At 37.7% G+C, this 144,179-nt stretch overlaps 2 long non-coding RNA genes across 2 annotated transcripts; one reads left to right on the plus strand and one right to left on the minus strand.

Moving 5' to 3' along the window:
• The first annotated feature begins 23,615 nt into the window (after positions 1–23,615).
• LOC128112182 (uncharacterized) lies at positions 23,616–36,109 on the plus strand. The gene is made up of 4 exons (XR_008218897.1): positions 23,616–25,238; positions 29,168–29,242; positions 32,205–32,296; positions 36,000–36,109. It is a non-coding gene; the product is annotated as an uncharacterized LOC128112182 (long non-coding RNA).
• LOC128112183 (uncharacterized) lies at positions 35,351–117,958 on the minus strand. The gene is made up of 3 exons (XR_008218898.1): positions 117,878–117,958; positions 114,848–114,900; positions 35,351–37,603 (listed from the first exon to the last, which is right to left on the minus strand). It is a non-coding gene; the product is annotated as an uncharacterized LOC128112183 (long non-coding RNA).
• Between the last annotated feature and the right edge of the window lie 26,221 nt (positions 117,959–144,179).

Here is a 144,179-nt window from a genome sequence, read left to right on the forward strand (position 1 = left end):
GAAGGAATTGCACGAAATGCCTTCTTTCTCAACCCATGATCATCGCACCTTCACATGTACACGGTCAAAGAATTCGTGGTTATATTTTTACTTAGGAAAAACTGTAAAATCCTATATAGTCCCAAATTCCACCTGTGGAAACACAGGGACATCCCAAAACTGGAGCAGTCATTTTAGCTCATCAGTATAACAAAACTCTCACAGTTCTAAAGTACCCAAGGATTAATCATTTCCCTACTAAAAAAGAATAATGAACCAATAAGTACAATAAAATCATGAAATTAGTGCCCAGAAATATAGAGCAATTTGTCTGGAAAGGGTAAAAAGCACATGGCCTCTGCAAGTCCAACCTGTCCAAATACACATGGAATGGAGTTGACACAAAGTTCAACCTCTAGCTGAGGAACTATTGGCTAATGTTAGCTGCTGGGAGAGGAAGGGTCATTCTATCTAAGAGTGTAGCATTTGATGAGTCAACCATGCTCCATTGGAAGGCCACACATTGGAGAAGATTTGAGCATTACAAGTTGACCTTGATGAGGAGAAAAAAAAAAGAATAAAATTGGATTTGAAGAAGGGAGGATAGAAGTGGGAAGAGTTAGGAAACAGGAGGTGAGTATGATCAAAACACAAAATTTTCAAATAATTAATAAAAAAAAGGAATGCTGCAAATTTAATGTCCTCACACTTAAGCAGTTTGCACATACCCGCCTTGCTACTGTAGGTCATCATGCACAGCTCCTTAGTTCTTCCATTTTGTCTCTTACTTGACCCATGGCATACACCTTGGCTGCCTGATGTTTACCAGTTTATAACTATTAAGTTTACACTTTCCATTTTCTGGGACTTCACCTATTCGTGACAAGGAAATTCAGGGGATGATCTCAAGATATACTCTTGTGTTACAAATTGTGTGTGTGAGTGTGTGTGTGTGTGTGTGTGTGTGTGTGTGTGTGTGTGTGTGTGTGTGTGTATGTGTGTGTTTGTGTTGAAAACAAGACAGGATGTAAAAATTTTTAAGAATTGACTGTTGGGAGCTTTTTATCTTTTCATTTTGAGATTTGATTCCTATATTTGAAATCCTATACACTGTCTTCCTTTTCCATAGTAAACATCAACTTCATCAGGAGTATAAATTCTATTAAGATGGTATCCTCTGGGAGGAAGTTGTGAAACTTACTCAATAATTTGATTTTGTTTTACAATGAAAAAACAAGGAGAGGTAGATATAGTCATCTTTGAAACTTTAAAAAAAAAAGTATCCCAAGATTATCAGTCATTTTTCTGTAACATCCCTGAGAGGGAGATTACATGGTGTTCTTCTAGCACCTAACTTCTTTTTTTTTTCTTTTTATTAAGAGATTTTCTATTCGTTTTACATATCAACCACGAATTCCCCTGTCCTCCCTCCTCCCACCCCTCAGTCTTCTCCCCCACCCCACCCCCCATTCCCACACCCTCCAAGGCAAGATCTCCCCTGGGGAGTCAGCAGAGCCTGGCACACTCAGCTGAGGCAGGTCCAGTCCCCTCCTCCCTGCACCAATGCTGAGTAAAGTGTCCCAGCATAAGCCCTAGGCTCCAAAAAGCCAGCCCATGCATCAAGGACAGATCCTGGTCCCACTGCCTGGGGGCCTCCCAAACAGTTCAAGCTAATCCACTGTCTCACTTATCCAGAGGGCCTGGTCCAGTTCCATGGGGATTCCTCAGCTATTGGTTCACAGTTCATGTGTTTCCACTAGTTTGGCTATTTGTCCCTGTGCTTTTTCCAATCATGGTCTCGATATCTCTTGCTCTTTTGATCCCTCCTCTTTCTCATTGATTGGGCTCCTGGAGCTCTGCCTGGGGCCTGGCCGTGGATCTCTGCATCTGCTTCCATCAGTCACTGGATGAGGGGTCTAGCCCCTAACTTCTAACACTGCTGTATGCAACTACAACGGACTAGAATGAGCTCTAAGAGAATATGACTCATTTTCTTTTTAGGTTTCTAAAATAAAATATTCCTGGTTTTTATTTCCTCTGAGATAAATCATACCATTCTTTTTTGATACAACTCTCTTATTTCTACCACCATGCCTCTCTCTTGACCAGTTCATTTCTATCATGCAAACAAATAGAAGACAAGTAGTAGATCACAAAACTCAAGGAAATTTTACATAAAATAAATCACTGAAAGCTTATCCAATGAAACAGAGAAAATACTTTTAAAAATGGTTATGTCCTAGATTCGTGTTGCCCTATGAATAAAATATTCATAAAAAAATGTGAATCATCTAAACTCTGTGTAAGTGTGTACACTTGGTCTCAATTTCATTTGGAAACATAATTTATGTGTGATTCATGTGTATAAGTATATCTCTTCTTTCTTTTAAAACATGAATTTACATAATGAGTGTTGCTATTGACTTTCAGTATATTAAAAACACTAAATGGTTTATGATAAGAAACTGAATTCATTTCATAGACAACAAGAAGGAACTGTCCAGTACTTGGATGTGTATGGTCTATTTTCTGTATAGGATTCTTTCGGTATTTTGAGTGCACTCTTACGCAGTTAATTTTTTTCAGAGGAAAAGTTTCATTACAACTGTGTACTTTACAATAGCATGAAGTGTTAAACTCATAATATGGGTTGCAAAAATGTTCCTGTGTAAATATCATACCTTATGTTATAGTGCTATAAACATATTGTATACTTATTTAATATTGGAATATAATATACATCCGAATCCAAAAGCAAGTATCATTTTCTTAGCCTCCAATCTTCAAATGAAGAAAGAGGAAAAAAATAAGTATTTCTTCCCAGGAAAACACATCCCAGAAACAAATAAGCTACATCTGTTTTAGCAGTCATGGATGGGGCCCTACAGGGTAATGAATTACTATGGATTTCAAAACTGTCAATCTTCACTAGTAGTTCTCAACGTTGCAAGAGAGCAGAATTCTTACATACAGATTTTATTTGCGAGATTTTACTGTGTCAATTAAGCTTACGAGTTTATGAGTGCTATTGAAGCAATTATCTCCCCCAACTCAGAGGCAGACATTGGAATCTCTCTTGAGAAAACCACATGGCCAGCAAGCTCCCTCATCTCAGATCACCACAGAGGACAATTTGATGGCTTGTTTGGAAGGTTTTTTTTCCACACTAAATCCTATTTTTCATTACATTGCAACTTCAAAAGCTTTCGTTAGCCTTAATGTGGAGTTAAGAGCAAATTTTCCTTTTGCTTGAGAGAGAACAATGATGGATGAAAGAAAAGTATCACTGGGATATTTGGTGATTACTGTCAAATGAGTCTATGATAAAACACAATCAAAAACAACACTTTAAATTGAAGAACCGTATGAAAGCACCCGGATGTTTAGATGTTAAGGAACACACAGAGACCATTTCACACCCACAAGGGATTTCCTTCCTAACCTTTTCTCTAACTCTCCCATTCCCCCTTCACAAACATGTGCACATTCTTTTAGAATACAGGAAAGTGAAACCACAGTAGCAGGCATCCCTTCAGTCTATGCCTCTGGGCATGATTTTAAAAAGAAATGTGAAGGTTATTACTGCTAAAACACATACATGAGATCATGATTTTTAATTTGCAGTAGAAGAACCCAGAAAAATGAGGCCAAAACATATTTATATGTGCATACAAGCATATATGGAGACACTTGTAAATTATAATATATTCGTGCTACTAACCAAGCTGGGCAATTAAACAATGTGCAATTGGGCATGTTCGATGGAGGTCCAGTCAGCAGATGGGAGTGTATTTGAGGATAAGGCTGCCAATTTGTGCTACAATGCAATATGCTTATACTAAAAAAAGAAGAAGAAAAGAAAAACATTACATTGTACATGAAAGGGAAAAAAAGAGAAGCTTGCTTGCTTTGTTCAATTTCAAACGAAGACTTTTTAAAAATTGTTTTTATTTCAAAGAGAAAAGGAAATAATGACCTAATTCCCAGAAAACATGCATACAACATGAGACTGGAGTGTCTGCCTTCTTGGACGCCATCAGCACGGGCTTTTCTCTAAAAACCTTTCTTTTCAGAGAGCCTTTCCCCAAAGGGGAGCTGTCTCCCCAGCCTTCATCTCACTAATCCTCACGTGATCAGGTGGCGTTAAGGAGTCCAGCAGGCAGGCCTCTGTAGATTCCACCAGTCAAGCAGACAGACAATGGAGGCTTGAGTGACTTCACTGGAATTTTAGAAAAAGCCCGGGGCACAGCTGGTGCAAGGATCTGGGTCCGCCGTTTGCCAGCGCTTTCTTCTACCCGAAAGAACATATTGCCTAAAGCTGAGAATCCCACAGTGTCCTTGATTACGTACTTTCAAATTATAGTTCGCTTTGGAGGTTCCTATTAAAAATCGGATATGGCAGCAGGCCTGGAAATCATTTAGGGAACCCCAGGGTTCAAGCGGGTGGGAGAGTTAAGAAGCAAAGCTGGAGGGATGAAATATCTGAACAGTCGGTGGGGCTGGAACATCTGAAAGCGGGTGTGCTGGATCTTTCTGTGTGGAGGAATCAAGCAAGGTGCAGCGGTAGTTAATCAGAAAGACGCAGAGTTTGTCTGATAAGTGACTTCTTGTGAACGCCTCATTCCTACATTTAAATTGCTGGAGAAGATATTGAAAGACGATTGGAAGATACGGCGCTTCAAGGGCAGCATGGATTCCCTAAGACAAGGCTGCTCCCCTGGGGAGGATTCAGTGGGCTCCCTCCTGTCTCACTTGGATTTTTAAGATGTAATCTAGTAGGAATAGACTTTTCCCTCATAAATTATTGATACTCTAAAGCCATTTTAATTGTTTTTCCTCTCAGAGCTATATAGAGAAACCCAATAATGTTTCTCACTGCAATATTAGCATATATTTTAAATATGTCAAAATATCAACGCAAAGCAGGTAATTTTCCTGAAACAATATGCTTCCTTAACTTTGAGAAATACAGTTTACATTAGTAATTAAGATGGTAAATGATCATAGATTATAAACTTGTCTTATATGCTCAAATACTGTGCAAGAAAATACAAAGGGAGATGTTTATGTACAACATACAACCATGGTTAAACAAAGAAATGCAGGATTTGGGAATAAATTATAGCAAGATTTCTAGGTCACAAATATAAAAAAATGAGGAAAATATCTCAGAATACACAAAGTTTGAGATGCTAAAGTATAATAATTTTTAAATTAATATTGTACTTCTACTACGTACCGTTGAAAAATATTTTAAGTAAAACTTTCCCCCCCAGGAGTTATCATGCTATTTTACCTTACCACTCTTTTATGTGTTAAAAAAAAAAAATTATGTGGATTGGACCTGCCAAAACTCAACACATTAGAAGTAAAAGTAAATAAAACTTTATCAAAATAAATAATAAACATATTGTATGTTAACATACACAATAGATTTTTGTGAAAATGTATATTACTTTACAAAGGAAAAAAAAGACTGTTAGTGAGAAGATTTCCGTTTCCGTTTTTGTACACCTCGGGGCTGTTCAGTTTTATTGTCTGATGACACTCTGGTTTCACCCTTAGCCTATTGCCAAGTCATACACAATTCAGGTTTCTGGAAAACCCCACTGTAAATTCAAAAGACAATGAGAGTAAGAAAGGAAAATGGTATGGGTATTTTTATGGACCCTCTAAGATCCCGAGAAAAGTGTCAGAACCACACCAACATAGCTGAGAAAGAGTACCAGACACATAGGCTCAGGACTTGATTTCTGTTTGGGTTCCATCACCACCCAGACTGAATATGAGCTGAACATCCTCATCAATTTAATGAAATGTTAGATTGCATCATCTCTGAAGTCACTTCTACAGATTCGTTATCCTCAAAACTCATTTCATCTCTCAATCAATATCCACTAATACATTTTGACATCTGAGAAATTAAAACAAAAGGAAAAAGATTGCAATTAAATAGTTATATGATATTGAATATGAGTTTATCATTTCCAGGTGGAAATATATTTGGGCCCAAGTATATTATTTTGCTGGAGAAACAAAGACAAACAGCCAATTTCTACCTCCTTCAGCTGCTGATGTAGCTTCAGGAGGTGAGTGACATGTACTCCATATGAATTTGAGGTCTAGAACCACTTCCAATCAAACTCATCTCTCAAATTCAGTCATTGTGGGATATTACTCAAATTACTTGACATCTTTCCTCTCTATCTTAATTATTTTTTTTAACTTTTATAATAGTGGAGCCAGGGCTGGAGAAATGTCTTAATGGTTAAGAGTATTTGCTGCTCTTACAGAGGAGCCAGGTATGACTCCCACTACCGACATGCTAACAAACAACCATCTGTAACTTCAGCTCCGGGGGATATAATGACCTTTTCTGGCCTCCAGAGTCACCAGGAATACATGTAGTGCACATACATACATGCTAGCAAAACTTCCATAAACATGAAAATCAGTAAATCTTATAATAATGGTGTCATGTGATAATAAATGCTTTAAATGAGAAAAAATCGCATTAAAATAAGCATTGCTATACTCACTTTCAGCAAATGATAACTTTTGTTCTTCTTTGTGGCTGAATAAAGTTCCACTGTGAATAAAAACCACATTTTCTTTCACCCATTGCTATATTGATGAGCACCTAGGTTGATTCCATAACTTAGCTATTATTAAAAGGATTGTGGTACCAAGCATGGTTTCCCTCTTATAAAGTGGGTCTTAGGTCAAATTAGAGAGCTGTTGGTTACTGGCAAGGTATGAATAGAAATATATGTGTATACATATACATATATGTATGTAACAACAATTAATGAAAAAAGGACCATGAAAGAGAGTAAGGTGGGGTATATGAGAGATTTGGGAAAGAGAAGTGGAAAATGATGTAATTGTATGATATTCTCAAAAATAAAAAAAGAAAGAAATTTAAAGTATTGCATTCTTCAAGTGAATACTCAGCAGTGGTATAGCTCGCTCATATAGTAGATGTATTTTTAACTTTCTGAGGAAACACCATATTTTGTAGATGATGGAAATCACATTTTCAGACAACCAAGGGATATTTGTCTTTTTAAATATTTGCATTTCATTTATTTATTGTGTGGGGATAGACATGCTACTGTGTTCATGTGGTCAGAAGACAACGCTTGAGAATCAGTTCTCTCCTTCCACTATATGGGTCCTGAGAACCAAACTCAGGTCATCAGGCTTGGCAGCAAGTGCCTGAACCTGCTGAGCCACTGGCCAGCCTGAGTGAGATCTACTTAAAACAGGCATCTCTTGCCAAAAGACGGGATAATTGGCAGAGAACTGAAGAAATAAACAACTAGGTTTGGCCCTGCTTAAAGAGGAAGGGCCATGAAAGTTGGCAACCACACAGGGGTCCTGAACAAGAAACAACCTGCCATACTACCTAATACAGATGGCTGAAGTAGGATGGAGGTAAGTGCTTCTCATCTGAACAGAAAGGAGTGGGCAATGTATAAAGTCATTATTGACCAAGTCACACATGAACAGAATCCTCCACTCTGACCTCTGAATATCTCTTCATTTCTGCCCTTATAAGAGACAGGCTTGTGCAATTTTCTGAGTTTGAAGTCCCACCTCTAAGATTTTATGCTGAGAGGACCAAGCAGATGCCGTAACACGCTACTCAGTCTTCTGTCAGTGAGCAGGCCTCAATTTCAGTCTTCTGAGACTGACCAGGCAGTTTCTGAGGAAGCCCCAAACAAAGGACAATCAATCTTCAATGCACCTAACAGCAGAGAAAAGGGAGATAGTGTACCAGGCCTGAGCCAGCCCGCACAGCAGTCAGTGTACTAGGCCAGGCAGCCTCCACAACAGCTCAAGGTAATAACTAAATAAGGACAGAGCCTGGAACTCATCCAGGCTTGCCCCAAAATGGAAAAGCCGTAGCCTTAACCAGCCCCTGACTAGCCCTAGCCAATTAGAAAGTACTAATATAAATGCCACTCACTTAAGCCAATCATAACTAAGATGACTTAGCTGCCCTAGGAACTCCCCTTAGCTATGCTTAAAAAGAGCTTGCAAGCTTCTCTCATGGTTGTCACAATTTTGCCTTTGTGTAGGATGGACGGCACCAGCATGCTGGTATAATAAACGCTCTTACTGATTGCATATGTGGATGGTGGTCTTTTGTGGGACCTCTCCAGGACCCTAACATATGCTGTCTGCACCTGAGAAACTTTCCTTTTCTAACAATGGCAGTAATTTTTAGAACAAACTTTTTTTGTTTTTATTAGTTTAATATTCTTAAAATCTTAATGGATTACCTATGAATGTAATTGACAGCTTATGATGGTTTGAAAGAAAATGGCCCCCATAGGCCCATAGCTATTAGGAGATGAGGCTTTGTTGGAATAGGTGTGGTCTTAGTAGGGTAGGTGTGGCCTTGTTGGAGGAAGTGTGTTGCTGTGAGGGCTGGCTTTGAGGTCTCATATGCTCAAACTATGCCCAGTGTTGCACACAGTCTCCTCCTGTTGCCTGCAGATCAAGATGTAGAACTCTCAGCTCCTTCTCTAGCACCATGTCTGCCTGCATGCTGCCATGCTTCTTGTCAAGATGATAATGGACTAAACCTTTGAAACCTCCAATTAAATGTTTTCCTTTATAAGAGTTGCTGTGGTCATGGTGTCTCCTCACAGCAATAGAAACCCTAACTAAGACACAATTATTCTTAGTAATTCCTAAAATTCTCTACTAAAACTCAAATCCACTTTTTCCCAAATCTTAACACATCCATATGTTGGACACAGCAGACTACCTTAAGATTACCTGAACATATGTGTGCTACTGAGAGTACTTTAGTCTTCCTTGGAATCATCAATTTTTTTTTCAACTCATGCTTTTGATTGTAAATTTACTTTAAGCCTATTTATTTCTTTGTGAATTTTTTTCCAGTTCAAAAGAGTGGAAATAAAGATAACCTTTCAACCCAGGAATTAATGGCTTATTTCTATTCTGAAATCTACTGTAAAATGAAATAATTCTTTTTTTTTCCTTTTTTTAGTTTATACCTCTTTTCCATACCTTACCATATGTGATGTAAAAACATAATTGGGCTAATTGACACTTTCAGGATTAAATGATAAAATCTTATGGGTTTCACAACTTTATTAGACACTTTTTTTAATCTTTCAAATTTCTGGAAATTGAAGTTTTGTCACAAATTCCACTATGACCTAACTTTGCCATTTTTCCAAGCTTCCCAAGTAAATTTGTTTTTTATTTATTTTTGTATTAAGAGATTTTCTATTTGTTTTACATATCAACCACGGATTCCCCTGTTCTCCCTCCTCCCACACACACCCAGCCTCCCCTCCCCCACCAAGTAAATTCTTTACTGTTGTTTTCAAGTTCTATATACTTGCTGAAATCAAGCTAGTATTAGATATCTTAGTGTCTTACATCTCTCATATTGCTGTGACAATATTCCAGTCCCAGTACTAGTTTTATATTTTATATTTTTGTGTTAAATCACTTGATGTATGCAATGAACATGTAATATTTTTATATTCCTGATTGATTCTTGTCTTTGCAGAATGATGGCTAATCAATGCTTTTTAACAGCTTCTTTCATACACTGGGCAGCAAGCTTGCTGTTACCGGTGCAAATGGTATTTCTGTATGTCTCTTCACCCTACAGATTAACTTGACTTCATTTAATGATTTTAAGTATCTCAAGATCAGAAAGAAAATCAAGTTCCAATACTTCTCTCTTGATTATTATTATCACTATTTGGGGGGGGGGGCCTCTGTGTATCTTACTTTTAATCTACCCCTTGGCCCAAAGCAAGTCATATGCTCGATTCCAGATTCAAGAGATATAGAAAATAATTCTAGCTCATCATGAGTGGAGCTCAAAAGCCACATAGAAAGGGAAAAATGAATGAAGAAGCAGAAAAGTTTTGAGAAAAATTTGCAGTCTAATCTAACAAGGCATGCATATTTTAGTTAAGAGTGATTACAATTTTACTGTTGCTAATCTACTTAGAATTTATTAAATTGTTATATTATGTTCATGATAAAGATCATTTTTAATTATTTCAAGGAAGTTTTATGGTTATAATAATCTAAACAGGTCTCTAACTATATTAAATTATAAATATTGATGCTTTAAAATAATGTCTGAATTCAAGTGCAACGAATCATGTAAACTCATGCATTTGATTGACCTTATCTTAATAAAATTATAAAAGTTTATAACTATAAGAACACTTGATATTAATTCTTTTTCTGTTGTGCTGTATGACCAGTTTAAATGCTATCTCAAGAATCATTAACTTTAAAACCTTGGGCTTGTATTAAATTAAGTTAATGAATAAGTAATCTCTCTAATTAAAGTGGAAAATTCAACAAGTCATATACATCATCTTATGCTGATAAGTTAATATTCTAAAGCTGAACTCAAAAGCTCTCATTTCTCATCTAATTAGATGTTTATATAAGTTTGCATAAGCTTAGATCTAGATCATTAAATGAATAAAGCTTTGGTATCAGAAAGAGTGGATGACTGGTAATTCAAAATTAATTTTAGAGTACTTAAGACTTTCTATTAAAGATGATAATTTAGTCTCCATAATTAAATAACGGTTTTCCTGACTCAGCATAATTCTCTCACCTGTGATTCTGTTAAGTTTCATTGTGTTTGTGAATCATTTACTAATAACATTAAATAGCCAATAAATAAAAATATAAAAGGGGCTTTTTAAACTTCTTGAAACAAATAAAACTATACAAAATACACCCAAAAAAACGTAGAGTATATAGTAAAAGCAGTAAGAAGGAAGTCTATAAATAAATGTTTATGTCAAAAAACTGAATATAGAAAATACACTCTGACAACAAAAATACAAAAGGTATTTTATATCTCAGGTGCAGGAAACTCAGTATCCCTGCACAATAATAAATGCTGAACAAATGAGGTATAGAAAGAATATACTTCGCATAATAGGTGCCATATAGATTGATTTGAATACTAACATTGTAACAAGTGAGGAAAAGCTGAAATCTCCGTAAGATCTACGACTAAATTAGGACTCACCCTTTCAGTGTTTTGTTCAGTGTAATACTGACAGTCATAGCCAGGAAAATCAGGAAAGAGAAAAGAACAATTAGCATCAAAGTTGGGAAAGCAGTCAATTAGTCAGTATTTACAGCAACACACTACCTACCAAATCCCAACACTCCACCATAAATGTGTCACAACTAGTAAATAAGGTCAGCAAGGTAGCAAGATTAAGAAAAAAAAAGAAAGAAATCATGTACTCATGGTTGCCTCCAAGCCTCTGAGCAGGCTATTTCTCTTTTGTTTCAATGTTGTCTTCAACACATAATTTAAATATGACAATGTGTGGCAGGGCTCTTGTCCTTTGTGGTCTTCCCCATTTCAGTTACCTCTTGCTGTGTAACAGAATACTTCCACACTGACTGGCTTCAAACAACCAAGGTGTATGATTTCTCAGGTGTCTTGGCTTTGTTGGACTTAGCTGGGTGCCTCTGCACTCTCCATGTGGTCATTCACTTAGCAGCATTGAGCTTGAAAGCTAGGCTGCCTGGCCTGGGGCAAAAAAGACAAACAAGGTTTTCCTCAAATGTTTGGATCCTTGGCACTCTTTCATGTGGTCATGCAATGTGGCAGATGTGGCTTCCTCACAGTACCATGGTTTCGGGCGAGTTACACTCTTATGCGGTAATATCTGTTTCTTTTTAGAACAAAAGGAAGATAACTGGTTCTAGCTAGCATCCCATAGGACATTTCACAAGACACGTTTTAAATAATACGGTTGGTTTTTTTATGGTTAGAGATTCTAGAAATCAGATTCTTTCAACAGACACAACGCAAAAATCTGCTCATAAATAATTGTCATATTGTTTCAAGCCAATTTTGTGTTGAATTGACCCTTTTTTAAGTCTGAAATTTTAGGCAATCCAGAGGCAATGCTTTCTTGTAATACAGAAATCTTGAGCACACACCTCCTGGGACAGCCATGACTGGGTGAGGAAAATTCCTGTTTCCCTTTCTGCCCTACATCAATTGTGACCTCTGTGTTGAAAACAAAGAAAAGACAATTTCAGTGCTCAAAAAGCACAAAATTTGCTGTATGAAGGACAATACTGGCATCTTTCCAGAAACCTGGAGGCCATGGCTCATCTGCAAATCATGTACATATATTTGCATGAATTTTATTTTGATTAGTAGCCTCAGCCCATGATGGTGCTTAGGATGAATGAAACATTTTACATATATGAATAAATAGACAATTTAGTAGTCTTAGTGCTTGTGGCTATGTGTTCTCTGTTCTCTCTTATTTTCTTTATCCATCAACTTCCTGCCATACCTATTTTTAACTCAACCACAGATGTGTTTGTTCTCTTTAATATATTGATTCTGAATAGGTTGTAGAAACTGGTGTGTGTGTGTGTGTGTGTGTGTGTGTGTGTGTGTGTGTGTGTGTGTGTGTGTGTATGTGTGTGTGTGTGTTTTATTGGTTCACTCAGCCTAACTCTATTATGACCAAATGCTTTGTGATTTAGACTTTTATCTTGACTGACACAAATTGACGTCTTTTGTGGAACCAACAGATAAACTATACAATTGAAAGAACTTCACAAACTAAAGTATAACTCTAGGGACAAACAAATAGGTTAACCATTATCAATTTATTTATTTATTTTAGGGTTTTTTTTTTTTTTGAGACAGGGTTTCTCTGTGTAGTTTTGGTGCCTGTCCTGGATCTCGCTCTGTAGACCAGGTTGGCCTCAAACTCACAGAGATCTGCCTGATTCTGCCTCCTGAGTGCTGGAATTAAAGGCTTGCACCACCACCACCCAGCCCATCATCAATTTTTAATAAAGCAGAAAAAGGGTATTGCTACCTTAGCAATATTATTCTTCTAAATTCTAATCCCTCTGAATGAGACCTACTTTCCCATTCTCCCTCCCCGCTTCTCTCTCTCTCTCTCTCTCTCTCTCTCTCTCTCTCTCTCTCTCTCTCTCTCTCTCTCTCTCTCTCTCTCCTCCATCTCTCTCTCTCTCTTTGTGTGTGTGTGTGTGTGTGTGTGTGTGTGTGTGTAAGATGTCTTTGACTTGAAGTAGGAGAATTTGTAGAGCACAAATATGCCATTGGTTGCTCCGAATGAAGTATATTGATATTGACATGAACAGATGACTAGCAAAAGAGCATGTCATAGAAAAACCTGGAAAGCATAGGCGTTGATAAAGTGGTGACTATTTTGAAGAACCCAAGATTCCCAATTACTACCAAGGGATCCATGGACACATATGAAAAGACAAATAAAGAACATTGTTTCTTGCCAAAGGCAATGAAATTTTTCTCAGAGAGTAAAAGAAAGTAGATTTAGAAATCATGATTTCTTTTCCATTTTCTTGCTGCTCCATTCTGTGTTATTGTTTCTTTCTGGGTCTATTCCTGCTTATTTTATTATTATGAACTCTACACACTCATGTTGTTTGTAGTGTTCCAATGCATGTAAAGCTTCTAAAAGAAATTTGTAAGTTCATATTGGTACTGGTTGTTACTGAATAGATAGCCTCATTGATGAAAGACAAACAATGTTTGTTGGCCAGGGAAATGGCTCTGCAGGTAAAGGCAAACGCTGCTGAGCTGGAGGACCTATGTTTGATCCCCATCATTCCCATGGAAGAGAAAGAGGACTAGCACCTGCAATCTAATCTGTCCTCTGACCTCTATATGCACACCACAGTATGTATGCACACAAATGTGAACGCATACACACAATCAATATTTTTAACCAACAAAAAATATTTGTCCTTCTGATATTCAGAGCAAAGGGAAGCATATAAAATTATTTCAGAATATGCTTAACGTCTTTAGTTCATAAATTAGAAACACGATGACTTAGTTACAAAAGGTTACAAATGTTACAAAGAACTAAAGTAATGGCACTAACTAAAATAAATATTATCTTAAAGATTATTTTAGGAATTTTGGTTAAAATGAATGTGGAAATTGCATTAACTCATGAGTGGGCAAAGAAGAAAACCACTATAAGAGATATGGGATAAGGAACTGATCACCATACTGGAGACTTACAGTTACGGGAATTGATAAAAAGAAATATGCTTCCTTTTCTATGAATGGTATTCATTCTTCTCCTTTCTGTGGGTTCTTATTTTTCAACATCCAGCAGTGTCCATATTGAATTAGAAGTGATACTTCTTTAGGAGTCTCTTATTTCTGCTGCCTCCAAATATCTTAACAGCTGATTCATCTTGTACTGTGTTCTCAAGAATATCTGGATGATGGAGTTGACTACATTCTACAGCAATGAAGACAAAGGTGTCCCTCTTCAGGAGCAGATATTCATTATAAATATTAGTGTTTCTATCCTGAATGGTAACCAGGCTTTATAGGAATCCTTTCTATAAGATCCAGGATTCTTAATGTCAGGATTCCTTCCCTGAAATTGTTGAGATGCAACGAGAGGGTAATCCTTTGCCCTCATCACCTCAGGTTCTAGCAAAAAGGACTTGGAGAACATTGGGGTGCATCTGCCACTCATGCTCATACCATTTCCATAACAACTGTCTTCTTTATCTGACGCAAGCAGCCCATAATTTCTACTAAAACAGAGGTAAATTGCTGTTAACTTGTAAGTAGAGTGAAATCTCAGACCCAAGATACTTTTACTTGGCCCTGAAATACCAATTTCAAGTTAAGAGATTTATATACATTTAACTTAAGTTATATAATATAAAATGGGAAGAAAATCAAGTTAACAGCTGTATAAAATTTTGCATGGAAATAAGGACGTCTATCTGAGACTATTATAATCAACTTTTCACCAGTTACTTGTATGGTCATGGCTGCTATTGATTACTTTTCTTCTGTTATTGTAGACGACATATCCACTTTACACTCCCAAAGCACTTTGGTCCACTGTGTTATGCTTGTCAGGGCAATCCACACTTGTACTTCTTCAAGTGTTGGACCATCAGCCAGTTTGTCTGACATGACATTAAAACATACACTCCATTCATGCTTCAGTTTTTCCCACGGTAATAACCCTATTGTGTAACACGAATTGCTAAACGGTCTTATTAATAAAAAACTCAGAGCCAGATATTGGGGTAAAAGCTGAAAGATCAGGGAGGCAGAGCAGCAAGCCACTAGTTCTTACCCCTACGAAATCCTCCACCGAAAGAGATCCAGCTCCTCTTTCCACCCTGCCTTATCACTTTGTCTCTCCGCCAGCTCTATCACTTCCTGTCTGTCTGTACAGACCTCAGGACCTCTCTGATTAGCTAGCGGCTAGCTTCTCCTTCTGATTTTCAGGCAAGTTTTATTTGTTCGAGCACAGATAAAATATCACCACACTATTGTCCATGGTATGTTGCATTAAGGTAAGATCCAAGTAACTAAACATTGAATAAGTGATGTGTGATACTTTTAAAAGTGTGAGACATGAATTTGAATATCTCACCAGGAATAGTTGAATATTTTATTTTTGGCTATAAGCTTTCATCTACAGCAAATCGAAGGATAAGGAAAATATGATAATTATACTACAGAATACTATACAGTTTTAAAGAAAAGACAAAATTGTGAACTTTGCAGGTAAATGGATAGAACAAGAAAGTTTTATTTTGATTGAGATCATTCAGACCCAGGCAGACAAATGTTGCATTTTCTCTCTCATCAGAGGTTACAAATCTTCAGATGTTAGTATATAACCTGGAGTAACCACAGAAAGCAGTAAATTAAATGGGGACAATGAAGGAGAAGAGAAGAGCTACCTGGGGGAACAGTAGGATACGAGTGATATAAAGGAGGAGTAGGAAAAACAGGGGGTCAGGGATTTAACTTAGAGGAGGGGAGATGTGGGAGCCTGCAGAGGTTTCCTAGTGAGATCTGAGCTTGCTTTACCCAGCAAGGCTGCACAAGGGGATGACTTAACCACATGTGTGGTTACCTGGTGTTTGGAAGGGTCTGTACTTGGCTGTTCAGTATGCTTTGATCTAGCAAGGGGGGAGGTCTTTTGCCCTGCCCCTTGGTATTGTTATAAAAAGCTCTTTTGAAGAGACAGAAGGGGCCATTGGGTATTGATCCAGGTCCTCCCGAAGCTATCTTGTGTTTCTGTCTGTCTCATCTCCACTATCTTTCTATTGACAAATTCCTTATTCTTCTCTCCTCCTCATAGGGACCCTGTAAGAGGTGGGAGCTGGCCTCCCACAGGGAGAGGTGTAAGTACAGAAGTAGGAGTGTGGGGAAGAAAAACTAACACTAAGAGTATTTGAAATCACTTTTTTTTTAAATTTACCGAAAATTACAAGTATAATACATATAAGTATATGTATATATTTAATATATATTAAATGACATTCTTTCACTTGAGCTGATAATGCTATCCCCGTGAGCCATTGACTATCTAATAAAAACTCAGCAACATGTATGAAAAAAAAAATCCCCTTTTGAGTTGTTGGTCACAGGCATCATAGAGACTCTCAAAATAATACAAGGGATTGCTGTTGCCCGTTGTTGCTCCCAGAGATCCTTATTGCTGAAGACACCATGCACTAAGACACAGGACACAGAAGATCCAGGATGATCTGAAATGAAATGAAGATACTACGCAAGCTGCCAAGAGAGGGAATCAACCAGTGGTCCTCCCTATTTCTGATGCTTATGATCCACAACAGCAACCAGCATGGCAAGATATAGTTAAACTAAAAATAGTGGTACTTACATCTTGGCCATAACTTAGCCATGGACTTAAGACCCACTCAACACGAAGAACTTAGGTGTGGTCCTAGAAACCTAGTGAACTTCCCTGGGCTAATATGGTCATGCATCTTACAGGGCCTTCTTTAATAAACCAGCATGATTCCTTATACAGGTATCTGTAGCTCTCATCCCTCCTCAAAGCAACATAGAAAACCAGAAAAATGCAACTGGTCAAAATACAAAGAGCAGCTGACTGTGGGGAACACAGGTCCAATGTCTACAACATAGCTCAGGGAACATCAAGGAAGAAGGAGTGGAAAGATTCTTGACTGGGCCGGGGAGGGGAACAGCTTGACCACACAGCTGCCAATTGCCAATGACAGGCTTAAAGGCCCAGACACAGCTGCCATGACAGGCTTCTTGGTAGGCAACACCCAGATCTAGGAAAAGCCATAAATTGACACCACCCAGGGATGGGCCAGGGATGGGGAAGTACCTGACATCCCAAACATTCCGTTAGATAAGATGGCCAGATGTCCCTGAGCCTGGTACACACTTATTTCTTCTTTTTACTGAGATACCCCCAGACAAATGTCAGTCAATCAGGGTCTTGAACCCTGGAAATTCCCTCACCCCAACCTCTGCTATGATTAAAAAACTCTACCCTGCCTGGGCTCGGTGCTCTCTGCTCTCACCACTACATCGGACAAACAGAGAGACCAAGCTGGAGCTTGAACAGAGGCTCTTTGTTTTAACATATGAGATTCGGTCTCTGTAGTGGTCTTTTGGGGGTCCCTACAATCTGGGCATAACAATTCTAAGAGCCACAAGACCAAGATGTCTACCATAGGATTGGGCCTCTTAGAATCAACGTGGAAACATACCTGTGAAACCTTGGCAATATGGCTGCCTAAACAGGACCCAGAGAATGACAACGCCAACTGACATGCTAATGTGGAATGGGGAAGTCACCTGGGACCCTACCCTCTAGACAAAAGCTATAGACCACTAAGGATTGCTGAAAGGGGGAGAGCTAATTATCCCCAAGGATGAGCCCCCTGATTGGTTATCCACTTCCTAGTGGTCATCTTTAAAATGATAGTCATACAAGCAGTTTTAAAGAGATTCAGAAGGTGGTATTTATATGTCTATACATTTATATTAACATGTATATTTATATGTATCCCTGCTGCCAGTATGAAACAGGAATGTCTCAAGCTTGAAAGAAAGTAAAGAACTTGCTTACCAATCCATAAGTTGTTCATGGAATAAGACATCCTTACTATAACAACTTATTTTTACTTATTCTTTGATCTGAACTCATTTAAAAGCAATTGGGGAAAAATTACAAAAGATCCTTTATCCTCGCCCAACTTCTTTAGGGATATGCGCTGCCAATTCGATTCTCATTTTGAGCCGTTCTGTGATTATCACGAGCAGTGAGGAGAATTTCACTCGAATATAGTGTTCTGTACACCGTGTCCTACCTATCACACAGACTAATTCATAATAATGATCTTTTATGACATAAATAATTGCCTGGAATTTCAGAACACAAAGCCTGAGCTTGCAAAAGTACAATTAGATTGCCCAGGGACGTGGCAAAATTCAATGAGAGTCGGTCTGAACTTCGTCATCTATTTCAACTTTGTCTAGCCATCAGCTCCACGGCAATGAAACTGAGGGATACACGTCAAATAGAGTCGATTGCAGCTGTCAAAACCTCAGCTACCTGTGGCCTCGAAACAGGGGAGTATCTGCTTCCTACTATTCTCAAGCTCCAGCTTTCCCTCAAAAACTGCTTTGCAGATCAAACTCTAACATATGAGTAATTTTACCACTTCACTCCGTTACTAGTTGATTTATTAAATAAAGACCAACATTTAACTAAGGACTTGAAAGTGAAAATACATGTAACCATGTTTTTTGTTTCTTCCCATTACAGAGTCCATGAGCCATCAAGCACATCATCTCAAACTTAAAATAATATAGGCATTTTGAAGCACATAGCATTAAATTTCCTTAGAGTTTATTTCCCATTGCAGCCAAATTTGGTTGCTGTGGTAGACAAATTACAGATTCTGCTTTTAAGACGCTGTCTATTGCCAGTACTCCCTCCGGTCTTTTTTTTTTTTTTTTTTTTTTTTTTTTTCAGTTTTTTCAAGACAGGCTTTCCCTGTGTAGCTTTGCGCCTTTCCTGGAACTCACTTTGTAGACCAGGCTGGCCTCAAACTCACAGAGATCTGCCTGGCTCTGCCTCCCGAGTGCTGGGATTAAAGGTGTGCGCCACCACCGCCCGGCTGCCCCCTCGGGTCTTATATTCTTTGTAAAGAAGGGAAAAACAAGGAATATTCAATCTCTAGAACTAAATGAAGAAGTCCTATCAGTATCATGTTAGAAATAAGCAAGCTGTGATCTCTGGAATTTAGAGACTTATCCTGTGTCATGCATGTCCTTTTGGACAAGCAGGAACTCCATCTCTCTAAACCACATTTTACATTTTTGAACATTATAGATTCCTATTTATTGATAGAAAATTTTAATAAGCTATTTCAATTAATAATTATTACATCTTATAATGTGGCTGAAATTATAAACTATGTACTGTTGTTTCACTCTAATAGCTGATAGATGAAATACAAACTTGACTGTTTCTCAACTTCTATTACTAACCCTCAGGAATTTAAAAGGGGCTGAAGAATATTTACATTACTTTTCTTGGCCTGGAGACCTGAAAAATACATATAATATATGAGCAATCATTAAATGTCAAACCAATTTTTATTCAGTAGAGTTTTGAAAGCATGTATAAACCTTTAAGTGTGAAACAAGAATGCTATTTAAATCAGGAGGGAATGTCATCTTTCCCAGTGCCCTTGTTAAACACTGCTCTAATGTCATACAACATGTAATTTTGAAAATTAACATAGATTAATGAAAAATGTCCAAATCCTGCAATAAATTTCATTTTTACCTCTAGTCATAACTTCCTTTTTGATGACCTTTAATTCAGTTTCTAAGCCCATATATATATGTGCTTTGTCAAACTTTCTTGTGTAATAGAAATGTAAAAGAGAAAAGGAAACTGCAAAATACAATAAGACAATGAGGAAGAATTTATTACCACATAGTTCATTCATCAGATCACCCTGGTGAATTGTCACTCTTACTAGACTTTAGAAAATATGGAGATCTACAAATTGAAAGTAGAACTCTAGCCAGAAATTTATTTAAAATTTATTTATAAAAATGTGGTAATTAGCCGGGTGGTGGTGGCGCACGCCTTTAATCCCAGCACTCGGGAGGCAGAGCCAGGCAGATCTCTGTGAGTTCAAGGCCAGCCTGGACTACCAAGTGGGTTCCAGGAAAGGCGCAAAGCTACACAGAGAAACCCTGTCTCGAAAAACCAAAAAAAACAAAAAAAACAAAAAAAAAAAAAATGTGGTAATTAAGTATTCTGAATTGGATATTTGCACGTTTCTCTTTCATTTTTTTTTTGTTGTTGTTGTTTATTGGTTGTTTTGTTTTGTTTTGTTTTTTGGGACAGGGTTTCTCCGTGTAGCTTTGGTGCCTGTCCTGGATCTCCCTCTTTACACCATGCTGGTCTCAAACTCATAGAGATGTGCCTGGCTCTGCCTCCCAATTGCTGGAATTAAAGGCATGTGCCACCACTGTCTGGCTCAACTCTTTTTGTATTAATACAGAATTGAATTATTTGGGCCAACATTGTGAACTTTTACTTGGAAGAAGTTTAAAAAGCAACCAAAAATAATATTAAAATTGTTTTACAACTTGCACTAGAAAAATTGTCTTCAAAATTCCTGGCACGAATGACTGATTTACCCATGGAAACATTATAACATTGTATCATGTGTTTACATTAAGTACATCCTCTTTCAGTGAACAGCCAATATCAAGTAGATGGTCACTAAGCACTCACAATTTACAAGTTGAGAGGAAAAAAAGCAGTGAAGTAAATAACACAAGTATGAGATAGATTGCAAATCACTGTATATTGACTATATTTTGGTAGAAAAAAACAATAAAGAAGAATGGAAAACCATGATGTAAAGAGATTTTCAGGAGTACAGAGATAATACTTTCTTTTTTCCACATAGAGAGGCTGTTGCAAACACTTGGTTTGGAAATTAAGTGAAAGGTATAACGCTTGGACAGGAAATCACCTCATCAAACATGCTCTAACACAAAGCTGGGGCTGGAGCAGATACCTCTGAGTGCAAGTGCATTTGCTTTGCAAGGCTGAGGACGTGGCTTTGAACCTTAGGCATCCACACAACAGAGACGGTCATCTAGGTCTGTAATCCCAGCTCAGAGTGAGGCAGAAATAGAAGCATTACTGGGACTTGTTGGTCAGCCAGCTAGCTGAGAAAATGGGAAGGTAGGATTCAGTGAGAGATCCTGTCTCAGGGAGATAAGACAGAAAAAAACAGAGCAGGGCACCCAACATCTTTTTCTGGATTTTGCAGAATCATATACAGGTATGCATATCCACATATTCATGTACATGCATATATATGCACATGCGTATAAATAAGTATATATGTAAATGCATAAATATATTAGTTATGTAAATAAAACTGTTATATGGGCTGGAGAGATGGCTCTGTGGTTAAGAGCACTTGCTGCTCTTACAAAGGACCTGAATTCAGTTCTCAGCACCCAGATCTGAAGGTTCATAGCCACCAATAACTCCAACTTATGTTGTGCCCAGATTGTGACCCCCAGAGAGACCACCAAAGACAAGCATGCCGGAATGCAAAAGCAAGGTTTAATTCTCGATATCCAAAAGCAATACAAGCCTAGGCAGGGATTTCGTCCAATACATCCAACACAGTGGAGGCTGGAGGAAGCACCCGCCTGTCCGCAAGCTCAGTTTTTAAAGGGAAAAATCACAAGGTTACATCATTTAGGGGTGCTAGTACAGGTACAATTCTGATTGGCTCGCTTCTAGGGGCTTCTAGAAATTACTTCTAAGGGAGTGGTTGCCTGCCACCATTTCTCATTGGCTGCCCTCAGGTGGGGCCATTTTTATGGTCAGTTACCCTGGAAACCAGGGAAAGGACATTCCATAGTCTGGCAGGCATTACCTCGTGACTACCTTGTGACTCTGTACTTTTACACTTCCTGGTTTCTGGAATCTGAACTGACTTGTTTCAGTAACTATTGGCCTATTCCTAGAAGGAAAAATCTTAGGCCTTAGTTTTTGGGTGAAGGCATTTTGGTCTTATTTCTAAGATGGCTCATTTTGGTCTCACACTTACAGAGATCTGATAGCCTCATCTGGCCTCCTTGGACACCCCGACATATGTATTTGTACACATGTAAACACACATACAAATAAATATTAAAAAATAAATCTTTAAGAGTGCAGAAAACGTTCATGCCTCTTTTAATCAAAGTTGAAGTCTCAGCTACAGGATGAAATGACCAGTAACCCATAGTTTGGCTTTTAATAAACACAGGAAATCAATCATTAATGTTATAATATTGTATGCTTGCTATTGTCCCCCAAAATCACATTTGAAATTTAACTCCCAAGCAACAGTGTTTGAAGATGGGCATCACTGAAGCTGCTCATGTTGTCAAGGCTCTGCCCTAGGGAACAACACATTAATGGGTCCTTACCAACATGTGTGTATTGTTCAAATCTTGGGTGGTCTTTTAATAAAAAACCCAGAGCCAGACATTGGGGTGAAAGCTGAGAGATCAGAGAAGGAGAGCAAGCCACAGCCAACCTCACCTCCCCAACTCCTCAGCCATTCCTGTTTCCAGGAAGCCTCAGACTGAAAGCCTCTGAGTCATCACCAGAATTCATCTCAGTTGAACTGCCTTAGTTCCTGTTTCTTCACGCCTTATACACCTTTCTCCACCCTGCCATCACTTCCTGGGATTAAAGGTGTGTGTGCTTCCCGTTACTGGGATTAAGAGTGTGTTTGTGCTTCCCAGTACTAGGATTAAGGGTGTGTGCCACCACTCTCTAGTGGCTGGCTCTGTCCTCTGATCCTCAGGCAAGCTTTATTACAGTATACAATATATCACTACACGTGTGGGAGCCCATTTTCTCCCACCCTTCTTGTATCATGTAAGTATACAAAATTCATCCTCTCTTGTTCTTCCACCTTCTACCACTGAAGATGAAGCCAGAGGCTGTCTGCAGACGCCAGCACCTCATTTGGGACATCTCTGCCTCCAGAACTATTAGAAACCAACTCCTACTTTAATGAATTCTCTAGTCTCAGTGTTTCATTAGGACCATTTGTTATAAAGAGAAATTTCTTTGATGAGAGGTGCTGGCTAAGCTATTCTATATAATGTGTTTCCCAAGGAATTAAATGTTCCTAGACTAATCTTAAGTTATTTTTAACTATAACTTTCTCTTTATATTTTAATTTGCTTTAATTTATAAGAAAATTCATTTTGAAATATTTGAAAAATACTTTTCTTCTTAAATGTACTTATAGTCTCTTAAAAATTTATTAAAATACTGTTTAATGTAATTTAGAATCCTCAACATGGAAAATTATTATAAGTTGATAGCCTGTTAAAATATAAAAATGCACATATCAAAACATCATAGTATACTTCATTAATAGGCACAATAATTATGTTTTTGTGTATGATAAAAATTAATTTTAAAAAACTTCTTATGAAACAAGGAGAGATTCTAAAATGTTTAAAAACCTGAAAATTTAAAATAAATAGAAAATCTCCCAAAAGAAGTATTGTCTAAATGTTTAAGAACAGGAAATAGTGAAAGAGAGGGGTTTTAAAACACAATCACAGACCACTGATAAACAGAGATGGCCATGGTGTTTATTTTTTGGAAGTTCTAATTCCTGATCAAGACAATATGATGAGCAGTGAGATTATTCAGGCTGGATCCACACCGAAGTCTGGGAAATGAATCCCTCCACTGTCTAATTTCCTAATAAAAATTCAATGACTGCTCAAAACCGTGAGATGCAAAGGAATATTTTATACCGACTTTGAGCAAAAGCAACTGCAGAAAATGAAATGGAATTTATGAAAATAATAAACCAAGAAAAGGAAAATAAGAACTCTGATTTCCTATGCTTATTGGATTATGACCTTATGGCTAAGGTGTCCTCTCACAGGGCAAGAATGATACCAGATAAACACAATGGGACTCAAACTTTGATATTTCCCACTGGAAAAAAATGCTAGAAACGTTTGTGTTTAATTATACATGAGAGTCATTTCAAAGAAAACAAATACAGATGTTAGATATTATCTTTCACGTTTTTGCATGCTTTATAGCCAATCTTTAAAATCAGTTAGGAGCAAACTTATTGGAAAACACTAGTTTTTTATTAACAAAAATAAGAAGCTTTAATTACATTGAAAAAATAAATATGTTTTGTTACTAAGAGTGGAGCAAAGGAATGGAAGAAACAGCAAATGACCACTGGTGGTCGACAAAAGTAAGTACTGATATACAGTGAGATGTCCTGAATCTATCATAGTGCAAATAATTAGGCAACCACAACAACACTTCTCAAGGACCAAATAGCAGACTGATTACAGAGAATAACAGAAATTTTCTATTTTATGACAAATAATTTCAAAATTGATGCTAGAATGCCCAAACATGCAAAATTTGTTAAAAATAATAAAATAGTATTAGTAGTTGAGCTGCATATGTTATATAACTGATGTGCCTCTCTGCTTTGTTTCAGGTTTAATAACAAATGCTGGCCAGAGAACATGGCATAGCAAAACTGCCTATATCACAGGCCAAGAAGCAAAGAGACGACAGAACAGAGTGGATTCCTGTGTTCCCCTCAAAGTACGCCTCTCAATGGACTTAGGAATTCTCACTTCATAAAAAAGTATAGAGGAAAGTGGTAATTAAGGAACACGAAATATCTACAAAAGTCTGCTCCTATACTGGTTAAAAAACTTAAACAGTTGTTTACCTCACAACTGTTGTAGAACATTCTGAGAATCCATCACTTACTGTCACAGGCCCTCCATCCTTAAAAATAGACTCGGAGATTTAGGAACAGAAAGTATGTGCAGGCATGCTCAAGATAAATGCCTAGGAGGTGAAGAAACAGAAATGGAATATGGGGACATTAAAAGTTAAGATCCCTCTGGCTAACCCTGGAACGTGAAGCTTCTTCACAGTTGTTCTATACTGTGGCCTTGGGACAGGCCTTTGTATGTCTCTGTTCACCAATTGCTGACTTGAGCAACCCGGAAAAAAAGAGCATGATTTTATGAGTGACCTCTCCAACTAAGAGCAAGGCCTGGGAAGGAGCTCAGTCGAAACCTTTGCTGCCAAGATACTTAAGAGCCTGGGAAGACAAAACCCCAGTCCCTGGAAGTCAAACAATCTGGAAAGTAAACAACAGTCCCTACTGTTCTCACTGTCTTTAGAGACACCCTTAAGAGTTGCTGTTCGTGCCTAACTATAGTTGGTGGAAGAATCAGATCAGCCAGCAAATCAGATTCACTCTTGTCCTTTCTCCAAGATTGCAAAGCAATGAAGGAGGTACCCTGTTAATGTACCCCCTCCCCAATTCTTTCTATTTTTTTGTTCCTCCCAGAGCAGATAAATTTAGCAGACTAACACATGCCTTCTCCATGTTTTGAAATAATGCTGATATAAAATAGCCTATTTTTTTTTTGCTGAGTCAGTCCAATAACAAACAGTGCAGCTTGAACAATATGACTCATGATTTCACAAAGTCTTACGTACATTACTGTTTTTAAATTTATTTTATTATTATTATTATTATTATTATTATTATTATTATTATTAATTTACATTCTGACCACAGTTTCCCCTCCTTCCTCTCCTCCCAGTCCTTCCCCTCCACCTCTCCTCACCATCCACTCCTCCTCTGTTTCTATTCAGAAAAGGGCAGGCTTCCCATGGATATCAACCAAACATGGCATATTAAGTCACAGTAAGACTAGGCACCTTCCCTCATTTTAAGGCAAGTAAACCCAGTTTGAGAAGTAGGGTCCCCAAAGCAGGCAAGAGTCAAAGACAGCCTCTGCTCCCACTATTAGGAGTCCCACCAGAAGATCAAGCTACACAACTGTAACATATATGTAGAGGGCTTAGGTCAGGCCCATACAGGCTCCCTGGTTGTTGGTTCTGTCTCTGTGATCCACTTGAGTCCAAGAAAACTCTGTGGTTTTCTTGACCCCTCTTGTTCCTGCAATCCTTCCACCCCTCTTCTGAAGGATTCCCTGATCTCCATGTAGTGTTTGGCTGTGGGTCTCTACATCTGTTTCCATAAGTTGCTGAATGAGGCCTCTCTGATGATAGTTGGGCTAGGCACCAATCTATGAGTATAGCAGAATATCATTAGGCATCATTTCATTAATGGTTTGTGTGTATGTGTGTCGATCATGTTTGACTCTATCCAAGGTCTCTGGACCATCCAGCTTCTGGGTTCTACCACCTCAGGCAGTGTCAGGGATAGGCTCCCTCTCATGGCATGGGTCTCAGGCTGGACCAGTCATTGGTTGGCCCCTCCCACAATTTCTGTGCCACCTTTACCCCAGCACATCTTGTAGGCAGGACAAATTGTAGGTAGAAGGTTATGTGGCTGGGTTGGTGTCCCAGTCTTTCCACTGGAAGCCTTGCCTGGTCACAGAAGATGGCCAGTTCAGGCTATGTATTCCCTATTGCTAGGAGCCTTAGCTGGAATTATCCTTGTAGATTCCTTGGAGTTCCCACTGCACTAGGTTTCTACCTCATCCCAAAATGTCCCTCCTTCCCAGTCATCTCTTCCAGTGTTCTCCCCCTCCTGATCCCACCAACCTGATCCCTCCTTTTCCCATCCCCATGTGGTCCCAGTCAACCTATGAAATCTATTCAATTTCCCCTTTCCAAGAAGAACCTATTCTATTTCCCTCCTTGAGCCCTGCTTGTTACTTAGCTTCTTTGGGACTGTGGATTGTAGTATGGTTATCCTTTACTTTACAGCTAATATCCACTTATGATAAGTACATACCACGTTTGTCTTTCTGGGTCTGAATTACATTACTCAAGATGATTTTTTTTAGTTCCATTCATTTGCCAGCAAATTTCTGGATGTCATTGTTTCTACAGTTGAATAGTACTCCATTGTGTAAAGATACCACATTTTCTTTATCCATTCTTCATTTGAGGGTCATCTAGGTTGTTTCCAGTTTCTGGATATTATGAATGAAGATGCTATAAACATAGTTGAGTGAGTGACCTTGTGGTGTGATGAAACACCCTTCATCAGTGTAGCTGGGTTTTGTTTGTTTGTTTGTTTTTTTTTTTTTTTTTGGTTTTTCGAGACAGGGTTTCTCTGTGTAGCTTTGCGCCTTTCCTGGATCTCGCTCTGTAGACCAGGCTGGCCTCGAACTCACAGAGATCCGCCTGGCTCTGCCTCCCGAGTGCTGGGATTAAAGGCGTGCGCCACCACCGCCCGGCTGTTTGTTTGTTTTTTACATAATTTCTTTATTGATTCTCCGGGAGTTTCACCTTATGCACCCTAATTCTGCTTACCTCCCAGTCCCCCCCTATCCTCCCGTCACCCCTGCAAAGCCCTCCAAAAGAAACTGCTAAAAAGATCAAACCAAAAGAAAACAAAGCAAGCAGACAAACAAGCAGAAACAAGAAGAAAACAAAACAAAACAAAAATCTCTTCACTTCTCCATCTTTCCCAAGTCTCCAATACCTCTTCATTCATTAATCCTGGTGGCATTGGGAGTGGTGTGTCACACCGCTCTACTAGCAAGTGTTCATTGCAATGAATCATTGGTATGGTCCAAGGTCTCTGGTTTGTGATATACCTTATCACGGGATCCTCACTGAAACTCCTCTGGGATATCCAGTGGCCACCCTGAGTCAATAAATGGACTGTGAGTATCGTTCCACAGGACCTGGCCCTTCATGAACTCCAGCAGGTCCTAGATGGGGTAGATGTTAGGGTGGGCCAACCCAAGGCCCAGCTGTAGACCTGGGTGGCAGCTGAGCTAATCAGTCCAGGCCACTGGGGCCTCCTGCCTTAGGTGAGGGGGTAGAGCCAGCTCTCCTATGCCATCAGGGTCAGTTCTCCCTTGCCAGTGGTGAGGAGTAAGGCTGTCTCTCCGGAGTTCAGGGACTGAGCAGCTCACCTATGAGAGTTAGGGACAGTTTTCCTGCTGTAGTGTTCAGTGAGAGGCAGGGCCAGGTTCCCCAGGGCCAGCAAAGGGCGGGACTGGCTCAGCATGGCCCTCCGATTTCATCACACATGGTTCCTATGGCCCCCTGAGGTGACACAGGTCACAGACATCAACCCAGACCACAGCTGCAGCTGAACCACAGACCCAGACATGGCCAGCAGCAACAGCTTGCCCAGATGACATTCTGGCTCCTAGTAGAGGCACTGGTCACTCAGATCAGGATGGCTCTGGTAGCAGCATGGTCCATTTATTGAAGTTGCTTTTTTTTTCCCATTGTATAATTTCGGCTTCTTTGTCAAAAATCAGATATCCGAAGGCATGTGGATTTACATATGGGTGTTCAATTCAATTCCATTGATCCATCTGTCTGTTTTTTATACCAATATAATGCAGTTTTTTATTACTATAGCTCTGTAGTGGTCTGTTTTTATACCAATACAATGGAGTTTTTTTTATTACTATAGCTCTGTAGAGGAAAGGTAGCCATGTTTACTATGTTAATCCGACTGATCCATGAGCATTTTCATCATCTGATATTGTCTTCAATTTCTTTTTTCAAAGACTTGAAGCTCTTGCCATACAGGTCTTTCACTTGCTTGGTTAGACTTACACCAAGCTATTTTATGTTATTTGTGGCTATTGTGAAGGGAGTTGTTTCCCAGATTTCTTACTCCACCCATTTAGCATTTATATACAGAAAGGCCACTGGTTTTTTTTTTTTTTTTTTTTAGTTAATCTTGTATCCAGCCACTTTGCTGAAGGTGTTTATCAGCTGTAGGAGTTCCCTGGTAAAAGTTTTCGGGTCACTTATGTATATTATCTTATCATCTACAAATAATGATACTTTGCTTCTTCCTTTCCAATTTGTATCCCCTTGTTCTCCATTAGTTGTCTTGTTGCTCTGGCTAGACCCTTTTGAAGTACTATATTGAGTAGATATAGGGAGAGTGGACTAGCCTTGTCTTGTTCCTGGTTTTCATGGATTGCTTTGAGTTTCTCGCCATTTAATTTGATGTTGGCGATCAGTCTGCAGTAAATCACCTTTACTATGTTTAGGCATGTTCCCTGTATCCCTGATCTCTCCAAGACTTTTATCAGGAAGATGTGTTGGATTTTGTCACGGTTTTTTTCAGTATCTAATGAGATGATCATATGTTGATGTTGTTGTTTTTCTCTTTCAATTTGTTTATGTGGTAGTGTAAATGAAAACTGGACTTTATGTAGTGTTTTTTTATTCAAAAATCTAAATAATTACTTGCATCCTTGCAGGTCCAGATGAGTAAATGGGTTTGGAAAAGATGACCAGAAATAATATATATTGCCTCTAAAATCTGAAACAGCAAGGTATGTATCTTTCACTGATTAGGGTGGAATGTCTTGTCCTTTATCTCAGCATGGTTACCTTACCATCACCACCAAAGGTTTCATCGTTATGGCATACCATTGAACTTTATTAACATCTGTCTTCTGTTATTTGGCATGAATATTTCTTCACATGATATTGTCCAGTGCTCAACAATTCTATCTGCCATTTTTAATTAGTGTAAAGACCTCAATGTAAGTACTTGAGAAGATAACCCAGACTACATTTCCTTGACTCCCCATATCCACTGAATCAAAGTCTTCATTTTAAAAGGTACCCCAGATGATTCAAATGTGCATCAAACTTGAGAAACACTGCCAAAGATCCTATTAGACAGGTGAGCAGGCATGACACAGTCTTAAGACAAATGTAGACAGACACATGTCTGTTCCAAGTAGATAAATTTCTTCAACCTCCACATAAGGACATTAGACTAGCCAGGCAGTGGTGGTGCACACCTTTAATCTCGTCCCAGGGGAGGCAGAGGCAGGCGAATATCTGTGAGTTTGAGGACAGCCTGGGCTACAGAATGAGTTCTAGGACAGGTGCAAAGCTACACAAACAAAACAACAACAAAAAGAACACTAGACTATTCCCATCATGGTTATTTTCTTATCATGAGATAGTTAGAAAAGCCAAGTAATAAACTGATACTTACAATAAACTTTGCTGGTCTTTAGACTTATATCACCCCATGAATTCATGAGATAGAAGATAACATCAATTCTGCAACAAGCCTTCTAATTCTCCACAGGTACTCATAATTATCTGTTAGTAGCTTGTGCTTTTATGTTTCTATGATCATACTTCTAGAATTATAAACAAATTGAGAGAACCCAAGAATCTTATAACTGTTGTAACCATCCCTACCAAATACTCCAAATACTCAGTCTCTCTCCATCTGTATTTCATCTAATGGTATAACATAACATGCAGTGCTGTATCTTACCATGAATTGTCCATATTCCATCTCCTAGAACAAAGAATTTTTCTCTCTGTACTATTTGCTTATATTAGCAATTCCTTTTTAAATTTTTGTTTTGAATGTCTCCACCCTAAAGCAAGTTCCTCAGTCAAATACCTTATTAGTTAAAAATCAAATAAAATAACTGAATCCTTAAGTTTTCCAAGAAAGGCAGAGTCAAACTAGGATTTGAAAGCAGATAAAACAAGAGGTTACTGCATTGCATCAAGCCTAGTGGAAACAGGCAGTTAACACCTGGCTCGGATTTGGGGAGGCAATGCAAGAAGTTCTCCACAGAAGGGGAAAGTGTTATAGAAAACATACCTTGAATGGAATTAAAGTTAGGGGTGAAAGCAAGCCATCCATCATCACAAAGGAAGAAAGTAGACAATACATATTCTGACCCTTTAATTATCCTTCCTTCTTAAGTACATCAGGAGTTTCCATTGGCCAAACATCAGAAGAATGTAGTGGACCAGAAAGCCCATTGCTGTATTCCATTTCATTCTTCTTAAGGCAAAGAATAAAGTACAAAAATGTGGAGAATAGATCTATAGGTGCAAGCATTACTACTGAGTACACTGCAATTCAATATCGAGATTACAATGAGAGGCTTAATTATCAAGAAGACATTTTATGCCAGAGTAAAGTAAATAATAAATTAAGTTTGCTTACTAAAAAAGAGAACAAAGTCCAGAATGTCAATGAGATAAAAGGTCAACAATATCAAGTTAATTTTTTAAGATTTGTTTAGTTTTATTTTATGTGTATGGATGCTTTGCTTGCATTTTTGTCTGTGCACCATGTGTGAACATTGATTACAGAAGCTAGAAGAAGGCATAAGATCTCTTGGAACTGGAGTACCATGTGGTTGTGAGCCACCAAGTGGGTGCTGTGGTTCAAACTTGGGTCCTCTGGAAGTTATGAGAGCCTGACGTTAGCACCAAAAGAGTGACATTTCTTTTATTTCTTAAAACCAGTTTTGAGTTCCCCTTCACCAAGGCACCTGCTTGGTCTAGGAACACATAAAAAGCAAAATGTTACCTGGATTTGCAAGGAGATTACAATCTAGTGAAGACATAAAAACAGAAAATGTTACTCCCCGTAACAAGTGTTATGTCAGAAGTAAGCACGAGACCTTAATGAAAGAACTTAGGCAGACTGTTAGATGCAGGAAGTACCCAACTGGGTTGTCTGTCTAGACTGTTAAGGGTTCGAAAGCATTAACTAAGAATTGTGAAAAAAATCAAATCATTCAGAAGAAACATTAGTGTGCAAAACACAGAAAATTGTGAAAGTTTCAGTCCATCATGTCTGAGACGTATGCACATTATATAATACAACTGGACATGAATATCCATGTGGTTAGTAACAAAGTCACAGCAAGACCTTTACATGGTAAAAAAGAAATACATGTATACCTCCCCTTAAACTCTATAGAGAGTGAAGAGGGAAGATTTAGGAAAATGTGAGACTTTTGGAATAGGCTGGATCTGAAAGGAAATTCACTTGCTCATTGAATTTTTCTTCCTAGACAATACTAAAGATACCATGAAAAATCTTCTGGATTTAGACTCTACGTGTGTTGCTAGAGGTAGTTAGCACATGATGCTCTTGCAGAAGATCTGGGTTTACTTCCCAACACCCACACTGGGCAGCTCACAGCTGCCTACATCTCCAGTCCCAGGAAACTCAACACCTTCTTCTCCTTCTCACTGGTTGAATACGGTGAAAAGAAAAGACACACAGCCAGGCACACACACATACACATAAATAAAGATAAATATTAAAAATCTTTTTATCTTTTTTTTAGATTTTAAGATGAACTTTATTTTAGCATCACAGAAAAAAATAAGAAATATAAGAAGTTCTTAAGCCCAGTTCCCTCCATTCTCATTGTCTTATATTGTTGTAACACACTTGTTATAATTAAGAAAACAAATTTGATATATTTATTTCTTTTTGGTTTTTAACAACAGGGTTTCTCTGTGCCACAACAGTCCTGGTTGTCCTCCTTGTTTAGAGTTCACACTAATGATGGCTGCCCACCTGGTCTTCTTTCTGAGAGCAGGTAACTAGTTTATGCTTAAGTTTTCAAATATTACAATCATATTCCAAATTTTCCCCAATCACCTCAAGTAAAGTATCCAGAAGCTGCTCTTTAGTGTGCTGATATTTTATTTGTGCTGAAATGTGATATTTTATTTGTATGTTAATAAAGTTGCCTGGCTAGCTCAGTCCAGTAGGTAGAGCATGAGACTCAATCTCAGGGTCATGGGTTCAAGCCCCACGTTGGGCACCATTTGTAGCTGAAGTTTTCATGTGTTCTGGTCTGCCGGCAGTCAGGACAAATCTCTCCCACTAGCATCCCCCAAATAAACACACAGAGGCTTATATTAATTAAACTGCTCGGCCATTAGCTCAGGCCTACCATTGACTAGCTCTTACATTTAAACTAACTCATATTTCTTATTTACTTTTAGCCACGTGGCTTGGTACCTTTTCCCAGTTCTGCCTTTACATCTTGCTTCCTCTGTGTCTGACTGGCAACTCCTGACTCAGCCTTCCTGTTCCCAGAATTCTCCTCTCTCTTTGTCCCACTTACACTTCCTGCCTGGCTACTGGCCAGTTCCCAGAATTCTCCTCTCTCTTTGTCCCACCTATACTTCCTGCCTGGCTACTGGCCAATCAGCACTTTATTTATTAACCAATCAGAGCAACACATTCATAGCATACAGAGCAATATCCACAGCACTTCAGTCCTAAATTTATATATTATTTTTCCAGAGTTAGTTAACTACATAGTCATTTACTAAAAGTGTTGTTACTATTAATTTCCTTAGAAATGGTAGACTCTTTTGAGTTTGAGAGGCTATCAATACAATTCTTAGGCTTTGATAACAATTAAGTAGGGAATACTAAAAAGTCCCACACCAGCTACAGAGGAAACTTATCTATTGGTGCATAGGAAGATTGATAGGCTGTTATTAAGTCAGAATAATAAAATAAAGATCATGAATATGCACATCATACATGGGCATTTGATAGACAGACAGATGTACCCATTCAGAGACTGAACCTTATTCCTTCTATTTCTGTTTGGAAATGGAAACAATCCTTAAAATAAGGAGAGTGAGTATATAATAAAGGAGCAATCAACCAGAATGACCAAAATAACAATGAACAGCCATAGCAAACACAGATGAAAGAAAATTGGAGCAAGAAAAATTGAAAGTCTTCCTCAAAAAATTTCATGTAGAAGTAGATGAAGACAGATGATTGAGGTGTGATATAAACAAAAGCAATCTGACTCATATTGAAGGGTGAAGAATATGAGGCCATCCTGGGTTACATAATGAGAGCTTCTCATAAGTAAAGAACCTTCTTTATTCACTCAAAAAATGGTAAGGTCATTTTAGGCATAAAGACAAAGTGCCACAGAAATTGAAGCTCAGTACTTGCAGAGGCTGTTATGACAAGAATATAGCAAGAATTTTACATCCACATTGACAAGCAATATTGAGAAAGAGCTAACCATAGCAATTGCCCTACTAGGTTACCAGGGAGCCTGTTCCACATCTAATCCTAGGGGAAATGATTTCAGGGTCATCTATCATTCCTTGAGACTGTGAAACTGAAATGGTCCAGATTGCGGGTGCACCTTCAGGAGAGGAAGCAATCATTTGCAACTGTGGAATTTTCAGAAGGAGTCCAGCGAATGTTTAAAATTGCAAATGTTGACATAAAAGCAGGCTAGCCAGCTGTGTAGCTAATAGTTCTCTTACTCAAGACATCAAGGAAAACTAGGGAGTTAAATTACCACAAAATCTCTATGCATAAGAAAGTATTAGAAAGAATATTTACTATAAGAACCTGAAGGCATGGCAACAGCATTAATAGTTTAATAGATATTAATAGTGATTAATCCTTGTCCAGCGCCCCAGGGAGAGGTGGATCTCCATTTGCTACAGTTGCCCTTTTGCCATTTACCATTTGGGATCTTCAAGTGACACCCTTTTATAATTGTAGAAGATTATGAATAAATATATTTTCTCCATTTAATTTTCTTCTTAAGCATTGCCTTGATACTTTCCTTGCCAGACAGTAATAGTTTTCCTCTTAATTACAGAGCAAATAAGCATTATAACAATATCAGTCAATTAGATTTTCATACTATTGACTAGAGAACAAGTATCTTTTTTTATTTATTTATTTTATTTTTATTTTGCAATACAATTCAGTTCTACATATCAGGCATGGATTCCCTTGTTCTCCCCCTCCCGCCCCCCTCACCTTCCCCCCAGCCCACCGGCCTTGCAGAACAAGTATCTTATGTTATGTTAGAACCTTGACACACATCCTACTCCAGCTTTCACTCATTTGTCTCCAACTAGGTATTAACCAAAGCAAGTTAATCAGAGTTCTTCCCTAGGATTTTTTTAACTCAACAGAGGCAAATTAAGTACTTTCTTTCTTTGAAGGAAGTATAAGTTATGACTCTCAAGAAGCATGAGTAGCCATGTGCCACCAGTTTCGTCAAGAGCTTCTGCAATGAAAGGGAAGGATGATGAGATGGGAAATTACAGCATCTAGCTCACTGGATCAGGAGGCTTCAAAGAAACGATACATGGAAACCTAGTCTCCCCCAGAGTTATTTGCTGCATATATTCTATGTTAAGACAGTCTGTACAAAATTGTGAATGCCCACAATGCAAAAACAGGAGATCCATAGAAATCTCCCATCCAACAATAATTAATAGACATTTAAAATTGAGAAAAAAATCAGATTCCAATTGATGATCAAGAAACACAAGGATTCAGATGTTACAGTCCTGGGGAAATGATCCAACCTTTGAAATACATAAGACTGTTGTTTGGCACAAGAAAATTACTTCTACTTTAGACATGGTGGATTCGAAGTAAGAGACAGTGGAATTATCCAGTGGCAAAATGGAAATAAATTCAGTTGATGGAGAAATATTAAATGCTGATTCTAGTAATATTGTGACACTTATGCAAAGACCAGGTAAAATTTTCTTTACTTCATTAAGAAATTTGTTGAAACCTAGATATTACACACACACACACACACACACACACACACACACACACACACACACACCTATATATTGTCATTGGCTGCTTCTTTTATTAAAACGATAAAGTTTAGTGGTTATAACAGTGACTATGACCCACAAAGGCAAGCATGCTTGCAATGTAGCTTTTACAGAATGGTTTGCCTGGCCCCATTTCTACACTCTTAATTTTGTGCAATATTTGTGTCCTTTTGAATTCTTCTTGTACAGTTCCTCTTCATCAAAGTCATTTGTTAAGTACACAAAAGTCAGTTCTCTTATACAAACATTTAATGTCATTAAACTACATTAATGTTTTCTCCAGGGTTTTGGCATCCACCTATTCAAAGTGTGTGTCGATGAGTAATTATAATCCAGTGAGTTCTGTGCTGTATCAATGACACAACTTTCAATACCAGAACGAGGGAACAAAAAAAAATAAATGGAAAAGAATTTATATGTCCATGCAGAAAATATAGTATAAGAAGAGCCTCAAAGGACAGCTGAGGCATGGACAAGAAAAATATCATCGTTGGTGAGGATGTGGGAAGAAAGAAAAGGGGTAGAAAACAAGGTGGGCACTTAGAATAACAGGGAAGAGGTTAGGTTCCAGCTGCAGGGAAAGACAAGCCTTTCACACTGTTATGTGATCCAAACTCTGCTGAGAAGGCTGAACTGTGTTGTATGTGTATTATACAGAGCAAGAAGGGAAAGTGAGAGTCAGCAAAAGGAATGCTGAGATAACCTGCTGTGACAAGCAAAGCAAATGGGAAGCGTGTTGGACAAAAATAGACTCTACAACCTTGTGGCTGTTCCTGATGTTGACAGAGGCAGAAGACATGCTTAACATGGAACGTTTATTACGGTGATGTCAGAAGATGGTATTTCTTGCTCAGGGATTCAGTCCAAGGTTATGATTTACAAAAGACAAAGAAAGATATGTGACTGCAAAGGGTGTTGAAAAATAGACAATAAAACTTTATATAATGCAATTACATAAATTTGAGATAAACGTGAAATGCTCTCCTCAGAATAATATATATTAATTTGATATTGATTTTTTTAAAAATGAATGTGAGGTAAAAGATATCCTGTAGTCGCCTCAGGCTGTGACACATAAGTAATGATCTCATACTTGTTTACTTTCAATAAAAGTCTTGACTATGTGGTTTTCAAAGACTTCACAATGTTTTAATATTGTATATCCTTTAAATGTTTCAAATATATTTTAGTTATCAACTGCAGAAAGTAAAAATAATTGCTTTACAGAAGTGCTCTGAGAATTCAATCATATGTTAAACATTATCATTTTATACAAATAGACATCTATGATTTTTACAACTATTTTAGAAATTTTGACTTTACATTGTATCATGCCACATTTGTATAATTTTTAAGTAAGTTTGTGAAATTACAAGATGAGGCACAGTACCATTGTCATTTACACAGTTAACTAGAACTCATTTTTTATATATATTGGTGATAAATATTTGTGTTTATAGAACAGGAATAAATGTTTCTTAAATGATAGACAGAAATAAACAACATACTGCTTCAACAGAGGGAAAACATTTATAGATAAAATAAATACATAAATTTGTCAATGCAAAAAATATTTTCCATTAAATCTTACTCCCCCCCCAAAAAAATTTAATCCCCATGTTTTATATTAGTGTGGTTATTTACACCATTTCTGTCATGTGGCAGCTACAATTTTTAATACACAAACTTGAGTGCTCAAGAAATCGCATATTATCTGCCATTATCTCAATTTTATTTCTTTCCAGTTTACTCTCTCTCCTTCAGACTTAGGATTACTTCCATCCTCAAGACAACCTCTTAGTTCCATCATCTTGACTCAACACCAAGACACAATGGGAGAGTGTTCACTTAAGGTGCCAGTCACTTCTGCCCACAGACATCCTCATCCACATGGCTTGTTCAGGTCTTCCGTCCTTCTTCAACTTCCAGAACTTGACGAAGGCCCAGCAGTCTTTGAGAGGCCTTGCCTCTTCTCAATAGAATTGCTAACTGTCAGCGCTCCTTCAGCCTATTTATTTTACTTACTCTGCAGAGGGTACTTCTTGGGAAAGAGAAGATAATCTCTCCCGAGGAGTCACAGTCCACTTACTCATTTCATTCATACCACAGCAATTTCTTTTATGAGTCTTTAAGATAAATGCTTCTTTAAACTGCTCTGGCTACCTCCTTTCCTGTGGGAATCCAGCTGCTCAGGAGCATGAGTCAGTGGCTTTGGAGCTAAAAATGTACTTTGTCAGCATATCCAGTGTATTTTGCAAGTCCTGTGCCAAGAAGAGAGGACCGAGAAAACAATGTGATTAAAGACAAAAGGATTGAACAAATAAGGCAGTTAATCCACAATAATGGAAATTGAGTTTCTAATGTTGGAAAAGTAAGTACAATATGAAAAGGAGGAAAATCTTGTGTCTGTTGGAGACTTATCCATGAATGTACAGTTTTTTAGAAAAATCAGTAAGAATGAAATGGATGATTTGTCTATAAATGGATACATTTTCCAGTTAAGAAGTCTTAAACCAGGAATATTCTGTGTCTAATGAATACACACTGTGTCAAGATTTTGGTTTGTAAATTCATTCTCCGATTAAAGAATCAAGTTTGTTGCCACTGTCATTACTGTTTAAATGGCTGGTTCTAGGTCACAGGTGAGGAAAACATGAAGCTAATTGAAATGGTTGGGTGTAACTCAGTGGTGGAGCACCTAACTAGTATGTGAAAGGAACCCCAAACCCATAGATAAAAGGCAAGATTAATTCGTAGAATTTTATGCAGAAAAATATGAATAAAGTCATTTGAAGACTAGATGGAGATATCAAAAGAAGAGAGATGTTGACTTGAAAGGCCCCATTGATTTTAGCTGGAAAATGGTTAGCATTAAAATAATAGTAATAGCAATAATAATAGTGCACTATAACTACTTGAATAAATTTGGATGAGAGGAAATCGCTGTCTTATTGTATAAGGTGAATGAATACAGACAGACTAGAAGAATAAAAAATTACTATTTTGAAATTCTTTCCTAAATGTTGAAAAGAGAGCCAATGAGATGACTCAGGGACTCCTGGCACTCACCACCAAGCTTGATGGCCTGAGTTCCATCCCTAGGACACACTACAGAAGAAGAGAACTGACCCTTGTAAGCTATTTCTGACCTTCATACATGCACTGTGGCATGCATGTGCTCCCCACAACAATAAATAATAAAGAAAGAAAGAAAGAAAGAAAGAAAGAAAGAAAGAAAGAAAGAAAGAAAGAAAGAAAGAAAGAAATAGGAGATAGATGATAGATAGATAGATAGATAGATAGATAGATAGATAGATAGATAGATGTAATTTTAAAAAAATCATAATGGACAAAAGATATAGATAAATAATTTTCCAAAGAATAAATGTCAATTGTGGTGGAACATGCATATGAACCTAGCACTCTGGAAGCTGAGACAAGAAGCAAGTTTGAGGCCGGCCTGGGCTGTGTAGTATAACACTAACTCAAAGATAGAGCATAAGAAGAGCCAATAAGCACATCATTAAATACTCAATGCCATTATTCTCAATTGAAATACAAATAAACACAATGATATGCCACTAGCATTCCTGTCCAAATAGATGAAGTTAAAAGAGACAGATATCCCTAGTAATAATGGATACTTATCCTGAACTGGCCCATCTTCTGTGACCAGGCAAGACTTCCAGGGGAAGGATTGGGACACTAACCTAGCCACACAAACTTTGACACTTTGACCTACAGTCTGCCCTGCCTATGGGATGGGGGGGGGTGCAGAGACTGTGGGAGTGGCCAACCAATGACTGGTCCAGCCTCAGACCCATATCATGAAAGTGAGCCCACCCCTGACAGTGTCTAGAGTGCCAGTACCCAAAGGTTGGATGGCCTAGAGACCGAGGATAGAACCAAACATAACTGGAGAAAAAAAAAAGGCAACATAATGATGCCTAATGATATTCTGCTATACTCATAGATTGATGTTGGCACCAATAAAGCAGTTGTCATCAGAGAGCCTTCATCCAGTAACTGAGGGAAACAGATAAACAGATACAAAAACATACAGCCGAACATGAAGCCAAGTTCCGGGAATCCTGCTGAAGAGAGGGAGAAAGGACTGGACAAGCCAGAGGGGTCAGGACATCACAAAATAAACACACACACACACACACACACACACACACACACACACACACACACACACAAACTAACCTGGGATCATAGGAGCTCACCAAGTCTGAACCAACAACCAGAGAGCCTGCATGGGACTGACCTAGGCCCTCTCTATAGATATGTATGTGACAGTTGTGTAGCTTGGTCTTCTTATGGGACTCCTAGCAGTGGGAGCAGAGGCTGTCCTAATGCTTTGGCTGGCTTTTGGAAGCCTATTCCTCATACTGGGTTCCCTTGCCCCACCTTAATACAAAGGAGGAGCTTAGTTCTGCTGCAACTTGACATGTGATACTCATGGGAAGCCTGCCCCTTTCTGTACAGAAACAGAGATGTGGACGGGTGGTAGAGGGATGGAGGGGAGTGGGGAAGGAAGTGGGAGGAGACAGGGGATGGGAAACTGCTGTTGGGATGTAAAATAAGTAAATAAATTTAATAAAAAGAGATAGACATCAATGAGTGTCAGTGGAAAAAAATGATACTTTTAGATACTGTTGTTTGGAGGACTTCAAAATTGTGTAGCCACATTAGAAAATACTTTCATAGCTTCTCAAAAGATTAAACATGGAATTACTATAGGACCAATCATTCCACTTATGGATATACAGTAAAAAAAAAAAAGACATTTGTCTATGCAAAACCTGGAAACAAGCATTTTGTAGCAGTATTATGCAAAACAGCCACACTCAACAGGACGTGGTGTGTTGTGCACTGGAACACTGTTGATTAATAAAGGGAAATGATGTGAGGATTTGTGCTCCACAACATAGAGATCTGGGGAACACACTCAGTAAAAGGAGCTAGTTGCAAAAGGCCATTTCTGGTATGAGTCTATTACCAGAAATGTCAAAATATGCAAATCTATGCAGACAGATTACTCATTACCTATGGAAGAAACAGGAAGGATAGGGGATTGTGGATAGAATTTAAGAACTATGATTTTCTTTCTGTTGTTGAGATAAGAAAGTTCTCTATAATTGATTGCAATGATTCCTGTAAACCTATAACTATACTAGGAACTCTTGAAATGTCCAATTTAGGAGACTCAATGGCCTGATATAAGAATTACATTTCAGAAGAGTTATGGAACATTTTTGAAACTGAAAGTATAGCCCACATTAAAATTTTTCTTCCTATTTTTTATTGTTTTCATGAACATAAAGCCCCATGCAGTCCTCTAACAAAAATCCCATCCTTCAGTCTAGATCTAGAATTATGGCAAGGAAAACACTATAATTGGATTTCAAGATAACAATATTATCTTGAAGTTTCTCTCTGCAGCCTGAATTTCTTTGCTTACACATCAGTTTTAGCATGAGCTCCAAAGAAGCCCCAAGTGCAGATTCACACTGCAGGTGATAGGTAAGAATTACAGTAACTTCCCAAGTTTGAGACATCAGATTCTATGGGCAGTTCATGGCTATCTTTTGCTAGACTCATATTGTTCCTTGGAGGGCAATGTACAACTCTAAACTTTCTTTGTTCACAGGGCCTTCTTTTCTTTGAAACACCCAAAGCACATGTAAAGAGGTCCCTGATAAAAAACATTTGCATAGCTATTATGTCATATGGCTTGTCTTTGATATAAAGCCAGTTATCTGGTGGCACTATGGCATGTTGTAATTATTCTTTGAAGAAACACCTGATTCATACAAACAGAATGGCTGCACACTTGCTATGTTCTCAGTGACTGATTCCTGACAGTTTCCATAATCTTTTCACTCCAGGGTCAACTCCTTAGAACTCAGGATTCAATGAGCAATGTGGGGGAAAAAATGTGGTATTCTTCATGATGTTATCCTGCTATTGAGTTAATATAAAAAAGGGCAGACACCTCTCTGTGTTTTACATATAAGGTGTAAAATAACAATTTTAATAGTATGACTACTGATTTTATGCAAACAAGATAGTTCTAGAAACCTCGCTCCGGTGTGTGTTCTTACTGAACTCTGTTACTAAGACCTACAGCTTGGCAAGCTCAGAGTCCCATTTTCACTACTGAAAACGTTGAGTGACTCTAAAAACGATTTCCAAGACCTCTTGGTTAAATGTTTAATATCAAGAAGTTCAGAACTATAATCAATTAATTGTATAGGGCCTATTGTTTTAAGGTTTAATTAAGTATATTTTGGCTGGAAATTCTACTTTTATTCCATTTTCACAAGACAGAAAAAAATTAAGACTTTAAAGATGTACTAAAATTGCTGTCCTAATGGCAATTAAATAACTAAAATTATAAGTATTTTGGAAATAATTTAATGCTACAAATGATATTTTGTGGCATTGCTTGAAGTTAGTAATCTCTCCATGAATACACAATCTTATAGTCATCATTAATTATTGCAGTACCTTAATTTTGAAACAATAACTACAGATTTCAATTATAGATGTACTTTCAGCAAAGAAAACATTTGAGAAGATTTTTCCATAGCAGCTTTGATATAGAAGGATTTGCTCACCTCTAGTGCATATTCAGACATCAAGAAAAATTCAAATTATACACAAGTTTGTGTTTGTGAAATTAGATGTAATGATAATTTGTTAGTAAATGACTATTAATAATACATTCATTGGGAATAAAAAGTGCCTGTGTATGAAGCATTTTGATTTAGAACTAGTATCACAAATACTGACAATCAAAGTTAAAGCTGATGAGGTTATTTGTGGTTAATCACCAAAACCAAAGATGAACACTGGTGTGCACCAAAGAAAGAAAGTAGAAAACCAAAGTACTGCATGGTCCTTTGCTTAGAATTTGCCAGGCAGTGTTTCAAGTCGCCACCCAGACATTTCCATGAAGGGAAGTGTGTACCTTGCCATTTGTCTCCAGGAAATACATATAGAGAGAAAGAGAGCTTCTTAATGTTGGATTTTATAGGTAGGCAACATGGTTAATAGTTATTTCCTGGTATAGCCACAGAAATTTACTAACATCTGCCTTCTTTCACAACTGTAGTTCCACCAGACAACATGATTTTCTGACCACAACAAAGAGTTTTCAATATAGTTTCTGACGCTTTCTTTATTAAGTTTGTTTTTTATTGTATTCACTCTGTTTCTAAAATTGACAGGCTCCAATTAACTGAGCTGTTGACAAGAAGCTTGAAGTGTGTAACTCAGACCTTGACTCTGCTCCTGAGCATACTCTGCACACAGGAAACATGCAGCTGTTACTTTCTGGACTGTGGAGAGAAGGCAGAAATCAGGACTCTCAGAGACTAAATAATCTTGACTGTGTCTTGAAGACCTTAATGCTTTTAAGTTAGGGATTCACTCTTTGCACCCACAGATTTCTTTCCTCACCTTGTGCAGTTTAAGCTAGGGCATACCTACAATGATCAGCATTTGCATGGACACCAAATCAAATGGTAAATTCCACTTTGCTCCCAAGTCAGGGTTTGGGAAAGCAGATGCGGTAACAGTCCTCTGCCTGTAGATTTCATTATAAACATATTTTATTTTGAACTCTGTCAATACTTAAAGCGAAGAGAGAGAGAAATTCCCAGGGTCCCCTACATCTTAGACTATTTGGAGCACAAAAGTGAACACACAGGAAATAGATCTATTTAAGTGCTTTGTCAATACCAGCTTAAACATTGCCACTGGGCTTTATAAAATTTTTAAGACTTAGATTTCTTCTTTTTTATGGATGCTTTGGAGCTAAATTTAAGTTATTGTTAGCAATTTGATGGCTGGGGCAGTTTTTGTTTTGTGTTTTTTTTTTTTTTAATGTGAGTTATCACCTGACAAGAGTTTAAGAGTTACACCATCCTTTCTCAAGAATATCCAGAGATTTCTCCATCCTTCTCAGTCCTGTGTGAAACACAACCATTGTATCTTACTGCTGCCCAGAACTCTTCCTCAGCTGCCTTAATCGTGTTTCCTTTGGCAAAGAACAAACCTGAAAAGGATATGGGATGAATAAAAACACTTGTGAGTTTTTACAAAATAAACCCGTGGGTTTGTTTGAAAAACAAACATGAAATGTTGTTTCAGGGGAGTCTTGCCATTGCAAAAGAGGTTGTAAAGCCAAACCATCTTGACACATCACTCCTGTGTGTTCAGTTTACAGCAGCACTTACAAGGAAAACCTTTCTTGTTCTTGTTTTTCTCTTTTTAAGAATAGTTGGTATTCTGATCTACACCTGGAATATAAAAACATAGTATGATTGTAACAAAAGGTTACATGAGACACAAAGTATATAACTAATTATTATGTACAATTAATAAAAGTCTAGAAAAAGAGCTTCAAGGAATTTCAAGGCCCTAAAAGTTTGTCATGTTACCTCTGTGAAAAACAAGACAAGCTCCACATAGACCTCTTAAGTTTTCCAACAAAACAGATTAAACTAGTAGCAAAGAAATATGCTCTTTAAATAGGTATATTCTGGTTGCCCTGTTGGCATTTTTACAACATTACTTTGTATTCAGGAATCCACACCTATTTATCAGAAATTGAAGTATTACAATAAAGTAAGTACTCTTTTGTCATTTTGGTTCATTGGAATAGTCATGACCAGAAATTTAGCCATGTTTCCTACTGAGTTCACAAGTATTTTCTCCTCTAAGGAGTACTGACTGTTTCTGAGTTTCCTATCATCCTTGCTTGCCTCCATCTATATCATAAGTTTTAGTTTATCTTTTTTTTGTCTCTAGTGGACTCTAATTGCTTTTAAGGCATACATTATATTATTTCCATTTTTGCGAAACCAATGTGTAATTTATAATGATGTCTCATTGAATATCTGCTGAGTGAATTAATAAAGGACAAGGTTGGAGAAAGACACATACAGCACTTTCATTGATAATGAGCACTCCATGAGCAAAGTCCTACACTAGGCATGTGAGTATGCCATCCAATTACTTCCCACCTTGACACAGCAAAGTGGACACTTTACAGTTAGAGACATTCATGTTCAAAAAGATGGAGTTACGCCCTGTCTCTCGCAAATGACAAGTGATGGAGTTTGAACTTTAAACACAGCAATGCTTGCTTGTAAAGTTCACCACTCTCTTTCCTGAGGCCTACTGTGTCTAAAGGGCAGCAGTCAACCTCAGGATAGAGGCTACAGAACTCAAAAGTGTAAGGTTCTCTAAAGACCACTTAGAAACTGCTTCATATTTTTAAGCCTTCATGCATCATTTTCCCTTCAACCCTGTTTCTCTAAGCAACTGCTTTCTGAGTACTGCTCATATTTTAGTGTTTTGAAATTTCTTCTTAGACTTGTGTTCTCTCCTCCTTGAGAACTGTAGCAAGCCCATGCTACTGATTTCCAACAGACATCAGGTATACAGGGTTGACTAATCATATCTTACTTGAAGTACACTTCAGCCCCTGATTCAAGCAAATGAAAGTGGCTTTATATCCCCTTATAGTCCCAAATACCTTGACTGCTATCCTCCTCATCACAGATAAACATTCTCATGCATTCGAAGTGAGTTTTGTTAGGGCTGTGTATATACTTCAATTTAAACCACTTCTGTGACATCATGCAAGGCCAAGTTTAATCCTTAGCATCTCACATCAAAGGAGGAAAAACAGCAAATTGGGCCCATGTGCGTGTGCTCTTTTCAACTTTATTTTGGGTACTCATTATGATGCCATGCACCACGATTTATATGTTATGTTTTCTTATATAATTTTTATGAGCAATAAATCTTAAAAATATGTCCATATTGATCAGAACACATTTAAAACATTGCTCCAAGGTGCACATCTGCTTTCTATCAGAGTTACCTAAAAATATTCTCACCTATTTTTCAAGTCACATGGAAACCAAAAAAAGGAAAGATAAATCTCTTATGTCACCCACTCTTTCACTATAGACAGTAATACTTAAAATAGAATGCAATAATTTGAGTATGTCTATATCTACCCAGGCTCAGTCTATTCACATGTCCATAGTTATGTTTAAATCTAAAGATTTTGTCAGACATACAGCATATAACCTGAGGCAGACGAGCTAAAAAGAATTCAGAAGAAGAAGCTATTAATTTAGTTAAGAGAGGCATGAAGATTCAAAATAGAAGTTTTTTGACTACTAGTAAAGAGTGTCTCTTGTGTCAGAGACAAGTAAGTATCATTATTTAAATATATTATTTTAATTCCTTGTTATAACCCCCTTAAACTCCTCTTTCTTTAAAAAGTAAGTTTATGGGGCTCCATGATTCAGTCCTTTTGATCAGAACCTATAAGTTTGACATCATCATCCTCATTTTATTCACAAGACACTAAGCCAAGTAATACAAACAGCATCAAAGATCTGGGGAAGGAGGGAAAGATTCAGACATAGGGTTGCATGAACCCAGGCTTTCGCTGGAAACATTTGGCTCAACTTTGAATCCTGCTACTTGTAAATTCTCTGGCTTTTGGCACGTTATGGTAGTTTGTTGCCTTGATTTCCACCCTGTATAATGAACTTGCTGATGCCTACCTAAAAAATTGCTGTGAGTGTTAGAGATGGAACACTTGAAGTCACATGTACAGTGAATGTTGGGCATACGATTTGCATGTATTTACTCATTCAGTAATTCTTAGTAAGCCTTTACATTTCATCACACAAATGGAATTTGAGCCTAAGCTTGGGGGTGTAAATTCAGAAGTTGTTCTAGGTGTCTACTGAATCTTTAATTGATCAACATGCAATGTGCTTCTATCCAAAGCATTTGATATTCAAAATAAGTCTTATTGGAGTTGAGCCACACTCACGGATACAAAACCAAGTGAACAGCAGTTGTTGACCTCTGTTCTGTCCTGGAGCGAATGGATCCAGCCAACTGGTCTTCGATCACCCTAAGAGAGAGCAACCACTCGATTTTAAGCAGTCACATAACCCACCAAGAGGCCACGCCCTAAGGCTGGTACTCCAAAGCTATTGGCGGAATGAATACACACAACATCTTATGCTTTTGCTTCATTTGTTTTCTTCCTCAGCCTATTGATCTCAGAGATGGCTCTCTATTTTCATAGCAATCTTCCCTCTGGTCTTGTGCCTTAGTTACATTGCTAACTTTCTCAAGAAGGACTACTGTTAAAGCTCATCACCACCAGGACTCTAGCTACCATCAACATTCACCTGATTCTACCATCTATTATCCCAGCCTGGGACAGGCAGGTTTCCATTCACCTTCATTACTTGCCTCTGCCAAGTGATATCACTTCAAGTCACTTCGCTGCATTACTTTTCAATGGGATGTGGGCTTTCTATGTAGTCTGGACTGTCTTCTAACTCTGAGTTTCATGATCCTCTGCTCAACCTCTTCAGTAGCTGAGAATATAAGCAAGCACCATTAAAGCCAGCTAATTTCAAATTTGCAGCCATTCCTCAAAGTCCATGGAGGTTTTTGTTGCCTTTCACTTAACATGTATCTAGTACAGTATCTTTTTGAATCTTAGAAAAAAAATCTGAGCCATTATTTTCTTCTACTATAAAACTTCTATGTAATTTCAAATTGGGCATACTTGTTTCCTTAACCCAGTCTACCTAGTCAACCAGAACCTCTTGAAAACAAATTTCTTGCTCATGTCTTCTCAGCAGCCCCAATTAATGTGTAGTTATCCTTATACAGATGTTGCGTGATAGGTGTTATTTGAAGATGATTCAACTAAAGTATACAGATTTTCTTTCTTGCATTCCTACACCTGTCTCTTAAACTATTTCAATTTTCAAGCGCTTATATGTAAACAACACTCACTTTCAGAAAGTTAATGAGAACAAGGACTGAATGTCAAAGAGTTATATGTTCAGAAAGCAGTGACAGTATTTGTTTTTCGTCCTCAATCAAGACAGAATCAGCAATACAATTAAAAGATATTGAGATGGTTGAAATTCTTGGCCAAGAGTCACTGAATAATATTTTACCCACTGTGTCTCTAAGTCAACACAGTACAGTGGGTTAAAACATTTTCTACTTGGAATCCAGCACAAATTAAGAGGATTATTGATTTTTCCTTCTACCTACAAATGAGGCTCCCATATAAGGAATGAGAGGAGCAGACCCAACAGAATGGTGTTTTCACTTTACTTTTTTTCCCTCCCCAACATAAACAGAATTGCTTTGTTGGTTAAGTGTCTACCAAGGAGTCATGTGTGTCTGTGACTGACAGTGCTGTAAAAGCAAACATTTTTAACTTAAAACAATTGTTCATTTACATTAGGAATCCTAGTGCAGAACTGTCTGTTTTCTCTCCTTGCTCTAGTCTTGACAAATTCCTATATTGATTTCACCCCACAGCAAGTTCAGCATCAAAGAGTCACTGCGTTGGAGACATGAAAGACCTTGCTTGACCTTGTCTTTTAGTCATTAAGAGTTAAAGTAAGCTTATTATCTCATGCCACTTTATCAAAGAAAAAGCTTTCCAAAATTGCAAACATTGGGGGTTGGGGGAATCCAGCATTAAAACTGCCCCTGAAGAAAAGTTGCATATAATGCTGATAAAAATCATGAAAGTGAAATTGTATTTTATACCTGCCAGATTTCAACTTCATGACTTAACTGAGCCCTTTCTGAAAACAAGTTGAGGCCTGATGGATCTTCTGTTCTTTGATGCTATTTTCTTTCTCAAGGATTTTTATGTAATTGTATTTTCTCCAACTTTCAATTCTATCAGAGTGAACTCTTTGAATCATTTCTGCATGTGTTTTAGCAACAACCTCCCCTCCCCCCTTTCTTGAGTATTCCTCTTTAACACTTGAAAAGGTAACACGCTTCTGTGTGGTCATTCCCCCACTACTTCACTGAGAGTCAACAGAGGCATTTTTGTGATTTGGAAAGTTCCAGGTATGATCTGATTCTTTCTGAATACAGTACCTCCCAGCATATGCCACATATGCATGCCCTTCAGGCAACTAGTAGTTAGGTCTGAAATTCTCCCACTGAACTTCTATTAGTCCAGCCTAACAAATATACATTTTCATATATTTCAAGCAACAATTATGTATGGTACAAACCAATTGTTTTATGCATATTTCCTCATTTACATTTCATCCTTGTATTGCAACAATGAGATCAGTATAGAACCTTCCATTTCCACTTAAAACAAGCCATAGTCTGAAGAATTAAATAACTGGGCCAAGTCATATAACTTCAAAGTGCTAAAATAATAAGCAACTTTTTCTCATTCCAAATGTTGGACTCTACTTGAAACTACTTCCATTAATAAAGAAGTCCCCATCTCATATGCCAGGGACCAAGGAAAAAATCAGAGACTTAGAATTTGTTTCTTAAGGCTTTCAGTTCTGATAAAGATCTCATTTTAAAGTATAAATATCAGGTTTAGAGCATTTTCAAATTTTTCTCAAACTTGACAGGGAAGAGAATTATCAATTCGTAACCACTCAACTTCAAATTTATACTTCATTATGGAAACAGACACAAGGCATTCATATACTAAAGGCTGGGTTGTAGAAAGGAAGGAAATTGACTTTCTCAAGATTCTTGAAACTGGAAGTCTAAGATCGAGACATTTGCCAGGATGGATTTGCTCTGAGTCCTCCTTCTCTGACGTTCAGATGGCTCTCTTCTCGCTGTGTTTTCTCATGGTCTTTTCTCAGTGCACATTTGTGCTTTAAGCTCTTCTTAAGACACCAGACACTCTGGATTAAGAGCCACCATCACGCTGTGATTTGCCTTAATTAACTCTTGAAAGTCCCTGTCTCCAAACAGAGGGCTATGCTCCAGAGGCTAAGACTTCATGATAGAACTTGGGTGGGACACAGATCAGACCATAATGCTGTTTCATTTCTTCTCCTGTGCATCTGGCGTAGTCCTAAATTTTGTCAGTAGGAGATTCTGGAATCACACCGAAGGAAAATGTGTTTCTCTTCCTTCTTCCAGTGTGCTCTTTAGACAGGTCCCTGAAGTATATGCCACAGATATCCTATAGTTCCAAGATTCTGCAGCCTTCAGTTTCTGCAGCACCTGGCTCTGGCAACACTTTACAGACAGAAGTGCATGGCATCTACCTGGAGAAATCTGCTGTCAGTTTCCCCCCTGCCTTCCCCCCCGGTAGGGGACTCGATCAAATCACTGGCATGAACCCCTCCAAAAGGTGCTCCCTGGATTGGCTTTACAGTGATTTTGAGGTGTAGCAGGAATTCTGGACAGTTTCCCCCCAGCACCTCAAAGAAAGGATTCTCATGCGATACTGCCAACAATGTACCATTCAAAAGATTACTTACAGTGGAACTCATATACCCTGTCCTGAGCAGCCTGGGTCTCAGAACCCTGGGCAGAGAGGGAATGAAGAAAGGACAGACACACCTACAGTGAAGCCGAGATCAGGTGAGGTTCTCTAATGGCTGCCACTGCAACCTGGAGCCTCAGCATGTTTGTTGGGTATGGTACAGAGGGAGGGGTTGGCTAGGCTGGATGTGATCTCCGCAGGCAAGAGCCATCTGGGGATATAAATATCCAAAGGGAGGAAGAAGTTACTAATCTTTGCACGCACTGATCAATCATCCGTAAGTTTTCCAAGTCATACTCTAGAAGTGATCGTAGCCGCCTCTTCTCAGCCTGGCCCATATGGGTAAAAACTTTGCCAGCTGTCCCATGGGACTAAGGCCTTGGGAGCCTTCAATATGGCTGTGCTGTGACAAAATACACATTCCTCAGGACTTCACTCACTCAGGAAGGACTTCCTCTACTCCCACACTCACCTGGAACTTCCCTGGGTGCTCTGAAAGCTTTAATAAATATCTGTGACAGCCTGTGAGCTACAGCTGCACCTCCATCCTCCAATAAAATTAAGCATTAAGTCAATAGGAAGAATATTCCATATATTGCTCTTTGGGGTATTATTTCTCTTTTTTAGGTAGTAGTGGTTTTCTATACCTGCAATTTCTCCATTTTAACTTGTCTTTATAGGTACTAGACATTTTCCTATTACTTCATTCTATGGTTAAAATGTTCTTATACTATTCCCAAGATTATTTTCAAATTTAAAAACTCTGTATTTTCTTTCTCCGGATTAAAACCTCACTGATAACACTAGCCAGTGGCAGACCCAAGACCAAGTAAATCCTAGAAAAGAAGGGAGATGAATGGATGCTGTAAATATTGAAATTGAAAAACCATTATTATTCATAGAGGATAAGATTATCTGTGCTGGGGCCTGGAAAGTTGGCTCAGTAGTTGAGTGTGTACTACTCTTTCAGAGGACATGAGTTCCTTCCCAACACACATCCACAATGAACAGGTTACAACTGCCTGTAATTCTAGCTCCAGGGGATCCTATATCCTCTTCTGGCCTCTGCAGGTACTTGCACTCAGGTTTACATACACACATAGACACAAACAAAGACACATAATTAAAATTTTTAAATATGTCTTTTTTTAAAAAATATCTTCTGTGTAGAAAATCCAACTCTGTGAGCAGAAAAGATACTAAAACTCAAGGAAGGTTAGTGTATTTACTAGCTGCTTCATATAAATACAGCACCTTTTATAGAATTCTTGGTAAAATGACAGACTTGAAGCCATATTAGAAGGAGTGGCTGCTTACAGCATGAGAAACAAAAGAGAATGCAAATATTTTGTCATTCCATCATCTAATTCTCCAGTCCTAGAACTGACTTAGTCAATTGTGGTGGTATTGTGTTCCCCAAAATATTGTGCACCCTAATAAACTTATCTGGGGTCAGAGAACAGAACAGCCACTAGATACAGAGGCCAGAAAATGGTGGCATACACACCTTTAATCCTAGCATTCCAGAGGCAGAAATCCCTCTGGATCTCTGAGTTTAAAGCCACACTGGAAATGGCCAGGCATGGTGACTCACGCCTTTAATCCCAGGAAGTGAGCCTTTAATCCCAGGAAGTGATGGCAGAAAGCAGAAAGGTATATAAGGCTTCAAGACCAGAAACTAGAAGCTTTTGGCTGGTTAAGCTTTCAGGCTTTTGAGAAGCAGTTCAGCTGAGATCCATTTGGATAAGGACACAGAGGCTTCCAGTCTGAGGAACAGGATCAGCTGAGGAACTGGCAAGGTGAGGTGGCTGTGGCTTGTTCTGCTTCTTTGATCTTCCAGCGTTCACCCCAATAACTGGCTCCAGGTTTGTTTTATTAATAAGACTCTTTAAGATTCATGCTACAGTCAATATCCAAACAAACCTCTTCAACCGTCAGACACATACTATTTCTAAATCTAATCTAAGATGAAGTAAATAATTTGAAAATGTCTATAACAGTGAATGAAGCAGAAGCAGTAATTTAGGATCTTCCAAGAAAAGCTTAGCACCAGGCAAATCCAGCACAGAATTTCACCAGACCTTCAAAGAAGAACTAAAACAGACCCTATGGAAATTATTCCAGAAAATGAACATGAAGAAAGATTTCCAAACTCATTTTATGAAGCCAGTGTTATTAATACTAAAACCAGATAAATATCCAACCAAAAATAATGAATTCTAGCCAATCTCCCTGATGAAAAAAAATGTAAAATTCTTGCAAATTGTATTTAGAAACACACCCAAAAGATCATGGAGTATGATCAATTTTGCTTTATTCCAGGGATACAGGAATGATCCAACATATGTAAAACAATAAACATAATTCATCACATAATGGACTCAAGGGCAGAAATCACATGATGACTTCAATTGGCAGAAAATGCCTTTGACAAAATCTAGCAGCCATGTGTAACATAATTTTTTTCCTAAAAAAAACTTCTCTCATGAGGTCTGAGCGCAGCAGTATATGGGTATAGAGATATAAATTTGGAGGCCAGTTTGACACTGTGTTTGCTTTTCAGTAATAATAGTAGTTGGTTCACTTACGGGGTCCATGAGCTCCACAAGCATTGGTCCTTGTCTAGATTTGCAGAATTAAGTCTGTGTTTTCTTCTGTAGAACAGGTTTTAAATCTAACCAGAAAGTGGCTTGCTACCTCCTGTAATATGTATGTGCCACTATTGCATCCAGGGGCACATCTTTCCATGCTGTCTTTACTGTAACTGACAGCTTGTATGACTGTTAACATTTTTTTCCTCTCAGCAGCCTACATAATACCTACCAGTACTCTGAGAGATAGTCAGCATAGAAGCAGCTTCCTGGTCAGTATCCACTTAATTTCTCCATGTCCTATGACTCAAATGTGTGGTTGAAAAAATGGGGTTCTATTATTAAGTTCTGGAGGAAAAGTAAAAGCAATGGATATACAGGCAGCACAAATTAAACTTGGTAGGTCTTTATTAGAAAAGAAGACACAAAGTTGAGAAGCATAAGGAGGAGTTAGCACAAAGGAAGGGTGAATATGATCAAAATACACTGCATAAAATTCTCAAAGAATTAAGAAAATGTTATAGTATCATAGCACACTGTGCAATAAATAAATGTATTTGGCAGCCCACAGAATGGGAAAAGATATTCACCAAACCCACTAATATCTAAAATATGTAAAGAACTCAAGAAACTAGACACCAAAAACCCAAATAAGCCAATTAAAGAATGGAGTACAAAGCTAAACAGAGAATTCTCAACAGATGATTCTCAAATGGCTAGGAGATACTTAAAGAAATGTTCAACATCCTTAGCTACCAGGAAAATGACTTATACAGAGGGCTTAGTCCAGTCCCATGCAGGCTCCACAGCTGTTGGTCTAAAGTTCATGAGTTCCCACTAGCTTGGTTTGGTTGTATCTGTAAGTTTCCCCATCATGATGTTGATACCCCTTGCTTATATAATCCCTCTTCCCTCTCTTCAACTGGACTTCTGGAGCTCAGCCTGGTGCTTGGCTGTGGATCTCTGCAACTGTTTCCATCAGTTACTGGATGAAGGCTCTATGATGACAGGGTATTCACCAATCTGATTACTAGGGTAGGCCAGCTCAGGCACCCTCTCTCCACTATTGCTAGTAGTCTAAGCTGGTAGTAGTCTAGGCCCTCTGCATAAGCAAGACAATTGTGTAGCTTGGTCTGTTTAAGGGGCCCTGGCAGTGGGAATAGGATCTATCCCTGGTGCACAAACTGGCTTTTTGGAGCCCATTACCTATGATGGGACACCTTGCACAGCCTTGATACAGGAGGAGGAGCTTGGACTTTCCTCAACTGAGTGTACTAGGCTCTTGTGACTCCCCATGGGAGGCTTTCCTTTTCAGAGGAGGGGATGGGGGGTGGGATGGGGGAAAGGCTTGGGGGGAGAGGGAGGAGGAAGGAGAAGGGGATCTGTGGTTGGTGTGTAAAATGAAAAAAAAATTCTTAATAAAAAAATAAAAAGAAAATCAAAATGACACTGAGATTCCATCTTACACCTGTCAGAATGGCTAAGATCAAAAACACAAGTGACAGCTCATGTTGGAGATGATGTGGAGCAAGGGGAACACTTCTCCACTACTGGTAGGAGTGCAAACTTCTACAGCCATTTTGGAATTTAACATAGAAGTTTCTCCAAAAGTTGGGAATCAATCTACCTAAAGACCCAGCTCTACTACTCCTGAGCATATACCCAAAGGACACTGCCACACCACAAGGACACTTGCTCAACTATGTTCATAGAGCTTTATTCATAATAGCCAGAAACTGCAAACAACCTTGATGTCCCTCAACCAAAGAATGGATAAAGAAAATGTGGTCAATTTACATGATGGAGGATTACTCAGCTGTTAAAAACAACGGCATCAGGAAATTTGCTGGAAAACAGAAAAAAATCATCCTTAGTGTGGTAATCCAGACTCAGAAAGACAAACATGACATACAAGTGAATATTAGCTGTAAAGTAAAGGAGATCCATGCCACAACCCACAGACCCAGAGAAGCTAAGTAACAAGGAGGGCTCAAGGTAGAGATACATGAATCACATGGTGAAGGAAAAATAGAATGGGCACTGCCAGTGGAAGAGGGAGGGGCCTGGAAAGAAGAATGGGGATGAGAACAGGAGGGATGAGGTGGGGGGAGGATGAAGGGAGAGAGAACTGAGAGAAACAAGTGGAATCTAGGGGCATCTCTGAGATGAGCTAGAAACCCAGAGCAATAGAAACTCCCAGGACTCTATGAGGGTCATTCTAGCTAAGACTCCTAGGAACACAGGATATAGAGCCTGAACTGGCCATCTCCTGTGACCGGGCAAGACTTCCAGTGGAGGGACTGGGACACCAACCTAGCCACAAACCCTTTGGCCTACAATTTGTCCTGCCTATAGGATGCACTGGGGTAAAGATGCTGTAGAAATTGTGAGAGTGACCAACTACGGACTAGCCCAGGGGGAGACCCATACCCTGAAAGGGAGCTCACCCCTGAGGGCCAGGACCCAGAGTGGGATACACCAGACACATAGGATTCCTAATGATATTCTGCTACACTTATAGATTGATGCCTAGCCCAACTGTCATCAGAGAGACTTCACCCAGCAACTGATGGAAACAGATGCATACAGATACAGAGACACACAGCCGAACATTAGGTGGAGTTCAGGGAATCCTGCTGAAGAGGGGGAGGAAGGATTGTAGGACCCAGTAGTCTCAAGGGCACCACAAGAAAACCCATAGAACGAACTAACCTGCACTCATAGGGACTCACAGAGACTGAACTGACAACCAGAAAGCCTGCATGGGACTGACCCAGACCTTCTGCATATATGCTACAATTGTGTAACTTGGTCTTCCTGTGAGACTCCTAACAGTGAGAGCAGGGGCTGTCTCTGATTGTGTTGCTGGCTTTTGAGATCCATTGCTCTGACCAGATTTCCTCATCCATCCTTCATAGAAGAGGAGGGACCTAGTCTCACTGCAACTTGATATGCCATGGCTGCCCAATATCCATGTGAGGCCTGCCTGTATCTGAAAAGAAACAGTGGAGAGGATGTGACTGCAGGAGATGGTTGGGAGGAACTGGGAAGAGGGGAGGGAATGGAGGAAGGGGAAACTTTGATTGGAATGTAAAAACAAACAAACAATAAATAAAAACAAAAAATTCTCATATAATAAAAATATTTGCAAGGAATCATAAAAGGATACATAAGCTTGTTATAAAATGTTTATAATAATGAAAGGTATATTAAATGTAGCATAACTAATAAGAAACATGAATGTTTGTAACAGAAATTATAAGGAAGTTAATTGACCACAAGTTAAATTTCATGAAGTTCCATTCAGAATACCAGTACAATTTAAGTAGAAGTTGAAATATATATTTGAATTAAAAGATATACTGCCCAAATCTTTAAAAGATGAAAGCAAACAATAGATAAGATTGAGCATGTTCAAAGTAGCATGGCCATAAATGATGCAAATAATAGAGATTAATTTCACATGTCCTGATAAAATCATTAAGACATTATAATTTTGCAGAACATCAAAAGCAGACCACTGAAATATGATGATGTGAGAAAGTAAACCATGTATCTTTAGTAAATTGATGCATGGTCAAAAATGAACCACAGATCAAGAAAAACAGAGTAAGACTTTGTGTAGGCAGTTTTGGAAGAGTTGTTCCTTAGGGAAAAAGAAAACAAACACAGCCAACATTTTACAAGCTGTATGAAGAAACAGCTGTAATTCCCTGGCCACATGTGAAAAGAATCTGAAGGAGAGTAGTCTGCAGGGCAATAAAGGAAAGACTATCCTAAGCAACTTGCCTATTGGGTTTTTGAATTGGTCTTTAGTGTGGCAAAATAAAACATGAGAGACGTGACAGCATGGTATATTCCACACATGTTAAAAATTAGTGTAGGGATTTCATTAAGAACTTAATGCTAGTAAATTCAATAACTTACATGAAAGCAGACAAATGAAGAAATAACCTGGAACCATACATATTAAATAAATTGAAAGGTTAGTTAACAATCTTCACTAAAAGAAAAATCTAGATCCAGATGTTGCTGGTGAATTCTAATTTAGCACTTATGGAGAAAACTTCCCAACTCAGCATTACTGTTTCCATAAAACTAAAAAGGATGAGATACCATCCTTATAAGTCTAGGATTTCTCTTACAAAATAATATCAATCATAAACATGAATGGAAGCATACTAAACAAAACTTTATTGCTATAATCCTACAATATAGCACAATGAAAGAACATCATGATCAAGTTGCATTTTTCCCAAAAATTCAATGAACATAATTCACCATATTAGCAGATTTAAAAACAAAGGTCTGGTGAGATGGGTTAGTGGTTAAGAGCATTGTCTGCACTTACAGAGGACCTGGGTTTGAACCTCAGCACTGCATGGTAATGCACAATCATCTGTAACTCACAGATCTAGGGGAATCTGACATCCGCTTCTGGCCTCTTAGGGCACTGCCCACATATGGTGCACAGATATACATGCAGGCAACACATCCACACCCATAAAATAAAAATAAAATAAATACTTGAAAATAATAATAAAGTTATTGGTATTGGAAGGAGATAATGGTGTGCTGATAGGATCAAAATACTTTGATTATGTGTAAGAAATTTTCAAAGAATAAATTAAAAATTATTTTAAAAGTCATATAACCATCACAATGGATTACAAACTCTGATTCCCTTTCAAAAAAATTTGCCTTTTCCAGACTAAAGATGAAAGGTAACTTCTATAGTCCGATAAAGCTTATCTATGAAAAAATCTATAATTAGCACCATATTTAATTATGGAAGGTGATTGTAAGTTGTGTTGATCTCAGTTGACAAACTATGTTGCCCTTTGATTTCATCTTAAATATCACCTTTGATAAATTACATTGACAAGGATTCTGGGACCACATTAAACTTTTATAAGAAACCAGATTTTAACGCAAAAATAAAGTGATATGCCTCACATGTGTTTGTCATACTTACTATGGACATTGAAAAATTACTGAAAATATGAGAGTTGCATCAAGAGAATAATAAATCTAAAGCTTAAGGTGTTAGAAAACTAAAACATGCATTTTAAAATGAGTAAATATAAAGAATACAAGACAACTTTGTAACAAACGAATAGGGTGTTTTGTATATGTTCGATAACAAGGTTCTTCCTACCAATTAGGAAAAGGATAGGAGATTGCTTTGCCTATGAGCATCTGGCAGAAGGTATCCCAAATGGTATTAAAGAACACAAATAGTTCTTAGACTAAAACTTTACAGGAACTCAACCAAGAATTTTTTTCATATTTTAAGAAATAATTGATCAAAGAGGACCCCACTTTTTTTATAACATATAACCCCACTATTATAACATGGACAATGTAACATCAACCATGCAAGAATTACAACTGAGCTACAGCCTTCACCAAGAATAGATGTGCTGGGCTGTGAAAGAAATCATGTGACACTGATGAACTACATATTGTATGATAAGACTTGTCCTGGAGAGATACAACACACAAGATAGAGATCCCACAATAAACAAAAGTACAGATACCACAAAAGTCCGATTTGGTGAACCAATGAGTCTTATTTGGGTTACTTACAGGAATATGGGTGAGGGGTTACTTGCAGGAACAGAAATTACTCAAAGATAGCTGAAATACCAAAGCCCATCAAGCATTTGTGACATCTCATAAAAGCTGAGTATCTAGAGCACATTGCACAGTCTGTAGAGATCACAACAGCAGGGTGTCCTTTCTAAGTGATTCAGTTGGTCTAAACCTCATCCAAACACCTCGACTTGTTCTGCTTTTTCCAGGCAGCTGGTCTGCTCTCAGAGTCTTCTTTGTAGCTTGGCTTTTCTGACAAAGACTCTCAGATGTCTATAGCTTTCTCCAGGAGGGAGGGAACCTAATAAAACTGCTCAGTTTCAGGGACTTTTGAGTTGTTTACCTTCTGGCTGAAGGAACTTCCCGGCAGGATGGAATGTTTCAATCTCCAAGGAAATTGTTACAAAACATTATTCAATGCTATTGGTGTTACAAATCAACAAACTCCGCCCCCGAATCCCATGGGACTAGCAAACCAACAAAACAAGTTCTGTAGTTCAATTTTTTTCTAAAGCTGTTTCCATTCTGAATTACTACGACTAGGTAATTACAACTACGCAAACAATAACAAACAAATAGTATAATTTTATGGACTTACCCCTCATTAGATAAAGAAGGCAGAAGACATGTTTGGAGTATAGCAAATATCTAGCACCAGTTCTGTTCTTATGTACCTTGAACACGGATTCAAATTATACAAAACTGTGAGAATATTGTAGTTTGACTGAAGAACACAGTTTAGTGGCTAAGAGTGCTTGCTGCTCTTCCAAAGGTCCAGATTTCAGTTCTTTGTGTCCATATCAGTGGCTCACAGATTGAAGGGTTCTGATGTCATCCTCTCACTTCCATAGGCATCTACACACATGTGTACACATGTACATATGCATGCATACACGCACATACACACACACACACAAATAAAATATATCTTTTAAAGAAAGAATATTGTGGTCATACTAAAGCCACTTTCTGCATGTGTATTGCATATTATTATTATGGAAGATAAGGCATGGCCTAGAATTCTGATTGTTTAGTAAAATACATTTCACTTTTCTGCTCCTTCTGGTGCTGACGAAAATGTAAAAGTAAAACATTTCCAGGCCAGGAATAGTAACACATGACTTTAATCTGAGCACTTGGGAGGCAGAAGCAAGCAGATCTCAGTGAGTTCAAGGCCAGCCTGGCCTACATAGTAAGTTTCAGAACAGTCAGGGCTACATAGTGAGACCCTGTCATGAAAAAAACAAATTCCAAAAGGTAACTTACTTAAATGTACCAAAGATAACGTACTTAAATGTAGCAACTCATGCTGCATTAGTTTTTAGGAGGTCATGTTGCTGTATTTGTTCTCCATATCAAATATTTCCATTATTATCCCCTTAAATCCCAGTGTTCTAATTAAAATATAGTTTTACAGCTCCACTCTCCCTCTATTGGTTCTCTTTAATCTCGTCTTCCTAAATTTTTTAAGGAATATTGCTATTAATAATTCCACACATTGCTCTGTTTCGTTTTTATATGAAAAATATAGGGAGAGAAACAATACCAGTCATACTTTTTGGCACTCGTGCATTTTGAAGCTAACAAATGCAGTTCATGATAACAAGCTGCCAGAGACTGCAGGGGAAACAGCAAACACTGCCTGCGCCAGAGCGACTCGCTTGCCATCAGTCATGCTGACATAATGAGCATACACTGAGAGAGACGTAACAGCACCCTGCTAAATAATTCCAGGAACGGGGTAAAGGCTTAATAGAACAATTAGTGGGAGATTTTTAACCTATTTAAAGACTGATTACAAGACAGGTTCTGCATTTGAAGTTCTATTAAACATTGACTCATTTGCTTTCAGAATGTTTAGCTCAACACCTTGAGAAAGCAATTATTCGTCATAGACCTTTGAGATAAATCTTGAACAATATAAAGATAACAAATTGATCACTGGCTTATACTCATATTGAAAAATGTCTGTTTTGTTGATATCTTAACACTAAAAATATTGTCAGGTTTTAAACTAAGGAGATCTGTGGACATTTTCTTCGCGCCGCCCCCCTCGCAAAGCATCTACATACATAAGCTAATTTAGAGGAGTTCTGAGACAACAAAGATGAAAGCTATAAAAAGTACAGCAGAACTAACTTACATCCAATTGTGGGAAGAGATTAGTCATCACAAAGGCCTGATCTGATAGTGATAGACAGTACTCACAGAATTTGCCTGATGAAATAGAAATAATGCAGAAGTAAAACATTATGGAATTAGTAACACACATTTTTAAAATTAACCAGAAATTGCCCCCTCAATTATGGGATACAGTTGAGCATGAACAACACAGACAGGTGTTATCTCTATTATGGAAAAATAAAATTCAGTCAGAACATGAGTAATATCACATAGCTGTATTTTATTTCATTTAATTCTCAGACTTGTTTTCAAAATTCTTAACTGACCAGTTTAGAATTCAGTAGTTAAAATTTCATTGAGATGAATCACATACTACAAATTAATCACACTGAAATTTGGATTCACCACATTTTCATTTAAAACTTGGTTTTGTAATTTAAGGAATGCAACTTTTCCTTATCCCCATTGTTATTCCTGTGTTCAAAAATCACTATTTCAGTACTAGGAGAAAGATTTAAAGAGATCACAAGTTGAGGACAGGCATGGGCTACATGGTGAGTTCCAGGTCTGACAAGGCTATATCAAAAATTCCTGTCTCAAAAGAAAAACAAATATATAAGCCATACATATGGAAGTGGACCAAGGGCTAATAGTTCTTGTTGCTGTGTATATCAAAAATAACTTTTATAAAATACTTTAACTTTCATTCTGTAAATAGTTATCATTCACAAATAAGTGAATAAAATACTCTCTTACATATTTCTACATAGAAGTTTCCCATAAGAATATAATACAAAATTCTCAGTTGTCTGTAGGATCTCTGTGGTGTTCTCCATCAGTGTCAGGATTTTGGTTGACAATAGAATAAAAGAATGCAATCATAATTCTTGGGAAAATAGATGTGGTGTGTTGGATTGTTGGTTGGTAGATTGGTGGTTGGCTGGTTGGTTAGTTGATTGGTTTTGTGGGTTGGTTTACTGGCTGGGTTGTTGGTTGGTAGATTGTTGGTTTGGTTGTTTTGTTGGTTTGTTGTTTGGTAGATTGATGATGCGGCTGGTTCATTGGGTTGTTGCTTGGTAGAATGGTGGGTTGGTTGATTTGTTGGTTTGTTGGGTGGGTGGGTGGGTGGGTTAGTTTGCTGGTTTGCTGGTTGGTTGGTTGGTTGGTTAGTTGAATGGGTTGTTGGTTGGTAGATTGGTAGTTTGGTTTGTTGGTTGGTCAGTTGGTTGGCTGACTGGTCAGTTGGCTGGTGGGTTGGTAAACGTAAAATAGGGCTTCTATATGAAGGCTAGGCCAACCTCAAAATCATGTTTCTGTCTCCCCCCAGAGCACTGGGATGATGATGTATACTACCAAACTTCAGTATGTAAATATGTATATCCTTTGCATCACTGTGATAGTTATCTAAGAAAGATCATTTAAATGGAGAAAGGTTATTGGGGTTTGGGTTCTCAGAACTCTCAGCTCATAGAAGCTGGCTCCATTGCTGTGGGCTTGAAGAGAGGGTATATATCATGGATGAGCTGGTGGAAAGAAACAACTTACTTTATGATAGAGGGGAAGCAGAAAGGGGTAGGAAGGAGCTGAGTCAAAACAAAGCTCCCAATTAACTACTTCTTCCAAATAGGTGTCACCATCATTTCTACCCTAATTTTTTCAGTATGGTGAATTATACACAGAGGAATCATTGTTTTGGAATATGTCATTTCACAGGAAGTGAGCTTATCTTGATATCTGGTTATACCAAAGGGAAAAACAAGAAATTAAAAGATATATGAACTCAGGAATTTAGAACCTAATCTAAGCAGGATATTTTGTTGTTGTTTCCTTACTACTATGGCCTCCACAGAATGATTTCCATTCTCGAGAAACCACATGTATATACATGCACACAGGCACAAACACAAATATACAGACATAAATTTATACAAAGCCCATTGTTACTGGAACATGAGGCAATTTTTCTCCCTTTATAGTCTATTATATATCACAAAATTATACAATGTTCCCCTTTTCAACCTCATGCTTTTAAATTTACTTTGCAGTCTGTAACATCAGTTAGCATTTCAAAATCCTCACCAACATTCAGAAAAAAATAAACCAAAGAAAAACAAGAAACTTGATCATCTTCAAAATTAGTTCCATGTTATTTAATGATGAGGAAAAACACATCACATGTGTCAAAGCTAAATTTGCTACAACCTATTTTTTCTACTTTTCAAATAGTTTTTTAGTAGAAGAAATTTATATTCCTCAAAAATCAATAAAACAGGCTAAACTGCTAGCACAAATAACTGAAATTCTTGGTTCTTTTATTCTATAAATAGTATGCTACCTTTTGAAAGTGACTTAGCACCATTGTAATTAATCTTCCATGTTATAAAATTGCCCTGATCATAATGATAACATTCTAACTTGCAATTACTTTTATAAGGCAGGATGCCACTAGTAAAACACAAATGCAATTAATAGAACAATTATGATATTTAGGATAAATGAGACTGAAATCATAAATAAACTCCAAATTTTAGGAACTTAATACAGTGTAAATTTATTTCTCAGAGGCTTGTATTCCTAGTGACTGCAGGTTTTTCAGGCTGCGACTTAAGAGCCCAGATGTTTTTCAAACTGTGACACCACTACTCAGTAGGGGCTTCTACATCATTGGCTGGCTTTAGTTATATAAGAGAAGCACTATTGTCCCCTGAAAGTCTTACCTACAAATTGAATGCAGTATTTCACTTTACTTTCCAGGAGTATTTATAAGGGGGAGTAAGAAACAACACTCCTCTAGGAGGTTAGCCATCCTTCCATGCCATAAAACATGCATAAAATCTGATGTATAGCTTGGTATCTTTGTCACCATTATGTTTATATAAGCACAAAAATATCCCAGTCAAAAAGTACAATTTTTGGACAAGAAAAAAAGACATTAAAGCTAGTGGTTTTATTTTGATTTTTTAAGCTGTTCTGAAAATAGTGCTTTGTCCAACAAGGGCATCAATTTATTCATTATAGAATGTATCCAAACAAAACGATTGCAGAAACATGTGTGATGGTTCAGCCGTATGACTCTGACCTATTCCCTAATGATGATTTAATAACTCATCTACAAACACAAAGGCACATCTGTTTCCTGACTCTTCTTACTGGTATATCTATTTTTGATCATGTGAACACTAACATTCAAAACTAAAATAGAATGTTGTGGTGGTTAATATTGACTATCAGTTTGACTGTATGTAGACTCACCTAGGAGACAAACTTCTGGGTATGCATGTGAGGAATTTTCTAGAGTATGTTGAGGTGTGAAGACTCATCTTAACTATGGTGGCTTTATTTCATGGGCTGGGTTCCCAGAATGAGTCCAAAGAGAATGTATGCTCTCTTTCCTGGATAGTGACCCAATATGACCAGCTGCCTCACCTTGCTGTAGCCGTGAATTTCTCTCAATGGTGAATCCATTGGTGAGGGTAACCTCTAATCACAGGCCAAAATAAACCCTGTTTTCCCTAAGTTGCTTCTGTCAGATACTTTGTCACAGCAATAGGACAAGTATTAATAGAAATATTATCTACAAACTGTAGGAAGTACCTTTAATATACATCTATCTATATATAGCTCCAACAACACAAATTCCAGATGAACTTCTAGTTAGTTAAATTGACAACGAGATACATTGTTGACTCAAAATCAGTAAGTCTAAAGCTATGTGTATGTCCTTCCTCTTGAAACATGAAATTTTCTGACTCTAAGAGCTTTGCAAATGATCTGACCATGTTAACTAAGGTTTATTCCCCACTCAATCAGAAAGTATTTTGGAAAAACATCTGCACAGTGGCCAAACGAAGCAGTGCAGCATGGTTCTTGTAGTTAAAAAACAACCAATCCTGTAAGATTTAAAGATGTGTGACACATAGAAAGGGATGAGACAGAAACAAATTGAACCGATTCTAAATTGAAAACACAGTAAAACTTCAACCAGTTATGCTCCTCTATACTGATGGATGCTGTCCAGCACAAAAAGAGACCTCCATGATCAACGTTGAGAACAGCCCCAGTTTATGGATATATGTATGTGTGTGTGTGTGTATATATATATATATATATATATATATATATATATATATATATAATTTGAAAACATGACCATTTGTAAAATAACAACAGCAAGTTCTGCTCTAGGACCTATGACTTCCCCAACATGGCATTTGACCTTGAGTGCAGAAGGAGCCCCTTAACCCCTACATCAAGAGAAAGGGAGGTAGAAAGAATGTAAGAGCTAAAGGATGAGAGAAGTGATACAAAATGATGTTTTCTGAACATGCTATCATACTCATGAACTCAGATCAGCTGTTGTTCCTACACAAAACCAGCACAGGGTCAAATCATCTGCACCCATGGGAAGCATGAACCAGACGTAGCAAGTTATTTAAAAAAAAGGAAAAGAATACATGAAATTGAGTAGGGGACATATTGAATGGGATATGAGGAGAGTTATAGGGGGAAACAGAATAGATACATCATGTCATTGTATTCATGTATAAAATGTTCAAGAATAAATAAAAATCATTGAATAAAAAAGAGATTATCAATTCAGTTGCAACCAATGATTATGTGAAATACATCAAGAAAACATTGACTTAATTAAGGGACTGCTGGAGATATAAAAATAAAAATAAATATGTTTTGAAAATTAGAAATTCCATTAGTGTTAAGTCATCAACTACATACTTTTAAGTCTAAACTATTGTGTGAGTAAAGTTTCCAGAAGAAAAACAGAACATCTAGCTAGATTTGAGCTTCAGATGAATAATGAAAAATAGTTTTTGTCCCAAGTATCACAGATATTATACTGCAAAAGTTATGTGGAGTAGGAGAATTAAAAGGCCATTTGTGCCTTCTCTAAAATACAATCTGACTCTGTCACTGATTTTAGTTGTTATATCTATCAGTTTTGTGCACTTAACACTCCAGGAATGGAGATTAATTAGTACTATGATCAGAGATGATCACAAAGTAACTATAAATAAAATTGTTTCATTTTCCTGTTTAAATGTAATTTTCATATTAAAAGTTAAATTACTGAATAAAAAATATCACAGAACGAAAGGTTTAAATAGAAGTTTAAAAGACAGAGTCAGGGAATTCTCTTATATATTGTATTTTTAAAAAAAGTAATACATAAGCAAGAATAAAATTATATGATGCATAGAGATTAGAATTTTTCAAAATCTGGCATCTAAAGGTAGAAATAAGGAAAACAGAGAAAAGGGTATTTTAGAGAATTATGTTTGTATTCCACATGAGGTATAGCTAGTAGATGTTTCCTAAACTTTAAATTTCTAAAGAAAGAGGCAACATATATTAATTAATATGGAAAACTAATGGGTAAATTTATGACAATAAAAAGAATTATCAAGCTGAGGCAAAGAAATGGGATAAGAAAAATACTTTCAACTTTCCTTCAAGTGCAGAGAAAACAATGACTCAAAGTTATGTGTTATAATATTAAATTCTGTGATAATATATTAATCCTAAGTTCTCAAAACACAGTTTCAGAATAACGCTTAAATGTTCTGTTCCCAGGAATTAAGGAGCATAAAAATGGTAAGTTAAGTACAAAAGGAAGTAAAGAAGATATTAAAAACAAATTATTGACTTGGTTACAACTGGTAACTAAACATCTGAAGGTGCTAGTCAAGCTACCAAAGGAAAAAAGCAATTCAAAGTCCTACCCAGGTGTAAAGCCCATGAACCCCAAAAATGACCAACAGGGCAAAAATATCCTTAAAGGTGCAATAATGGTACGTATCTAAGGAGTAACTAACAGCCAGCCACCTAATTGGACTTAAGGCTGCTTCATAAGAGGGATTTTATGCCTAGAAGTATAAACTTAGTCAACTACCTGTGGCTGGTGAAATTATGTAATGAAAGCTATTGAGGTCCAGCCCCAAATAACCTTCTCCCAGAGTCCCCCGAAGAATCTATATAACCAGCTGGAAAATCTACTTATCAATGAGTAAATCTACTTATCTGAGGGTATATCAATAAATCTACACACACTATGCTCTTTCAGTCTATCACTTTATTGTTCTAAGTAAGCTTTCTGATCTCTTTGCTGTTGTCTCTTTATTCTATCGCTTCTCTAAATCTACAGCTTCTTTTCAGCTCTCATTCTTAGCTCCTCTCATGCCTGACTATCCTTACATTTCTAACAGGAGACTCCTCGCAATCCTGAGAAAAGTTTCAAAACCCTCAAGGTCATAGCATATTCCTAGAACATACGATAAGGAACAGAGCCATTACCATAGTGACACAAGGTTCCAAGGTCTCAGGACCAGAAGGAAGGGGCTCAGTGCCCAGTGCAACAAACTCTGAGATGTAGCTTTTATCAGCAGACTTGGCAAGCGAAGAATTGGCAGGCTTTTCTTAGGGTATTTTGTGTTAGCAGCCTTGGTAAGATATCCGCAACTCTGACTTTGTGCATAACTGTAAAGTTTTAAACTTATGGTCTATTTACAAAGGCCTTTAGTCTAGCTTGAACTTGCTCTGAGGTAAACGTGAGCTAATGTGTGCAGTTTGTGTTAGACTGAGGAGAGATTATTATTTTCTGTGTTAGTCTGAGCAGAAGGAACAAAGCAGGCTTTGAGTGTCTACAGTCTCATGGGACAACGGATCTGGCTATGAAGCATATCCTAGTATACTTTCTATATATCAAAATTATACAGCTAAATGAAAAGTCATCCTCCTGACCACCCACGGATATGTGCCCATAACATTGAGATGTAATCACAAGATTCATATATACATTACAAGAAGATGCATGGTAATTGGGAGAGATAGCTGTTATTGCACAAGAAGTTTACAAGAAACAGCCAATTCATTCAAAAGGCAATAACTCCAACATGCCTTGCATGATGGCTTAGTCCTCTACCAGAACCCTTGGTTCTGATAGGATGACCTTTTGAACACTAGTTGTCACCTGCTGTATACTCCCATGGCTTTTTGCTACCAGCAGCTTTCAATAAGTATGGACCCAAGAAGAAAACTTTCTGCTGCCAATTTCCTAAACCAATATAATTTCCAATTACATGCCAAATATCATTATTTCTACAAATACGTGTGGCTCTCTATCCTCATCAAAGAAGTTTCATTCTTCAGTAGACCACTACTATGATAGAAGTCTACAACTGATCAAAGTATAGAGAACTGACTGTGGGATGCCCATCTCCAACTGATACATCTAAAACACAACCTTCACACATAAGTTTTAGGAAACATTCAGAAGAAGGGATGGAAAGATTCTAAAAGCCAGAAGGCCAGCATGTGTACTATGAGGTAATGTCTTCTATATATGACAGAGATCTGTATCCACGAAATCTTTATAATACGGTTGCCTAACCAAGACCTACACAATTAGTTGGCATGCCATAGAGGGAGGGGAAAATCTCACAAGAGATTTAGACCATCACTTTAAGATGAAAAACAATATGTAACTAATAGCTACTAAAAGATAGAGAATCAGTCTTCTCTAGAGATAGGCACCCTGGTAGATTACCCAACCCCAAGTGGTCACCCCTTAACACATGCATGTATGAGCAATACTAAATGGACTCACCAAATTGTATTTATATATACATATACATATATAATACATATAATTAACAATTATAATTTAAAATGAAAAGGGAGTTGGAAGACATAAGAGGAATTGGAGGGCAGAATGTGGGAATGGAAATTATGTAAATATTGTACTTACATTTGGAATTTTCATAAAATAATAAATGTTTTAAAAATTCAATTCCAATATGTTTTCTGAGGATACTAGAAAGATATTTTTATTCATTTCCCAGGAAAATGAAAAGAAAAATTTTAATCCTTCTACTCCATGCTTATAGGCTAAATCCAATAATATAATCCATTGATAATTTAGCATACTATTTCTTTTTAATATGCCAGTCTAAATCCCTGCATATTTTTTCAGATAACATTATAGTTAAGGCCTCTCTAAATACTTTCAATTTCCAAATGAATCTGTATTAATTAACATTTTCTGAGGACCCTGTGTGTATATCTCAGGTAAATACATTTATTCTACCTGATTATGATTATGTCATTACTTGTTGCTTCTTTGCCCAGGTGGCAAAAGTGGATCTCCTTTAAAGGGTGTCTATTTATTATCATGTACTTAGTACATGCATGATAATAACATAAAATGTTGACATGCAAAGGTTAAAATCTAACACTTTGTCAAAGCAAGTTTCTAATGAAAAGTAAGGACTAGTTCAGGCTCATCTTGAGACTAAGTTATTTGATTTTTCATATATTAAGTTTAGACCCCTTTCCCCCACCCTCCTCATGTTTATAGACATGCAGGTTTTAATATGGGAGCTACACAATATTTTCCTAAATATTTATAAAAATTTAGTTCACACACTTCTTTCTCTGCTTATTTAAAATAGGTTCTTCATGGAGTCTTTCTTCCAACGATGCAAATACAAGCCTACTGTGATGATTTTTTAATTCCCTTCCTTATTAGTCTTCATCGTGTTTGGTATTAATGTAATACAGCTTTGGTTATATCTATATAAAATCTAAAATTCATTTACATTGAAAATTTCGTCATTTATTAAGTATTTTTTCAGTAGTTAAAAAACTATTAAGATCTCGATAAAGGTTCTACTCTCCCAGTGGAATACACTTCTACCAGGTAAGAGTTATCTGGCTCAAAGTAATTTTCTGTGTAATATTGTGTAATATTATAAGTAATTATATTATTTTTACACTGTTCTGACCATATTAGAGAAAATACTTGAACTGTGTTGCCTGCATGTTACCCTAGGCAAGAAACAAGAGAAAATGTAATCATGATATTGGCAGCTCTGTCCAAATGCCCTTCGAAGAAGTCTGGTCAGGGCAAAACACTGCTTAAAAACAGATATTTATAAATTGCTTTAAATTGCACGACACCTTTCTTCTCCCATGGAAACGACTCTGATAGGATTCAGTCTGTGGCATTTCAAAAAATTGATCGGTTTCAGTGTGCATGTCCAGAAGCCCCAAGGACATAGCCATATTTTTCACAGACTTAATCAGTAAAATTAACTTGGAGCCAAAAGCAATGAAGGTAAGCCAATGCAATCCAGGGGTCATCAGGAAGACCTGGCGTGGCATGCACTGCTCCTCTCACAGAATGTTTTTCTCTAGGCGGCAAAGATGCCGAAGTTAGTGACCTTTCTCTTCCTGACTCCGTGCTGACTCAGTAACAGACATGGGCAAAGGAGTCACCAACCATTGTGCAGCTGAATGTATTCATCTATTGGAAATTATGTTACTGGACAGCTGTGTTCTAACAACACCACCTCCCAGACATTACAGGGACCGATGAGATCATATTGTAAACAGATTAGAATTCCTCAGAGGATCAGAAGGAGCAAATCATAACTCATATCCTCCTGAGGGAACAAAGGAGACATCCCACAGCAGCTCCACTTGGCCCACCCTCATTTCTGGGCATGCAAATTCCTTGCATTGTCTTAGAAACATTTGCCTTAAGAGAAAGAGGTGGTACTCCCTGAGTTCAGGCAACTGTGATCAAGATCATATAAAGAATAATAACAGACTGAGACAGAAACTCCAGATAACAGTGCTAAAACCCTCAATATTTACAACTCATAAGACATTGATACTCCTTATTCATTTTTATTTTTATTTTTATTTAAAGAAATATGATATATATACATATCCAATTCCATATATATATATATACATATATGTGCATATATATACATAATCCATTTTCCCTTAGTTCTAGGATTTTGTCTGAATAAAACCTGTACAAGTCTTGTAACATAGTTTATTGTTACATATACGTATCTGTCCTACTGTATGCAGTTGATGCTGGTTCCATGGCTTCATCCACCACTTCTGGCTAGTTACTTTCTACTCTTTTTCCTGATAATAACTACAATGTGCAGTTGAATTTAGTTAAATTAGGTTTGTATGAAAAACACAAAAAGAAAAAAAATGTCTCACCATTTACATTTTTCAATTCAACTCTATACATTCAATAAAATACTTGTTTTTTCTGTTTTTTGTTTGTTTGTTTGTTTGTTTGTTTGTTTGTTTGTTTTGAGTAGATAGCAATGACCCATATATTTCTTGTGACTAATTATCTGCATTATTGTATTCCCAAGTTGTATCGGATATAAGAAGAATGAAGGGGTATGGTAAATGTGGGCTTACTTGATCAGTTTTGGTTAATGGTAACTCAATCCCACTTTACGTTAATATTACCTACCATTCTCAGCAGAATCTCAGCAAAAATTAAAAACTGGGTTTAGCAAACAAACCTCCAGTGTGTGTGTGTGTGTGTGTGTGTGTGTGTGTGTGTGTGTGTGTGTGGTGTGTCTAGTAATTATGGGTCTCTGGTGAGTGTGTGTATGTTTCTTGTGTGTGTGCGTGTGTTTCTTGTGTGTGTATAATAAGTGTGTGTCTCTGGTGTGTGTTTATATGCATGTATGTGTGTGGTGTGTGTGTGTAGTATGTATGTGTGTGTGGTGTGTGTATGTGTGTGTAGTATGTATGTGTGCCTGGTGTATATGTGTGTGTAGTATGTATGTGTATGATGCGTGTGTGTGTAGAAGGTATATGTCTCTGGTGTGTATACATGTGTGGGTATATGTGTCTCTGGTGTGTGTGAGCGTGTGCTGTGTGTGTCTGTGTTTAACATAACACACAGCCCATTTTTCTCTATTTTTCTACTGCTTTGTCCCATTAGGCTTTCCCTGTGGCCTGCAGTTAACTTTTGATCTGATATTTCTTACAATGTTCTGCCAGTGAAAGCAACAGGTCCAACACTGCCTGACAGTTGAGCTCAGCACTTTCTACTTTTCCTCATTTGTTCTGATGTCCTCGGACTCCCATATGCCAAAATGCTCTTTACTTGTTTCGTGTCGCCTCGTGTCTGAGACGTTTTCCAGAACTGGGGAAAGACACACACTGAGACTCTTCCTCAGTGATGCGGATTTGAAAAGAGTCATAGATTAGAATCATTTGTAGAAAGTTTGCCATATCTAGTCATGAAAATGAAGACTCCAGAAGAATTTTCAAACTGTTCCATGTCCATCATCTTATTTCCTTAAACTAACTTTATATGCATCTTGCATTTTAAAAGACATTTATTTATTGTTTTTCTGAATCAATGGCTACCCAGCTTCTGTTTTCTTATTCCCTAGTAACTGATTGTGCAAGCATAGATAAAAGTCTGTGGAGAGTTGGGCTTACTTGAGCTATTGTCTCCTCAAAGAGATAAAACACAACAAAGAAAGAGTTGAGTGTTATGCCCAACAGTGCAAACATATGGTTGATCTCGTTATCCTCTAAATCAGAACCTACTTGAAGTAGCCCCTTATTACATCCAGGGTAATTGTTTTTACTTTTGCCTCCAGGTATAATGGAACACATTTTTTATCGGGTTCAAGATTTTATTTTGTGTATTTTTTTCTTATTTTCATTTAAAAATTTTTCACATATTTTGATCATGTTTTCTCTTCTCCCAAATTCCTTCAGATTCTCCAAGGAATACAATTTTTAAAATTATGTGAATCAATGGGTTTCTGAAACTGAATAATAGGAAGAACTGGATCATGGCCTCTGAGAGAAGGAAAAACGTTTAAGTCCTCAGTTTGCCCTATCTTACCACCTGAGGAAGTTTCCAGCACGGGATGATGACGTCTCAAGGAAGCCTATGAGTGATTTTGAGTTGAGGAGATAGAAACAATTAAGAAATCAGGCTTCTAGAATTCACAAGACAGAGAAGAGGAGATAGAAAGCCACTCAAAGGTCTGCAAAGGGTTCTATAGCAATCTCATGTGCATTGGAAAGCAAGAGCAATTCTGCTGAGAAGAAAGAGGAGGGAGGACAGTGTCTGCTGTGGGCTTTTACTGATGGAGGAAACGGCCCTAACCAAAGGAAAGTGTGCGATGCAGCTCTGGATGATGGAAAAGGGAAGAGAGTGGATGGATTCCCTGGATCCTCTGAACTGGGTTTGACCCAACATACTATTTGGTCTTTTATAGAAAAGGGATGTCAACCCTTGATCTACACTACATAAAGAAATTCTATAACTCAGCAATAAATAACTCAGATTTTGTAAATTGGCAAATAAAAATTGGACAGGTTACAAATGGAAGTATATAGATGGCCAACAAACATGTAAAGCTCAAAGTCATCAGTTACTAGGGCAATACTAAGTTAAAAAGAACAAGGAGATGCAACTACATACTAAACAAGAAAACCTCAAGTTAATTATAATGTTTTTTTAATTAAATTAATTACTGAGGAAGGGGGAAGGGAGAGTAAATTTACAACTATTGTTGGTAAGTATATAAAACTACACAATTATTTGGACAAATTTGATAGTTTGATTATTTTTTTAAAAACTAAACACACACTACTGTTTATTTTAAGCATTCTATACTTATTTACCTAGAAAAAATGATTATATCTACAAAAGGGCATATTCATTAATGCTTATAAAGTTTGATATGTAATAGCCCAAAACTAGAAATGATGCAAATGTCTATCAGGAGATAAATGGATAGATAGACTTGGGTCTGTCCATTCAACATAATATGAATTAGTAGTTAAGAATGATGCACTAAATAACAAGACTATAATTCCGTTTCTAAAATGTAGGCAAATGGATGCATCTTAAAATAATTATATAAAGTGAAATAACTTAAGTAACCAGGGATTTATTGTACTATTATGCTTATATAAAATTCTAGAAAACCAAAATTATCTTAAAATGACAGAAAAGAAGCTAAAAGAGTAGAGGGAAAGAGAGAGATGATCAAATTACAGAGGGAAATCAGAGTATTAAGACTGAGAGAAAAGTTCAGTTGTTGTTGTTTTGGTGGCCATGGTTTCAAGGCTCTACAAATGTAGAACCTTCTAGATTATGGCTTTAGAGTGTCACTAGAGTATGCATTAATTTCAACTCAGTGAAGTTTGCAGAATTGGAACCCTTTCTCAGATACAACCCTCATAGCCACAGCTCCAATATAATTATTTCTGGAGTATTTCTTGTGATGGGAAAAATAAAGACAGGTAAACCTGGGGCTATACTTAGAGATTCAAGCATGTAATTCAATCATAAAACTGGGGGTGGGAGGAGAGAAGATGGAGGAAGCCGTGGCTGATATGTAAAATTAAGTTAATTATAAAATAAAAATATTTTAAAAAAACTCTCACTGAAACAACAAAAATGAAAAAAAACAAACTCTGAAATAGTGTAAATATAAAGCACATTTAAAAGACCTAACTTGACTAAGTTGCAGCGTAACCACCAAAAACCCTGGAGGACCATGGCCAAACAGCTCGCTTGCTGCTTGGTTAGCTGTCACTACCCAATATCATGAGAGCTGCTAGCCCAGAAAAATTTAAAAATTCAAAATCCAAGGTATGATATATAAGGTATGAGCACTGATTTTATGCCAAAAAAACCTATGATCAAAATAGGATAACCATACCACAGTGTGTAGTTGGCTATCTGTATAATACCATTGGTTCCATCAGTTCCGAATGCTCTCTGAGGAATGACAACTTTGGCATTGCCTGGGTGCTTGCTCAAAAGGCTGAGTCATTTTGATCGCCAGCCACCAACCCAGGGCAGGCAAACTTTGGAAAGGTCTCCAGGGGATTTTCATGGATTTTGAGTTTGAGGAACAAGTGTAAAAGACAACTACTTTTACTCAAATAGTAAAATTCAATGTAAAGTGCATCTCAGAGATGTCATCCATCAGATTCATGGATTATATCTCAGTATTACTTTATCACTCATAAACAGCATTCAATTCCATAGTCCCATATCGCTACCCGTTTTTAAAGAGACTGCCACCATATTTCATATATGTTCTGTCCTCTACTGTTGCATCCCAAATACTGTGTGTGTGTGTGTGTGTGTGTGTGTGTGTGTGTGTGTGTGTGTGTGTGTGATAAATATTTATTCATATTTTTGTAGGTGATTGTCTTGGTCTGTTTTCTGGTGGCTCACGATTCTAACGTATAGGGATGCAAAATGAAAGTGTTCAATTTAGTGAAAGACTTCTAGGTATGTCATAATATAATATGAGAAAGGCACATCACATGTCCCAAGAGCCCTCAAGAGGAAAATGGGCCTCGACTTATCATTTTCAAAGTTACCCACTCACTGGATCACCAATGTGTTCCTGCCCTAACAGACTTAGTCCATTCAAACAAGCAGTACTCTCAGGACCTAATAATCTCCCAAAGGTGCCACATCATGAAACTATTACAGTGGTAATTAAATCTCACCTTGAGTCTCAAAGGAGAGATTCAAACCACATAGGTAATATAATGTTAAACAGTAATGTTAAGTGGTTAAAATCACTTTAAAATCTTGGGAGACTCCCTTGAATCCATTCTTCCCTCAATTCTTGTATATTTTGATAAAGTGGGATGGAGGGTCATTTCTGAGACTTACAGACCTCTAACTTGTTGGATTAAAGCTCTCTAAAATTAACATCAGAATCAATGGCCGAAACAACTGAGGAAAACTCAACTGTGCAAGCAAATAGCTCTTTAGTTCTTCTATAATAAACTCTGGATAAGGTCTAATAAGTACAACTCAGACATAGAAATAAGGATCTAAAGAACAATTCAAAACACAAAGCACATGTGTTGAGAAAAGGTCACACAGCAGGGAAATCATTATCCCCCATTATACCCTTTGTGTATATTTTTACCATATTCTCACATTCATTCTAAATCTGTTTCTCTAAATCTATTACATAAGAAATCAAATATTATCTCCATTTTTTCAAAACATTGTGTAATTTTCCAATGGCATTCAGCTGGGGATCTAATTCCAATTGTCTCCACATGCAGCCTAGCAGAGTCCCTCTACTAGCCTATACTAAAATGTGAACTACCCTTGCAAAAATCACTGTGAAGACCTCTCAAGTTCATATATGAGCAGTTCAGATAAGACTAAAACAAATGTCCTGAGTCCTGAGAGGCCACTGCAGAGTTTCAAAATCATATAAATAAAAGTTTATCTCCAAAACTTGGATTATCTTCCCACCTAAATGAAATAACAGGCCTGGTTAAGTTTCATTCGGTTAAAATAATAAAACTGCTGGGCAGAAAGATTTTTTTTTTCATCTGTATAACATTCTTCCATCAAGTCAGTAGTCTTAGGAACTCCAGATGTGTTCTCAGGAAACACCCCAGCCAGACTTCCTACTAAGAAAGGCAGCCCCATCCCTTAGGTAGATTTACCACGTTTATCCTACCTGTTAGCCAGCAGTTAGGAGTCGTGGGCAACCTTTCTCCTTTCCTTATTTAAAGGCTTTGCAGCAATAATAGCCAGAAAAAAAATTTTTCAGCCTTGGAGGATCATAAACTTCCAAGGTGAATTTGGAAAAGCATCTGAAAAGGCCACAATGCGGGCAGAGCAAAAACATTGGTGGGTTTCTTTCCCCCTCCTTTCTCTCTTTCATTATTTTTTCTTTCTTTCTCTGAGAAGTGGGGGAATTGTTCTGCATTGCATTGGGTCTGCTGGCACACTGCACACTAACATATTTTTAACCCCCCTTTCTCACTTCAGATGCTTTCAGATGTGCCCCTAAATTAGCTTTCCTTTAACTCTTGAAGGGGTTTGGCTTCCATTCCCTACACAGAACAATAGTTCTTCTTGGGCAAGAGTGCCAGCTACATATATTATCTGTCCTCTTCCCAGCAGGGCATTCCAGTCTCTACTTAGAAAAAAATAGTCCCATGAATTTTTTGATTGGTGAAAGGACAGCAAGCTTTAGTGGTCATCTTTAATTTGTAAGAGGATTGGACTGCTTTTCTCTTTTCATCTCTCCCATTTACTCATTTTAGACGTTTGTAGATGCTTCGCCCTTTATCCGCAATCGTCAAGAATGAGCCTATCTTTGGAATGCTCTAAGAACTACAGACACATTTAGCCTGTTAATGCTGCAGATTTGGCCCAATTCCATTTAGGCTAATTACACTCTGTTCTTCAAAAATATCTCTTTTCACTTTCATTGGGTGATGGAAAAGATTGTTTTTCAACCTCCTTTTCTGAGCTAGAGCTCCATCGTCAAAAGCCCAGCATGGATCCATCTGAAGTGGCCTAAGGATAAATTCCCCAAGTGTGGGAGAATCCGAAAGAAACACGGCCATTCCCAAAATCAGTATTCAAAGAAAAATATATGATGATCTGGCTGCAGAAGCCAGTCTTTCACTTTTAAAAGAGATACTTCTTCACCCAGCAGTAGAGATGACATACTTAAGGAGCCACACTAAATACCACCCAAGAGAGTCAGGAATTCCCTGGAAACACATTGTCTGCTTCTTGTTCAAAAATGAAAAGCATTGCAAAGTAATCCAAAAAGTCAGATTCCTACAGTTTCTAACCTCTTCTTTGACGCTACATGTTGCATATTCCCAACGTGTCTGGCATGCTAAAGACATCAATGAAATGCACACATCTTCTCATGATGTCTCTCTCCTTTTAGCTGCAACGTTCATAACAAGGGCTTCTCACGTTTGTTTCAATTGTGTCACAGAGTGAGGTTTGGCTTTGTTATTCTAGCTTCCTTTCAGAAGTTTCTATAATGCTTGTCTATGCAAGATTTTCTTTATGTTAACACATGAGAAATTTGCTTTGGGCTCTGCTGACTTGACGTTTAAACATTTTTCTTATGATGAAGTTGCTTGTTTTAAAACCAGATGATGTCATGCAACTAAAACAAAATAGAATTATACTAATTATGATCTAGAATGACAGATTTATAAGGAATCATACTTTATGTCTGTTCTTGGAATATATAGTCATCATCTATCAAGTATTCACATGTACGCTGGGATTTTTCACACTGACTGCTAAGACTCCAAACTTAACCACACAGAAACGAAAATAAAACTTCAAAGGCATGCAGGTTTCATTGAACAGCAGCACCGGGAATGAATAGATTCATTCTGCTAGTCTGTGACTAGAAAGTTCCCATGACAAGGAATTTTTTCTTGAGAGTGGGATAAAAGAATATATCGAACTTTATGATTCATGAACTTAAATAGGTTCACAGGGGCCTTACTGTTACTGCTAAACTTCCATATTTTCTCTGGCAAGCTTTATAGAAGTGAAAAATTGCATTCACCTCTCTCTCCTAAATAGCCTTGAAAGGGATGAATCATAATAGAAGCAGATTTCCCCCTAAGATATCAGAGATAATGAGGTCTCCTGATATATAGTTTTAGGTGACAAGGAAGAGGGGAGAGACACTGTGAAATGTCCCAAATTGCAGTTAACAGTGGTCTTCCACTGAGAGAGAAAACTGGAAGACCATCTATTTATGAAAAAAGAAGACCCTACATCAAGGCTGAACAATTCATCCTGCCATAGGAAACGGGCTACAAAAAGCCACTTCATGCACCTGGGATAAGTCCTGGTCCTACTGCCAGGGACCCCACAAACAGATCAAGTCATACAACTGTCACCCACATTCAGAGGGCCTAGTTCAGTCCCCTGCCTTAACTTGGTATGTCAGACTTTGTTGACTCCCCAAGGGAGGCCTTACCTTCTCTGAGGAATGGATGGGGGAGGGGAAGGAAGGAGGTAAGGAGACAGGAGAAGGGGAGAGAAGGGGCACTGGGGTTGGTATGTAAAATGAAAAAAAAAAAAAAAGAAGACCCTAATTGTGTATCAATCACACATAGACTGCTCCCAGAAGATGGCACTTTCTTCCAGACAATATTTTTTAAGTATAATTTTACATTTTTACTGAAACCTAAGTCTTTATCTTTGGCCACTGTGGAACCTTTCCCTGAATTACAAAATAAACCCTGGTAAGTCTTTCTCTAGGAAGGCATCTATAATGAATAACAATGCAGCTATTTCCGCGAAAGAACAGTTTAGATGTCTTTATATAAAATGTGAGTACCTTCTGAATACATGACCAAACTAAAAACTTACATGAAGAATGTAGTCAAGGTCAAAGACAAGTGTTCAAGTGTTAGCCTTGGGTGCCATTCCAGTATTTGAAGGGGAGAGAAGTAATAAAAAAAAGAGTGGAAATTTTTTTTCAAAATGTATAGCAAATTGGTAAAACTTCTAGGCCAAGAACTTAAAACTGAGTGTGAATCGTCACATCAAACGCACATCACAAACAACAGTAGGAATTTGACCATCACTATCATTTGTTATCACCCCCCTCAGTTTACTACAGTATTAATAGAGTAATTACCAAGTTCTCTGAAATATCATAGCTTAACTTTCAAAGACAATGATGAAGAAAATCCCAATTTTAAAACTCTTGAGGACAGGAAACAGAAACTGGTCGAATAGGGCCCAAAGCAGCTGTTGGGAGAATGCCCTTGCTGGAGGCCAGGAATGCCAGAGAAAGTCCTGGTTCCATTTCCTGGTTTTCTCCTCAATGAGTGCCTTTGCCGAAACACTGACTGAAACTAAGATTCAAACGGACAGGAGGCACCTAGGTGTTGGGGGGGGCTGTGGGACTGACCGGCTCATCCCACACCTGCTGCCCCACGCCCCATACCTCATCTGGGTACCTCTTGAAAGCCCTCAGAGTAGTAGGTCAACGCACCTTATTCCTGGGCTCTATCCTGATGTACAAGAACTCTGCTCACTCTTCTTTGTAAGCCCTTACCTATGGATCTATAATAAATTTCTCTCTAAAATATCCTCAGAGGTACAAGAATTTCATTCTTTGAGTTCTCAACATAAAAGCCAGATGCCTTTGCCTCAGTGAAGGCTCTGTGTGAGTGTGGGTGTCTGGCACCTCAACTTCTGAGCAAAGCCAAATCAAGAGCCAATCAAGGTTCTAGCACTCTCAAACGCACCCAAATACTTCGGTATCAAAATCAGAAAGCAATTTTTTAAAGTTTGTGTGTAAGTACTCTTTTACTCTCTCGGATAAAATTCTAATGATAAATGGAAGCCCTAAAGAATAGTCGGTGGGCAAATTTGGAGAAATTTGAGTATCTGCAAAAATAGTAACCCCAGAATGTTTTGAAGACTACAGAATCTGTTACTGCTCTATTTCTCCCTAGTCCTTGGGGTGCTTTCTGGACATGACAAAACGCCAGACTTAAATAATAATAATAATAACTTGGGTTCCTAGTCAAAGTGTCAAGACTCCTACTACAGTTTCACTGTGGATTTTGAAGTTTCTCAGAGTACTTAAAATAATCCTACTTCCATTCCTTACGTTAAGTACTAAGCTTCCTGTAGTGGGATCAGAGTCTATGAAATGCTCCTTAATATTTTCACTTACTTTGTTTCACTATCCTTATGTTACTTTATTCCTTTATTAATTAATTAACAAATTTTTTGCACTACTAGAGATCGAACCTGGAACCTTACCCATGTTAGGCAAGTGTTTTACCATGGAGCTGTATCCCCCCTGGGTCATTAATTCACTTGATTGGTTTTTCCCCTATTACTTTTCACATTTCAATGAATCTCACTGATGATTTTTTTTTAAGTGTCTGGTAAGCCTAAAGTTGTAGGAGATTCATAATTTAAAATATAAATTATGGCCTGGAGAGACGGCTCAGAGATTAAGACCACTGTCTTTTTTTTCAGAGGGCCCAGGTTCAATTCCAAGCACGCACAAGATGGTTCATCAAAGTACCTAATTCCAGTTTCAGGGGATCTGATGCCCTCTTCTGGCCTCCGCCAGCACTGCATCCATGTGTTGCACAGACATCCATGCAGACAAAACATACAAATAAAACAAACATTTAAAATGCTTTTTCAAATAAATTGTTTGACCAAGAAATAGATTTTTTTCCTCCTCTTCTCACACTGATAGATGAACAGCATCATGTTGACACTAAAACTCAAAGGACAAAGAAAATACTGGAAAGCCAGTGAGCTCTCCTGCCAGGTAAACAACAAAACTTAGAATTTAAATCTCAAAAAGAATCTAGAACGATCATCAATTGCTAGGTGTGATTATCATACATTTTACACATTTATTAATTATGTCACACTGTCTCCTGACAATGTGCATGATTGCTGTGTGTTAAGTAAAATAAAATATGTAAAATAAAATATCAGCACAGCTTAACCACATTATAGTCAGTTATGTATTAATTTCACCAATTCACTAAGCTTAACTATGTATTTTACCTCATTTAACCTTGGAATAGATAGAAATTAAACAACATTGCCATTTATGACTTATAAAGCTGTCTGTCATAACTGATGAAATTATTCCAAATTCTAACTTTAACCAAAGGATGTACTTGCATGAAAATTGGCTTGAGTATTTTGGCTTGAATTTCAACTTTTGCAATAGCTGTAAATTTTATCCATCTGAATTTATTAAAGTCAGAATATCTTCATAAATAAGCAAAAATCTCAGTGTACGACACTCCCTGGAAACAGAAACCAGACATGTTTTTGAGAGTAGGACTTCTCAATTATCCACAGCTGAGTTCAAGCCAACAAGTTTAGTTAGCTGTTTCTTAATTAAAGGTGTGCCCTTATTGGCATTCTTCCTGTCTACCTACTTGGCTCAGGTAGCACACTGGGAAACCTCCGAAAAAAAAGCATTGACAGAGTAGCCTCTGTATGTTTGTACGGATGGTTTTATTCCGTGGTTTTCTGACTTACAAAACTCAAGAAAGACTTTAGTAAGAAGTGAAAAGTAAATCTTTGTGGAGATCTCATATATATATATATATATATATATATATATATATATATATATATATATATATATATATATGCAAAGATCAAATGTGTATTTTATATATATATATATATATATATATATATATATATATATAAAGATTATGAATGAAAAAGCCAAAGTTGGTATTTTAGGCAAAGTGTCATTGATATTTAACTAAGAGCATATAAATGATAAGGTATAGTGTCTCCAGCCTGGAGTCTCTGAACACTGGGGGCTGAGACAGAAGGGTTGGTATTAGTTTAAGATCAGCCTGGCTGGACTATTGTGTTAATCCCTGTCTCAAAAAAAAAAAAAAGCAGAAAACAAACAAAAACACCAATATAGATAAGAGAATAAAAGTCACGGGAAAATGACAAGCTGAAGCAGAAGATAACAAATATTTTAATTAATAAAAAGAACCGATTAATGGGAAGTCTGTGGGAATTTCTCAGAAGTTAGGTCCCAAAGCTTAAATCAGACAAGTCAGATTTGCTAATACTAATGGGCTGCAACAAACACAGGAGCATAACCCTAGCATTCAGGGGGTGGAGGCTGGAGGACAAGGAGTCAAAGTGCAGTCTGAGATGCACAGCAAGCCTGATCCAGCCTGAGATATATACCAAGACTGTGTCTCAAAGAAAAAGCAAAATAGAAACAGGAGAAAAAGAAAACCTATACTGAATTACGATAACAATTTTCAGAGAGCGATTAACTTCTAGGATTTGAATATTCCATCCATGCTGCAATTCAGAGATTTAATTGTCATGGCAATAGTACTGGAAGGTGAGGCTTTTAAGGGGTCAGTAGGTCCCTGGGAATATGAATGAGTTAATGTAACTCATACTGGGCTACCTATAAGAACAAAAAGCTTGGCCTAATCTGTGGCTCACATGCTCACTTGCTCTTTTGCTTTTCACCATGAGATGAAAAACCACAAAAGCCTTCCCTGGATACCGGCCCTGCGCTCCTGGATTTTCAAACTCCAGAATGATGAAAAAACAAATTTGTCTTCTCTTGACACATTACTCAGTAGTGAGCACAGCAGAAAGTGAACCAAGTCAGGGTGCGAGCCAGTTTTCTCTGTGTGTGTGTGGAGGTGGGGTGTCAAAATACCTGAGAACAATAATTTAAAGGAAATTCTTCTTCTGGCTCTCAATTTGGGGAGTTTCAGTACATGGTCAGTTGACAAATCCCATTGCTTCTGGATCTGTGACATGAGCGTGCATCATGACAAGAGCCTGAAGTGGGGGAAGATTGTGAAAGAAGAGAGAGAGAGAGAGAGAGAGAGAGAGAGAGAGAGAGAGAGAGAGGGAGGGAGGAAGGGAGAGAGGGAAGGTGGGCTAGGAAAAGTGAGAGAGAAGAACAAGAAACCAGACTTGAATGAAGACATTTTAAGGCAAGCCTCAAACAAACAAATTTCTGTTCCCTAGGCCATCATATAAATGTTCTACCACCTCCAAATAGCACCATGAGATGAATATGAGCCATTGCACTAGAAGAACATTTAAGACCCAAGATATAGAAGATAGTGACTAAAAGAGTCATGTTCATAGCATATATGACATCCCTGTTTTCTTTCCTTCCTTGGAACAGTGCTTTGAAGAAGAAAGAAGAAAAATGAAATTAATATTTTCTTTCTCATTTAATTAATATTTTTTTCATTTATTTTACATACTGACCATAGTTTCCCCTCCCTCCTCTCCTCCCATCTACCCCCCTCCTCCATCTATTCCTCCTCCATCTTCATTCAGAAAGGGGCAGGTCTCCCATGGGCTTGAACAAAGCATCAAGGTGAGGCAAGACCAAGCTCCTTCCCCCGCATCAAGGCTGGGCAAGGTAATCCAGCATGGGAAACAAGTTCCCAAAAGTCAGCTAAGTGCGCCAGGGACAGGTCATTTTCTGATGACTCACTGTCCTCCTCATACAAAGGAAAGGCTAGAGTGCTGAGGAGTAGGCTGTGTAGGCAGAAGACACACTGTGCAGAATTTTTCAAGAACATCCGTGCTCTGGTTGAGCAAGAAGTGCACTTCTCTACCTGGATCTTCCTAATATGTTGGATAAGAAGATCCATATCACTCTTGGAATAAAATCTAAAGACCAGGGCATTTAGAATTGAAAGCTGACAACTGATATTCTAATACAGACTTTGAAATATCAAGAGAACAAGGGACTCCAGATCTCTAAAAGAACATGTGTATACTCTCCCATATTTGTTTCTTAAAATTTCCAGTGTCCTCCTTGCCTATTATATTTGTGATGTCCTTCTACTTTCATGACATGATTGACTTTAAGGCATAGAGCTTGCATCCTCTGACTCATAATGTAAACGAATAGTTGAAGAATAACTACCTGGTACAGGGCAAATTAGGGAAAGACATCCCCAAAGGATACTTGAAATTTCATTTGCTAGAACCAAAAGAAATTGAGAAGTCGGGGTAGAATAAGAAGACCTTGCTACAGGTGCAAACAGAGCAACCTATAAATTTTCATAACTCGTGAAGCAAACTGGCATTACATCATGTGTAGGTGCAACTGTGGAAATTTAGGGTCATGAAAACTGTGTGGTATGCCCAAGGTCCATGGTCATCCACCCAACAGATGACAGCGTTAAATTCCAAGCATGGTTATGATCTACTTTAAAGCCTTTACTCACACGATTACATCTCCATGGCCAGCACAAGCGCATCTAAAGTCAATAGTGAGAAGATGGAACTGTTAGAAGAACAAGTATGGAGCAAAACTGTAATGCTTAATACAATCAGTTTAGTTGAAAAATTATCACCAAATATAAAATATCACACTATGAATACTTTGCAGTATCAAGAACTAAAATAACCATGAACTTCCTTAATTTAACATGAGTGACAGTGATTTGTGTTAGATAAATAGACACATGCTTGTGTATGTCAAGTTGGGAAGAGGTAGATTCTGCTGTCACTTAATAGAAATTATATCAGAGCCCGTTTTGGTTATAGCTATGTTCTACTGGACATATGAATAGCTTGTGGACTATGAAAGAACATGAACCTGAAGTTCTGATCCATATTTTGTTATATGACTCACAATAAATCAGTTTGTGGAATGTCTGCACATGAGTTTTCTAACTATAAAATATGAGGCAGTTGGCCAAAATCACTAGATACTGTAAATTATTTTGTCACAGATTCTTGGTTATGAACCAGTTATTCAGGTAATTTCAACCAGGTAATGCAATAAGAAGGACAAAATAAACAAATAAACATTTTCCTTTGAGCCACTAGGTTTGTGTTTTAAATAAGCCTTGCCTTAAAAATATCTGGAAAAATTGTGGTATATTTTAATTGTGCTGAAATGTGATTTTATTTGTATGTTAATAAATTAAGTTTGCCTGGAGATCAGAGGTCATAACGAGCCAGGGACAGCAGTCAGGTGGTGGTAGCCCACGCCCTTAATCCGATCACATGGCAGGCAGAGTCTCTGTGTGGTCAAGGACACAGCCAAGCGTGGTGACACAAACCTTTAATCCCACTACCAACCATAGAGACCAGGAGGTCTGTAAAAACAGGCAGTGATGAGGAAGTCATGTGGCTGGGCTTAGAGCCAATGAGAAAACAGAACAGGAAAGCAATAAAAACACAAGTCAGACATGAGAAGGTATCTCTCTCTGGGGAAGCTACCGCTGGTGGTAAGCTAAAGCTAGGTGGCTCTTGCTCTTATCTCTTTGGCTTTAACTCTGTATTTGGCTCTGTGTTTCTTATCTGATAAGACTGTTTAGAAATTCGTCTACAAAAGATATTTCAGCATATTCCTGAAAATTCTGTACCTTAGAAATACTCTTTCAAAAGGATCTCTGGAGAACATTACAGAGTGATGAATACTATACACAACATGTTACAGAATCAATGGCATTTGTAAAATGGAAACCTGGTTGACTTGTGTATTATAAGTGACCTGGGGACACTTTTTCACCTCTAGTGAATTCTCAAAGAAACTTTTTAACAGGATTATAAACTCATGAATGCCATGAATTCCAAGGACCTTAGATTAAATATGTCAATTTCTTTGGGATCCAAAATGTTAGCTACTAGACAGTGGTCCTCAATGAGTAGCCGTTCCATGGACTAAAAAACCAGCATCCCATAAGTACAGTAAAGCAGGTGCAAATGCAATGTAAAAAAATCTTTAAAAGGGAGAGGAGGTGACAAAACACACTTAATGGTCTTCAGCAAATATATAGAGAGGGAATGTAGATTTACAGTGAAAGTTTATTTCATCTCCCCTTTATTGACTGTAAGCTACCTCAGGCCTCCTATTATTGATCCTTCTTATCACTGCTTTCTGCTTCTCAACTCAACTTTTAGCCACGAGAAAAAATAATATGGAGAGGGGATGTTAAACTCTTAGAGTTGTCAAACATCCATCCACCTATCTGTTCCCTCTCCAAGTCCTCAACTTCAAAAAAGGCTTTCTCTCCACATTGGTATCTAGTACCATGGGTACAGCTCCTGTAAGAAGACAAATAGTGGGACCTAGGACTTGTTTCCAGCTGAAACATGTATTGATGACAAACCCTTCTTGAAGTGAGAGTATCTTTATCATTCACAGATATCTCTAAAATCACTGTGAAAAAAGTGATCCCATAAAAAAAGGCTGATATCACCTTATCTCTACAGTTAGCATAAGCTGATAGTTCTTTTAAATGTTCTAGCATCAAAATGTAAGATTATTGTTTCCAACCAATTGGTCAAATTCTTAACCAGGCCCTGATGTTCACAGCTATTCATTTAGAAAGACTCTCCATTCTTGTCCCCAAAACATCAGAGTTTCGAGGAGATCTCTGCCAGTCTACCAATGCCAAAGATGCACAGCACCATTTACAAATTGATGCTTTGGTTTTCCATCAAAACTTTTTAATATGTACTGTCATCTATCACAATGAACCATTCTCCATGTTGTGTACAGTGTGATTGGTAAGCTAATGTTGGAATAAACACTCCCACTGTAACAGGATACCTGCCCATTGGGGACATAAATTAATCACACTAAGTATATGACCTAAACTCACTCTCAGAAGAAAAAACCAATACTAAGAATTCTACAACCCAGTATAATTTAAAGATAGAAAATGTTCCAGAAGATAGCAATCAAAATGATGCATGAGTTTACAGTGTTTTACTTATGTGAAAATGTAAATGAGCATAAACTACATAAGAGAAACTTGCTGAGAGAAGAACATCTTTTTAAACTCCCCTGATGGTCTACAGATTGTGGAAGGTGCAGGCGTCGAGCCTAGAGAATAATTGAGTAGGGCTCGAGGGTCAATAGTGTGGATAATGAGAATGTGCACAGAGTAAAACGGAAGCTGTGCCGTGCAAAAATAGCACAGGGACTACAAATGTGGCTAGAATATAGTTCAGGAACGCAAACCTGGAGAACCCTTAGGAGGAGATTAGCACAACAGACGACACTCGTGTTAGAGGAGATAAAGCTCCCTAAACAGGGATCAGTACCCTCTCCTCTCCACCTTGCAGAACGGTCTTTCATTCTTTGATGCACAGTTGGCTCTACCGTTTTCTTGCCCTCTCTTTCCAGCACAGCAAAATCTGTTGGGAACCTTAATGTTTGGGTGACAGGCTGCTCATGCTGTACTATGGCCTCTGAAAAATGAGCAGATGCATTATGAGCACTTTAAAATCCATAATGAACTTAATTTCAATGACAAATAGCAATCCTATATATTCTCAATAGTCTTCCAGCCTGTCAATAAAAATATGATGTGAGGCATACGTGTAATTTCAAGTTCCTAATGAGATAGCACTTGTTAAAAAGTAAAAAGAAACAGTATTCATTGTAATGACATTTCATATTTTGACCCAATATGTCATAAAGTTCTTTGTGATGTTAATAAAGATCCTACAGAAAAATGCAGTTTTCACTTGAGACACCTGTGCTTCATAGGCATAGGTAGACAGGGTGTGTATGGTTCAACCTACGAATGGGGGAAAGAGTAGAGACACAATGGAAAGAAAATCTCTATGGTGGGGTCCATGAAGATAATTTCCCTTTTACTTAAGGTAATGAGTGCAAGGGCCATATCCAGTTCTATCCAAGGTACTCCACTGAGAAGGTAAATAAGCACTAAGTACAGCAGGTATGCCAGGGGGTCAAGTCATCCAAACACCAATAAAAGCTGGGAGGATGGCTCAGTGGATAAAGTGCTTATCATATAAGCATGTGGATCTGTGTTTGAATCTCCAGAACCCATGTAAAAGCTAGGTACATGGCTAGAAATCCTTGAGTTCCTATGGACAGGCGGGAGGCAGTGATGGGAGAATCCCCGGATACTCACAGGACAGCTAACATAGAGTATGCAACACCAAAGAAGACCAATACCAGGGTGGTCCTCTGACTTCCAAATATGCACTGTGACATATGTGTACTCAAACACACACATGAACATGTAAACATACATGCACACAGACTAAAAAAAATATATATAAATAAAAATAATTGACTCCTTATGACTGGGTATTTAAATTTTAGGATAAAATGAATTTATTTATATCCTTCCTAAGTATTTAGTCAAAAAATAAATCAAAACATAATTTTTTCAATCTTCGAGAAATTGTCATGGTGTTCAAATATTATGACAAGATAAGAAATCATTTTAATGAAAACTGACAGGAAAGTGGTTGACAGCACTAAGGCAATTCTATGTCAATTGAAGATCCTCAGATTCAGAATACCAAGGTGAGATCTTCATTCAGAAACATACCACCAATGGACTCCTTTATTGGAAATACTTTCATTAGTATTCATTGTATAGTTAAAGTTTGTTTAGATCCTGGAATAAGCAGAAACAAAATATAAAAATCTATGTTCCCCCAGGGCAAATATCCTTGGGTAGATACATACATTCATTGGTCAAATAGCTTTCATAGGGATTTCCTCCTTCCATCTACAGCTGATGTGGTCTACACTTTGCAAACATATTCAACGCTAGGCTGTCAACATCAAGAAGTCCAGAAGATATTTCATCTATCTCTAAATCTACCTCAGTCCATAGCAGAACATTGTAACTGTTATTTAATGATGATGCTAAATAGAATAAATTTGAATTGCTTCAATTTGCAAATAATTGAGTTGATAAAAATTCTAGTTCATTATAAGGCCTTCTCTACTAAATGTTAATACAAAAACCACATCAAAACATTGTAAGGAAAACTATTAACCAATGTCTGTGATAAACACCAGTGCAAGTATTCTCAATAAGATATTAACAAGTCAAATATAATAATGTCAGTAGAATTACATAACACTGCTAAGTGGAATTTATCAGAGGAATACAATAGCTTTTGAATCTGTGATAACCAATTAATATAGTTGATCATATGAATATAATTACAGAAGAAAATTTAGAGGATGTGGTCAATTGGTTTAGAATTAGTATATTTAATTTCTACTATCTTATGTTGAAAACTCTTAGCAAACTAAGAAGAAACAGGAATTTCCTTGATCTGATGTACATAACAGGTAGCAAAGCAAAATGCAGTGATAAGGAGATGTCAAAGGACACAAGAGCCTATTGAAACATCCCCTATCGCCCAAAATTATAAGAACTATGATAAAACAATGGTATATCACTGGATTATAACCTTTAGGATTAAAAAAAATGTATATGTTCATACTAATACATATAATTGTGTCAATTAATAAGCAGAAATGACATAAAACTCTCGTGTAGTGCAATTCCAAATATAACATTTAAATATGCCACCTGAAGGAAGTTCGCTCAACATCTCTGCTTTACATAGTAATTTTCTTCCAAAAAATACAATATTGAAAGTGGCATTGAGTGGGGAGAAAGAGGAGTAGTAGATAAATGACAAATTTTATGACAGTCATAAACTGTGCAGTCTTCACATGACCCTGAAATTCTGTAGTAAAAAATGGCATTGTACCTCTGTGATCACCTTCTCAAAGGCCATACTCCCAATCTAATAGCAGCAAAAACATAATATTACAATGATTGGAAGGGATATTCTACAATACATATAACTGGAACTGTTCAAAGCCATTAAGGAAAACAATGGAAAATGTGAGACATTATCAAAACTAAGAAGGGGCTAAGAAAACACTACTCTAAAACAAAAAAAGAATCAATGAGCCCAAACTAAGGAAATATAAACAAAGGATGAATGGAGTCAATAATATTTATCACCATTAGTTCTTTAATTTCTTTTTTTTTTTTTGTTTTGTTTTCTTCAAGACAGGGTTTCTCTGTGTAGCTTTGCGCCTTTTCCTGGAACTCACTTGGTAGCCCAGGCTGGCCTCGAACTTACAGAGATCCACCTGCCTCTGCCTCCCGAGTGCTGGGATTAAAGGCGTGCGCCACCACCGCCTGGCTTAGTTCTTTAATTTCAACAAGGGAATCATTAATTCATCAACAAGAGAAATAATGGAATTCTTCACTGTGTGCTTCATCTTTCTGTAAATCTAAAACTGATGTAAACAATAGATTTTATTAATAGAAATTAATCTAATAAATCAACACAGTTATACTTTAATATAAGATCTTTTTTTTTTTTTTTGGAATCAACCAAACTGGTTAGTTAGATTGGAAAGCTTAGTGATATCACCCAAACGTCAATGTCATTCAATGAAATATGAAATTCTAATCATGCTTACTCATTTATTATGAAACCTGTACTATATAAAATATGGTGTCAATTCCTATGAGAATATACCATACTGAAATCACCACTCTAGACTTATAACCCAGTCCAACAACCACCCTTTATACCCATTCACAGCTAATCTTGAAAGATTTCCCCCATGCTCACTGTCTCTGTCTCCATATGTTCCACTTACTGTTTAGTACACAATTATCTGGCTTCTGCTCCAACTTCACTTCCAAAGTCAATAACAGTTATCTGTTGGCAGAAGGAGTGGGCACTCACTCATTACCTGACTTTATTTCTTGGAATCACTGAGCACAGTGTCTAGACCTTCCTTTCCAAAACATCCTCTTCCTTCAAATTCAACACATTTCATTCTCCTGATTTTATGACCACCTCTCCTGTCCATGAAATTCAGTTCAGCAATTTACTTTTTATTTTTCATTCCTCAAAGTGTATGATTATTTTAACTCTTGTGGCTTTAGTCAATATCATGTCCTGTTGTCTTCCTTCACTTCTGTCTCTAACTTAGAGCTCTTTCCTAAACTTAAGAGGATGTTAACCTCCAATTTACACTGATCTTTCCATTCTTCAGTCTCATTTGCATATAAAAAAACAGCCGATCTCAGAACACCCTATCTTTGCTTTCTCCCAAACTCCTAGCCTTCTATTGCCGTCAGTCTAAAGTACCACCATTGTCTACTCAAGACAATAATGTAACTATCATAACCAATTCCATCTTCACTTCCAACAGGTTGGTTTGAGGCCCAAATTATCTTATTTTGCCTATAAGACCTTTCATAATTTTGGCACTATATAACAGTTCTAATAATAGTTTAAAAAGTGATTAGCGCCGGGCGGTGGTGGCGCACGCCTTTAATCCCAGCACTCGGGAGGCAGAGCCAGGCAGATCTCTGTGAGTTCGAGGCCAGCCTGGGCTACCAAGTGAGTCCCAGGAAAGGCGCAAAGCTACACAGAGAAACCCTGTCTCGAAAAAACCAAAAAAAAAAAAAAAAAAGTGATTAGCATTCAAAAATATTTGATAGATGGATTTATTGATAGAAATGTAAATGCATGGTTGAAGTAACTCAGAAAAACTTTCAAAAGTATAAAATCTAAGCTAAGATGTGTGAAATAAATCAATACTCTTGGTGGAGTTACAATGACCTGAATGTCTTTAATAGACCCTGTTAGCACCTATGTTTTCATACATGGTCCTAGTTGATGAACTATTTGGGAAAGATTTGGATGCATGGCCTTGTTGGAGGAGCTGTTGCTGGAAGTGGGCTTTGAGGTTTGAAAAATCCACATCAAGCTCAATTTCTCTGTCTCTGTCCCTGTTTCTCTGTGTGTCTCTCTCTCTGTCTCTCTCTGTCTCTCTGTCTCTCTGTCTCTCTGTCTCTCTCTCTCTCTCTCTCTCTCTCTCTCTCTCTCTCTCTCTCTCTCCTCTCTCTCTCCTGCTTGTGGATCAAGATGAAAACCTCTCAGGTACTGCTCCCTGCTATGACGATAATGGACTTTCACGCTGAAACTGTAAACAAGGTCCCAATGAATACTTTCTTTTGTGAGCATTTCCCTGGTCCCCGTGTCTCTTAACAGTCATAGCACAGTAACAAAGACAATAGCATTAGTTTCTGTCAGTAAAAACATCATAAAGAATATACACTGTATCTCAGATTTAAAATGAACATCTTTCAAGTGAGTATTCTTGCTTTTAGCTGCAATATTCACATTAATTACCCAATCCCAAATTTAGACAACACATGAATGAACAGGACCAAAATTCCAAGACATCAAAGCACTCTCTAACTTTGACAATAATAGCTTGGAAGTAATGAGAACATTAAAAGGAAGGATTGTCAGCAACTGAAGGGTAGCAGTGGGAATTAAGCAAGACATATCACAAGTCCTTGGATAGACTTGGATAGACTCAATATATAATGTGAAAATTGCCACAGAAGCAGAACCAAGGCTCTGGTTCAGGCATCCTTAAGATTGAATGACTGAACAGTCCAAGACAATGTCAAAGTATCAAGGAATCAGGTGGAGAGGAGATTAAAGATGTTTGGTTGCTAATAGGAGAAGATAGAAAACAGTAGTGGGTTATAACATGATACACGCCTTGCTTATGTTCCTTTGAACTTGGTTCAGTTATCTCTGTAGATTTCCCCATCATGATCTTAACTCACCCCCTTGCTCATATAATCCCACTTCCCTCTCGTTGACTGGACTCCCGGAGCTTGGCTAATGACAGCTTGTGTTGGAGAGGATGTAGAACAAGGGGAACACTCCTCCACTGCTAGTGGTAGTGCAAACTTGTACAGCCACTTTGGAAATCAATATGGCGGTTTCTCAGAAAATTGGGAATTAATCTACCTCAAGACCCAATCTACCCACTCTTGGGCATATACCTAAGGGATGCTCAAGCATACCACAAGGACACTTTCTCAAGTATATTCATAGCAGCACTATTCGTGATAGCCAAAACTTGGAAGTAACCAAGATGTCCCTCAACCAAAGAATGGATAAAGAAAATGTGGTACATATACAAAATGGAATATTACTCAGCTGTAAAAATGACATCATGATATTTGCAGGCAAATGGATGGAACTAGAAAATGTCATCCTGAGTGAGGTAAGCCAGATTCAGAAAGACAAACATGGTATTACTCACTCATAAGTGGATACTATGTAAAGTATGTAAAACAAAGGATAATCAGACTACAACCCACAGCTCCAGAGAAACTAGGTAACAAAAAGGACCCTAAGAGAGATGTATGAATCACCTTGGGAAGGGGAAACAGAGGAGAGCCCCATGAGTAAACTGGGGATTAGGGGGCAATAAAGGGGAGGGGAGGGGAGATGAGAGCATGAGGGAACAGGATAGTCGAGCTGAGGGAGGGATGGAGTGGGTGACTAATGAAAGAGATATCTTGATAGAGGGAGACATTATGGGGTAAGGGAGAAATCTGGTGCTAAGGAAATTACCAGGAATCTACAAAGACGATTCCAGCTTAGACTACTAGCAATAGTGGTGAGTGTAGATGAATTTCTAAACAGTCTTATTAAATAAGAAACACAGAGCCAAATACTATATTAAAGTTAAAACCTTCCTTTTTAATTAAACAGAAAAGGGAAAATGCTGTGGAATAATGCTTTTGTACACTGGTTTAATAAAACACTGATTGACTAGTAGCCAGGCAGGAAGTATAGGCAAGATAAGCAAACAAGGAGAATTCTGGGAAGTGGAAGGCTGAGTCAGGAGATGCCAGCCCACCATCCAGGGAACAGCATGCAATGGCACACAGGTAAAGCCACGGAACACATGGCAACATATAGATTAACAGAAACAGACTGAGTTTAAGTGTAAGAGCTAGTCAGTGGTAGGCCTGAGATAATGGCTGAGCAGTTTTAATTAATACAAGCCTCTGTGTGTTTACTTGGGTATGAGTGACTGCGGACCGGGCTGGATACAGGAAAACTTTCAGCTACAGGTGAGGGTGCCTGAACTGGCCTACCCTGGTAATCAGATTGGTGAATACCCTAATTGTCATCATAGAGCCTTCATCCAATAATTGATGGAAGCAGATACAGAGATCCACAACCAAGTATATATCTTTTAAAATTCACAATCAGAGGCTAAGGAGAATGTTCTGTGGGTCAAATGCTCACTATGCAAACATGAAGACCTGTGTTCAGATACTCGTACCTACCTAAAAGCTGGTGGTAAACCCAGTGCAGATGGTGTGAGCTAGAGACAAGTGGATCCAAAGAGATCACTGGCCATGCAGTCCAGACATTCTTTGACCCCCTGAGTTCAATGAAAAATCCTGTCTCAAATAGTGTGGACTGTAACATGAATCTTAAAAGGTCTTATTAAAAAAAAAAAAAAAACCTGATGCCAGATATTGAGGTGAAAGCTGAAAGATCAGAGAAACAGAACAAGCCACTGCCAACCTCACCTCACCAACTCCTCAGCCGATCCTGTTTCCATGAATTCTCAGACTGAAAGCCTCTGAGTCCTCACCTCCAAGGGTCTCAGTTGAACTGCTGCTTAATTCCTGTCTCCTCATGCCTTATATACTGTTCTCCACCTAGCCATGTCACTTCCTGGGATTAAAGGTATGTGTGCTTTCCAAGCAAAGGCATGATATCTCAAGTGCTGGGATTAAAGGCATGTGCCACCACTGCCTGACTCTTTTCCCAGTGTGGCCTTGAACTCACAGAGATTCAGATGGATCTCTGCCTCCCAAGTGATAGGATTAAGGGTGTGTGCCACCACTGTCTGGCCTCTATGTCTAATCTGGTGGCTGGCTCTGTTCTCTGATCCCCAGATAAGTTTTATCTGTTAGAGCACAAATAAAATATCACCACTGTGGATAATAATAGACACTCATCATTGACTTCTGGCCACCATACATGCATGCATCCACTCACACGTGCACATACATACACATAAATAAAAATAAATTAAAAATATCAGAGAGAAGTACATTCCAAGATGACATTAATGATATACTCCCTATTGTCACAATTAAAGTAACAGAAATTTTTCTTTTGATTCTCTAAAAGCTATTTTTTATTATGCATTAGTGATTTTTTATTTGAGGATATTTTTCAAAAAGGAATAGCTGTCCACTCATCAGTTTTGAATTTATACTTCTTCCACTGTCTTCGCTGATAGCAACTAGATGATCTACAAAGTAGTTACACTGGAGATGAGCTGTCTACCCAATTCGAGATGTGTTAACTACTTTAGCTCTCTAGATCCAACTGACCATGCTGTTACAGCACACCCTTCCTTATCTCTTCTGCTTAGAATTAACCTGCCATGTACTAAAATTCCTGGGTCCAGAAGTATGGCTTGTCATTCCCATGTCTCACCAGTAAAAAAGAAAGAAATTCATCTTTATTCCTAGAAAGTACTGGGGAATTCCTAGAAAGTGAGGAATGAGCAAGACATCTGAAAAGAAATAACTGTTAGTCTTTAGTTCACCTTGTATAGGTATGCCTAGGTTGATAAATGTATCATACATATATATCATATATAATTTATGTACATATGCATATGCATATGTAGCAGCAATATAAGAAAATAGGTCATTAATTTAAAAGAGTGCAAACAGGGGTACATTTGGAGGGATGAAAGGGGAGGGGATAAATGATGCGATTATACTATAATTTCAAAACTAAAAAAATATAAATGTTTCTACATTCAACAGTGAAAGTGCAATATTTAATGTGAAGCTCCACTCCTTCAGAATGGCTACTGTAATAGTATAGAAGTTCGCTGAGATACATAGGCTTTGACTCTGGCTAATTTCAGTGTCTGGTAGTTTTTATTATCAAGTTTTTTGTAATAAAGTTTACTTAAAATCTTAAACAAAAAAGAGGGGTTTAAAACATGCCAAACAGGCCTATCTTTTACTCACAATACACAACTGCAAATTCTTAATTTTTGCAAGATGCGAGATTCTTTGTGACTATGTTTTTACTACATTCTTTTAACATATTTCTTGAGTTTCCATATTTTCTTATTCTCTTTTATTTCATTCATTTCTGCATATAATGACTTTTAATCCATAAAGTTGTTGGTACAAATAATGCTATCTTGGATGAACACTGCATTTAAAAGGTTAATAATATTAAGTTTGATAATAGCTCTTATCTTTAAATAAATGAAAAGAGGTACGATGTACTAACTTATGCTTAGCCCTCCAACTTTGTGTGGGCACTTGATATATAGGATGGCATTAGAATAAATTCCTTTCTGCCTCAGGAACTAGAGCTGTGCTGTAGTGTTCTCCAAGTATTAAATATTTACTTGAACTTCCATACAGAATGAAGTGCCAATTATATTAAAATAATCTAGACACTTAAAATCTAAAGGTCTATTCAGTGGGTAATATGGACTTCAAAATTCATGGAAATAGTGATTTCATAGACATCTGCAATAACTAGTTTCCCTTGGCTACTATGCCAATCAGACCAAACAATACAGATGCAAAATTTCATGGGGAAATTTCCATTTTTGTAGCTATATTTGTTTGCTCTTAAAAACCATCCAGTAGCATGATGTGAATTCTATAACTGGAAGTCTTCAGATACTAACCATCTCAAACTTCATAAGGGATGCAAAATAGTTTATTTATTCTTGAAATTCACAAGGAATAATTTTGGGCTGGGGAGATGGCTCAGAAGGTAAAGACATTTTGTAATACCTATCCTTTCCTATTTTGGTTACTTTTTTTTGTTTTCTGTGTGTTTGTTTGGTTTGGTTTTTTAAGACTGGGGTTCTAGATATAATCCTGACTGTCTTGGAATTCACTCTGTAGACCAGGCTGACCTCAAACTCAGAGATCTACCTGACTCTGCCTTCCTAGTGCTGGGAATAAAGCTGTGCACCACCACCATTTGGTTTTGGTTTTGTTTGTTTGTTTGTTTGTTTGTTTGTTTGTTTTTGTTTTTTGTTTGTTTTTTTTTTTTTTTTGGTTTTTTTCGAGACAGGGTTTCTCTGTGTAGCTTTGCGCCTTTCCTGGAACTCACTTTGGAGACCAAGCTGGCCTCGAACTCACAGAGATCCGCCTGGCTCTGCCTCCCGAGTGGTTTGTTTTTTATATTATTTAACTAGCTAAAACTTTAAACATTGTGCTGAATAAAAGAGAAGAGACTAGGCACCTTTATTTCATCCCAAATTTTATAGGAAATGCTCTCCATTGCTCCGCATTTCGTATAACATTGCTGTTAGGTGTGATACGTATAGTCTTTATTATGTTGATTGTGACAGCTAGTTTTATGTCAACTTTACATAAGCGAGAGGTATTTGAGAAGAAACCTCAACTGAAAAAGAAGCCCCCATAAGATTGAACTGGGGGCAAGTGTGCTGCACATTTTCTTTGTACAGTTGATGGGGGAGAACCCCAGTCACTATGAGTGGGGCCACCCCTGGGCTGGAGGTCCTGGGCTCTGTAAGAAAGCAAGCTGAGCAAGCTGTGAGGAACAAGCCAGTAAGCAGCACCCCTCCTCCATGGCCTCCAGGTTCCCACCGTTTTTGAGTTCCTGCCCTGACTTCCCTCAGAAAGGAACTGTGATATTAACCTATAAACTAAAATAAATCCTTTCATCTCTAAGTCGCTTCTGGTGGTGATATTTTAACACAGCAATAGAAAGCCTAACTAAGACACCGATGTTCTTTCTATTCCTGTTTTCTTCAGGTCTTTTATGAAGAAGGCATGGTGAGCTTATCATGTACCTTTTTTCCATCGATTGGGATAATGTTTCATTGCTGTCTTTTAAGTCTATTTATATGCTGCATTATGTTATTGATTTGTGCACACAGAAAGAATCTTACATGTTGTGATAAAACCAACTTGGCTCTGATGTATGATACTCTTATAGAGTCCTGGGATTCAGTTTGAAAGTATTTAACTAAGAGTAGATGCATCTATTTAATTGGGGAAATGGATCCATAGTTGGCTTTTTTGTTGTCCCTTATCCAGTTTTAGTATCGGGACTTCATTTCCTTGGAGTCTATTGAAACAACACATATTTCATCACTAATTTTATTAGTTTGCATCTTATCTTCCTTTTTTTTTAGTTTTCCCAGGGGCTTATCAATCTTGTTTATCCTTTTGAAAAACCAGTGGTTTGTCTGATTGATTCCATACTGTATTCTTCTAGTCACCATTTCAGTAATTTCTGTCTTCGTTTTCATTATTTTTTTTACTGTCTACTGAATTTGGGTTTATTGAGCTAATATTTTGATGAACACATATTGTAAAGTAGAATTGTAATTTTTAAGCTTCTAGATAACTGAAAGGCAAAATATCAAGCTCAGTTCATTTCCAGCCCCACAGGTAGAGAAGGTGTGACGGTGGGAGCATGCCTTACTTATACTTTATGGGCTGGAAAACAAGAGTTCTAGGGAGAGCTGTACCCATGCTATACAGTGCAGAAGACTTGTTCCCTAGCAACTCACTTCTGCCAGAAGGCTCACCTCCTGAAAGGTCCACAACTGCCTAAATAGTGCCACCTACGGGGAACCAAGTTTTTAAACACGAGACTAAGATGTTTCATTCAATCTCAAGCAATGATGGTGGCATTTTTGTATTGTGCCTCCAACCACAACAAAAAGATTAAAAATATCCTCAGTATCTCTACAATACTCTAAATTTTGATTCAGTAAATTAAATGAATATAAATGAGTGATTTTCTTACCCATTTTTGACCATAACACAATTATACAGCCTTACTTCTCTTCCCCTTGCCTTTTTGTCTGTCTCGTCAATGTCCCAAGTTTAGTACATCAAAATCAACATACTCTTCTCTACTCACCCCAAATTCTCAACATATGCATTTTCTCAGTCTCACTTTCATTTGGCCAGGCTGTCATAACAAAACGTCACAGAGTAGGTGACCTCGACAACAAAAATGCACTTCCTCACAGTTCAGGAAGTTGGATGTCCAAGAACATCTTTGCAACAGGCTTGGTTTCTCTTGAGCCTCTTTCATAGATCTGCTAATGGTCAACTTTTTGATGAATTCTAATGCACTATCATTTTATACACATATGAATTACCTTTCTAAGGGTTGTGATACCAAGTACAGCCATGTTTGGGAGTATGGGTGATCACAGCCTAAACACAGGCATTTTGAAAACTATAATCCAATAAATAACAAGATCCAAAACTTCTTAATTACCTCAAAATTTCTTAATTTCTTTTTCTACAAAACTTTCCCCTACTCCCAAATAGGTATTTATACCTAGATTAGTCTTCAAGCATGCTTGGAACTTTCATGGTAATGTCACACCTATATTTCCCAAGCTTGGAAGAAATAAATCTAAGCAACTCAGAAACCTAAGATCCCTACTATAGCCTAGTAATTTTTTGATTATTTTTTAAATCTTATACCCTATGGTGTCTCTGTGAATTTTTTTCCCATTCTAACTCTTTAATGATAAGGTAAATTTTATTTCAAGAAACAGTAACAATTATCACCATCATTATAATCACCATTATCACTGTGACCATCATCACCACCACCATTATTGTCACCATCATTTTTTGCCTTGACATCATCATTACCATTATCAATGACTTCATGACACCATGACCACTATCAATCATTTCATGACAGCTAGCTTATACCATGCCAGACAAGTATCAATACTGTAATCAACTTTTGATGTTCGTGACATGCTTATTTTTAATGTCTAGAGCCATGTCTTCTACAATGAGAGTGAAGAACTACTGGTGAGCCATAAAAATCAATGTTAGACACCATTTGAGATCTTAAAATATTTTCCCTGCATTTTATTTATGTCTGTGTATGTGTGAGTACACACATATCTTATGATGTGTGTGTGGACATCAGAGGATAACTTGTGAGTGGGACTAGTTTTCTCCTTCTACCATGTGGGTCCCAGGAATCAAACTCCAGTTGCTGGGCAATTAGCAAGCACCTTTACCGATTGAAGCATCTTATTGTCCCTTAATATCATTTCAGACAGTAAAGGATGGAATGACATTTTAAGAACACTGAAATACAAATTCATGGAATAAAGTCCGAGTGCAGACTCTGAACTTTCTATTCCACCTAGCTATCCCTGCACTTTTTTTTTTTATCATATGCCTTTCTTTGGCTGTTTTCAAGACAGTCTTATTGTATAGGTAACTAGATTACAACATGCGAATATAAATTACATCTATTTCCTGAAATAGTAATTGAATTCTGCTCACAGAAGTGCCTATTTTCTGAAACCTTTCCTCTGACTGCTGACTGACAGGTGGGTTCAGAACCTTGTCACCACATACACGGCAGCATGACAGCAGTAAAAGCAGTGAGAATGCCACATCCCTTGGCATTCATTAGCTGCCCAGGCCTGGGAAGCCTTCATTACTGCACAATTCTTCATTTACTATTGAGTAGACCTAGACTATTAGTCATGTACAGGTGATGCAGTAGGTACTTTAAAAGATTTTGGATACACACATATAATCATATACAAAGCCAGGGTGCCACAAACCAATGAATGTAATAAAGATGTAAGCATAAAAATCTCTCTGAATACAGGAAGTAGAAGAGAAGTCTATTACAGCAAGTCTTACCAAGCTGGAAGATGGTTCATTGTCAACACAAGGTACATACATTAATGGGTCAGGAGAGATCATTCATAAAGAATGGAAAGTTGATTTTTATGTATTTTTTAATCAAATATAAAGTTAAAAAGATGCATGTGTCTTAGTTAATACTGGCTGCCACAACAAAATATAGAGCTAATTAAACATTCTTTCTCATATTTCTGAAAGGTAGGAGCTACCAAGTAAGGCACCAGAAGATCTGATACTTGATGGGGAACTTTTCTTGATTCACATGACCTCAACCAAAAGAGACTCGTTTTGATATCCTTTTCAGTTGCTAAAAGTACTGAATTGCTTAGAGTGTATATACTCTGTTAAAAACATATGATTTTAAAATCTGGCTGCTTCCTAACATCCAGTTGAAGGCCACTGAATTTATCTTTAAAAGTAAAACTTGAGGGTAAGAGCGAAGACAAAGATACTGAGAAAGATATCAATTCATGTATATGTTTTTGAACACTTCATGAGAATTGTTTTTTAACATACATGCAAATGTGCATATGTATATCAATGTAGGCAACATGAAGTTGATAAATACAATTTTATGATTTTTGACAAATATTTCCATGCATTTTGTCAAAGTATCTAGCTCTTTTTTTTTTGGTTTTTCGAGACAGGGTTTCTCTGTGTAGTTTTGCGCCTTTCCTGGAACTCACTTGGTAGCCCAGGCTGGCCTCGAACTCACAGAGATCCGCCTGACTCTGCCTCCCGAGTGCTGGAATTAAAGGCGTGCGCCACCACCGCCCAGCAGTATCTAGCTCTTACATATGATTTTATGTTTTATCTTAGCTTGCTAACCTATGCTTGAAAAATATAGACCTGCTAAAGTTGATTTAGTGAGAGCTGTTAAACTCAGCAAGGTCCCTGGGCAGCACCAAATGACTCGAGAAGGATCTGAACTGTAGTCCTGAACCCTTAATAACACAGAGATGATGCAAAAACAGTACTTCTAAGTCACACACCATCATAGGTTGATATAACTTCAGCCTCGTTCCCCTATCTGAATGATGGCAGAATTCTCTCTGATCTTCTGACTTCTTAATCCTTATCTTTCTGCTCCCATCAAATTCTAAACCTACATCTTGTATAAAAGAAAGAATGGCATTCAGCAGAGACAAGATACCTAAGAAGCCAAGAAAATCCCTTTGTTTTTCTTTTGAAGAATGAGATGGCTAACAGTGTCCTTTGTCTTACCAAAGTTTTTCAGTTCATAAAATGGCAGCCTATAGAATGGGAAAAGATCTTTACCAGGCCCATATCCTACATAAGGCTGATCTCCAAAATATATGAAGAACTCAAGAAACTAGATATCAACAAACCACATAATCCAATTTAGAAATAGGGTATAGATTTAAACAGAAAATTCTCAACAGAAGAATCTCAAATGGCTGAGAAACACTTAAAGAAATGTTCAACATCCTTAGCCATCAGGGAAATGCAAATCAAAACAACTCTGAGATTCCATCTTATACCTGTCAGAATAACTAAGATAAAAAACACAAATGACAGCTTATGCTGGAGAGGATGTGGAGCAAGGGAAACACTCCTCCACTGCTAATGGGAGTGCAAACTTGAACAAGTACTTTGGAAAACGATATGGCAGTTTATCAGAAAATCGGGACTCAATCTACCTCAAGACCCAGCTATGCTACTATTAGACCATATACCCAAAGGATGCTCAGTCATAGCATAAGGACACTTGTTCAACTATGTTCCTAGCATCTTTTTTCATAATAGCCAGAATGAGGAAACAGCCTAGTTGTCTCTCAACTGAAGAATGGATAAAGAAAATGTGCTACATTTACACAATGGAGTATCACTCAGCTGTTACAAGAATGACATCGTGAAATTTGCAGGCAAATGGATGGAACTAGAAAAATCATCCTGAGTAAGGTGCCCAGAAAGACAAACATGGTATGTACTCCTTGTAAGTGGATATTAGCTGTAAAATAAAGGATAGCCATGCTGCAATCCACAGACCCAGAGAAGCTAGGTAACAAGGAGGGCCCAAGGGTATACTCATGGATCTGGGGGGGGGCAGCTAGAGATCTTTGGGTAGACTGGGGGTGGAGATGGGAACATGAGGGATCAGATTGGGGGGGGGTGGAGGAGGAGAGTACTTAAAAAGATGACTAGAAAAGGGGAGCATTTGGGGGTCAGGTAGAAGGTACAGGAGAAACTCCCAGGAATATATAAGGACGACCCCAGCAGTCAGAAGGTTTCTCTGGTCCCACCTGGCCCCCATGGTCCTGCCCAGCCCTGTGGTCCTGCAACTGCTTCTAAAATAATCACTCAGAGGCTTAATATTATTTACAAACTGTATGGCCTATGGCAGCCTTCTTGGCTAGCTAGCTCTTTCATCTTAAGTTAACCTATTTCTATTAATCTATATTTTTGCCACAAGTGGTCTGCTGGCATCTTGCTTCTCCTTTCTTTTCTCTATATCTCTGGTTGGATTTCCCACCTGCCTCCAAGCTGCCTTACCATAGGCCAAAGCAGCTTTATTTATTAGCCAATGGGAGCAACACATATTCACAGCATATAGAAAGGCATCCCACAGCACCCAGCTAAGACACCTAGCAATGGTGAATGCGTAGCATGAATTGGCCATCTCCTGCAACTGGGCAGAACTACCAGTGGAGGGATTGGGACACCTGCCTAGCCACATAGTCTGGCCTATGATGTGCTGGGCAGGGCTACAGGGGGCAGGGAGAGTGTAAGGATGGCACAGAGAATGAAGGGGTGGTCCATCAATGACCAGGTGGTCCAATGACCATTGGACCAGCCTCAGACCCATACCACGAGAGTGAGCCCACCCCTGACACTGCTTGGAATGCCAGGACCCAGAGGCTGGATGGCCTAGAGACCTAGGATAGAACCAGACATAATTAGAGAAAGAAAAAAAAAGTCAATGTAATGATTCCTAATGGTATTCTGCTATACTCATGGATTAGTAACTACCCCAGTTATCAACAGAGAGCCTTCATCTGGTAACTGATGGAAACATATGCAGGGACGCACAGCCTCAGCATTGGCTGAGCTCAGGGAATCGTGTCGAAGACAGGGAGGGAAGATTGTAGGAGCCAGAGTGGTCAAGGACATCACAAGAGAACCTACAGAGACAGCTAGCCTGGGTTCATAGGAGCTCTCAGAGTCTGGACCAACAACCAGGGAGCCTGCATGGGACTGACCTAGGCCTTTTGCATGTATCTGACAGTTGTGTAGCTTGGTCTTCTTGTGGGACTCCTAAGAGTGGGAGCAGGGGTTGTCCCTAGAGCTTTGTCTGACTTTTGGGAACCTACTCCTCATAGGATTGAGTTGCCCAGTCTTAATACATAGGGAAGTGCTTAGTCTTACTGCAACTTGATATGCCATGCTTTGTTGATACCCATGGGAGGCCTGCCCCTTTCTGAACAGAAACAGAGGAGTGGATTGGAGGCAGGGGAGTGGGGAGGTGGGGGAAAGGGAATGGAAGGAGACGGGGGAGGAAAACTGTGGTCAGGATGCAAAATAAATGGATAAATTTAATTATTTTTTTTAAAAAGCAGAACTTATAAGTAAGAAATGGAAAGGATATTATGTGCATTTACAATGATTTGAATATGCAGGAAATGCCTTTTATGCTCCGTTTTTTCCATCCTTGCACTGAGGGCATAAAGCTTCAGAAGGAGCCAAGAGGGCTATAAGACACAACAACATTTTTGACAATTCCAAATCATTATCCATATGTGAATTTTAAAATCAATTACTCCAGTGAGATGGTTTTTTTCCATTTCCAAGCTCTACAGAGTATCATTCTGGTTTGATAGCTGAATTATTCTTTCCATTTGGATATTATAAAGCTACACATATGTGTATGGTTCATTCTGATATATAGTTTTAGTTACTCAAGATTGTGGTCTTCACCTCAGGACAAGATATAAAATGTGATACAATGGTCACCATCACTATATTACTTTAAAATGTGAATTTTAAAGTGTTTTTTTTCCTAATTCTCTACCCTTCCCACCCATGTAGACTAGTATGAAAAGGAAATCTATTATTCTAGCAGTTTGGCTACGTGATACTAGAATTTGCATTTAAGTGAAATTCATTTTCCATGAGCTTCTGCTTACTTCATTAATGTTTTTGTACATTTTATGGAACCTGCAATGTGTTGCATTGTTACTTTGTTTGTGAGAAAATATGATACTAATATGATATTTTCAAATATATATGACATTTGATCAAAACCTATTCTAAGCCAGGTGTGGTGGCACACAGCTTTTATCCCAGCACTTGGGAGGCAGAGGCGGACAGATCTCTGAGTTCGAGGCCAGCCTGGTCTATAAAGTGAGTTCCAGGACAGCCAGGACTGTTACACAGAGAAATCCTGTCTCTAAAAACTAAGACAAAACAAAACAAAAAACAAAAAAAACTATTCTAAAACATTTTAGATTAAAATCTGATTTCCATGAAAGATTATGGTCAATGATTAGATTAATTATTAATTGATTATCATGTCAGTTATGTCAGAAATCTCTCATGTATGTCAATAGGATATCAAAGACTTAATTCTAGAAGACACTAAGATATCTGGCCTATTGTTACCTAGTTAGACTAAATAAAAGGACATACTCTTACATGTACAAACAATTATTAAGGCAGCAATTATGAAGAAATTCCCATTAACACTGGTTCTTAGTGCTCACAAATTCAAAAACCTGGAGTTTGACTTGAGATAATGAAGACATTAAAAAGTACAGGTGTACACATAATGCCCACTAGCTCCAACCAACATTTACCATGGAGGACCTTAGCCCTTGTCTTAACAATTCTGTCCTTTCAAAGAAGTTAGCTCAGGTTTAGTGTATAGAACCTATCATACTCTAAATGTATAACAATAATACACTAAATATCATACATTTAAAAAGTTAGTCACTAACACAATATGATTAAAATAATTAAATCATCCTTATGTTTTGGACCAACCTAAAAACATCTGTAGGCCAGATGTGTTTAATAAAGCACCAATTAGCCCATTTTACTTCAAACAAGAGACCTTGTCTTAGAGTTTCTATTGCTGCAATGAAACACCATAACCAAAAGCAAGTTGGGGAGCAAAGTGTTTATTTGGCTTACACTTCAGCATTGCTGTTCATCACTGAAGGAAGTCTGGACAAAAACCTGGAGGTAGGAGCTGATACAGAGGCCTCAGAGGGGCAGCTTACTGGCTTGCTTCCCCTGGCTTGCTCAGCCTGCTTTCTTGTAGAACCCAGGACTATCAGCCCAGGGATGACACCACCCACAATGGGCTGGACCCTCCCCATCAACTACTAATTAAGAAAATGACTTACAGCCTGATCTTATGGAGGCATTTTTCTCAATGGAGATTCCTTCCTTTCAGATAATTCTAGTTTGTGTGTCAAGTTGACATAAGATTAGCCAGCACAGACCTCTTGCCTTGTTTATTACTGACACCTTTTAGTTAATTTTTCAGTTTTACACCCATGTGCTTCTCTATGTGCACCCCTTTCCATCAGGGAGCTGGGGCACAATAGGTTCGTCATGATCTCATTTCCCATAATACATCTGAGACTCTATGGACACACACTTCTGAAAGAATTTGATCATGATAAAAGCTACAAGAGACAAGACCCCATACATATCTGCATATTTGATAGGAGAGAATTTTGTCAATCAATTGAAAGATAATATACCAACATGTTCCTCTTCTACATGCTTAAACAATATGCAAATTAAAAAAAATAAACTGCTGTGAGTTGAGCAGCAAACACATTTTCTGAAAAAAAAAAAAAAATATATATATATATATATATATATATATATATATATACACACACATATATGGAAAGTATTGGAAGTATGTACATCTCCAGGTGCTGAAGAAATAAAGAGGAAACATATGAAGAGGAAGGGAAAGTTTATGTTGATTCTCACAGAATGGCAAAGTAGACAGAATTAAAGCCTTTTCAAACAAACCATAGCTCACCCTTTTTATAAACTTTAAATCCCATAAGTGTAAAAACTCGCTTTTAACCAAATATAAATGTATAAAGTAGGGATGGTTTGTTCTTTTTTCCTGTACAGTGGATAAAAAGAGGCTGAGCCCTTTCCCACAGGGCTCCTGGTTTTGTCTCCTGCATAATAGTATCATCTGAGTTTTAGAAACCCCCAAGTCTCACCTCAAGGACCATTTTGATGGACACAGCTTACTTTGACAAGTTGGAAGAAGCATAATTTGACTTTGAGTTTCCCCAAAGCAAATGTTACAGCATAGACAAGTCACATCCCTGTGGAAAGTACCCTGCTCTCAGCCTCCAATGAGCTCTCCCTCCCCTGAGCTTCACCAGATTCTTTCAAAAATTAAATGCCTGAGTCGCTGTGCAACAGAACTATCAGAGTCATTTATTAATATCTGAATAAATTAAGACACACCGATTAGTGTAGATGATTAAATATATAAATTATTTAAATGACATTTCTAAGATTACCATTGTTACCTTGAGCTTTCTGTTTTCTAAAATGTGCCCCTTATTTTCACTTGACTTCAGGCAAAAGGCCAAGAAGCAAAACTGTTCGTTTTTCTTTCAAGATAGCCTCTCCTCATTCTTCTTACTAAAAGTTTTTCATAGTAGCTAAGAGTGAGGAAAAATCCTTATTGTGTAGTGAAATAACTTATCATTCATAATAAATGAAAGAGAAGGTCAAACTAAGTATATATAGACTCATAGCTATTCACATGCAACAACTCTCAATGGTTAATACGTCACTTAAAATTATACCAGGCATGGTAATTCATTCCTGTAATCCTAGCTATCTGGAGGCTGGAACAGGAGAATCACCTTGAGTTCAAGCCCAGTCTGGACTGGAGAGTTAGATCCTGTCTCAAAAAGAACAAACAAAAAGTAAAAATAAACATATAGGAGTAGATTGAACTACAAATGACAAAACACCTAAGACTGTTAAGAGCAAAGAAAATATTTCTCCAGTGAGAAGTTCCAAGGACCACAGCCCAGCATTGGAATAACTATTGTTGAGGTGCCACAGGGACCCAGATCATTTCTACTGTGTTCCACCATTTCAGCAAGGTTGACTTTGATCATCAAGCTTGTCACTGCATAGACAAGCACCCAACTCATTAACATATAAAAGAAAAGAAGAAAAAGTAATACTAGTTCATTCATCTGTCCTTCTCTCAAGAACAATGAAACTTTCTCAAAAACTCTAGAAGATGTTCAATATAACCTCATTAATTAGATTGACTTTAAAAACCCGTCGACTATAAAGGGTACACAGTCAACCTCACCTACAAAGAAACTAGGAAAGAAAATACATTTCTGGAAATGTTGCTGTCTATCACATTTTAAGCTCTGTTAACAAGAAGAGGAAAGTAGATGTTTGGTAAGCAGATGATAGCATTGACCACAGTGACCGTATCTAAATGTTAGCAAAAGCATCCGTGGGTTCATGCAAGCACGTTAGAGGATGCAAGGAGATATTGAGAGAAACAGACATATGCTTACATGATCTCTAAGCAGCATAATGATTGTTCTTCGTGGCTTGGGCATTACTTTTCTTTGATTACTTTTCATCAGCATACAAAGTATCAGGTTTTCATGGCATTTTCCAAAACAGAAATGTGTTTGTTGGTTCTCGTCCATCCCTACTCTTCCCCACAGCACGATCACCTCTGTACCCTCCCACATACAGTAGCCCCCTTTCAGCTTTCATGTCTTACATGTCCTATTGCACAATTACCCTTCTGGAACATCTTTTTTCCTTTGTCTGGTCGCCTTTTTAGTTTCATGGCCTGCACAAGACTGGGTACCTTTAAAGTATTTTTGCTTTGGAATAAAGTTGTCTTAGTATTTAGGTATTTTCCTTGTATTTTTCCCCACTTGACTAGCAAGGTTGGTTTTTTGTTTTTTTTTTAATAAAAAAAGGGGAGGCGGGAGAAGGTTGCTTTTTAAAAGTTAATGTGAGCCTATTCTACTTACGTTTTTCAATTTCAGGTCAGCAGAGTGTGAATGCTGTTTCATGGCATTACTTGAAACAAAGCCTTCAGTGTTAAACTTAGATGCTGAAGTTGGTATTTAATAAAATATACGGTAAGTACTGAAACTCCCATTGAAATTGCAAATAATTCTACTTTAATCCTTTATAGAAATTTACAATGTTCTCATAAAGTTCTACTGTGGAAACAGTCAAAACCTTTGAGATAAAAAATATTTATTGTTGGTAACATATAAATCATAGCAGGATCCCACATCAACCACCAAATAATAGTGACGACTTCAAAGTAAACTGACTTGGGAGCTTTGTTAATCCTCTCCATGAGTCCCCTCTTTCTTGTTCTCAACTACGCCACCCCCTCTTTCCCTTCGCCCTTTCTCTCTCCCCTCTCTGTAGTATGTAGATTTTCCCTGGACCCCAAGCATCTTCCACACAACCTTTCTTCCTCATTCCCATTTTGCTCTTCTACCAAATATTTCCCTTTCAGATTTCCTTACAGTTGCTCCACGGCTCTCAGCAGGCCTGTGCAGAGCCATAGGTGATCCAGTTTCATCCCTGCAGCAGGTTCTGCCCCCTTGTCATTTGGAGCTCAATTTGTCCATGAGAAAGAATCTCCGATGTCACCAACACTAAGCTACAGTGGGGTCTTCACGGACTCACTTTGGGACTTTGAGCTGCTCACCACTCCCTCACAGATTTGTCCTCAATTCCTTTACCAGCTTAGTTACTGTGCAGATATTCGATGCCAAATGACTTAAGTCAAACTTTTCATGGTTATTGGGAGGATTTTTAGTTTCAGAAAACAGAAAGACCTCTGTGTATACACACACTTTCCACAGACATCTACAAATACATTCACCTAACACAAAGCTTTACAAGTAACACAAAGATTCTAAAATGGGCTACAAGAAAGTAAGGGAATTTTCCAAATAAAACTTCCCTTCATCTGTGTAGACATCATTGTAACAGTCAAGATATGTCATTAAGTTAATCTTTAAATGACTATTCATCCTCATTTCACTTTTATGGCACAAACTTTAAATACAACTATACATAGAGCTATTGTCTTTTTCCTTTGGACCCACTAATGACAAGGTCCTAAATTGCCCTAAATCTAATGCTTCTGTCTAGACACTTGCCACATCTTCTATTGAAGCTATAACATGATATTTAGTGGAAGAGCTTATAATACCATGGAAGTGTTCTGTTCTCTGAGAGCATGGGATAGCGTTCAAATCATCAGAGACACTGTGGCTCTAGCCTGCATGTGGTATGTGAATTAACTGTGTAGCTATTTGAATGTTTCATTCCATTCCTATCTCCCATGTCACATTTCTATCGTAAAATCACAGATAGGTACAATATTGCCTTTCTGGTAAGAAAACTGTAGTCAGGTACAAGTTCTAGGTATGTTTTGCTGCCTTTATTCAGCGATTCCCTCCCTCCCCTATGTAATACCTGGATTCTGTTTGTTTTGTCTGTTAGGAAAGGAAAGGAGGTGAAAAAACAGCCATAATTCAGCCACCCAAAGCTGAAGAGCAGTAACTACTTCGATGACATTACAACTTCTAAACGATCACATAGAATTTGGGGGAAGGAAGAGGGGAAGAGTTCTACTTTATCAGTTTTGAAGGTCATTTTTTTTTCCTGAAAATGAAAATGACTTTGGTGCTAATCTGGTCCAGACACCCCACATTGCAGTAACTGAAATCAACAGAGGCAAAAAAAAAAAAAAGTATGTATCATTCTGCAGCTGTTCATCCAGGATCCAGACTCCATGAGGGTCCTGGTCACAGAGACCTCTGGCTCAAGCACCTGGTCTTTGTGATCACAGCTGTCTCAGAAACTACTATGTGGGTATGGTGATATATTCAGTAGGATTTCTTTTTAAGTCAGTCATTTTCCTTTGTGGTGGGAAATTCAGAAACAGTAACAAAATCATTGTCTTTGGGGTAGGTTTTAATTGAAAGAATGCATCAAATAATATTAATATGAAAAAATATCCAAAGCCAAAGCATTTTCACCAATATGTATGATAAGTGCTCTACATGAATTTGAAAGCTGGAATCAATATTAATGCACTTGCAAAATGTGAACTCTTTCCTCAAATACACATGTGAATTGGCTGTTGATTATTATTTGACAGGACACATTTCACCTGCAGCAAAATTCAACATTTTACTATTTGCAGCCGTATGTGAAAGCCAATCAATAGGTTTTTCTAATGCTCTAGGCAGTAGATGCTAATCATATGCAACACTGCTGAATAGAAAACACAAAATCAGGTTTAAGTATTTCTTGCTCACGATAAAATGGTAGTCGAATTGTATAATTACCAAAAAAAAAAAAAAAGACATGCTATTGAGCCATGGTGGTTTGGGACTAACTGTTCGGACACAGAAATTTCAGCAAGCATTGATTACGCTTCTGATAATATTTTTCATACTTAATGAGATGGTCAATGACAAGTTAGATGAAAGGGTAACTAAAAACTATATTTTCACTCAAAATGGCAGAGAAATTGTTTTTAATGTAACAATATAAACCATTGAAGGGACTGTGATCTAGCTGTTAACTCAATTTAATAGATGAGAACTTGAGGAGGAAGTTCAGATTCTGACTCAGGCATTCAAAATTATCTAGGTACCAACAGAAGTTCAGACCAAGAAAAGTAAGTTTATGTACAACTAATTGCAAGAATATAAGTGTATTTGGAATAATTATTCACCACCAATCACACAATTTAAACTAATAAGTCACAAATGCAAAAAAGGGTTTATATTATCTTTTCCAAAACAGTTAATAACTTAAGAATATCGTAGAATAGTTGACTAAAATGCTTCTAAGAACTTAAACTCCATGTTAATTATGCTAATTATGTGTTTTAAAACTTAGTTTCTAGAAATTGTAAAGATATTGTAACCACACCTAGTAGAAACAAGACGAGAACCCAGCATCCTAACAGGAAAAATTAATTCCTTAGGTATGCTTTGTCACCGTTCATGTATATAAAAATATATTCATTTTACGTCTGTTGTATATTATCCAGTCTCAATCAACAATTTGCTTCTTTACCCTAGTAACAATAAACTAAACCATTTTTAGCATACCCATTGATTTACGTCTTAAACTCAATTCCCCATCCAATACTTTAATACAGAACCAGGCACTGGAGTAAATAGCGTTAGCTTTTCTTTGATAAAACACCAAGGCTGCTTTTTAAAACAAAGCCAATTTACTGATGTAATCTATGAATTAATGTGCCTTATAAATATGCCTTGTTAGCTGATTAATGAAATGCTTATAATTGCAAATTATAAATTAGATTGAGGCAGATGGAAAGACAAATGAACTTATCTGAGATGTAGGTCCTATTACACTTAAGGCTTAGTTAATAATAAATTCTCGGGTAATTTGGGGTGATTTTCTGTCCTGTGCACTAATCATACCCTTCATCAGCTTTAGTGACTGAGGTGAGCCATTGTCCTCCACTTCTACCTGAAACACATTAACTAAAAATTGATTTTTTTTCCCACTCTTATTTTCAGAAAGTGCAATCAGCAGGTGACACTTCAAGAAGAAAACCAATGTCATCATTTCACTTTCTATTTTTATTTTTCCCATCCTCTTAACTCCTACAAGCTTGCTACCTCACTAGAGATGTTAGTTGGGTTTCTTCAATATTTCTTTTGAGACTTTGGACATCATTCATTTATTTGCCACATATGAAAAAAAAATCAGCCACACAAAGCCCTGGTATGATTTTTTTAAAAGGGAAGCCTATCCTATGTGGGAAATGGGTAAATGGAAGATTTAGTTGAATGAAATGCAAAGAAATCTAAACTGGAAGCTTGAACAACAGGAGCAGAGATTAAAAATTTAGAAAGAGGAAGCCCATTGTAATTAGTTTTAAAGATGGAGTAGAATTTTGTCCACTTTTCAGATTGACATAGTATTATAGGTTAAAGAAGACATTTGACCATAGCATGGAGTTTAATAGCCTTTCATAAAATTTAGCATGTGAAATTGCATCTCTAATTCTCATATAAAACTGAATAGAGTGAATTAACTATCACTTCTAGTACAAATTCATTGAGTTAAAACTAATTGGAAGCATAATAATAAATGTTGTCAACAAGAGCTGGATAATAAATGTGCTAATATGGACAGGGATAAATCCCACCAGGCTTCAACCCTACAAAAAAGGACTACAGGAAACTATAGAATGAGACAGTGAGATAGTCTTCCCCAGGGAAGAGAATACCAATTGATTATCCAATACAAAATATTCATCCCTGAAAACACACATATAAGTAACATTATATAGACTGAAGAGGGTATATTTATATAGAGAAATAAGTAAGTATATATGTAGATATATATTGTTTTTAATATAAATATTTATGTATATACATATCTATAACAAAAATAACGCAAAAAGAGGCTATCAATTTGAGAGAGCAAGGAAGACTATGTGGAAGTGTTTGAAGGAGGAAAGGGAAGGGGGAAATGATGCAATTATATTATAATTTCAAAAAGATAAATAATGCTATTTCAATGCATCCTAAGGCACTGAGATGGACTTGGGTCACAGTCTGCAGATATGCACTTTCATATTCATTATTATGTATTTTTGTGACACTCCAGAATTTCCATTAATGCGTCTTGCCCTTCTTATCAAGGAATATTTGAAAAACTCCTGTTTGTAGAAAGAGTATAAAGTAGAGGCACAAGGGTGTTCCAAGTTTCTTCTGACATTTCTTTTCCCTTCTGAAATGAACTTTAAAGACTCATTCCAAATGCTATGAAATATAAACCTGAATAAAGATTTAAATTTACATGGGGGCACTTCTCTGACTTGTCTTTCAGTTCTCCCATAAACTACTAGTTCCATTCATTAAATGTGGCAAATAGTAATATTTATGATACCCAACTCCATGGTCAAGGATTTATTATTCTCTGCTTATTGGACACCTTGAGACTCTCAGTGGAGGAGTACAGCGTGTGTGTGCACACAATATCAGGAATGCATGGTCTCCCATGAAAGAGCCACATGCTCCAAATATTCACCAACATCTTACCTTAAGATCCAGGAGAGCCCTAACCTATCTTCTCTGACTGCTGTTGAACCCATGAATGGCCTGATCCCAGCTTTGGCATTGGCAGCTCTGCTGTCAAACTCTAAGTGAATATGATTACCCATCTCTGTATTTGTGCATTCTCATCCTCTTATCATGCACCTGAAGCTGGTAAAAAAAAAAAAAAATGATCACTTTACACTCATACTACTTTCTGGTTGGAATAATCCTGGATGGGACGTGTGTGGTGGACAGAAAAACCATGGTGTAATGAGTATTAGCAGTCTTAAAACTATAATACCCAGGCACTCATCTTGTATTTCACAAGAGATGAACAAATAATTATATGAATGTCAATTAAGATGAATGTTTAGCGGGGAAATAGGATGACCTAGTAGTCATAGGTGAGAGGCATCTGGGACAAAGGGGGAGTGTCAGGATTTCAGGTCAAGGAAGATAAAGTGCCAAACACCAAGGAAAAGAGCATCTTGGTGTGCATGGAAACAGTTACATTCTTCTCATGCAGACAAAACAGATAATCATTATTTTTCTTCAAGTTGTTAGTATTAGTAATTTTGAGCATACTATAGATGAAGACGTGTGTTGTGGAACATTACTTGTTATGTAAAGATGTGTCACGTTTGTTTATATTGCAGAATATTACTTTAACTATGTAAAGGTGTGTTATAATTGTTTGTGCTGCATTTGTTTAACTAACTAAAGATGTGTTGCTGTTTCACCTTGCCTGACTAAGGCACCCAATTGGTCTAATAAAAAGCTGGATGGATAACAGCTAGGTAGTAGAGGGATAGGCAGGGCTGGTGGGCAGAAAGAATAAGTAGGAGAGAAAAGAACAAGGGAAAAAGAGAAGAAGATGCTCGAAGCCAGCTAGCCAAGCAGCTGCCAGCCGGAAAGACATGGAGGAAGCAGGGAAAGTAACATATACAGAATGAAAGAAAGCTTAAAAGCCCCAAAGCAAAACACAGATGAAGAGAAACTGGTTAAAATAAGTTACAAGACCCAGTGGGACAAGCATAAAATAAGGCCGAGCATCCATAACTAATAGTAAGTCTCCATGTTATGGTTTGGGGCCTGGCAGTCCAAGAAAGACTGCTGTAGACATGAGTTAAGAGATTACCATTTAGAAATATTTCAAGAGTGCTCACAGTTTGTGATGTTCTCAACACTACTTATCAATGTAAGGATCAAATCTGAGACTAGAGACAGTCTGGCACAGTGAAGAAAAAGGTAACATTAAGGAAAGACAACCCAAGATATGTGTAACATACACAGGCACTGAAGGTAAGAGATTTCCTACCTCAAAAAATCTACAGATGTGTATACTTAATACTAGCACTCTGTGCAAGTGGGAGACATTGTTTTTGCATTATTATCACAATATCACATATATGTTACCTTAAACCACTTAGAAAATGACTATAGGTGACAACTAGATTTTAAATATATATATATATATATATATATATATATATATATATATATATATATATATATGTATATATATATATTTGAATGATATGTCTCTCATGTTCTAATTCAGCAAAAATGTTACTAAGTATAAGAAATTAAAACCTGAAATTTTCCCTTGAAAAGCTTATTGTCAGTTATAAGAGACAAACATGTAATTAGAGAATATCGAATTATTATAACAACATATGAAAATGGAAAGAGATACTTCACTAAATCTTCCTCAAGTAAACAGTGTTGAGGAAAAAATTGCAATATATGTAATTTAGTTAGAGCAATAAAAGGTGTTATATAGGGTTCAAAAACTAACCTACGATAGCCATGTTTCCAGATTTGAATGGGTACAATAAGCATATAGCAAGCAAAAATACAAATAAATAAACAAACAGCAAGTAGCAGATAGAAAGAAGTAACAGACCGAGAGCAAAAGATCATCAAATCAGTCACTCCCTACTTCCAGCCAAGATAACTACAGCAGCATGACAGAGAAGGGAACTGAAAGTGACATCATCAAGTCAGGGCTTACAATGTCCACCAGAAATCAACTGGGGAAGTCGAGGCAGTCATCTGGAGTTCCAGATTGAGCTCTGTCTCCGTGGCCGAGCTTGTCTTCCCTTTCCCACCAAAGCATGTTTATTCCACGGCATACATGGCAGTAACCTCTGATAGCAACGGCTTACCTTCCTCTGTTGTCAAAAGCAGTGATTTCAATACCCTTACCTGCTTGCTCTTTCACTTCCCCTGGTGCGGAGTTGAGGGACCAGGACTCTCTCCTATAAGAATTCAAATATGCCTGTCAATCACCTGGACAGCACAAAAGTTTCTCACAAAAAAAAATGCTTATTCCAAAGAGTTTTTAAAATAGTATAAATGTAGGTTAGAACAGTTTTCTCTCTAATAATTGTCCCCTCTTACCCCTTGAGATGATGTTCTGCTCCATAATTAATTCTGCCTATCATCTATGTTATACTTTGTTTATCTCATCTAGATTTTTTTTGGATCAACACCACAGGGGCCAGGGAGACAAGTTGAGTTAAGATAATGTTCCCAGCAACAAGCTTACTCCAGACTGTCTTATAGACACAAGTGAATGTAAATGATTATAATTTTGTATCTCCCTATTTCATAGCAAATATTTTAGGACTGAATATCTACACATTATTGAACATGGCTAACTCTGTTGATGGACCAAATGCCTGTTGGTTTCTTACTTTTATTTTATAGTGTTTGTAAATGTGCTGTTCACTTTTACAGTAAAAAAAAAAAAAATCGCATATGTGTATTTTTCATGGTGCAAGAACCTCTCAAATTTTGTAGTGTCTTTCCTTTTAAATAAATTTCAGTCACTAACTTTATCTTCAGGATTACATTAAAGAATTTTCTCTAGCAATTGCATTTGAGGGCCAAAGATAACAAAGTAAAACCCTCCAAGATTCCAGAGAATTTTTTTCTCAAGGTATTTCCTTCATTATTATCTCAGAAAAAAGATGAAGTGAGAGAGAACTCAGATCTCAGGATATTGTTTCAAAAGATAATTATATAAAAGTGTCTCATGCGGTGCCTTGTGCACAGGAATAGATGTTCATGTGGAATTAGGTTCATTTGCACAGTCTCCCCTAATATCCCATTAGTCAGTTTGGGGAAAAGTCTGCCTGAGGGTTTTTCAAGTTCATACTCATTTGCATTTGTGATGGTGGCCACGGAAAATTGCACTGTCTCTTTACAAATGCAATTAAGAGGGAAAAAAAAAAAAAAAACTTGGGAAGGTTCTGGCCTTTTAGATTTTCATGAAATTTTCAGTGTCTGATTTGACATTTAAGTTTCTGATTTTCTGTGATCTGTCATTTATGAACGCTGCAGTGAATAAGCGAGTCATTAAACAGCTGCACAATTTGGGGGACTTTTCACAGCCCAGTCATCAAACACAGCAGGGGATCAGTGAGGATTAGGCGCAGGGAAACAGACAGGCGTTTTAATTTGAGTAATATTAACATTCGCAGACTGTCATATTAGGAACGTCACTGGCGGTGCGCGAGCTCTGCTACTGAGGCAAAGGCTGCAAGCGACAAAGAAAGGGCAGCAGCCACGCAGAAGTGTCACCCATGGCTGGAGGGTAGGAAAGCCAGGTGAGGCAGGACTCAAAGAGACACCAAGGGGAGCCCCCAGAACATTCCCAGCTTCGGGAAAATGCCGCATCCTACTCCAAAGCGTGTCTATAAAGAGATTGCATTTTCCGGTTGCGGGCCATCAGCCTGCAGTGTCTCTTTGTTGTAATGAGGACATTACAGAGACACAGGGAAGATAACAAATCTATAACATGGCTCCTGACTAAGTGAAAACGTGAGTCATTAGACAGCTGCACGGGTTTGGGGGACTTTTCACAGCCCAGTCACCCAAGGCAGGGACTCCAGAATTCAGAGACTCCTGGCGTCCGGGGCTCAGTGAAACTGTTTACAGATTCAGGTACCTACAGGATAACTCCTGGTAATAAATCAGAGGTGGGTTTTGACAGAAGACGGATGGGAATTGACAGAGAAAATTAAAAGTATACAGACAGTCAAATGGCAAGCTAACTGCCGTCTGAAAATTCTAAGACCAAAAATCAGTGTGCGAACAATGCTGAGCAAGGGGAAACGGCGTTGAGTCTGCCTTGTTCAGCTTCTCAGTCTGTTGACACTTTCAATACTGTATAGTGACCCAGTATATAGTGACCCAGTGGCTACGGACCTAGCACAGCCTTCGCCAAATGCAGCATCTCCCCCTCCACCTCTGAAACCAAGGACTCGGGCACCCACCGCCCCACAGGAGAGCACCGTTGAGAGCAGACTAGAGGCCTTCACGTCTACATAAGGGGTGTAGACAGTGGAGGTCAGAGAGGTTACACCTCTGTGATTAGTCAGGAGCCAACTAACAACATTCTTGTTCCTTAATTACACACTAGTGGAATGTTAAGGAAAGAGAGCTTACATATACCTACACAGGGCGTGGATAAACTGAGAACTCTAGATAACGTTTCTTTTAATCCTACAGAAGATCTGTCGGTGTGTCACTTCATTGTGAAAAACAGCTTCCCTGGCATGCAAAGTAAACAAGGACACGAAACCCATCTTCCCGGCAGCTAAATCAACTGATTACTTCTCCTAAAAAGTGTCGAATCATTGTGAACAGATAAAAACTGGCAATTCGTTTCTGTATTTCCAGTTTGCTTTCATTGAAAAATAAAATGATTTTGTCTTCTTATTTTCTTTTAATTAAACTCCCAGAACCAAAATAGCATTCTTTTAATGGAATTATCTTTTAATGGGATAAGTACTTTACAGAACCTGGGGTTTTAATTACTTGGCACTTCATTTTGGGCCTTCCTTGGCCTGGGAGTCTTCCACAATACTAAAACTTACTTATGTGCAAGAGAGGAACTCTCTAAGAATTAGACATTTCCATACTTGCTTCTCTTTATTTCATTATTACCTCTATCATCTTCATGGTTCAGCTTATCTGGTATCATTTTATGTGCTCCAAACTAACAATGTATTAAACAGCAATATTGATAAACGTATTTGTGAAGGAGAAATCCTAGCTTTGGAAAACTGAACTGACAGGTTGGTGTTTTCTGAAAAATGATGGAGCTTCAGCATTAATACCACTAGTCCTTAAATTTCAGAACTATATCTCCTTAAGCAGTACACACACACACACACACACACACACACACACACACACACACACACACTAATTACTTCAGAAACTCACCAGAGAGAATAGGAGGACAATTGAGGAAACAGGAGTCATCTCTCACAAATACTGCAACAGTGAATTCTACTGAAAACATGATCGGAGAGTAACCTTAGTAAGTGCAGATGGAGACAGAAGAGAGGAACATGGAGAAGTGGGATCAGGTACAGAAGGACTGAATAAAGTAATAGCAGAGTCAAGTATCACACTCACCCACCATGAATTTCTCCCTGCCACTTCCTCTCCCGGCCCCCCCCCCCCTGCGCCACCCCTGCCAACTTCTTGAGAGGAAGAATAAATATCCTGATTCAGAGTATATGTATGCATAGCTAGCCTACATCCCTGTGTCTCTCAAATCTTCCCATATGAGCTTGCAGAAGACGTGGGTGAGTGTGTGTGTGTGTGTGTGTGTGTGTGTGTGTGTGTGTGTGTGTGTGTTGTAGACTGTCCATTTCTCCATAGGGCCACTATTTGGTAAAACCTGTATGTGGAGGAAATCATCACAGAAATGGAGCTGTGGTCTGTTAATGTTCTTGGCTGCAGGAGTGCTGGTCCATTACCTGTTACCTCTTTTCAATCAACAAAAAACGCTTTCTTTCAAAATCAGTTTAAAATATCATGGTAACAATTACCTAATGGATTTACTACTTTCTATAAAATACCTTATCCAGGATCACACAGGACTTCCATAATTGAAGAAGACGTGCATATTGTTTCCAGTGATAATAAATTTTGGCTGGATATAAAACAGCCGTCAACCTCAATCTTGAAAAATTCTGGCTTGAAGCCAGGACCCTACAATATCATGCCTGTTCTAATCCAACCAGACAATGAGACTGACATAGAACCTCTCCCTTGGCTTTTTCTACTTTTCAGTAAAGCACAAATGCCTCCCAGGGGAAAGTGATAATTTTCAAATATTATCAGTAAATGTTATTTCAAAAAAATTGTACTTGGAAGCATCACACATCTTTCTGATAAGTACAATATTTTCACTTCCTTTGTGATTTTTTTCACATGTAGTATTTGTTTGCTTTTATAATAAGTAAGGGGCATTTGTCAGAACTTAATCATCAAACAAGCCTTCTCCACTAATTCTTTGTTGGGGTTGAGAGGGGCAGCACCAATAAATTCTTCTGTGTTTTGCAATACCTTCAAACACCTTCACTTTCTGACCCTAAGGAAGTCATTTTCTTGTGACAATTACAGAGATCTCAGTTGAATTTTTGGCCTTACATTGTCTACATGTTTATTTTTTCTATCTCATCAAAAACCCATTTCTGAATGTTATTAAGGTTATATCAAAGCCAATGTTTCATTTCAAAGTCAGCTTTTAATTTAACCTTGATGAGGCATGTTGTCTTAGACAGACTGTGTGGCCTATGAACAGCAGAAATGCATTTCTTAGTTACAGTGCTAGAGGTGAAGAATATTATCAATGTAGCTGGGTTGTGGCAAGGTCTTAAAGTGCATACTAGAACCTCATGTGGCTCTAAAAAAAAAAAACTAGAAAGTTATCTAGCATCCTTTCATAGAGAAACCCATTCCACTCATGAATATTCTGCTTTCATGAACTTAATCCACCTCAGAAGCCCTACCTCTCCCTACCTCCTCCTAGCATCATCCTGAGAGTTAGGACCTTAACAACCAATCTAGGGAAACACAAACATTCAATCTTTTTCTCTAGAAGAGTGTCCTCATAAATTTATCATACAAAAATAATTTAATGTTATTATATTTTGTTTATCTTACAGCATTTCCTTCCCAGCAGTTAATTGACATATGAATCTGGCAGTCTTGCACAGGTGCAGCCTGAGGATGGTACATCATCATGGAGGGGAAGTTGGAGAGTTTGAATCACTAAGGTATCCTTATGTTTGATTTTAAGGTTGATTACAAAGTCATCATGCCTATGAATTTTCTGTGTTCCTGCTAGTTAATATGATCTAGATCTTGTAACTCAGTCTTTGACTAGTGCAAAAATAAACCTACTTTTGGACTACTGTATACAGGAGACAGGAATGATATATGTTAGGAAAGACTGTGCTATCTTTCAGCATAGAGTAGCTGCATCAACTTCAAAACTCGTAGGCACTTTTGAAGCTCAGGGGTCTGGCTCAAGGAACCTGAAGACCTGTGTTTTTCATACACATTAAATAAATATTCTCATCCAATATCTATGAGTCTCATCCATTACCAGAAACTCCCCTGGTCCTTTTATAATAGCCCTAAGTAGTTGGTGAAGTTAACTTTCCCCTAGTTCTATTATTCTTAACATGTGAGCCTGGTCATCAGCCTCTCCTGCCTTCAGGCTGAAGAAAATGAGAATCTCTTTGTGTGTTTATAAGGAGTCCCTTTAGCATTCACATTTAGTACTTTATTGACAGTTAATCTCTTCCAATCTTTCATTTTCTCTTCCCAGAGTGCCAATTGCCCCTAGCAAAAACTATTCAACACCATTGCATTTATAATTAGTGTCTCTTGTGGATCTTAAATGTTTACTAAAGCAAACTCGGTATTGCATTTCCTTTTACCAGCATAATGTCACATAAATAAACACCAATGGTGAAAGCTTTATAATTTACACCTTGTACCAGTCCATCCTTGTACTTCCTTGACCTTGACTACTTTGTCAGTGAACGACTCAGCTCCAAACTACCATGTTATTATCTACTTTCTCAGAACAACTGTTAAACACACTTCTGCAGGACTTGGACTCTGAGATTCAGAAACTGAGATTTATTTAGGCTAAGAACTTCACACAATTTCAATTAACAGTATACAAAATAACCATTAACTATGAAGGGAGGAAATAACACTTTTACATTTTGGTCTTCTTTGTAATTATTATCCCTAATCACATGGTCAAACTTACTATCAGCAAGTAACAAAAGAACAAAAACTGATCCTTCTGATGTAATACAATGGGAAATACAGAACATCATCTATGCGTTACTTTTGACAAAATAATAAGAAATCTGATCATAAGGAACCAACTGGACAAATAAAATTGTGTGTTAATTGTCAAGACCACTAGCCTATATTCTTGAAAATACCATAGTCACAAAAACTGAAAAGATGAAAGGAATTGCCTTAAATTCAAGAAGTTTAGAGAAATATGATGACTAATTTTACTGTGGGATTATTAATCAGTCGCAAAACTGAAGTTAAAAACAGCTAAAGAGCATACAGGCTCAGTTGAGTAATCCTGGATATGGACTGCACATTAGAGATCATTATAATATCAGAATTTGATTTTTTGAGTATGGTAATGCCACTGTAATTATATCAGAGTTACTTGGGTACATAAGGATCAAATGTCTTGGTAATAACATTATGACTGCAAAAGGTTATTTAAAGAAGGACATGAGAAGAGAAGACACATCAAAAGTTCACAACTGGAGGATCTGGCAAAGTAGACATAGGTAGTAGTATTATTCTTTCTATTTTTTTATTGGCTTCATCTTTTTCAAAACATAGAGGAGCAACATTCTAAATTCTAACTGCAACCCAAGTCCTGATCAGCTTCAACCAGTTTCCCCATCATAAAATCTGTGCACAAAATTCAACTCTTATTCTGCTTAGAGACTTCCCCAGAACCAATGCTTTCTTCCTAAAATTAAGGCAAACTATATCAAGTTAAATTTGATGCAAATTTAAAAGGATAAATAAAAATAATATTTTAAAATAGGGAAAATGTGTTAAGTTTGCATTTATTAGAAATACCCCCACAAGGCTCTCATGCGGGCTCTTTATTTATTAGTGTTTATTCACTGTACAAAGTAACAGGCTTTGTAATGATGTTTTCATTGGTATTTTATCTCTTAACACTCATTTTCACAAATTCACATAGATCATCAACACTAAATCTCAACATTCCCCTAAATATTTGCTTTGGACACCAGTTTTTAGGTTTGGGGAGTCTGCTTCTATTTTCTGAGGTGACAAAAATCCCAAACTATCTTTGATAAAATATTTAATGTGTTAAAGAAAAATTGCCATCTTTTAAACTTCCTTTCCAAAAAAAAAAATGGTTTCTCCTGTCTTGCCACTTCTTTCTGCCAAGGTCACATATCCAGCCTATTTTCAAAGAGAACATAAAGTAAAACTTAAGTTCTATAATGACCATCATTGGGGGATTATGGAAAAATAGATGCTAAAAACACAGACATGTCTTAACGTATATAGATTAAGACTTTGGGAAAAAAAACTTTTTAATCCCTGGTTTACAAAGAAGTAGTAACCTCTATCTTGTCGTCTTATAAAGAGCTAGTTTTAGGTGGTATTTTTCTCTGAATGAATGACTCTCGTTTCAGGAATGTCTCCTTTCTAAATTTAAAGACTTTGCTGTTCTTCTTACAGACAAGATACGTCAAAGTGAAGAACTCACATTTAGGAGATTAAGGCCCTGGATATGTGTACAATATCTGAAGCATCCTTGAGATTCAGGCTTCAGTTCTTTCTTATGAGAAGATGTCTTCTCTTTCCTAGCATATTTCTTGAACCAATAACACTTTGATGGAGCCCAAGTAAACTTTAACAAGTATACATTTCTCCAAGATTTTTCTCGCTTTGCTATTTAAAGTCTCTCTCTCTCTAGTCTCACAAATGGCCTAGTAAATTCAGACTCATATTTTAAAATAAGTACCCATATGCATCTACGAACCTTCATAATACAGTTATGGAAAGGCGCCCCTCACTCCATACATAACGAGGTGAGCTACTTTGAATTTTGCCATGGGAAATATATGAAGCTATTGGGGAAGAAAATGAAGCAGAAGCTCAACTTAGCTTTTATTGGACAAAAAAAAAAAAAAAAAAAAAAAAAACACCCTAGATGGTTTTGTGAGCAAAGAAAAAGAAGTTCTCCATAGGGTTGAAATGCCACGGAACTGTTATGTAAAGCAGTTTTATTAGAAATATATTGTTCCAGACAGCGGCAAAGAGAACAGTTTTAATCCAAAACGCTTCTGGGCTCCGTCCCTTCTGGCTAATTAATTTGATTTCAGTACTGCTCTGGTTGCTTCGGCCTAGCAATAGCTATTAAATATAGTGTTGTGCCTTTCAGAAGACTTTTACTTTACATGAGAGCCAGAAGGTAAATCTGTACAAAATTGGATAAGGAGTTGAAATAAGATTTGGAAATGGAAAAACATATTAGCTCAAACTATAATAAATGAGAATCTTCTTGGGGGGGGGTGGAAATTGGGTGACAAGTGCCAGTCAGCATGCATTAGCCATCAGTATCTTTTAGTCAAAGCCTGGGCAAGGCTCAACAAGCTACCTATCCAGAAGTTATCAAATATTTCTCTTTTATTTACTTCAAGGCTGGGGAGAAATGCCAATATTTTCTAATGTGAGGATTAAACTCAACAAATACCTATTTTAGAAAGTACTGGATAGGCACTTTGACAAACACACCTGAATTAAATAACCTCTGCCCTTAAGGCAATCTAATGTGTAATGTTGGGCAGGCTTTTTATCCATGAAGAGATAGGATAATTCTGCTAGTAATACAGCACAGAGCTCTTCTACACTGCTTCATCTTATCACATCTTATTCTTTCTCTTTTTCTCCCACAAATATGCAGTATTTTACAATCCGAAGAAGGCATCCCTTTATCCTCCAGTCTCATAACGTCTCTCAAATTCTTCAATAGCAGGTTTGAAACCTACAGATATGAATTGCTTCTCTCTTCTTCAGTCCTCTTTCTTTATCTGATGATGGGTTGTGTCCTCCGAGTATTAGATCCAGTACATACTCCACCTCCACTTCTACAGCCTTCGCTGTCTCTCAGGCCCCGCTTTTTCCTCACCTGGGTTACTGTATAGCATCCTTCAGTCCTCTCAGATCTGTCCTGCAGGCCTTTGATGTAGCCATCCTCCTTGAGTCCACACTGGGCTATCTCCTTCTGTCAGCCTTCACAGTGTCAGAATGATCTCCATCTCATCTATGACTGCCTGTATTCATAACTTCCACTCCTGGGAACACGTGATTTACTCCAAAAATATGTATTCTCATTTCCGGAGCTGTATTTTGAAATCCTGACTAGCTATCGGATATCTCCATCCCTGGAAATCCCTAGGTTCCCATCATCTGCCACTTGTCATCTAGTTTTCTTCAGGCTGGGTCTTTTCACTGCGGACTTGTTACCTCAACAGTCTACATACTTGTCTCTGAGGAGGACTCTTCTTTAAAAGGTGACAGTAGCATACAAATAATTTTAATAATTCATGATGACTCAAGCATTATGAAAAAATGGCACAAGAAATTTTGGACATTTCGACATTACATTCTATAAACTAAATTTAGCATGAAAGACCATCTTTAAATAAGACATAATATCAGAATATATTTTAGCATCCTAATAAATAGAAAAGAAACTATTCATGATTGCTATTATTGTTACTGTTTTTGGTGTCCTTACTTGATAAAATAAAGGGTAATTTCAACCTAAGAAACAGTTTGTTAGGTCATGAAACCCAATTTTTAAAAAATCTCCACACACACACACTTAGAGGTCAATAGTCCCGTAGAGACCCTAGCCTCATAATCTCATTTAACCTAGTCTCAACCCAAAGACCCAGGCTCCAGACACCATCTCATCATAAGTGAGAGCTGATTATGAATGCAGAGCAGATGGGTACTCAGACCACACTGTCCTTAAGGTCCTACTGTGAAATAAAGACCAGAAAAACAAAGTCCACATGCGGATCCCTCTGCTGCTCTTCTTCCTTGCAACTACATTTCCTGTTAAAAGGAGACAGATCAAGAGTCTTCCACACATCCGACTTTCAGTATAGAATCTTGAACACAACCAGATGAGGTGAAAACCAAATGAAATTAAAGCCAAAAACTCAAAATATATAATAATTAATATCAGGTTAGTTTTTGTGCATTTTTAAATTTTTCCTGTTATTCTCACATACTGTATAAGGTAACATGCTGTGGGTTAAAGGAATGCCATGGATTTTTAAACCATAATATCAGTATTAGGATGCTGGTTATAATATGTACCACCCCTGAGTCTACGGCAAACTTGGAGGTCATTCACATGGGCTTCCTTACTTTTGGTGACACTGAACGAGCAGTGTAGTCTGATACCTTTCAAAACTAAATGAAATCACATAAATAGAAAAATATGGAAACCTAAGAAGTGAGTCATAATTGAAAACTTACCTCAGGTTAAGAATAAATAAACTGTTCTTCAGCAAGCAGTCAGAAAAGGGTCTGAATCCTGCCCATTCATTCCATACCATATTCAGGGCATGTTTCTGCTTCACGAAAACTCCTTTGTCCCTTTCACGTGATACTCAATAAATCCTTGCTAAAAATTGAAGCAAATGGCAAAGCCTACCTGAAAATGTAATGACCAAGCTCCTTGGAACAGAGTTTTGACCTGGAGACTTCAAGACCATTAACACCAAACCCTAGACGGTTTGAAGAATCTTTGTTAGCTAGGTCAACCTTGGTTAATATAATAAATATATGCAAGATGTTAGTGGCTTAACAGAGAGGTCTGATACAAGTGTTTCTCATTGATAGACAAGTACCTTCCATGTGATTTAGACGCATGTTTCTTCTCTGGCTTGCATTTCCTACAGCTCCACATCCTCTTGGCAAAACCTACTTGCTTGGCTGTATGAGAAGGGAAGCGGGTAAGGAGTAATGTAAATCTTGGGCAGCTGCTTTGCATCGATAATTCAGACCAAAATTACATGTTAAGAATTAGCAGCTCTAGTTTTCCAAAAACCTTGTCATAAGAGTAGGAAACTATGGTGGGGTTGGCCCAAGTGGGCTGTAATTCATCCCCCGCACTCTTGATGTTTCCGCCAGCCTGAATGCCATTAACTTGCACCCACACACAAGTTCTGTCTCCCTCCATAATCCCACACTAGACTCTTGCCTGTATTTAATTATTCCCCTCTTCATGACCCCCAAATCCTCTCCATTCATCAAACGTTCCTATTAACCATAAACTTCTCATGTTTTAAATGTCATTATACTTCATAAATATTTTTCTGTTGGACTAATTTTAGACCTGTATAACAGTTGCAAATATTGGTCACAGAGTTTTCATGCATTCCTCATTGGGTCCCTCCAATGTAAACATTTTAAAACATTGTTCAAAGTCTTAATGAAGGCCATATCAGGGGGACAGAACTAATTCTGCCTCATTAATGGCTGTTGTCTGTGTATGGTGTAAGATGTGTGTGTGTTGATGGATGTGTGTGTGTGAGTGTGTGTGTGTGTGTGTGTGTGTGTGTGTGTGTGTGTGTGAGTACATGTGCAAGTGGGGTATCTGTGTGTGTGTTCACATATACGGGGTGCAAATGCATGTGCATAGAAGTTAGAGGTCAACCTCTACTATTGTTCCTCAAGAATCACACATCTTGTTTTTTGAGACAGAGTCTCTCAGTGGAACCTTCCCCACAGTGGCTCACTGATAGGGTAGATAGGGTACTGCCTGACCAGCAAGCCCCAGCAATTCACAGTTTCACCTCCCAGTTCTAGCATTACAAGTAAAGCTTGCTTTTGACATTGGTACCAGAAATCAAACTCAAGTTTTTGGGCTTACACAGCAAGCATATTATCACTGAGTCGTCTCCCCATCCCCCATGACACTTCTCTTTTATTCTTTTATCTTATTAATTAACAAATTAATTAATCCTTTATTAATATAATGCTTTCTCGTTACTTTCTCCCAAAACTCTACCTCTCTGTATCTCTGTCTCTGTCTCTCCCTCTCTCCTCCCTTTCTCTCTCTCTCTCTCTCTCTCTCTCTCTCTCTCTCTCTCTCTCTCTCTCTCTCTCTCTCTCACACACACACACACACACACACACACACACACACACACACACACTGGTAAGAAAGTAGAAAGGATTTAGGAGATGAAAAAATGTTCAAAACATATTGTATGAAAAACATGTAAAGAAAAAAGCTGCTAGGGTTTTTAGACAAATATCTACAAAGATGCATGAACTTTGAAGTGCAGCTAGAAATCAGGTAGTGGTGAAGGTTTAACTTATTCCTTTAAAGGCAAAAGGAGTAGAGAAAGAGGAAGAGAGAAGAAGTTTCAACTACCATCACTGGAATCTAAAATTTTTTTTTTTTTTTTTTTTTTTTTTTTGGTTTTTCGAGACAGGGTTTCTCTGTGTAGCTTTGCGCCTTTCCTGGAACTCACTTGGTAGTCCAGGCTGGCCTCGAACTCACAGAGATCCGCCTGGCTCTGCCTCCCGAGTGCTGGGATTAAAGGCGTGCGCCACCACCGCCCGGCAAATTTTTTAGTCTGGAATCTAGGATATACACATGATGACTCTCCTGAGAGTAAGAAACAGAAAAACCTTGAGTCTAAAGTTGATTGATTGATTGACGGATTGATTGATTGGCTAGCTGCCAATCAATTAGTTACCTTTACTGAGTCAAAAGAAAAGAATAAGTAGGAGTAACCATGTGAGTAATTTTTTTTTTATTCTTTCTGAGGCTGTGACAAGGTATCTAACAAAAAAATATATGTATTTTACATTAACGAAATCATTCCCCTTTATTTTAGAAATGTTTTAATTGAAATAGAATTATATCACTTTCTCCCTCCGTTTCCTCCTTCCAGTCCTTCAGCTACCCTCCCCCAATCCCCTCCCATGCCCCTCACTCTGAAGTCTCTTTTTCTTTATTATTGGTATGTGTGTGTGTGTGTGTGTGTGTGTGTGTGTGTGTGTGTGTGTGTGTACAAACATATATAAATACAACTTGTTGGGTCTGTTTTTCTTGTGTGTGTGTATATGGTTTCAAGGCTGATTTCTCTGCATTGGACAACCAATAAAGGGGCTCATTCCTGAGAGAGGCTAATTCCCCTCCCAACAGCCAACAGTTGACTGTAGTTCTTTATGTAGGTTTGAAATTTTTCTTCCTTCTGTGTTAATATGTCCATTGATATTGGCATTGTGATAATCTTGTTTATGCAGCCATTTCTAGGAGACAGTGTTTCACAACTGACTTCTTGGTATTCTGGTTCTTACAATCATGTTCTCCCCTCTTTCTCAGTATTCCCTAAGCCAGATACAGAAGCTGTGATATAGACGGATCCGTTAGGGCTGGACTCCCCATGACCTGTTGATCTCTGTATTGTTTCCAGTTGCCTGTTTCTGTATGGGCTCCATTTGCTGTAAAAAAGATTCTTTAGTGAGCAGTTGTAGCCATGTTTACCTGTGGGTACACCAAAGTTTTTGGATAAAGCCTCTAGACATCATATTATTTTGTCCTTATCTAAAATTATACACAATACATATAAATGTATCTGTATACATACACATACACACAGAAAGGGACACACACACACACACACACACACACACACACACACACACACACATACCTTAAAAGAAATTAAGCTACTTGGGCTAACAATGCTCCCAATACCAGGCTGGTTGGTCAGGGTAGTCCAAGAGATTCCCAAAACAATATAGATTATAGATGTAGCCTTTGGTTCCCTCTCAGGGCTTGCAGATGGACCATATCACTGAAGACACTGCACATTTAGAACAAAAGACTTAAATGACTTGAGCTAGATCGGACCTGAAAGCCTCCTTCCATGGTTCCAGAAAATACTATGCACAATAGTTCTCTATACATTCAACTCTGTTCATCTTTCTCCCTAAGTCAAAGAATTAAAATTTCTTTGGGTCCTCTCCTGATTGTAATCCATCTATTAGAATGTTATGTGTAATTTCTGTTATACACAGAAGAATTGTGAGGCATGGCATATTTGTAAAATAGTGTCCAATGACATGTCTTGTGAGAATTGCAGGACTTTTATATGGAAGAAATAGTGAATATTATGTAAAGGAAGGGCACACTAGTCACCAAGTAATATAAATATGGTGCCTAGAACCGTGAGCTTTCAAGAGTCTGCTCATATATGACTTTCAAAAGAAAAAAAGCATTAGTTCAAAGCAATGAAGAGAAAATTTTTAAATTCAAAATTAACAACTATCAATTAAATTATTTATTAATGTCATTATTAAAGTAAAATACACATGGCTTAGATTGAAAAAACTAGGAACAATTAAAATTATAGCTATAAAATATGTAATTTATGTCCAGGAAAATTCAGATTTATTTCATGCATAAAATATTAGGTCTTTGTATACTAGTGACTTCAGGCAATACCAGATAGTTTACGCTAACTCTGTGATTTATGTTTCACATTCTAGGCTAGGAGGTATCAGACTTCCTTCTATAAGGGGAGAGAATAAGCAAAGGTTAATCATCTCAGCAGCCCATGCCTATGAGACTGTGGGCCAGCAGTAACCATGGGCAGAAAACTTGAATGAACTTTTTTGCAAGTTGGGGTAATAATTATTATGTTATAATAGTTATGATGATAGAATGAGATGGTGTGTTTTACATACACAGGTCAGTGACGGGCGTGATCCTAACAATAATGACTGGTTAAATAAAGTGGTGAGTTCAGGAAATCCAGAATCTGGAATCAAAAAAAATATATATATTTAACATGGTATCTGTGGTGACATGAGGGTAAGAGGAAGAGAGAAAGAATAGAAGATGGAGAGAAGAGGAAAGGAGAGAGGAGGGGAGAAGAGGCAAACATACATTAATCTGAAGTACTTTGACAGGACCTGGATCAGGACACAGACCACAATGTAAGAAATCCTATCCAGTTGGTCTCTGGTCTATGTATCGTATCTTAAAGGACAAAGCCTAAGTAAATATATCCCACCTACATTTTCCTTACATTTCACACCACATACATCCTTTAATGTTGTAGCAGCACCCGTAGTGGCTTTTGTAAAGGAGAATGTTGTCCTTCTCCTTAAAGCCACACAAAACACACGTTTTACATAAAAATGATGGCCTGCTTATATCCGAGCAGTGTCAGGAAACACCCTTATTTTTCTACCCTCCAGTCATTATTTTCTTCCCACTTAAACCAGTCCTGCAGTTGGTATTATTAGGAAGAAAGGAAGAAAGATGACTGTCCCTTAATTACATGGTTTATCATTGAACATTAATAGTGATGAAGCTGGAACAATCCCAGAACCTAATGAGAGCACGGTTTCCATTGTAGAACAATTTATACTGCAGCTCTACAAGTTTAAATGTCACTCCAGATATTTATGAAGCTGCTAAACACTAAAGTTTTTGTTCTGGTCCACAGGTGACATCATTGGGAAGCAGGTGAGATCTTTTGTAAGTTTAGCCATGCAGCTACATGGTCATTGTCTCCTTTCCTCTCTTACCAGATATGAGTACAATGCATCCTTTTTACTTGACGAATATGTATTATAATACATGTGTATTCACTCATGACTTCTCTAGTGGAAATCTTCCAGTTTCCTTGGGGTGCTCAACTAAATCTCTTAAAGCTCTGGGACTTTGCTGTGGATACTAGAACAGATCAAGCAATAAATTTCAAGGAAATCTGTTTTTTCTATCTAACTCCCAAGAGTCTCAAACACAGGAAGTATTTGAATATTACATCTCAGGGTATGAGTCAGACCGAGATGGAACCTTCCCTATCTTCTATTTGTGTCCTTCCTTACCAGCCAACGCCACAGAACTGCTTCTACCAGGAAAGGAACGCCAAGGCACACAATCTGTTAAAGGTCAGACATGAAATAGGTGGGATTTCTCTCATTTATTGTATTCTGACACTTTGTATGAGGAAAGAAAAGTAATTTGAAGGAGGTTAACTTGGTAAAGCATCAGTTTCATCTTTAATTAGAATTAATTGGTCATGGAATAAACCTAATAATTATAAGAAACACACCCTAAGAAATTCTATCTAGAGGCTGAAACCGTGAATTGTGTCTCAGCATCCACGGGGAACAAAGATCTCTTTTATTCAAAAGGTTTCCTGTTCTGGATTCTGTTACTTAAATCCTCAAGGTTATCAATCATGTAGTGTCTATGCCAACCTTAAAGTGTGTGCCACAGTAGAGGCTACCTACTTAGAATGACAGCATGCCCTATAGGTACATAGTATCTGTGGTTGCTTGCATGAGACTGGCCCCTATAGGGTTACAGCTTAGAATGCTTAGGACCCAGTTGATGGAATTGTTTGTAAAGGATTAGGAGGTGTGGTCTAATTTTTTTTTAATTTTAAAAGTTGGATTTTTTTCAGCCAGACATTGTGGTACAAGAATTCAATTCCAGCACTTAGGAGGCGGAAGCAGGCAAATCTCTGTTTGCCTCAAATTTCTTGGTCTAGTCCATCATGACAGAGAAGTCACAGCAGCAGAAGTCTGAAGAAGCCGGTAACATTGCATTTACAATCAAGAAGCAGGGAACTGTGAATCCATGCCCAACTTGATTTCTCAATTTTATATAGTCTGGGATCCTCTGCTCAGGGAATGGTCCCATCCACAATTAAGATGGTACTTCCCACAACAATTAGCATAATCAAGATAGCCCCTCATAGCTACTCATCTCCTGGGTAATTCTGGAATCTGTCAATAAGACAGTTAACACTAATCACCACACTTGTCCAAAAACAATTTTAGCACATACAATAAATAAACAGTAGTTCTTAAATAGAGATGTTTTCCTAGCAGCAGAGATTTGACAATATACAGAAACACTTTCATTACCTCAGTTAGGAAGCATAGAGACCACAGAAGCTGCCAAGCATCCTAGAATGTACAGGAAAACCTTCTACAGGGAAGATTTGATCAACTCAGTGTTAACTGGAAACTATTGAGAAATCTTGCTTTTCGTCAGTATAGTAACCAGCAAGAAAATATTTGAAAAGTCCAATGATAATCACAGCAGTTATACCAGCTGCCATGTTTCTAAAGATTAGCCTAAAAAGACCTTCAAAGGAACTTAATAGAAGCAATATCAGGCTTGCCCTAACATTAGGTGGCCCAAATGAGAAGCTAAATTTATTGAATAATATTTTATATTTAAGACTATATTAATAATAACAGTATTATAAATTTATTGATCCTATCCTAAAATCACCAATAAATTTTACATAGTAATTTTTTTCCTTTTTATTAAGAGATTTTCTATTTGTTTTATATATCAACCAAGGATTCCCCTGTCCTCCCTCCTCCCATCCCCCAGGCTTCACCCACAACCCACCCCCCCATTCCCACCTCCTCCAAGGCAAGGTCTCCCATGGGGAGTCAGCAGAGCCTGGTACATTCAGTTGAAGCAGGTCCAATCCTCTCCTCCCTGCACCAAGACTGAGCAAAGTGTCTCAGCATAGCACAATTTTTTAATCATTAGAATTTGGTGATCCAACGTTGATGTTTTTACTTATTTGTTTTATCGTCATTGTATATGTAAAGTATGGGTGCATACATGCCATGGCACACACGTAAAGGTGTAAGGACCTTTCAAGATTTGTTTCTATCCTTCCACTGCAGGTTTGGGGGATCCAACTCAAGTTGTCAGGCTTGGATAACAAGCTCTGTTACCAACTGAGCCATCTCACCAGCCTGATGTTGACATTTTTCTTGGAGTGTTATCTGGGAAATACGTTTAAAGGTTAGTAACTTCTTCAAAGGTTACAATATGATACTGTAGAGGTATAACTTAGAGGTCGAGTAAATGGTTAGCCTACAGGAGTCCATGATTCAATACTCAATGCCATGTAAACCCTGGAAAAGTAGTGGTAGCAAAGGTCAGACCTAAACACACTGTGTTATTTAGGGGCACAAATTTCTTAGCTCAGAGCCAACTGTCAAAATCCTTGATACATGCAGTTTAACCTACTTGAAGATAACCAAAGCTTTTCATCTTGAAGGATTAAAACTGCATGTCATGCTCAGCAGGAAATAGCTTTCAAAATAACATTAATGCTATCTCAAAAGCATCACTGTTTAAAGTATGCACACATATAGCCACATGTGAAATGTGAACTATGTGATCAGATACAAAGTTTTGAATGTCATTTTTCCTTTGTTCTGCCCTGACATGACATTCTGCTAATTTTAGTACATGCTTTATATCAAAACTCCCTAATTCTAATCTCCCAGAAGCTCATTAATCTGCATTAATAGCCTTTCTGGGAAGCTGTAAGTTTAATCAATTCTTATTTGATAAGGGTCTCTAATGCTTTCAGTGATGGCAGACCTTCTGAACAGAACACTCTTTCAAAACCATCCGCATTCTGAGTCATGTCAGATGGTGATAAAGTGAAATTCCTCTTATGCTACAGGAACGCAATTCTCAATTCTTTATCCAGAGAAAAGGTTAATAAAATAGAAAGCCCTCGAAATGTTATCAAACTACTAAAAAGAGATAACATTAAAACCATGCCTTTTTAGAATCTGGATACTTTTGTATTCAGATAGTGCCAGCTATTCATCAGTAACCTCCTGGAGCTGTAGAAGTTGCCATTTGCTTAATGTTTAAATTGTCTGTTTACCATAATGAAGGTGATAATTGTGGCTAACAGTTACTCTTCAGTAAAGGCCTTCCCTGAGCTGCATTCCAATTCATTATTATCTATACAATTTTCTTACTTTCTGCCTAACTGTTTGTATCAGCCATTTTATTTCATCCTCAAAACAACTCTGCAAAGAAGAAAGCAGAAGCAATAGTTTCACCAATGTGGAAATGACCCCAGTAACCTAACACAACATAATTAAATATCAAGTACCTTGCTGTCCTAACATACTGTCCTGGGAAAGAACCACAATAATTCAGGAAGAAGATAGATCAGATATTGAAAAAGAAAGTTAAACGCATAGGTAAGGCCTAAAGGAATTTCCTCATGACTATTTAATAAATCAGCTAATATTCATTGACTGTTCTTTACATCAAACATTGATGCTACAGGTCTGCCATCAAAATAGCAAGCTTGCTATTCGATGTCTACAAAGTTGAATTATTTTATGCCAGTTCTCATTCTGTTTGTGCTGTGTGTGTTCCTTTCCAATGCTCAGGGGCTTGATGTGAACAAGATACATTTATAATAATTACATTATGAGCCGCTTGGGAATAAAACTCACTCATGCCTCTATGTCTCCAATACTCTGTCCACTGTCTATATAGCGAAAAAGAAATCTCTACCTTCATCCATCACTAAACTCCTAATTGAGGCTTCTACAATACAAAACAGATTAGCAACAGTAAACAACGATACAATTACATAATAGGATTCTTACATGACAAAGAAATGAAGACCCAAAAGAAACAGATCAAACTGTATTTTTGATGCAGTGTTTGATGTAGAAGTGCACGGTCATGGAGAAATTTGATTGGACAAAAATGGTTTGATCTAATCCCAATAATCTGGTGGAATTTGGGTAAGCCTGTGTATTCATTTCCTATTCTAGGTCCTTGCATCATCAGAGCTTATAGTATGGAAAGTGCATTTATTACATGAGGGTCTTGTAAACTGGAGGGTCGGAGGTTACAGAGTGACCTTCCTATTTCTCAAATCCATACAACTTAAAATATTCTAGATTTATGACTACTGAATCCCATCACATATATTTTTTAATTCTATGTTTTAATGTCCTGGCTGTCTGTTCTGATCTAGTAATTCAGCAGGACTCCATTGTCCTACCCATCACAAGGACCCCATCCCCGTATACTTGTGCCTAGAAGTCATGGGATTACTTATCTGGCAATCCACAACTCTAAATAAACATCCTGCTCCTCCAACAGCTACATGTATTTCACTTTCTACCTATCATTTCTTTCCATGCTTGTCTTCCTGCACAATTACATCCCCTTCAAGCCACAGACCAAATGCCACTTCCTGATGAAGGTATTCTGTGACTCTGACTCCAGGTCAGATCACAAGCATAAATGTCTTTTTTTCCAGACATGAACATGTTTCACTCCCCTCAAATGCTGCAGAGTACCAAGCTCTGTGCTTTACATGGCTACTCTTAGGGTGGATTGTAACACTGAAGTGTTTGAGAACAGGAATAAAAATGGTCTGGATTGATATTGTTTAAATAAGTGATTGCAAGGATGCTTCACAATCGTGTGCTCAACTGGAAATTTTAATCCCCAGGGATGTCCTTCTTTAAGATATAAATTTAAGAAATTAGTCCCAGAATGTCAAACAAGAATGTTCCAATGTTAGATGGAACCATTTTTCAATGTCATACAGCTTCCAAGTTTCCAAGAAGTCTTGATCTTTCATGTTACACAGCTTCAACATGAATTCGGGTGGGATGGGACAGGGCATGGCAGGAAAGAGTGGAAAATAGATCATGATCCCAACTGGACTAGAGGGATGAAACCCACAACACCACTCAGGAACTAGGATTAACAATCTGGCTATTCTGTTGCCTTTGAAAGTAGAACTATTATAGTACAGTCTGGATAAAATAGATTTCCATTTTCATCTCTTACTGTAATATTTAACATTTCTATTCCGCCGTGAACTGAAGATTCAGGTTCTAAGAGCACAAACAATGCCAAACTCTGAAACTCCTCCTGACAAACTTGGTTTTGCTGCTGACAAAGAAGAAAACATAATTGGATCTGGATTTGTCATATTGGGAACTAACAGTACAGTGGCATTTTAGTGTGGTGTGTCCTGGGTTAAAATACTTCCACAAACAAGACCAGTCCCCTTTTCTGGCGGTCTCTCACACTTACGTCATTCTCCTTACTTAGAAGTATCCATTTGTTGTATTCCTGATGTTTAACTAGAGTGTTTTCCTCTACAGATTTGGTTCTATTAGTGTTTTATTTCCTGGCACCATTTTAACTAGTTCTGAATAACATCTGAAGTTTCCAAAGGCGGTTGGGTAGACATCTCTGTCCTCTTTGTCCTCTTAACAGACATGTGTGCTTGATGCCCTTTATCTCCCGTCACAAGATTGCTCCTAGTTTTTCAACTATTTCTGTGGCCCTTCATAAGCCCTTATCCTTAAGGATTATCTCTAAATTTTCAGTGATGAGAAACCCTCTAAATAACCCAAATTAACCAATCCTGTGCAGCGGGTCTCAGAGTTCTTTAGCATCTATTAAAACATCTGATCTTTGCAACAGTTGTATGAGGCCCAGCCTGGTACTTCAGCAATTTTACTGATGAGTAAATTGGAAAATGGAAATATTAAGTGATTTTCCTAAATGTGTTCTTGTCAATGGAAGAGCGAGGCTTAGAGCACAACTCTTCCAGCTGTGAAGCTGACCTCTTCACCACTGCACTACACCACAGTGACAAATGGCTGAGGGGTAAATTAGAAACTGTTATCTCCCCTTTTCATGACATTAGCATATTTATGGAGAAGCAAAGTTTAAAGCAGAGTCTAGAGAGAATATTGTCTTCATGCACTCTAACAGTACTAGTCAGTATATAGTCTGTCTTGTACTATTAAATCCCAAACCTAAATATTAACTCAGCAGTCTGTTATTCTCTCATTGTTATTCCATGGGAATCTTGGAAATATTTTTGACTCCAAGATCTGTTTTTCATAATACTAGTATTCCCAGGGATGGTTATGAATTATGCCTTACCAATCATCCATCACCTACCATCACAAAAACACCAAGAGTAGGTGACAGCACAAATTGATGAATTTGATGTATGTCTTGCTTGGCTTTTTCTTTATTTTTCCAAGCTTATATCAAACATTTTCTTTATTTTTTTTAAATACATTACTCTGAACAATGGCTCATCAATATGGCTGCCTAAATCTGACCTGAACAAGGGTGACACCAATAGACACACTCATGAGACTTCAACCATAGACAAAAAAAAAAAAAAAACCTACAGGAAACTAAGGAATGCTGAGAACAGGAGAGGGGGAATAGACTTCCCCTGGAGAAAGCACACCAATTGATTATCCAATATCAAACGATCAGCCCTGAAAATATATGTATATAAATAACATTATATGGACTAAGCAGATTATAATTATATATTTAGGAATATACATGCTTGCAATAATATATTTATATACACTTACAGTTTTATATATATATACACATATACTTTCTGGACAAGTCTGGCAATCTGTTTTGGATCCCTGGAAGACACAGAAAGACGGTGGAAGAGAACCAACTCCCCAAAATTGTCCCTTGGCCTCCAATCATACATAATAATAATATTTTTAATTAGTTGTCTATTCATTCATTTATCTATCTAATTTTTATCATACTTACAATTCTGTAAGCATTAAAGTGAGTGTGGTTGCCAGGCGGTGGTGGCATATGCCTTTATCACAGTACTAGGGAGGCAGAGGCAGGAGGATCTCTGAATTCTAGGCCATCCTAGTCTACAGAGTGAGATCCAGGACAGCCAGGGATACACAGAGAAACCCTGTCTCAAAAAAAAACCTAATAATAACAATAATAAGTTTGGTAAATTTAAGGGTGATGGAAAACAAAGTCAAAAATAAATCCCATAAATGTTTTTTACCCAGGAAGGAAGAATGAAAGTGAAACAAGACCAGAAAACTCATAATTCTGATAGAATCCCTGTAGACAGGGCATATTTCCAAAGAAATGGCAAATGAGAAGATATTATTTTTATCTTAAACGAAATCTCAGTCAACACACACACACACACATATATCTATCTATATCTATATCTATATCTATATATATATATAGATATGTTTAATGATTAGAGTATTGTAAAGTAGAAACACTATAATAAATTGTATACTGCATAGTTAACAATAAACATTCTCATGAATAAAATGACTGACCAGAAGTACTGTTAAGAAAACATGTCAAATAAAACTGTACATGAAGCCAGGCGGCGGTGCACGCCTTTAATCCCAGCACTTGGGAGGCAGAGCCAGGCAGATCTCTGTGAGTTCGAGGCCGGCTTGGTCTACAGAGCTGACTACTGTTCCATCTGAAGACCTAGCCATCTGAACTCTGTTTCTTCTTGTACTTGTTGCTTTTCTGTTGCTGTGATAAAACATCATGACAAACAGTAACTTAGAGGAGAAAGAGTTTACTTGGGCTTATGGTTGCAGAGGGTAAGTGTCCATCGTGGCAGGGAAGCGTGGTAGCAAGGGGCAGGCATGGCAGCAAAAACGAGATGTTCAAAGCTCACCTCCTTTACTGAAAGCATGAAGCAGAGACAAGGAACTGCAGTAGGTGAGACACTGTACTATCAAAGCCTACCCCCAGTGAGGTTCTTCCCCCAACAAGGCTGTCTCACCTAAACTTCCCACAAACACAGCACAACCTGGGGACCAAATGCCTGAGACTACGGGACACTTCTCAGGCAAACCCCTACACCTCTCCTTGCTCTCACTGCAGGTGTCTTCCACCTGATTTCTAATGTTTGTCTGTTCTTGGCTCTAACTGATGGCTGCATGTAAGTGCCCCCAGGAAACGTCTGCTGTCTTATCTTCCCTGAACCCCATTCACACATATCAACACCGTTGAACCTCATGACCTACCAGAATGAATACTACAAAGCATAATGAAGCCTTCTTAAAATGACCAAAATCGCTTTACTCCTTCCACATCCTCGACTCACAAACCTTGTTCCAGTTCGCTAGTATCTTCTAAGACATTTGATGTGTGGGAATCCACTAACTTTAATTTTCAAACCTTGTTACACCTCTTGATGCACATTGTCTTTATGTAAGGCAGGTTAAGTTCTAGACAAAGTATTGTGTTTAATACAGAAAAGAATGTTTTATCTTTTATCCATGAAAGATAGAGTAACCGGCTGCCCTTAAATGTGAGTTTCATTTTCTCCCTCGTTATATTTATAACGTGGCATGTAACTTTAAAGGAAAGAGAAGTAAGAGAAACACACTGAGACAGCGCTATCTTTATATCCTCTCTGAACTTGCCCTTCCCCTCCTCCTCAGTTTCAAATAGAGACAGCATAAAGCTGCATGCTGGCAAGCGGATCACAGTCAGGGAGGGAGTGAGCTCAGCTGTGTATGGAGAAACTTGGTTGTTTTTCTTTGATTCATCCGATAGCATCACACTGGGTCAGTCTCTTGTTTATGCTTTCTTTATTGTTTCTGGTCTTAGAACAATAAACATCCCTAAGTGGTTTCAATTACCGCAGCAGAACTGTGCAAATGAACTTTGGCTTTGTTTCATATTGGATAGAGGGTTTTTATGATTTTATAAATGGTGAAGATGTTCAGGCCTCTTGCCAAGCCTGCTCTATAAACAATGAAGAGCCACATTTACCAGCTCGGGGCCTTTAATCACCCAACTATCCTTCCCTTGATATGGATAAAATATTTTTAACATTGTTTCATAGAGATGAATGAGGATGATCGAATTATCTGTGGATTCAGCAACAATTTGCATAAACAAAGAACAGGAACATTTTTGCTGGTCCTGTATCCATGTGCTGATGCCTTATTTTTTCCTTGTATGTTTTCTTTAATTGTAGGAAAATACTGCTTCAGTGTCATGCAATTTTAACAAATTCAGTGCACAATCATATCAGAGAGGATAAACTATATTATGCTATGGTAACAGACACCCATACTCCAGATCTTACAGCTTTTTCAGAATAAACATCTATATATAAAACAGTACATAGTCGGGATAAGCATGTGGGCAGTGGGAGCCTATTCTAGAGACACTTACATAAGCAACTGAGCCCTCCAGAACTAAAAACCAAGGCCTCCTTCCAGGAGAAATTTGAGAAATTCAACCTTCCATTTTGCTTAAGGGGGTGCTGTAGTAAGACACTGATTTATTTATAAAACTTGGGGAACTCAATGTTATAGGATATAGCTATACAGAAGCCATCAGTCATTAGGGAAAGCATCGGTCTTCTGAGGCTGAAAGTACAAAATATGTAGGTGGATTAAAAAAACACACATTCCTACAGCTTCTGAGGCTGTTAAGTATGACTATGGTGTTAGCAATTTTGGTTTCTTCAGAGGCTTTAGTTTCTCTGTTCTTGGCTTGGAAAGGGCCACATTTCTTTGTGACATCATCTGTGTGTCATCTCTATGCACACGAGTACCTAGTATCACTTCCTCTTAAAAGGACATCAGCCATCCTGGACTGGAGTTAACATTATGACCTCATAGAACCTTAATTATCTCTTTGCTGGCAGTAGTACAAAATGTGGCTACATGCCAAAGTACTGTAGGTTAGGACCTCAAGTTATAAATTTTGTGAGGAACACAGTTCATCTTGCAGCAGTGAACAGAACCCTGTCAGGATGTTCTGGCTGTTCAGATTTACAAGTTGAAATACTTTCTTTGTAAGCAAAAGTTTAGCTCACTGTCATCATGAAGCTTACATGTGGATTTAAAAAGTCTTGAGTATGAGAAAAATCTCTTAAGCACATTTACTTGAAAACATTGAATATGATGTTTAGAACATCACCTATATTGTTTGAACTAGCTGCCTTAAATTTTTACAGGGTATATACTCTCTCTGTTATCATTAACTATTTTTAAAAAGAAACCCCAATTAAAAGACACTGAGAAAATTGTGTCTGTATTTATTTGCTTTTAGAGGACTATCACTTATCCATTCAACTTCCTGTTTAGCATCTAGATTCAGCAGAATTAGGAAAATCTGCAATTGCATGTATATTTGTGCTAAATATTGTCAAGATGTGTTTCTGTAGACTGAACCTATGTTGCATTTGTTTATCTTTTTTCTCGAAGTTAACCTTGCCAAACTTCAATTTCTTTATGCTCATGACGATGATAGCAAGACTGACTTTTCACCTTTAACGCAGGATAATATGTGAAAGTGAGTTGTAAATAAACATCCATATAAATTATAATGAAAGTCAACTTTAGAAGGTGAAGATCCCTAAGATATAAACATGGAGTTTTATGAGGGATTGGCAAGGACGTCTCACCATCAACATAGAAGGGTTGTTATTTTTATAAGATTTGCTTATTCTCTGCTACAGATGTATTAACAAATTCAATAACTCAAGTCAGATTACTTTCACTGGATCCTTTATTAAATCACAGACCTATACTTCAAATGATATAAATTTAGTAGCCTCAGACACAGGTTACTGCTGATCATGTTAACACTAATCAATTCAAAGTACATTGCAGATGTTCCAGGTCTCTGCTGCTAAAAAGAAAAATGAAAAAAGGAAAAAACAAAAAAAGTTTTCAAGTGTACACATTTCCACTAACAAAACAATGTCATTGGAAAGGATGTTAAAGGCTATTTATATGACAACAAATGAAGCAAAACCAGTCTAGTAAAATGCAAGATTATAAGACAGCTTAGTTTATGGAATTGAGACTGTACAAAAATATACCTATGACATTGGGGCATCCAAAGGTGAATCTAGGATAAGAACAAGTATATAGATGTAAAGGAACACAATTGAGAGCCCAAATATCTATGGAGAACTATAAGTACGGTTAGCATTCTTCTGTAGTATCTCTTTTTCCCATCCCTCTCCCTCTCCCTCTCCTATCCTGTCTCCTTCTTCCCATTCCTCCTCAAAACGTTTTAAACAGAATAAAATGCGTCAATCTCTTCCCTTAAGCCTGAGCTTTCTTCTCATGGTTTTAAGTCACCCCTCACCTCAATGACTGTTTAGTCAGAGCTACCAAAGAAGTGGAATCAATAGGAGATTGCTGTGGAATGTTCTGTATGGCAAATGTGTTGCTAATTAGTTAATAAATAAAACACTGATTGGCCATTGGCTAGGCAGGAAGTGTAGGCGGGACAAGGAGGAGAATAAAGCTGGGAAGTGGAAGGCTGAGTCAGAGAGACACTGCCAGCCGCCACGATGACAAACAGCATGTGAAGATACTGGTAAGCCACGAGCCATGTGGCAAGGTATAGATTAATGGAAATGGATTAATTTAAGCTATAAGAACAATTAGCAAGAAGCCTGCCACGGCCATACAGTTTGTTACCAATATAAGTCTCTGTGTTTACTTGGTCGGGTCTGAGAGGCTGTGGGACTGGTGGGTGAGAGATTTGTCCTGACTGTGGGCCAGGCAGGAAAACTCCAACTACAAATGGCGTCCAACGTGGTGGCAAGAGTTTCCACCTAAAACCTGAGAAAAGATTCTAAAACGGAGCTAAAAACAGTTCCTAATTGTCTCTCTCAAATGAGCGGCAGCTGCTGGTTTGAGCTACTGGTGGGTTCCTAGCGTGCGTGCTCGACCTGCCTATGGCGGGAATGAGGCCTTTGCAAGTGGCACTTTGAGCTGCATGGTGGATTTAGCCTTTGCTGGTGCAGAGCAAAAGGGGAGGTTTCTGGGCTACACGCTGCTTGGCTAAAAGCATAGACCCACGATGGCTCCCAGAGCTGGCGGTAAACCACGGCCATGTTGGGAAGCTGAGGTGGGTGGATCCAGCAGCCACAGCTGCTGCAGTTTAAGGCAATAGATTCACAATAAGACAGATTCAGATGTAATAGTTTACAATGTGTGTAAAAGATACGTAGGCTTGAAAGAGACAAAAAAGATGATATATAGAGTTATAGAAACAAATACATAGTTTTAAAAAATAAAGTCTTTAAAGAGACAGTAAAGGTAGTATAAAAAGTAAGCCACGTAAAAATGGATATTACACAGAGAATCTGCATTGTGTTGTCTTTGGGATTTTTAACTGCAGAAAAACATTTGATCATAAAAGATGTTGAGTTAAACCAATATGTATATTTTAAAGATACCATGACTTCAAAATTTGGATATAAGGATATGTTGCTTTGGAAAAGAGTCTCTTTTGTTCCCACAGAAAGCCAAAGGCTATGGATTTGTTCAAGATTAAGATACATCAGGTTTGACCAGCCAAGACCCCCTGAAAGGTCTCCGATGACACCATGGCCCAGATGATCCAACATCCAGAATGGTTTGAAGGCAACTGGCTCAGACAATACACCCTCATGGACTATTCCATAATCCTAAAATTTTCTTTGTTTCCCCATAAGATACAGCGCCCCCCTCCAGCAGGAAGTAGTAAGAGAAGCTACGCCCAAATACCCAAATTGTATGTAATTTTACTTTGTTAAGGTTAAAACCTTCCTTTTGAAAAAAAAAAGGGGGAAGTGCTGTGGAATGTTCTGTATGGCAAATGTGTTGCTAATTAGTCAATAAATAAAACACTGATTGGCCATTGGCTAGGCAGGAAGTGTAGGCGGGACAAGGAGGAGAATAAAGCTGGGAAGTGGAAGGCTGAGTCAGAGAGACGCTGCCAGCCGCCACGATGAGAAACAGAATGTGAAGATACCGGTAAGCCACGAGCCATGTGGCAAGGTATAGATTAATGGAAATGGATTAATTTAAGCTATAAGAACAATTAGCAAGAAGCCTGCCACGGCCATACAGTTTGTAACCAATATAAGTCTCTGTGTTTACTTGGTCGGGTCTGAGAGACTGTGGGACTGGTGGGTGAGAGATTTGTCCTGACTGTGGGCCAGGCAGGAAAACTCCAACTACAGGAGATGCTTATACAAACAGAACAAGACTTCTAAGAAACTATCTGCTGCAGTTAGAGGCCCAGAACCCTACTATCCGCCCGCTGGAAATGCAAACAAAACAGTCAAGTCAAATTTGAAAAGGAAAAATTATGTTTCAGCCTAAAAAAAAAAAAAAAAATGCAACTTTTGCCCTACGTAGCAAGGGAAGAATGCACTAGACTGACTTTGTAAGGTTGGCAGTTAACTGCTGTAAAATGTCAGCAACTCCACAAGGTTGATACAATATAGGTTGAAAATGCCACCATTCCCTCCTCCTGTTCCTTAATACTCGCTTCATCCTTGCTAACGTTTTCCTCTTACTCAAATCTATCTCTAATATACATCTGCATCCATTTATCACTCAATCAGATCACAACACAAATTGATGCTTTAAATACTGTAACTAAGTCCTTATGTTTTAATATTTAATCGGACGCATGCCCCCATGTTATTCCTTGCAAACTAGCTTTGCTTTTTTCGTTCTAGGCAAGCTCTTTCCCCCCCCCCCTTAGGAGACATTTATTTGAACTATAATAGCTCTTGCACCAGACACTGTATTATTAAAAGAAAAAGGTTAATGAATCTCTTTATACATTCAGTCATAACATGTAGTGAAGCCACCTTACAACAATAAGATTTCTCCTTAATATGCGTATAAAGTAAGAGATGCTAAATTGCAAACCAATGTTTGCCGCTACCCTGCTCAAAACAATACATGTACCTGTACCTACTTTTCTATTAATCAATGTTTTAATTTTTTATATTATGTGATACATTTTGATATATTCTTTAACTCAAGCTCTTTTGAACTGGTCAGCTGAGGCAGTAAACAGTGAGAACAGGACCTGCTTTGCAGCACATTCCAAGAATTAGTGCATAAACCATCCTTCAGTCTACCACAGCAAGTCAATTTAGAAAACCACTGGGGCTGGCAATGCCGATCAATGAAGAGAATTGGCCTAATGGGCATGAAGCCC

The sequence above is a fragment of the Peromyscus californicus genome, unplaced genomic scaffold, assembly GCF_007827085.1.
Source record: "Peromyscus californicus insignis strain IS unplaced genomic scaffold, ASM782708v3 Scaffold_16__1_contigs__length_79575227, whole genome shotgun sequence".
NCBI classification, from domain to species: domain Eukaryota; kingdom Metazoa; phylum Chordata; class Mammalia; order Rodentia; family Cricetidae; genus Peromyscus; species Peromyscus californicus.